Source organism: Heteronotia binoei, chromosome 4 (assembly GCF_032191835.1).
Source record: "Heteronotia binoei isolate CCM8104 ecotype False Entrance Well chromosome 4, APGP_CSIRO_Hbin_v1, whole genome shotgun sequence".
NCBI classification, from domain to species: Eukaryota; Metazoa; Chordata; class Lepidosauria; order Squamata; family Gekkonidae; genus Heteronotia; species Heteronotia binoei.
The window spans coordinates 10,938,630-11,060,525 of NC_083226.1; the positions used below are offsets into that span (position 1 = coordinate 10,938,630).

A 121,896-nucleotide genomic window follows, 5' to 3' on the forward strand; every position below is an offset into this window, starting at 1 on the left:
CTGATAAATCTCTGTGGATAGTAATTGATTAATTCTGCCAATCATCTGCCAACTGATTTGCCTTTTTAATATTGAACAGTTATAATCAATATTATTTTATCCCTCTCCCTTGCCTTTTGTTATCTAATAAATAAATTTGTGGTTTTTGACTTTTAAACTGTCTGGGGTCAATTTTTAAGAGTTCTGACAGGATTTCTGTGAATGTGACTGAGAGAAGGTGACCGGGGAGAAATTTAAAGTGGATGCCCTCCCAAGTAAGGTTCCAACTTGATTCCTCACAGGCTGTCATATAGAGGATGGTGCAGATTGATGTCCTGCAAGGCCCTAACCTCTTCCAGCAATTGATTCCACCAGGAAGGGGCTGCCACTGAAAAGGCCCGATCCCTGGTGGTCAACAGTCTCAACTCCCTCAGCCTGGGGATCACTAGGAGATATTGGGATCCAGATCTCAGCACTCTCTGGGGAACGTGTGGGGACAGATGGTCCCTCAGGTAAACGGGTCCTCAGCCATATAGGGCTTTAAAGGTAATAATCGGCACTTTGTAACGAATCCAGCACACTATTGGTAGCCAGTGCAGTCCCTGTAGCGCTGGCTGTATGTGCTCCCACTTGGACCACCCCAATAGCAGCCTAGCAGCCACATTCTGCACTAGCTGAAGGCAGCCCCAAGTAGAGCGCATTACAGTAGTCCAGTCTCGATGTGACCATTGCATGAATCACAGTTGCCAGGTCGCCACGGTCAAGGAAAGGAACCAACTGTTTCGCCTGCCTAAGGTGAAAGAAGGCGTCAGGGAGACCTTCAATAGCACCCCCAAACTTTTGGCCTTGGACACCATTGTCAATGGAGCCCCGTCAAAAGTTGGCAGGGGAATTTCCCTGCCCAGGGCGCCGCAACTCAGGCAAAGGACCTCTGTCTTCGTCGGATTCAGCTTCAGTCGGCTCAGCTTAAGCCAACCAGCCATAGCTTTCAGTGCCTGATCTGGGCTTTCTGGGACATCATCAGGTCGGCCGTCCATCAGTAGATAGAGCTGGATGTCATCAGCATACTGATGACAACCCAGCCCAAACCTCCAGATAATCTGTGCAAGGGGTCGCATGTAGATGTTAAACAACATTGGAGATAGAACCGCCCCCTGAGGCACACCACAATTAATCGGGTGCTTTGGGACGACTCTCCTCCAATTGACACCCTTTGTCTCCAACCGCAAAGGAAAGAGGCAAGCCACTGTAAGGCTAGCCCCTGAATCCCTGCATCGGCGAGGCGGTGCGCTAGTAACTGATGTTCAATCCCACATTTTAGATCCTTTGATAATATTAAGAATATAAGAACATGTGAAGCCAATGGCCCATCCAATTCAGCAGTCTGTTTTTAGGGGAAGAAGATGATGATGACAATACTGGATTTATATCCTGCCCTATAATCTGAATCTCAGAGACTCAGAGCGGTCACAATCTCCTTTACCTCCCTCCCCCCCACACAACAGACATCCTGTAAGGTGGGTGGGGCTGAGAGGGCTCTCACAGCAGCTGCCCTTTCAAGGACAACCTCTGCCAGAGCTATGGCTGACCCAAGGCCATTCCAGCAGCTGCAAGTGGAGGAGTAGAAAATCAAACCAGGTTCTCCCAGATAAGAGTCCATGCACTTAACCACTACACCAAACTGGTTCTCCAGTTTGAAAAGGCCTTTGACTCTCTGAAATCCCTTACTTGTTATCTTTGCTACCAAAAGTGGGTTTTGGCTCAAATTTTCTCTGTACTGTTAGTTCAATCTATGCAGAACCCAGTTCTAGAGTACAGGTGAACAGCTTCAACTCATCAGTCTTTTATCCAACTAGGGGGACTCGGAAGGGTGCCCCCTCTTATCCCTCCTCTTTGCTTTTGCCATTGAACCACTAGCCAAAGAGCTCAGACATAATGCAATCTTCTCATCTGTTCAGCTAGGAGAAAAGAAACACAAGATCAGTCTTTATGTGGATGACCTTACTTTGTATGTATCCGATCCCCGTCGTTCCCTCCCAAAGATTCATATGATTCTCTATAAATTTGGGTCACTTTCTGGACTTAATATCATTTTATCAAAATCAGAAATATATCCATTTGCTTTATCTTCAGACACAACAAACTCAATTAAATAAGTCTTCCCTTTTATATGGTGCACATCCACCTGGAGATATCTTGGCATTCAAATTCCTATCAACACTAAAGATTTAATAAAATGTAACTTTGATAAGATATTCTCCGATATCACAGATAAACTCAAAGACTGGAATTCACTGCAGTTGTCTCTTCCAGATCACATCCACCTCATTAAAAACTTCATTTTTCCCAGGTTCTTATTCCTCTTTCAAGCGCTTCCAGTCTTCATTCGAGAAACATCCTTCAATAAATGGCAAGACACTCTATCCTCCTCCTTATGGGCCTATAAGAAACCTCATATTGATTATCCGACATTGCACAGACCCTGCAATATGGGTGGTCTTGATCTACCCCTCTTGAAAATTTATCATCAAGTTTCTATCCTTACACATATCCTAAATAATGACTCATTAGTGGACCCGATGTCACTTGAACAATTTTCTATTGCTCCTCGATGTTTGGAAAAAAAAATTGGCTCCCACTGACTTGCCATCCAAGGTCACTATGGCATGATGTCTTTTTATGAACTATGTTACAACTTTGGGATCAGAAAAAAATCCTTTTGGCTCCTGGTATTTCCCAATTTTCTGTATATACAAATCAACCCTGGTTTTTTCCTAGTATGGTACCCAGCGCCTTTGAGGACTGGACATAAGCAGGAATTACCTGACTTGTAGACCTAATGCTCAACTCCAGAATGAGAGCCAAATCTCATTTTGATAGGGTCCTAGATAAGAACATCCCCTGGTTTTGTTACCTACAACTGAAAAATATGATTGAACACCTCACGAGTTTAGAAACTTTTAACAGACCTTATCCGAATTTTGAAGTGCTTCTTGTTGTAACCTCTACACCTATTAAAGGTCTACTGACAAAACTATATAAAATTCTGATTGAATTAGACACTTCTCCACTGCGTTATCAAAGAGCCTGGAAAGAAGATGTTAACAGGAATATCCATCCTACCTCATGGCTGAAAATCTGGAACTCCCCTACAAACTCTTCCTCAATTTATGATATTAAAATACAGTTCTTCAAGATCTTGACATGCTGGTATTCCTCCCCCGCCCCAGGAAATTACATCAGATCAATCCTTGACTTAGTCTGCACTGCTGGAAAAACTGTAGTCTTGTGGGTACTTACCTACATTGCTAGTGGGAGTGCCCACCATTTCTGGCTTGACGTCTGGTTTGGGAGTGCCCACATTTCTGGTTTGACGTTTTACAGCTAATCTCATTTATCACAACTTTTACCAATGTCTCCTGAACTTCTTATTAGACCTATGGGATGAGTCAACCTCAAATATCCTCCATAAAGATGTTGTTATCCATATTCTACTTGCTTCCTTATGTCTCACCATTGCGTCAATGTGGAAATCTTCACCTCCAACTTGGCAGGCTTGGTTTGACAAAATATGGGATCTATTTGTTATGCAGAAAATCTCAACAGTTGTGGACCATGCTCATTCTTGCTCCAATGGGCCTCACGATAAATTTGTTTCCACGTGGGCTCCAGTCTTGGATTTTACGTCACATCATGACCTTCCATCAAATCATGTATATCATTCTTGGTAATATTTTTAATTTCTTTTACTTATTTCTATCAATAGTATCCCTCCTCTCTTTTTCTGTTAGCTTAGGTGCTCCCACTACTGAGTACATGGTCATTGATGTTTCTAGTTTGTACTTAACTACTTTTGGTATCTTACTTTGGCCATTGGTTCTTTCACACGCTATTGCATTGATATCTATGTTAATACTACTCTCGTTTTCACTCAAGGTCACCCTAATTGTAAGCTTGATTACCTGTTTTATGTATGATTGCTTTTCTTATATTGTTTTATCATATATTTTTCCTTATTTCATTGTTATGATGCTTTTTTATTAAATAAAGTTTATTAATTAAAAAAAAAAAGCACTCTGTGTCACACAGCAGCCTAAACCCAGGTACCATCAGGAGATCCACCAGCAGGGCCAGAAATCCAGGAGCCCTCCCACTGTTGTCCTTCAAACAGCAAGAATACAGATCATCACTGCCCCAGACAGAGTGTTCCATCGATACTTTGTGGCTAATAACCACTCATGGACCTCTGCTCCAGATAAGAACATGAGAGAAGCCGTGTTGGATCAGGTCAGTGGCCCATCCAGTCCGTGTCACACAGTGGCCAAAACCCAGGTGCCCTCAGGAGGTCCACCAGCAAGGCCAGAATTCCAGAAGCCCTCCCACTGTTGCCCCCAAAACACTAAGAATATAGAGCATCACTTGCCACACACATACCTTGTGGGTAATAGCCACTCATGGACCTGTGCTTCATATGTTTATCCAATCCTTTCAAGATGCTGTCTGTGCTTGTAGCTGCCACCACTTCCACGTATTAATTAAGCTTGAAAATAATGGAGTCTCTTTGAGGCTTACCCTCTTTAACAGAAAACTCATTCAGAGGAGGTTGGCCATTGCTTTCTTCTGAAGAGCCTTCCTTGGTGGTTTCCCTTCTGACTACTTGCCTTGCTTAGTTTCTGAGATCTGATGAGATCAGGCTATATCATGCCTCCCAGCTAGGGAGCAGAGGATCCCCTGGTTTGGAGGCCCACCCTCTCTTCAGGGTCATCAGAAAGCACAGTGGTGGGGAGGGAAATGTCTGCTGGGCACTTCAGTATTCCCTATGGAGACCAATTTCCATAGAGGATAATGGAGAATTGATCTGCGGGTATCTAGGGCTCTAAGGGGGCTGGTTTCTTAAGTAGAGGCACTAAATTTGCAGCATAGCATCTGACGACTCTCCTCAAAAAACTGTCCAAGTTTCAAAAAGATTGGAACAGGAGGCCCAATTCTGTTAGCCCCAAAAGAAGGTGTGCCTATCCTTCATGATATCCAAAGGAGGGAAGGCATTTAAAAAGTATGCAGTTCCTCTAAATGTGATGGCCAGAACTCCATTTGGAGCTCAATTATGCTTGTCACAATCTTGTTCCTGGCTCCACCCTCAATGTCGCCTGGCTCCACCCCCAAAGTCTCCTGGCTCCACCCCCAAACTCCCCAGATATTTCTTGAATTGGACTTGGCAACCCTACTCCCTGCATTAGATTGTGCATACACACACTCCAAAATAGAGCATCAACTTCAGGAACTTAATTCTCCTAAACATAACAAACACTGTTCTTTAACCAGAACTATTATCCAGGTCATATTGTAATCCTTTCAGGGAGAGACCAAAAAAGTGCACATAAAATACAAGAAAAATCTTATCAAGTTGCCAAATTCAGCAATGTCCCATGCACAGAAGGCCTAGGAAGGGTTAATGGCATATATGTCCCAGATATGAGATACCATAGAATCATAGACTTGGAAGGGACCTCCAGGGTCATCTAGTCCAACCCCCGGCACAATGCAGGAAACTCACAAATACCTCCCCCCGTAAATTCACAGGATCTTCATTGCTGTCAGATGGCCATCTAGCCTCTGTTTAAAAACCTCTAAGGAAGGAGAGCCCACCGCCTCCCGAGGAAGCCTGGTCCACTGAGGAACCGCTCTTACTGTCAGGAAGTTCTTCCTAATGTTGAACCAGAAACTCTTTTAATTTAATTTCAACCCATTGGTTCTGGTCCTACCTTCCAGGGCCACAGAAAACAATTCCACACCATCCTCTAGATGACAGCCCTTCAAGTACTTGAAGACGGTGATCCTATCACCTCTCAGACGCCTCCTCTCCAGGCTAAACATCCCCAGCTCCTTCAACCTTTTTTCATAGGACTTGGTCTCCAGACCCCTCACCATCTTCGTCGCCCTCCTCTGGGCCCGTTCCAGCTTGTCTATATCCTTCTTAAAATGTGGTGCCCAAAACTGAACACAATACTTCAGGTGAGATGTTACCAGAGCAGAGTAAAGCGATACCATCACTTCACGTGATCTGGACACTATACTTGTGTTCATACAACCCAAAATTGCATTTGCCTTTTTAGCCACCACATCACACTGTTGACTCATGTTCACTAAGACCCCTAGATCCTATTCGCACATGCTACTGCTAAGACAAGTCTCCCCCATCCTATAACCATGCATTGGATTTTTCCTACCTAAATGCAGAGCTTTACATTTATCCCTGTTAAAATGCATTTTATTGGTTTTAGCCCAGTTTTCCAGTCTGTCAAGGTCATCCTGTATTCTGTTTCTGTCTTCTACTGTATTTGCAACCCCTCCCAATTTAGTAGCATTGGCAAATTTAATAAGCATTCCCTCTATTCTTTTATTCAAATCACTGATAAAGATGTTGAACAAAACAGGTCCCAGGACAGATCCTTGAGGAACTCCACTTGTCACTCCTCTCCAAGAGGATGAGGAACCATTCACAAGCACTCTTTGGGTGTGATCTGTCAACCAGTTACAGATCCACCTAATGGTAACAGGATCCAAACCACATTTTACCAACTTGTCAACAAGGATAGTATGTGGAACCTTATCAAAAGCCTTACTGAAATCAAGATACTGTCTACAGCATTCCCCTGATCCAGGAAGGTAGTCCCTTTCTCAAAAAAAGAGATCAGGTGAGTCTAACATGACTTGTTTTTGAGAAACCTATGCTGGCTCTTAGTAATCACAGCCATTGTTCCTAAATGTTCCAGGACCAACTGTTTATTTGTTCTAAAACTTTTCCAGGTATAGACATCAAGCGGACGGGTTGGTAGTTACCCGGATCCTCCTTTTCCCCCATCTTGAAGATGGTACAACATTCACCCACCTCCAATCTTCCGGCACCTCTTATGTTCTCCAAGAATTCTCAAAAATAATAGCCAGAGGCTCAGAAATTACATCCACAAACTCTTTTAGAACCCTTGGATGCAGTTCATCTGGCCCTGATGCAGTTTCATTTAAAGAAACTAGGTGTTTATGTACTATTCCTATGCTGATCATAGGTTGGAACTTCATATCCTCCTTATATGTTCTGTTTTTGCCATGTTGAGCACCCTCAGAAGAGAAGACTGAGGAAAAGTAGGAATTGAGAAGTTCCACCCTCTCTTCATTACCCGTTACAATTTCACTTTCTTGCCCTCGCAATGGGCCTACCATGTCCTTGCTCTTTTTCTGTTGTGGGGGAGGAAGGGAAAGGAGATTGTGAGCCGCTCTGAGACTCTTCGGAGTGGAGGGCGGGATATAAATCCAATATCTTCATCTACCTCACAGGGTGTCTGTTGTGGGGGAGGAAGGGAAAGGAGATTGTGAGCCGCTCTGAGACTCTTTGGAGTGGAGGGCGGGATATAAATCCAATATCTTCTTCTTCTTCTTCTTCTTCTTCTTCTTCTTCTTCTTCATCTTGAACATAAGAACTCTTTTTGGTTGTTTTTAGCATCTTTGGCCAGCCTAAGCTCATACTGAGCTTTAGCTTTCCTATCTTTTTCTCTACAAGCACTGGAGATTTGTTTATATTCATCCTTGGTTATAAGGCCCTCCTTCCAATTCCTAAAGGAGTCTTTTTTATTTCTCAAGTCTTTAGAGAGCCGTTTATGGAGCCAACTCGACTTCTTTAGGCTTTTTCCATTTTTTCTTCTCATAGGAATCGTCTGTGATTGTGCTTTCAGTATTTCACTTTTAAGAAACTCCCATCTCTCCTAAATCCCTTTCTTTCTAAGTATTTCTGACCATGGGGTTTTACCCAGCATAGTTCTAAGTTTATCAGAGTTTTCCATTCTGAAGTCCAACCTGTAAGTCTGACTACATATAGCTTTTCCCTTCCCTAAGACTGTAAATTCCAAAATCACATGGCCACTACTGCCCAGGGTGCCCACTATTTCCACTTCTTCAGTCAATCCTTCCTTGTTGGTGAGAATCAAATCCAAGATAGCAGATCCCCTTGTTTTCTTCTTCACTTTCTGGAAAAGGAAGTTGTCAGCAAGACAAGTCAGGAATCTATTTGAACTTTCATTTTTAGCAGAGTTGGACTTCCAACAGATGTCCGGGTAACTGAAATCTCCCATGATCACTGTATCCCTTCTCTTGGAGAACTTTGCAATCTGTTGTAGGAGTATCTCATCCAAGTCCTCTGCCTGGCTTGGTGGTCTATAGCAGACCCCCACAATAATATCACTGTTGTTTTTTACTCCTTTTATTTTTGCTACTCCTCAACTGAGCTGCCATGCTCAGATTCACATATTTCCTCACAAGTATATATCTCCTTCACATATACTGCTACACCTCTAACCTTTCTCATTTGTCTGTCCCTTTTAAATAAGTTGTGAAGAGCCCCGTGGCGCAGAGTGTTACAGCTGCAGTACTGCAGTCCTAAGCTCTGCTCACAACCTGAACTTGGTCCCCTCCAGAAGCTGGGTTTTCAGGTAGCCGGCTCAAGGTTGACTCAGCCTTCCATCCTTCTGAGGTTGGTAGAATGAGTACCCAGCTTGCTGGGGGGGAAGTGTAGATCAGGGATGGCTAAAGGTAGCTCTCCAGATGTTTTTTGCATACAACTCCCATCAGCCCCAGCCATTGACCATGCTAGCTGGGGCTGATGGGAGTTGTAGGCAAAAAACTTCTGGAGAGCTACCGTTGGAGATGACTGGGAAAGGCAATGGCAAACCACCCTATAAAAAGTCTGCCATGAAAACGTTGTGAAAGCAACTTCACCCCAGAGTCGGAAATGACTGGTGCTTACACATGGGACCTTTCCTTTCCTTTAAATAAGTACAAGTACCCCTGAATCCTAATATTCCAGTTGTGAGTGTCATCCCACCAAGTTTCAGTAAGGCCTATTATGTCATAGTCTCCTTCCTGTTCCTCCTGTTTGTTTCCCATACTCTGTGCATTAGCATAGAGACATCGGAATCCATGTTTTATGCATCCCGAGGGTTTAGTTTCTGTACATACCTGCAAGTTAATATTACTTAGTGTATGCACCACTCTCTACAAATCTTTAGTGTTCTTATCCCCAGTTTCTGGGATCATAGGAGGCTTTGGATTATTGTCTTGCTGCCCCATACAATTTAGTTTAAAGCCCTCCTTATTAGGTTAGCAAGGCTGTTACCAAACACCCCTTTTCCTACCATCATAAGGTGTCTCATCACCATCTCCCAATAGAAGACCACCGTCTCGAAAGCATAAGCCATGGTCCAGAAATCCAAATCTTTCCTGACGACACCATCGACGTAGCCAGTCGTTTATTTGAAGTATTCTTCTTTCTCATCCTAAGCCTTGGCCTTCAACAGGAAGCACTGAGGAGAACACAACTGTGCGGCCAGCTCCTTCACCTTCTGACCCAGAGCCACATAGTCTTTTCTAATAAGTTCAGGGCTATGACGGGCAGTATCATTCGTTCCCATGTGGATCAGCAAGAAAGGATAATAATCCTTGGACTTGATAAATCTTCCAATCCTTTCTGTCACATCCTGGATGCATGCACCCGGCAGACAGCAGACCTCTCAGGATGACAAGTCCGGTCGGCACATTTTGGGATCCACCCCACTGAGCAAGGAGTCTCCAATTACCACCACCTTCCTCTTCCTATATTGGGGAGCAGAAGCTCCAGGTTTCTTATCCACAGGATCCTGAGAAACTTTCTTCAAGCTTTGCGGAGGCTGGGGAAATAGCTTGTTCCAATGGTTCAAAATCAGTTACTGTGGGGAGATCCTGGAACCTATTGTTGAGCAGCAGAGGCTCAGAATATCTCCTGATTTTCTTGCTCCTTCAGGTTACATTTTTCCATGAACCCTCCTCCTGCGTTGGGTTCTCTTCCAATTGCTGAGAGACCCCTTCCTCTTTCTCCTCTTCTCCTTTCAAGAGTGCCTCATGGGTTCAGCAGTTCTGTCCCAGCTCCAAGCACCTTCCTCTAATGTAGCTGAGCCACTTCAGTAGTCTTCATCAGGCTGGATGACTGGTCCAGGAGAGAAGACGTCCGTTCAGCGGTAAAATTAAAGAGAAGGGAATGCATGACCAGCATGACACGCCCTGTAGACCCAATTACAAAAAGTGACGGGGGGGGGGGGGGGTACAGACTGTAAATGGCACCTTGCAGAATGCACACACCCTACAGAATGCACCTTGATACAGAATATCCTTGATATTCATATGCTGAGCCCACTGAGGCCTAAGTCTCCAGCCCAAACAATTATAACAAAGAGAGCCTCCAGCCCACTCCAGTGCCACACAAAAGGACAAAAGGGTGTGCAGTGCCAAGAATGCAGTACCAGCCAATGGCTAGTTGTGAATAGATGCTACCCTGGAAGGGAGTACCAGTGTGTGTTGATCCAGGCAGGAACACTTGTCTGTCTGCACCCTCTGATGGACTGGGGAGGTAACTGCAGCTGAAGGGAGATGCCCATCTTTGAGGAAGAAGCAGGTGAGCTTTTTAGCGGCTGGGGAGCAAAATCATGAGGTCTTCTAACTTAAAACTGGTTGCATTAGGGTAAGAGCCAGCGTGGGGACTGATCAGAGAGGCCCGGCCAGTAGGAAATAAAGTAGCTAATTGTTTGTTCCTAAGGTGATAGTCTGAGTTTCCACCAAGTTGTCTCATATTCAGTGACTGAGGATAAATGTTACTTGGGATGGTTGGATGAAATATATAAAAAATACCTTAGGAACAACTGCTTGCTATAAAGATGTTTTGATATCATCTTTCGAATAAGAACATGTCATTTTTAAAGACTTGAGTCACATTTGGTAACACTTTTTTTATTATAAACAGCAGCCGCATTTCTTAGTATGAGTCATTTGTCAACTTCCATTTGTAAGGGGGGGCAAGTGACCTTCCCAGATTTCAAGAATAGTGATGTTCTTTGAAAGTATTTTCACCAAACAGCACAACGAGACAAGCCAAAGCGCTAATGAGGCGGTGAGGAATGAAAGCCAAACTGGAAAACTTGAATAGCATTTCAAAATCCATATTTTTTAAAACTGGTATCAATTAAACAAGTCACTTCCAGTTCTGTTTCAAAACTGTACAACAATATACAACTATTTTAGTTGCCCACTAATGGATAGAACATTTACTTGGTGATAAATATTTTAATGCTATTTCAGAATTTTTGAACTTGCTTCATATACACTAGCGAAAATACACACTTTAGCCATCTTCATGAAATAGTCGCAGTCATAGAATCATAGCATCATAGAGTTGGAAGGGATCTCCGGGATCATTTAGCCCTGCGCACTGCAGGAAACTCACAAATACCTCCCCCTAAATTCACAGGATCCTCATTGCTGTCAGATGGCCATCTAGCCTTTGTTTAAAAACTTCCAAGGAAGGAGAGCCCACCACCTCCCGAGGAAGCCTGTTCTGCTGAGGAACCATTCTAATGGTCAGGAAGTTCTTCCTAATGTTGAGCCGGAAACTCTTTTGATTTAATTTTAACCCATTAGTTCTGGTCCTACCTTCCGGAGCCACAGAAAACAATTCCACGCCATCCTCTATAGGACAGCCCTTCAAGTGCTTGAAGATGGTGATCCTATCACCTCTCAGCCGCCTCCTCTCCAGGCTAAACATGCCCAGCTCCTTCAACCTTCCCTCATAGGACTTGGTCTCCAGACCCCTCACCATCTTCGTCGCCCTCCTCTGCACCCATTTCAGCTTGTCTATATCCTTCTTAAAATGTGGTGCCCAAAACTGAACACAGTACTCCAGGTGAGGTCTTACCAGACTCAACCCATCCACACACCACTGAATTTACACGGCACATACAGAGTTTGCTATGAGTCACACCTTTGGGTACAGATTATGAGTTGGGTTATATTTTCCATTGAGCATTCCCAAATCGGTTCCAGCTGCACATAAATATATTGTAATGGAGGTGCAGGTGAGAGCAGGCCCTTGGAGAGGGGGCAGGAGACAAGCAGCTGGCAGAGAGATTTAAGCTGCAAGGATGGGCAGCTGGGGGCTGGCAAAAAGGAGCGATTGGGCCAGCTTCAGGGTGAGAATGTGCCGGCGGTCACAGCTTTGAGGAAAGAGTCACTGGAGGCTCCAGGGGAAACTGGCTGGTAATGGGGGCTGAGATGGGAATCAAGTCTTTTGTTTGGGAACCCCCGAACAGACTAAATTTGGGGCATGTGTGGGACGCCCTTCGCTTGTATTGCCTACCCTAAGCATTAAAGACATGAAGACAGCACTGATGGTTGTGGAGCTTTCATTGGGTGACCTGCGACATATAGGTATGGATGCATGCGAAAAATACCTATACTGGGCTTTCAATAGCTGCTTTCGTATGGTAACAGTTTGCGAGTGAATTTGGCTATTCTTACACAGTAAAAATCCAGTTGCAACGTGTGTTGTTTAGTTTGTGCCGGTGCACCCAAGGTGTGCATATTTAATTGAAAATTGTTTGGTTGCTCGTCTCTGTGAGGTCTTCTAAGGCAGCCCCACATAGAGTTTATGGCCGTAATCGGACCATGATGTGAAGAAGAAGAAGAAGAAGAAGAAGAAGAAGAAGAAGAAGAAGAAGAAGAAGAAGAAGAAGAAGAAGAAGAAGAAGATATTGGATTTATATCCCGCCCTCCACTCCAAAGAGTCTCAGAGGGGCTCACAATCTCCTTTACCTTCCTCCCCCACAACAGTCACCCAGTGAGGTGGGTGGGGCTGGAGAGGGCTCTCACAGCAGCTGCCCTTTCAAGGACAGAGTCTCAGAGCGGCTCACAATCTCCTTTACCTTCCTCCCCCACAACAGACACCCTGTGAGGTGGGTGGGGCTGGAGAGGGCTCCCACAGCAGCTGCCCTTTCAAGGACAACCTCTGCCAGAGCTATGGCTGACCCAAGGCCATGCTAGCAGGTGCAAGTGGAGGAGTGGGGAATCAAACCCGGTTCTCCCAGATAAGAGTCCGCACACTTAACCACTACACCAAACCGGCTACACCAAGAGAGCATGGACCACCATAAAAGGACCCTTTCTCCCCAAAGGTGTAACTAGCACAAGCAAAATTGTGAACCCAAACTGTGAACTCAATCCTATCTGTGTGTGTGTTTGGCGGGGAGGTAACTCTGCCCAAAACTGACTGTAAGCCACCACTGTGACCTAGAGCACTCCCCGCCGATAGTAGGCTTGTTCGGATTAAGTTTAATTTTATTAATTATAACCCTCAACCAGCCTCTTACTGTTCAGCACATCACTCATGTATCTGTGAAATAGAGAAAGGTGTCCACAGTGTAACTGGCACCACCGATCTCACCCTACCAGGTTCCCGGGGCTAAAGTTTTGTGTAGATGCTAAATACAATGGGGAGTCAATTTGATCTCTTTGGAACCTCCAAACCCAGCTGCCAAGGAGCAGAGCTAAACCCTGTGGACCACCTTATGAAATAGAAAAGACGAGATTCCTCCAGACAGGAGAGGAACTATTTGAGTACAGGATCCCTGAATTTTCTGTCCAGACGGGCATTCCACAAGGAAACCGTGGTTGATGGGGTTGAATGCCACTGAAACACCCTGGAGAATCAACAATGTAAGATCCCTCCTGTCTCTGTCTTCTGGTATAGGTCTTGACTTGTTCCTGACAATTTGTTGCCTAATCACCAGCTCTTGAGCCCGAGTGTCTTCTCACAGACCCCACATGATGTTGTACAGGTTTCATCACTGGGCGTGCTTCGAGAGTTCACTGCAGGACAGAGAGAGTGGCACAATTGGTTCGAGTGGACAAAAGCAAAATTGGAAGCCTCTGATGTGAGGTAGAATAGGCCACATCCCACCAACCTCCCTTGCCCCAAGTGGTAAGGTGAGGCATTCACGGCCATTGAGCTGTGGATTTATTTGCCCCAGTTCAGCATCAAAGGAAGCTCAAGGCTGGATTGGTTGGCTAGGATGCAGCCATCCAATAAGATGGCAAGTACGATTATTATTTATTCCTCCCTTCACCTTTCACTGCTCGCTGCAGATCCACCCACCCACCCACCATTGGGATGGATTAGCTGGCAAACGTGTTGAGCATTCGTGGAAGTATGTTTTCACAGAACAATTTTCAAGAGGCCAGATGAGTGAAGAAGACCGCTAGGGACACATATAGATGGTGACTGCGTCACTGGGAATTTTGAACATTTGGCGTCTTTACTGGTGGACTTGCTGCAGCTTCTGCTAGACTGCAGGTAGCAATGTTTAGGAATCAAATATGTAATCGAATTTAGGATTGCCTAGGAGTCCCATGGCACAGAGTGCTAAACTGCAGTACTGCAATCCAAGCTCTGCTCACGACCTGAGATCGATTCTGGTGGAAGCTGGGTTCAAGTAACCAGGTCAAAGTTGACTCAGCCTTCCATCCTTCCGAGGTCAGTCAAATGAGTACCCAGCTTTCTGGGGGTAACATGCAGATGACTGGGGAAGGCAACGGCAGACCGCCCCATAAAAAGTCTGCCGTGAAAACATTGTGATGCTCACCTCAGAGTCAGAAACGACTGGTGCTTGCACAGGGGACTACCCTACGCCCAGTCTTGGACTGTTTTGGCCATAACTTGTTTAGCACGGATAGGATGAGTTGCTCATGTAGGCAGGGATAAGCAGTGAGCACCCTAATGTGCGATGGTGAGTTGGCAGGATGGGACTTGGGAAAGAGTGCCTTTGATGCTCAACTCTTCCTGAACCTGGTAGCAGCTGAACAGTGCATTAGGGTAGGAGGCTGGGGCTGGGCACCTCTCAGCACTTTATGTGCAGGCAAGGATAACCAAGGCTGGCCCTAGCCACTGGGTGAGTTTCGAGCCAGGGTGGATTTGCCAGAAGAAGAAGACCGCAGATTTATACCCCACCCTTTTCTCTGAATCAGAGACTCAGAGCGGCTTACACTCTCCTATATCTTCTCCCCTCACAACAGACTCCCTGTGAGGTGGGTGGGGCTGAGAGGGCTCTCACAGCAGCTGCCCCTTCAAGGACAGAGTCTCAGAACAGCCTACACTCTCCTATATCTTCTCCCCTCACAACAGACACCCTGTGAAATGGGTGGGGCTGAGAGAGCTCTCACAGCAGCTGCCCCTTCAAGGACAGAGTCTCAGAGTGGCTTACAATCTCCTATATCTTCTTCCCTCACAACAGACACCCTGTGAGGTGGGTGGGGCTGAGAGGGCTCTCACAGCAGCTGCCCCTTCAAGGACAGAGTCTCAGAGCGGGCCTCCAATCTCCTGTATCTTCTCCCCTCACAACAGACACCCTGTGAGGTGGGTGGGATTGAGAGGGCTCTCACAGCAGCTTCTCTTCAAGGACAACTCCTGCAATAGCTATGGCTGACCCAAGGCCATTCCAGCAGCTGTAAGTGGAGGAGTGGGGAATCAAACCCGTTTCTCCCGGAAAAGAGACTGCACGCTCAACCACTACACCAAACAAAGGTAGCATAATTAATTTATGATGTAGATCAGCAGATCTGCATAAATTTAAGCAAACTAAACTCACCCTGTTGTTTCAAGTCTTCATTTGTATACTGAGGCAAATCCCAGGCAGACTTTTTAACATCCACCTCCAGTTTGGAGGCCATAGGCTTTTCTAGATAACTTCAGAGGTCAGCCAGATGTGTTTGCAGTAGACCAGCCAGATCTGGGAAGGATAGGCTCTCAAGAGTCAAAGCTTCCTTTGTCTGAAGGATCCTTTGCCTCTCAAAATTGCATACCCTGAAAATCTTGTTGGTCCCAAAGATGCTACTAGGCTCATTCCAGGTTTGCATAATTACCAAGCTATCCACCAGTGAGAAAACTGACTGAATATTACTGGGGTACAGAAACAAGAGTATGCAGCTTGGAGTGTTAGATTCCCAAACCTAGAACCCCTCCCTAGCTGCAGGTAGGGTTGCCAGATCTGTGTTGGAAGATACCTGGAGACTTTGGGGGTGGATCCAGGAAAGGGGAGGGTTTGGAGAGGAGAGGGGCCTCGGCAGGGTATAATGCCATAGAGTCCACCCTTCAAAGAAGACATTTTCTCCAGGAGAGCTAATCTCTGCCAGCTAGGTATTACTTGAAAAAGCAGGAGATCTCCAGGCCCCACCTGGAGGCTGGCAAGCCTAGTTGCAGAAGATATCGAGACCAGGAGATCTAGCCACCCCATTGTGAATCCATGCACAGGAAACAGAGAATTAAGCGTCTGTGCTGAAGTGTTTATGGAGTTATTCAGTTCATGATTGTCGGATGGTTGAGTGATGATGTTTTGGATGGACTGGATTTTGGCTTCCAAAAGAACATGGAAGAACCCTGAGCATCTCACTCATAAATTAAAATGCAATTGTTGTTACATATGTTAAATTTGTTTACAATGATTTTTTTCAAAAACACACACACACCACCATGGCAAGAATGTGTGAAGCTGATCGGGAAAAGCGACGACATTTGGTTCTGCACTTCTCAAGCCCTGCCTGTAACATTCCACAAGCATTAATTCATCTCACACTTGGCAGAAGAGAAGGACGTCTCGTTGGGAAAGGGTTCTCTTTCAACATGCCTGCAAAAACATAGTCCGCTGGATGCAATTTCCCCCCCTTTCTCTTTCCTTGTGCCAGAATGCCATTGGTGGACCTGGAAAGTTGGCAGAAGAACAATCTTCAGGCTCTTTCTCGGTGATGGATCCTGGGGGGTGTTAAAAGGCTTTGGACCTCCTCCATTTAAGACCTGAGACAGCAGGTTCTGTGGCTGCCCTGTGCATGTCTCTATAAAAATCGGACCACTGAGGTCAAATCGTGTTTCATCCTATTTTGACATGGCTCAAAGTTATTGACCCAGATATATTGAATTATTGGTCTGCTTTATTGGTTCAAAGTTTCAAACCAAGAAATATCAGAATGTATCAGGTTATATAGATTCAGGACTTCTTAGTTTGCCACTCCAAGGGTGGATGGTGCCAACGTTCTTAAAGTATAGTTTTAGTACACTTTGTAATAAATACATATATTTTGTTTATTTCTCTTCTCCCCCCCCCCCCCATCCAATCTTTGGGTACCCAACTTTGTTGTTTCTTAAGGTTGGGTTCCCACCCCCAATTCTGTTTGGGTGTGTCAGTTTTCTTCTTTAGCACAGCTCTGGTCCTACAGGGCTTTTACCCACCAGCACCCCATGATACCTTTTTGGCTGGTCAAAGAAGATCCCACCTTCTGTTTTCATCAAGAGAAAACTTACTGGATCCAATCCTGAGCATATGTCTGGAAGGGGGATGAGTTGGGACTTCTGCTACAATATTTGGAACTCGGCTTATGATGATGATGATGATAATGTAAGATGGAGGTACAGAAAAGAAAGGAAGGGGAATTATAAGTATCATATTTATCTGTTATTTGCTCAGCATGAGGACAACTAGCACCAGAATAAGTATAGAACGTAAGCATTTAAAATACCTAATATTCAGTAATTTCTACATATTATGCTTATTAAAATCTTACATTAATTATCATAAATTACTATTGTTGCGAGTCATTATGTCTTACTGCAACAGGTTTCTTTGTTTAAAGTGAAATCTTTATATATCCTAACACATCCTAGTACTATCACAATTATCATAAATCAAATTAAATCTAAGAGTATTTTAAAAGCATTTCTAACAATGCAAAAAGAACATAAAGTTCATATGTACTTCAAAGTTAACTTTTTGTAATTTTATGTGTATCATTTATCATAATTTCATGTGTATCATTATAAAGTATGACATTGTTTCAGAAAATAACTATATTTATGCCATTATAATTTATCTGTAACAGCCTAAATTATATTAATACAGCTATATTAATGCTATGCTACTTTTATACTAATAATTGAAACCAGGGCTTTTTTGAGCAGGAAAGCACAGGTACGCAGTTCCGGCTGGCTTGGTGTCAGGGGGTGTGGCCTAAAATGCAAATGAGTTCCTGCTGGACTTTTTCTACAAACGAAGCCCTGATTGAAATAATAGAAAACATTTCAGTAGCTAATACAAATCATTCAATTTTTGTCTTTGCTTACAGTAAGCTTGGCAATTTCCCCATTTTCCCCAAATTCTTTGACTGGTCTTCTATTTATACAGTTGGTTAGTTTGGCCAAAATGGCATAATTCATCTCTCCAGTTTTCATTGTTTGGACACTCTTCAGCTTTCCATTTGGTTGCTCAGTTTATTTACATGAGAAAATATTGAATTCATGAATTCTTGGTGATGGAAGTTTCGGGATCGTGGCTTCTACTGCTAATGTCTTCTGACCAATTGCGTTCACTTTTCCCAATGCGGTTGGGACCTCGGGGGAGGTGTTGTGCCCATAATGCTACAGAATAAGAAGGAAATTGCATGGTTTAAAACAGGAGCACAGTTTAATAAGTCCTCTCCTTTTCCTGTCTGGTGCTACAGTGAGTACGATTCCCTTTCTCCCTGTTCCTGCCCACACTGAGTCCTGGAGTGGACTTGGGCAGTCAAAATCACTGCCTTGGATTGAAGGAACTGACTCGTCAAAGGCCCACAGGACCACAGAGAACTACTGAGAGAGGTCTTCTGTTGAAGAGTCACTCTTTTACACATATGATTCATATGGAAGCAGAAATTCACACGTAACTGAAAGGGTCAAATATTTCTCATACAGCAAGCTATCCTATGCCAAACAAAATTTCTACAATACACAGGAATGCAGTTCCAGCTGGCTTGGTATCAGGAAGTGTGGCCTAGGCCCATAGCTACGGTGGGGCCGGGAGGGGCCAGACCGCTCTATTTAACCCCCCCTTTCCCTCTCTAGGGCCCTTCCGTTGGGCCCAAGGAAAAGGCAGGGGGAGAGAGCCCACGTGCGTGCAAGAAACAGCGAGAGAGAACAACAGAGCGCAAGGGAGAGAGCGCGACTACAAGAGGGACAGGGAGAAAGCAGCAGAGAGAGAGAAAACTGCACAAGAGAGAGGCAGAGAGAGAGAGAGCGACTTTAATGGGGACAGGGAGAGAGCAACAGAGAGAGAGAAAACAACGAGAGAGAGAGGCAGAGAGAGAGAGAGCGCAACTGCAAGGGGACAGGGGAGGGACGGTGGCTCCGTGGTAGAGCATCTGCTTGGGAAGCAGAAGGTCCCAGGTTCAATCCCCGGCATCTCCAAAAAAGGGTCCAGGCAAATAGTTGTGAAAAACCTCAGCTTGAAACCCTGGAGAGCCGCTGCCAGTCTGAGAAGACGATACTGACTTTGATGGACCCAGGGGGGGTCTGATTCAGTATAAGGCAGCTTCATATGTTCATATGTTCAAGAGAGCAGGAGAGAGAGAGACAGAAAACAGTGACTGTAAGACACACTGTAAAATAACCCCCCGCCCCACCCCCTCACTTAATTTCTTATTTATTATGGGAACTCTCCCCCTCCCTCCCCCTTTTTTCTCTTTTTTTGAGCGAGAGAGAGCTGGGGTGGGGAGGGCTGCCCACTGGAGGGAAGAAGCAGCCAGGCCCCGCAGCCCCCCCCCCTCCCAAACAAATCTTTTATCTGCGGGGCCCCTCCACCCAACATTTTCTGGCTTACGGGGCTGGTGTGGCCTAATATGGAAATGAGTTCCTGTGGGCTTTTTTGGGTAGAAAAAGCCCTCTGAGGAAAAATGGCGACATCAGGGGGTGTGGCATAGGCAAATGAGTTCCTGCAGGGTTTTTTCGACAAAAAAAGCCCTGAATACAATAATTGATTTTTTTTGCTCTCTCTGTGTCTCTGTATTTTGCTCTGCCTAACGACCCCCCAAAAAACATCATTAGCACCCATCTCTTCCCAAAGAACACTCCCCTCCCCATTCCTATGGGCTCTGACCCACTGCCAGTTCTCTTCACTCCCCAGCTTTCCTCAGGCTGACAGTATCACTCTCATTCTTGACTCCTCGGTCTCCGCACAGGGCAGAATTGAAGCAGCTCTTCTGTTGGTAGCCAAGGACTTCTGCTTCCACGGGACCTTTCAGGCTATCATTTGGCCAGTTGTGTATAAAAGATAAGGGAATTCTCCCCTACACACACACACACACACACACACACCTTTCACGCTAGGCTTCCCAACCCCACCCTGGCGGGGGACCCCCGAATTTGCAGCCTCCTCCCCTGCTCTCCAAAAATCCGGAAGCGGGGTGGGGGGGGAGAACATGCGTGTAGGCATCATGTAGTTGTAGAGCTCCTGATCCGTTTGTAAAATGTGTGCCTTTAAGGCTGCACAGGAAACAGGAAGGGCTTCTTGCGAAAGGGTCAGTAATAGTTTCCATGGAGAACGGCCCCTCCCTTTCTTTTGCTTTCGTTTTCACAGCAAGTAGAGTTCTGCAGGAAGAAGATCTAGTAAGTATTTGTGTGTGAGAGAGAGGGAGGGGGCAGAGGACTCCCTGGTTTGGAGGCCCTCCCCCCCTTTAGAAAGCATGGCGGGAGGGAAATGTCTACTGGGCACTCTATTATTCCCTATGGAGAATGATTCCCATAGGGAATTGATCCGTGGGTATTGGGGGATTGGGGGGGGGCTATTTTTTGAGGTAAAGTCACCAAGTTTTTAGTATAGCATCTAGTGCCTCTCCCCAAAATACCCCCCAAGTTTCAAAACAATTGGACCAGAGGGTCCCATTCTATGAGCCCCAAAAGATGGTGCCCCTATCCTTCATTATTTCCTATGGAAGAAAGGCATTTAAAAAGGTGTGCTGTCCCTATAAATGTGATGGCCAGAACTCCCTTGGAGTTCAATTATGCTTGTCACACCCTTGTTCCTGGCTCCACCCCCAAAGTCTCCTGGCTCCGCCCCCAAAGTCCCCAGATTTTTCTTTAATTGGACTTGGCAACCCTATTTCACGCACTGCCCTTGATGACAAAGAGGTAGATGTTTCCCAGGCTCAGTGAGGTAAGAAAGGGTGAGGACCACTAATTAAGAAGAAGAAGAATTGCAGATTTATACTCCACCCTTCTCTCTGAATCAGAGACTCAGAGCGGCTTACAATCTCCTATATCTTCTCCCCACCACAACAGACACCCTCTGAGGTGGGTGGGGCTGACAGAGCTCTCACAGCAGCTGCCCTTTCAAGGACAGTCTCAGAGCGGCCTACAATCTCCTTTCCCTTCCTCCCCCACAACAGACACCCTGTGAGGTGGGTGGGGCTGAGAGGGCTCTCACGGCAGCTGCCCTTTCAAGGACAGTCTCAGAACGGCCTACAATCTCCTTTCCCTTCCTCCCCCACAACAGACACCCTGTGAGGTGGGTGGGGCTGAGAGGGCTCTCACAGCAGCTGCCCTTTCAAGGACAGTCTCAGAGCGGCCTACAATCTCCTTTCCCTTCCTCCCCCACAACAGACACCCTGTGAGGTGGGTGGGGCTGAGAGGGCTCTCACAGCAGCTGCCCTTTCAAGGACAGTCTCAGAGCGGCCTACAATCTCCTTTCCCTTCCTCCCCCACAACAGACACCCTGTGAGGTGGGTGGGGCTGACAGAGCTCTCACAGCAGCTGCCCTTTCAAGGACAACCTCTGCCAGAGCTATGGCTCACCCAAGGCCATTCCAGCAGCTGCAAGTGGAGGAGTGGGGAATCAAACCCGGTTCTCCCAGATAAGAGTCCGCGCACTTCACCACTACACCAAACTGGCTCTCATGGTCAGAAACAGGAGGATTAGGAGTAGAAGAGGCTGAAGTGCATCCAAAACATGTATTAATACTACCGGGGCAGAAGAAAGTGCTGTAAAGTCACAGCTGAGTTATGGTGACCTCCCAGTAGGCTTTTCAGTAGGGTTCAGAGGTGGTTTGCCATTGCCTGCCTCTGCGTAGCAACCCTGGACTTGCCTTGGTGGTCCCCCATCCACCACACTGAGCCTGCTTAGCTTCCAAGATCTAATGAGATCAGGCTAGTTGGGGACATCCAAGTCAGGACATTAGTACTACGGGGATTATTATTACTTCATTTTTAAGCTATCTGTCGTTCAGGGGGCTTGGGATGATGATGATGATGATGATGATGATGATGATGATGATGATGATGATGATGATGATGATGATGATGATGGTGATGATATTGGATTTATATCCCGCCCTCCACTCCGAAGAGTCTCAGAACAGCTCACAATCTCCTTTCCCTTCCTCCCCCACAACAGACACCCTGTGAGGTAGATGAAGATATTGGATTTATATCCCGCCCTCCACTCCGAAAAGTCTCACAGCAGCTCACAATCTCCTTTCCCTTCCTCCCCCACAACAGACACCCTGTGAGGTAGATGAAGATATTGGATTTATATCCCGCCCTCCACTCCGAAGAGTCTCAGAACAGCTCACAATCTCCTTTCCCTTCCTCCCCCACAACAGACACCCTGTGAGGTAGATGAAGATATTGGATTTATATCCCGCCCTCCACTCCGAAGAGTCTCAGAGCAGCTCACAATCTCCTTTCCCTTCCTCCCCCACAACAGACACCCTGTGAGGTAGATGAAGATATTGGATTTATATCCCGCCCTCCACTCCGAAGAGTCTCAGAGCGGCTCACAATCTCCTTTCCCTTCCTCCCCCACAACAGACACCCTGTGAGGTAGATGAAGATACTGGATTTATATCCCGCCCTCCACTCCGAAGAGTCTCAGAACAGCTCACAATCTCCTTTCCCTTCCTCCCCCACAACAGACACCCTGTGAGGTAGATGAAGATATTGGATTTATATCCCGCCCTCCACTCCGAAAAGTCTCAGAGCGGCTCAGAATCTCCTTTCCCTTCCTCCCCCACAACAGACACCCTGTGAGGTAGATGAAGATATTGGATTTATATCCCGCCCTCCACTCCGAAGAGTCTCAGAACAGCTCACAATCTCCTTTCCCTTCCTCCCCCACAACAGACACCCTGTGAGGTAGATGAAGATATTGGATTTATATCCCGCCCTCCACTCCGAAAAGTCTCAGAGCAGCTCACAATCTCCTTTCCCTTCCTTCCCCACAACAGACACCCTGTGAGGTAGATGAAGATATTGGATTTATATCCCGCCCTCCACTCCAAAGAGTCTCAGAGCGGCTCACAATCTCCTTTCCCTTCCTCCCCCACAACAGACACCCTGTGAGGTAGATGAAGATATTGGATTTATATCCCGCCCTCCACTCCAAAGAGTCTCAGAGCGGCTCACAATCTTTTTTCCCTTCCTCCACCACAACAGACACCCTGTGAGGTAGATGATCATATTGGATTTATATCCCGCCCTCCAATCCAAAGAGTCTCAGAGCGCCTCACAATCTCCTATATCTTCTCCCCCCCACAACAGACACCCTGTGAGGTGGATGGGGCTGGAGAGGGCTCTCCCAGCAGCCACCCTTTCGAGGACAACCTCTGCGAGAGCTATGGCTGACCCAAAGGCCCATTCCAGCAGGTGCAAGTGGAGGAGTGGGGAATCAAACCCAGTTCTCCCAGATAAGAGTCCGCACACTTCACCACTACACCAAACTGGGGTACATGGTTCTCTTCCCACCTTTTTATTCTCATGCCCTGTTAGGGATTCTTGAACACCTGCTGGTTCAGTTCACATCCTGTTTCGCCAGTCACAGAGATCTGATTTTTTTTTTTGATGGGGTGTTCAATGGTCCGGCGATCTGTTCATGACTGTTCAGCCAAAAGAAAACTGGACGTTTGTCCAAAACATGTTTCCGCCCTCCAGCACCCACTCCTTAAGTGCGCTCCGTGTCAGCTTGGAGCACACCCACTCACCGCTCTTCCTGAAGCTTCTTTGCTCACTCTGTGCACATCTGCTGACAAACCGAGGGACCCCCGCCGGAGGGTTATGATCCCCGGGACGTAATCGTGTCAGTTTTAATCCCTTCAGGGGACTGATTCACACCAAACACATCCATCACTTAATCATTCAGCGACGGATGACTCACTTTGCAAACTGCCTCTGTTGAAAAAGGTTCCGTGCAAGGTCAAGTCAGGGATTGGAAGACTCTGCCTGCCGTGGGGGAGCTGCAAGGGCTGTTACACTTGTGTAAACCAGCTTGTAATGTCATGTTTGTGGCTCAATAAGGGTGAAAAATAGTTTGGAAAGTCCTTTTCGGCCACTTCAAGAGCAGGATTTTTAGAAAGAAGAAGAAGAAAGAAAGAAAGAAGAAAGAAAGAAGAGAAGAAAGAAAGATAGAAAGAAAGAAAGAAAGAAAGAGAAGAAAGGAAAGAAAAAAGAAAGAAAGAAAGAAGAAAGAAAAGAAGAAAGAGGAAAGGAAAGAGGGAAGAGAGAAAGAAGAGAAAGAAAGAAGAAGAAAGAAAGAAAGAAAGAAAGAAAAGAAAGAAAGAAAGAAAGAAAGAAAGAAAGAAAGAAAGAAAGAAAGAAAGAAAGAGAGAGAGAGAGAAAAAAGAAAGATGAGAAGGAAAGAAAGAAAGAGAGAAGGAAAGAAAGAGAGAAAGAAAGAGAGAGAGAAAAAAAGAAAGAGAGAGAAAGAAAGAAGGAAAGAAAGAGAAGGAAAGAAGGAAAGAAAGAAAGAGAGAAAGAAAGAAAGAGAGAAAGAAGAAAGAAAGAAGAAAGAAAGAGAGAAAGAAAGAGAGAGAGAAAGAAAGAGAGAGAGAGAAAGAAAGAAAGAGAAGAGAGAGAGAGAAAGAGAAAGAAAGAAAGAAGGAAGGAAAGAAAGGAAGGAAGGAAGGAAGGAAGGAAGGAAGGAAGGAAGGAAGAAGGAAGGAAGGAAGGAAGGAAGGAAGGAAGGAAGGAAGGAAGGAAAGTGCTATAACTCATCCTATGATGTTCAAAGCAAAAGGTCAGTTCAGAACAGACACGGATACAATTACCCAAAGACCTTGCAGATTATGCACAAGAGAAGCAACCACTCAAAATAGCTGCATTCCTTTAATGTATGCTCTCTTCCCACAAAAGGTTGCCAACCTGGGGACCTTCCAGAATTAAAACTGAACTCCAGGCTACGTAGATCAGGTCCGCTGGAGAAAATGGCTCCTTTGGAGGGTGGGAGCGGCTATATCTTAACTTAGTTCTCTCTCTTCTCCAAACCCCACTTTCCCCGGCTCTACCACCAAAATCTCCAGGAATTTCCCAATCTGGAGTTGGCAACTCAATGTCCCACATAGGGCTGGAGACCAAGCCCTTTGAGGAAAGGCTGAGGGACTTGGGAATGTTCAGTCTGAAGAAGAGAGCCAGTTTGGTGTCAGTGGTGAAGTGTGCAGACTCTTATCTGGGAGAACTGGGTTTGATTCCTCACTCCTCCACTTGCAGATTCTGGAATGGCCTTGGCTCAGCCATAGCTCTTGTAGGAGTTGTCCTTGAAAGGGCAGCTTTTGTGAGAGCTCTCTCAGCCCCACCCACCTCACAGGGTATCTGTTGTGGGGGAGGAAGGGAAAGGAGATTGTGAGCCACTCTGAGACTGTGGAATTCAGAGTATAGGGCAGGATATAAATCCAATATCCAATATCTAAGAGGAGGTTGAGGGGATTCCTCTTTTGAAGTATCTGAAGGGCTGTCACTTAGAGGAGGGCAGGGGGCATTTCCTGTTGGCAGCAGAGGAAGGGATTCGCAATAATGGCTTTAAAATAAGGTGGGAAGGTATCAGTTTGATATTAGGAAAAACTTTCAAGGACAGAGTCTCAGAGCGGCCTACAATCTCCTTTCCCTTCCTCCCCCCACAACAGACACCCTGTGAGGTGGGTTGGGGCTGGAGAGGGCTCTCACAGCAGCTGCCCTTTCAAGGACAGAGTCTCAGAGCGGCCTACAATCTCCTTTACCTTCCTCCCCACAACAGACACCCTGTGAGGTGGGTGGGTCTGAGAGGGCTCTCACAGCAGCTGCCCTTTCAAGGACAGAGTCTCAGAGCGGCCCTACAATCTCCTTTCCCTTCCTCCCCCCACAACAGACACCCTGTGAGGTGGGTGGGGCTGAGAGGGCTCTCACAGCAGCTGCCCTTTCAAGGACAGAGTCTCAGAGGCGGCCTACAATCTCCTTTCCCTTCCTCTCCCACAACAGACACCCTGTGAGGTGGCTGGGACTGAGAGGACTCTCACAGCAGCTGCCCTTTCAAGGACAACCTCTGCCAGGGCTATGGCTGACCCAAGGCCATTCCAGCAGGTGCAAGTGGAGGAGTGGGGAATCAAACCCGGTTCCCCCAGATAAGAATCCACAGACTTCGCCACTACACCAAACTGGCTCGCGAAAGAGGCATATCCCACTAATCAGTCTGTCCGCAGACCACCCACATAGCACTCAACACAGAGATTGGAACTAGCAGTCATCTCACACAAATTGTGGCAGGCTGAAAGCCCCAATGCCACTTTTAAGGGTGACTGTGGGATTTCTGGCTGATTGCTTATCTCTTTCTCTCTCTTCGTTAAACGCTGACACTGGCTTGCACTGTGACCCTCATCTTTACTGTGTACTTCACAGAACTGAAAGTAAATTCTGGCTTTCTCCCTCAGGCCTTTCAAGTATGCCAGGGCCTACACCGATGTTGTTTCTGAAGTGCCTCCGTGCCAGGGGAGTGGGAGAAACTTTTCAGGTGCTTTCTTACACTTACGCACTTCGATAGGGTGGCCAGACCGTCCCGGTCTCCCGGGACTTTCCCGGATCTGGCCCCCAATTCCCGGCTCCCGGGCTGGGTATACCGGGACCATTAAGAGGTCCCGGTTTAGCCAGCCAGAGAGCCGGGGGACCGTGCGCCCGGGCGGGGAAGGCGGCGAGTAAGGGAGGGAGCGAACCTGCGCGTGCGCAGATCACCCTGCGCACGCGCAGGGGACGCTCCCTCCCTCACTCGCCGCCTTCCCGCCCGCGCACGGGGCCGGGCGGTGGCGGCGGAGGCCCGGGAGAGCGTCGGAAAGGCCCGCGGGGGTCGCTGGAGGCCCTCCAGCGACCCCCGCGGGCCTTTCCGACGCTCCCCGGGGCTCCAAGCTCCCACCCCCCGTCCTCCTCTGCCCGGGAGGGCGTCGGAAAGGCCCGCGGGGGTCGCTGGAGGGCCTCCAGCGACCCCCGCGGGCCTTTCCGATGCTCCCCGGGGCTCCAAGTTCCCACCCCCCGTCCTCCTCCGCCCGGGAGGGCGTGGGAAAGGCCCGCGGGGGTCGCTGGAGGCCCTCCAGCGACCCCCGCGGGCCTTTCCGACGCTCCCCGGGGCTCCAAGCTCCCACCCCCCCCGTCCTCCTCCGCCCGGGAGGGCGTCGGAAAGGCCCGCGGGGGTCGCTGGAGGGCCTCCAGCGACCCCCGCGGGCCTTTCCGACGCTCCCCGGGGCTCCAAGCTCCCACCCCCCGTCCTCCTCTGCCCGGGAGGGCGTGGGAAAGGCCCGCGGGGGTCGCTGGAGGCCCTCCAGCGACCCCCGCGGGCCTTTCCGACGCTCCCCGGGGCTCCAAGCTCCCACCCCCCGTCCTCCTCTGCCCGGGAGGGCGTCGGAAAGGCCCGCGGGGGTCGCTGGAGGGCCTCCAGCGACCCCCGCGGGCCTTTCCGACGCTCCCCGGGGCTCCAAGCTCCCACCCCCCGTCCTCCTCTGCCCGGGAGGGCGTCGGAAAGGCCCGCGGGGGTCGCTGGAGGCCCTCCAGCGACCCCCGCGGGCCTTTCCGACGCTCCCCGGGGCTCCAAGCTCCCACCCCCCGTCCTCCTCTGCCCGGGAGAGCGTCGGAAAGGCCCGCGGGGGTCGCTGGAGGGCCTCCAGCGACCCCCGCGGGCCTTTCCGACGCTCCCCGGGGCTCCAAGCTCCCACCCCCCGTCCTCCTCTGCCCGGGAGAGCGTCGGAAAGGCCCGCGGGGGTCGCTGGAGGGCCTCCAGCGACCCCCGCGGGCCTTTCCGACGCTCCCCGGGGCTCCAAGCTCCCACCCCCCCGTCCTCCTCTGCCCGGGAGAGCGTCGGAAAGGCCCGCGGGGGTCGCTGGAGGCCCTCCAGCGACCCCCGCGGGCCTTTCCGACGCTCCCCGGGGCTCCAAGCTCCCACCCCCCGTCCTCCTCTGCCCGGGAGAGCGTCGGAAAGGCCCGCGGGGGTCGCTGGAGGCCCTCCAGCGACCCCCGCGGGCCTTTCCGACGCTCCCCGGGGCTCCAAGCTCCCACCCCCCGTCCTCCTCTGCCCGGGAGAGCGTCGGAAAGGCCCGCGGGGGTCGCTGGAGGCCCTCCAGCGACCCCCGCGGGCCTTTCCGACGCTCCCCGGGGCTCCAAGCTCCCACCCCCCGTCCTCCTCTGCCCGGGAGAGCGTCGGAAAGGCCCGCGGGGGTCGCTGGAGGGCCTCCAGCGACCCCCGCGGGCCTTTCCGACGCTCCCCGGGGCTCCAAGCTCCCACCCCCCCGTCCTCCTCCGCCCGGGAGGGCGTCGGAAAGGCCCGCGGGGGTCGCTGGAGGGCCTCCAGCGACCCCCGCGGGCCTTTCCGACGCTCCCCGGGGCTCCAAGCTCCCACCCCCCGTCCTCCTCCGCCCGGGAGGGCGTCGGAAAGGCCCGCGGGGGTCGCTGGAGGGCCTCCAGCGACCCCCGCGGGCCTTTCCGACGCTCCCCGGGGCTCCAAGCTCCCACCCCCTGTCCTCCTCCGCCCGGGAGGGCGTCGGAAAGGCCCGCGGGGGTCGCTGGAGGCCCTCCAGCGACCCCCGCGGGCCTTTCCGACGCTTCCCCGGCCTCTACCACCCCCCCCCCCGTGCTGGCGGAGGCCCGGGAGGGCATCGGAAAGGCCTCTCCGCCGCCGCCGCCGGACTCGCCGCCGCTGCCGCTGGACTCGCCGCCGCCGCAGGTAAGGGGGCCGAAAGCGGGGGGGGGCTGGCGGTTGGGGGTGGCCTTCCTTTCTTCCCTCCCTCCCTCCTTCCTTCCTTCCTTCCTTCCTTCCTTCCTTCCTTCCTTCCTTCCTTCCTTCCTTCCTTCCTTCCTTCCTTCCTTCCTTCCTTCCTTCCTTCCTTCCTTCCTTCCTTCCTTCCTTCCTTCCTTCCTTCCTTCCTTCTGTTCTTATGTGACGCAGAGTGTTGGACTGGATGGGCCACTGGCCTGATCCAACAGGGCTTCTCTTATGTTATGTTCTTAAGTGTGACACAGAGTGTTGGACTGGATGGGCCACTGGCCTGATCCAACAGGGCTTCTCTTATGTTATGTTCTTAAGTGTGACACAGAGTGTTGGACTGGATGGGCCACTGGCCTGATCCAACAGGGCTTCTCTTATGTTCTTATGTGACGCAGAGTGTTGGACTGGATGGGCCACTGGCCTGATCCAACAGGGCTTCTCTTATGTTCTTATGTGACGCAGAGTGTTGGACTGGATGGGCCACTGGCCTGATCCAACAGGGCTTCTCTTATGTTATGTTCTTAAGTGTGACACAGAGTGTTGGACTGGATGGGCCACTGGCCTGATCCAACAGGGCTTCTCTTATGTTCTTATGTGACGCAGAGTGTTGGACTGGATGGGCCACTGGCCTGATCCAACAGGGCTTCTCTTATGTTCTTATGTGACACAGAGTGTTGGACTGGATGGGCCACTGGCCTGATCCAACAGGGCTTCTCTTATGTTCTTAAGTGTGACACAGAGTGTTGGACTGGATGGGCCACTGGCCTGATCCAACAGGCTTCTCTTATGTTCTTATGTGACGCAGAGTGTTGGACTGGATGGGCCACTGGCCTGATCCAACAGGGCTTCTCTTATGTTATGTTCTTAAGTGTGACACAGAGTGTTGGACTGGATGGGCCACTGGCCTGATCCAACAGGGCTTCTCTTATGTTCTTATGTGACGCAGAGTGTTGGACTGGATGGGCCACTGGCCTGATCCAACAGGGCTTCTCTTATGTTCTTAAGTGTGACACAGAGTGTTGGACTGGATGGGCCACTGGCCTGATCCAACAGGGCTTCTCTTATGTTCTTATGTGACGCAGAGTGTTGGACTGGATGGGCCACTGGCCTGATCCAACAGGGCTTCTCTTATGTGACAATACTGACTTTGGTGGACCCAAGCACTGATTCAGTGTAAGGGAGCTTTGTGTTTGTGTCTTCTAGTGCAATTTTGTTCTCAGATCCTGTATTTACTTCATCAGTATATGGGATAAGGCACTTTCTCAACTGTGCTGCATAAATCAGCCTATTTATTTTGTCCTGTTGGCTCTGTTGGCTCTATCTGCGCCACCTTCATCACTTTCGGGGTGTGGATCCCCCAGTGGAGTGGTCTCCCGACTCCCTCCGCCGGCTGTTTCTGATAGCCCTGCGCCCCCTCTTTCATTTGATATGTGTCCCGTGCGGGTGCCACCCTCCCGCCGGGAGATGCCGCAAAATGAGCCCCCTTGAGGCTTATGGCGGCAGGGCTCAGGGGAAGCGAGCTAGACTGCTGTTCTTTTGAGGGGTTATAGAGTGTTTCGAGCCCGTCCCTGTGGCATCGGTCCCATCATTGTGGGGCCCAGGGGGCCAGCGCAGTGGCACTCTGAAGCAGCCTGTCGGTCACTTCCAGGTTCCTGTCCTGCATCTCGACCTGTGTTATTAGTGACAGGCTGCTTCGGCGTGCCGCTGCGCCGGCCCCCTGGGTCCCACAACGATGGGACCGATGCCACAGGGACGGGCTCGAAACACTCTATAACCCCTCAAAAGAACAGCAGTCTAGCTCGCTTCCCCCGAGCCCTGCCGCCATAAGCCTCAAGGGGGCTCATTTTGCGGCATCTCCCGGCGGGAGGGTGGCACCCGCACGGGACACATATCAAATGAAAGAGGGGGCGCAGGGCTATCAGAAACAGTCAGCGGAGGGAGTCGGGAGACCACCCCACTGGGGGATCCACACCCCGAAAGTGATGAAGGTGGCGCAGATAGAGCCAACAAAGCCAACAGGACAAAATAAATAGGCTGCATTATGCAGCACAGTTGAGAAAGTGCCTTATCCCATATACTGATGAAGTATATACAGGATTTGAGAAGAAAATTGTTTCCGGCGGTGATATTTGGGGGATTTTTGGGGACGTCACAGGAAGTGCTGTGAAGTCACTTCCTGTTTCCGGCAGTGGCATTTGGGGAAAATGATGTCATTTGGGGGAAATGATGTCACAGGAAGTGATGTCACTTCCCGTTTCCGGCAGGTGACGCGGGGAAAATGATGTCACAGGAAGTGATGCCACTTCCTGTTTCCGGTGGTGGCATGACGTCACCGGAAGTGACGTCACCCCTGCCTCCCCCCCCCCCCGTTGTCCCTGGCTGGCCTTCAGACATTATGGTCACCCTACACTTCGAATCCGCTTGCAATGCATTTTACAACTGGATTCTACACTGTGCAACAGAAAAATCCACTTGCAAAGTATCACTGATGTGCTTTGAAGGCGGATTTATAGTGCGTTGTTCTGTGTGTACGAAAGCTATAAAAACCCCTTTAGTTGTTGAAAAAAAACTTTAAAAGCTTAAGAAGGAATCTGGGAGGGGCGCTTGTTAGCCTCATGTTTGTCCCAGATAAAGCTAGAATTTTTAAACATATTGAAGAACCAGCTCCCTTGAAAAACAATTAGCAAAGGAAAATTCGGCCTGATCTAACTTTTCAGAATTCTCAGAAAGTGTGAAGAACCACAGAGATGGGAGGAAGTTGATAGATGTCCTACTGTTGGATTTCCAGAATGGTGTAGTTTGGTGTAGTGGTTAAGTGTGCGGACTCTTATCTGGGAGAACCAGGTTTGATTCCCCACTCCTCCATTTGCACCTGCTGGAATGGCCTTGGGTCAGCCGTAGCTCTGGCAGAGGTTGTCCTGGAAAGGGCAGCTGCTGTGAGAGCCGTCTCCAGCCCCACCCACCTCACAGGGTGTCTGTTGTGGGGGAGGAAGGGAAAGGAGATTGTGAGCCGCTCTGAGACTCTTCGGAGTGGAGGGCGGGATATAAATCCAATATCTTCTTCATCTTCTTCTTCTTTTGCTAAAGTACCTAAAAAAGAATCCCCTGCATAAAGTTATGATTCAGTTAAGACAAAGGAAATGAGAAGCTGCAGGTCCTTGAAGACAGCAGAATGGGAGATATGCAGATCTGACCCACAGCGCACAACCACAACCCTAATTCTGAACATTAAAAAACAGGTAAATTATTATTGATGACAATGACGATGATGGTGGTGGTGACAGCAGAATTATACACACCGCAAGTGCAAACTACCTCAAATGTGTTGTTTTTAAAAAGACATTAAAACTACAACCCCATTCCCTTTATAAAAACACCCACCTGAACAGTTCTGTTTTACACAATCTGTGGAACGCAATAAGAGTTTCCAACTTTCCCCCCCTCTGGCATGATTCTACCTTCACTACTGCATCATAGGCAGAAAATCCAAAAAGTCCTCACATACAAAGCTAATTATTCAGATGCTTGGACAATACAAGTAAGAAGCCAAGCAAACGCCATGAAGAAAGGCTTAAACAAAGCAAATAGAACGGAATGAACGAGAGTTGTGTTACAGCCAGGCCTCAGATTCAGCAGGAGCTCACAGGAGCACAGCTCCTGAACCTTTCGGAAGGTTCCTCCTCTTCCTCTTCATCTACCTTGCCCATTGAATAGGAGGTGCAGCTGCATAACAATCCCTGGATTAGGAGAGGGGGCAGCCAACCAGCCACTAGGGGTTTTGCCACACCCCCAGCAGCCCTCATTAACCCTGGAGAAGCCCACACCACACTTTCTCCACTTCTTATGTGATTTTGGGTGGCAGGTGGCTTGCTGGCCTTTTGCCTGTGTTTGTGTGTTGGGGGGGGGGGGTGACCCAGGAGAGCCCCAGGCAAGCAAGGCCTGCTTGGGCTGGCTGGATCTCTAGCCTTGCTCGCCCAGAGCTCTCTTTTCTTGTGCCAGGTTGCTTTTGGCTGGTGGGGCACATATGCTAATGAGCTCCACCACCTATTTTCCTACAAAATGACCCCCGGCTACAGCATGAACGTTTCTTAATGCAGCAATTGGTTTTACTAAGTTATGTAACTGCATTATTCATGAAGCTGTTCTTACAGACCCTTTCTCTGCAGAACGCAACATTAACAGCTTTCTTAGTCCTTACTAAGTTCTGTTCCCTTCCCCTTCTAACGACACCCTTTGAGAACATAAGAAAAAAAGGTCAAATTCTAAATGTGTTAAAATCACCTTGGTTGCCAAACGCTTTGACTTTGGGCACAATTAGATGCACGGATGACTTTAAAACCCTCTTAATCTGGCACAGCAAAAATACGGGAAGTGGGCTCAAGATTTCTAGCCCTCTTCACCCCGCCACCCCACCCCACACTCTGCCTCCCTCTCCCCCACACAGGGCTTTTGGGGTTGGTTCCTCCCAGCCCATGGCTTGTAAGGGTTAATGTTTAGCGTTTCCTCTGCAAAAGTTATATCACATTTTCTTTTCTTTTTTTTAAGTTCTCTGTGTTGTGCTCATCCGCTTGCTGCTGGCTTGAGATCCACTGATAATTTATCAAAATAACACAACAGTGCTTCGTAATCGTTCCACACCGACTTACAGAATACATACTTGAGGATCCTCGGCAGGGACTCAAGGTGGTCCTCCTATTGAATCCCCTCCTATTGAATTCAGCCTAATGCTCCGCTGTAAAGTGATGGATTCCAGTTCTGTCTGGCTTGTAAGGGATTCACAACAAAGAGAACGCAACTTGTTAAAAGAATTTTCATATGGCGCGCTTCAGTCATTTCCCACACAGTGTCATTTACAGCTGCTCTCACATACCAATTACTGCAGCGCCAAACCACTGCATCCAGGAATTTGTCCACAAGTTGGTGACTTGTGCCAACATGCTTTCCAAGCATGTTAGAGGCAACATCGCATCCCAAAGACACCCAAGTTTTCTTTCATAAGAAGCATCTTTCAAACCATGCCCAACATTTGGCAATGTCCCTACAAAATCATCAGAGGGCTGTTTGACCTTCTTCAACCGCTTCAAGCAGAAACGACTTGCATCAGTGGAGGATTCTGGCTTTGTGGAGGATTCTAGTGGAGGATTCCAACTGGTGCTAGGGCTCCTGAAATGAAAATCTGCCGATGCCTAGCACACCCTGCATTTGCAGTGCCCAAAGGACTGACTGGATAATATGCTGCTGGGGGAAGGTGCGATACGGACTTTGAGAACTTGGCGGGCTTTCAACCCCCCCCAAAAGACAAAAGAGGCACCACTTACGTCTTCGGCGAGCTGGGCCTGGCGTCGACGCGGAGAACTGCTATGACCACGGTATGGAGTGTGAGTGGGGCCGAGCGGTGGGCAGAGTGCCGGGATGCCAGCGGTGGCCGGGCGCCAGAGAGCGAGGTCGGCCGTGGGGCGTTGATGGAGAGGAGACATTAGCGGCAGCCAGACCGCCAGTCGAAACACCAGGGAAGCAGTGGAGAACTCCCGGGCTACTGTGGAAGCGGCGCTTCTATCCGCTACATAACCGATCGGCACAATCTCCGGCAGTGGTTGTCGGCCACTGCAATAGCTCCAGCCACGGCTGGAAACTTCATAAACAGCCGTCTAGATGCCGGCCCAACTAATTGCTGTCACTGTTGGCGGGACCTCTGGAGACCTTGACCACGCGGCAAGGGGGGGGCCTCACCCCACCCCGGGTCTGCTATGTCAAGTCGGTGTTAACTCTGGTCAAGCCTGACCTCAATCTTTGGTTCAGGAAAGAAGCATCCTGGGTAAAGCCATACTGCATGCCAATGCTGCTAGCTTGAACTCTCCTCTCCCCCCTTCCTTCCTTTGTTATGTAGCTTTGCTTTGAAATGGGAATATGTGAAAGAGATTATAGTGCCTTCTCAGGCCGGGCATCGGGGGAGGTTGGCGACGCTCAAGGCCAAAGCAGGCCTGAGAACGAAAATGTAACATCAATGTGTGAATGTGCCCTGCATAGTACCCCTCCCTCAAGAATCCTTTTGAAGTGTACCTTACATGATTGCATTTTGCTGTATGATCTTTAGTCTTTCAATCTCCTCGTAGTCGAGAACTATGATATCAATAAACTAGCTACTTTGTATCAACAAAGCCTCGTTATTGAATCTGCCGACTTGACATGCTAGGCTGCTCAGGAGGGCCGTCTGTCACAAAACTTGGGCTGGAGAGGACGAGGAAGTGGAGACCCTGCATTGTACAATCACACTTCAAGGACATCCCAGTTAATATCTGCACTTTAGAGGCACAGCAGCACGTTATCTTGTCACAACATCTACCTCTAACTGCCTCCAAGCTGCTAATCCCTATCAGGAACTATTGATTGGATTTTTTAACTGCTAAATTGATTGATGTTTTAGTCAACTAAATTTATTGATTATTGAATTTATTGTTTAATTAACTGGCTATTTGATATAATATAATATTTTTGGCAAATTAAGGGTGTTTAATTGTTGGGAGGGTTTTATAATTAATGAGCCAGCTGAATTAATTTATTTTTAGCTAATTCACTTAAAGGGGAGATTGTGGGTTGGGCTTAAATTTGATTAGTTAACTGTTGGAATTGGCAGATACTGATAAATTAAGGCAATTGGATTGGCAAGGGAGGAGAGAGTTGGGGAGTTAAATTAATTGCGGGGTGGTGAGTTGTGCTTTACATCTGGTCTGAGGCTGAGGCAGAGACCAGTGGGGGGATGACCAGCCTGGGGATTCCAGTACTCCTGGGGAGGGGAAGTTATGACGGTGGGAACAGACATCGATATAAGGGAAGGGGGCTGAGACATGGTGGTGCCTCCTTCGTCTGTGTCCCATCCCGACGGTGACAGGTAGTGGGGTCAGGTTGAATTACTTGCCTCCGTCGCTGGTGTTATGCAATGCCAGGTCCATAAACAATAAGACCTCAGTCCTTCGAGGGTTTTTGCTCGAACAGGACACGAACCTGGCTTGCGTGACTGAGACCTGGGTGTGAGATGGAGAGACCATAGCTCTCTCCCAAATGGCTCCCCTGGGATACTCGGTCTTTCACCAATCGCGGACTAGTGGGCGGGGGGAAGGGGTGGCTCTATTCATACAAGAGGTTTACTCCTTTCGGGCCCTCCCGGCCCCAGAGATCAATGGTATTGAATGTGCCAGTCTGGTGTGGGATGTTGGGGAGGGGTTGGCGCTATGGCTGGTATATCGTCCGCCTAACGCACCAGCCAGTGCCTTACCATCCCTGATGGAGGCCATAGCAGGCTGGGCATTGGAGTACCCAAGGCTTGTGATCCTGGGCGACTTCAATGTCCATGCTGATGACGCGACCTCCGATCGGGCAATGAACCTAGTGTCATCCATGGCGACACTGGGGCTCTCCCAATTTGTTATATTGCCCACTCACCAGGTGGGGCACATGTTAGATTTGATCTTTGCGGTCAGGGTTTTGGTGGATATTACTGCTGAGGCGGTGCCATGGTCAGACCACTTCACCCTTAAGGCTCGTGTGGATGTTCCACCCCAAGCCTGTTTAGGCGACGAGCTTATTTTGGCTCGCCCACGGAGCCTGATGGACCCCGAGCAGTTCCAAAAGGCTCTGCGGGATCCCTGGCCAGGGGGCAATTGCCAGGGGGCAATTCTCTCGATGACCTGGTGGAGTCTTGGCAGGGTGGGCTCTCCAGGTCCATCGATGAGATTGCACCTCGGCACCCTCAGCGCCCTCGCTCCAAGCTGGCTCCATGGTATACCCCGGAATTATGGCAGCTGAAACGAGGGCTCAGATGGTTAGAGAGGCAATGGCGGCGTACTCAAGACAAAGCGACAATAACATCTTATAGAGAGTTTATGAACTCCTATGAGATGGCAATCAAAGCCACAAAGAAGACTTACTTTGCAGCTAAGATTGCGTCTGCAAGCTCGCGCCCAGCACAATTGTTTAGGACAATTTGTAATCTTACAACACTGCCGCAAGGCAGGCCAAACGCTAGGGAGTTGGAAATTGGCTGTGAGGCTTTTGCAGAATTTTTTGCAGATAAGATCTCGTCACACCACTGCAACCTCCCCGTCACATTGGAAACAGTACGTGAATTCGAGGGCTCATGCCTGTCTTCTGAACCAATTCTGGATTGCTTTGACGCGCTCAGCCTGGAGGAAGTTAACAGAATCCTCTCCACTGTATGCCCAACAACTTGTGATCTGGACCCATGCCCTTCCTGGCTAATTAAAGCTTGCCAGAGGGAGCTTAGATGTCCTATACGGGACATCGTAAATAGATCCCTCTCGGAAGGGCTTTTTCCAACGCCTCTTAAAGAGGCTGTGGTCTGCCCTATCTTGAAAAAAGCTACATCAGATCCGGCCAAATCAGCACATTATTGGCTAGTCTCGAATTTACCCTTTTGGGTAAAATTATTGAGAGGGCAGTAGCGTTACAGTTACAGAGTTTTCTGGATGATGCTTCCGTTCTAGATTCCCACCAGTCCGGCTTTCGCCCAGGTCATGGGACGGAGACAGTGCTGGTCATCCTGGTGGGTGACCTGCAGTGGCATCTGGATCGAGGCGGCTCGGCGGTACTGATGTTGTTAGACCTATCGGTTGCATTCGATACAGTCAACCATCAGTTGCTGACCCGCCACCTCGCTGATGCGGGGATCCAGGGTTTGGCCTTGCAATGGCTTTCCTCTTTCCTTGATGGTCGAGGACAAAGGGTGGTGATTGGGAGTGAACTGTCCCGGAGGCACCCGCTTAATTGTGGGGTGCCACAGGGGGTGGTGCCCTCCCCAATGTTATTTAACATCTACATGCACCCCCTTGTCCAGATTGCCTGGAGGTATGGGTTGGGTTGTCACCAATATGCTGATGACACCCAACTCTATCTACTGATGGACAGTCGGCCTGACTTGTGTCCCAAAAAACCTAGAGCTGGCGCTGCAAGCTGTGGCAGGTTGGCTTAGGATGAGTAGATTGAAATTGAATCCAGCAAAGACAGAGGTCCTTTGCCTGAGTCGCGGCGGTCTGGGCAGGGAAATCCCCCTACCAGCATTTGACGGTGCGTCATTGCAAATGGCGTGCAAGGGGGTGCTGCTGGAGCCTGCCCTGTCAATGGAGGCCCAGAGAGCAGCCACTGCTAAATCCACTTTTTTTTTCATCTTAGGCGGGTGAGCCAGTTGGTCCCCTCCTGGAGTGTGGCGACCTAGCAACAGTGATCCACACAACGGTCACCTCGAGGTTGAACTACTGCAATGCCCTCTACATGGGGCTGCCCCTGTGCCGAACCCAGAAACTACAGCTAGTGCAGAATGCAGCGGCCAGACTATTATTGGGACTCCCTAGATGGGAGCACATACAGTCAGGGCTGCGGGTTGCCAATAGTGTACCGGATTCGGTACAAGGTGCTGGTTATTACTTTCAAAGCCCTATATGACCAAGGACCTGCCTACCTTAGAAACCGTCTCTCCCCAAATATTCCCCAGAGTGTACTGCGATCTGGTTCCCAAAATCTATTGACAACCCCCAGGCCGAAGGAGACCAAACTGAAACTCACCAGAGAAAGGGCCTTCTCGATTTCAGCCCCCCACTGGTGGAACCAACTGCCAGAAGCGGAGTGGACCTTGCGGAACCTTGCCCAGTTTCGCAGGGCCTGCAAGACTGCTCTTTTCCAACTGCCTTTCACTCAATAATTTCACTGCAATCAATTTTACTGTTGAAGGAATACCGTCGCCACGGAAAAACTGTACGACGCATAACATCAAGTTTTTAGCACCAATTTAATCTTAGAAGCTTTTTAATTACAAAATGATTAACTTTATAGTAGTATGATAATATGTATGTACTTATGTATTTTTAACTGATGATGTGTTTATGTTGTGAGCCGCCCTGAGCCTGCTCCGGCGGGGAGGGCGGGATATAAATTAAAGATTATTGTTGTTGTTGTACACATGCTGACCATAAATAGAGGGTTTTTTGCTGATCACCATGGATTCAAGCAGCGGCTGGTGCAGTCCCTCTTAGGGGATGCCGCTGACAGGTTCAAAAGGTGGTGGGGGGACTGCTGGAACATGGCTGCTGCCCCATACAAGCACACCACTGCAGTATGACTAGGGCAGGGGCAGGCAAACATATTGTGTGGGTCCTGAATCCCCCATGGCCCTGTTGGCTGCCTTGAAGAAGGCATTTCTCTCTTTAAATCACTTCTCCAAGCCAAGTCACTTGGTGGCTTGGAGAATGCATTTAAAGTTAAAGTTGTTTTCTTTCCATCTCTCTCACCCCATCTATTTTCCTTCCTTCCTTCCTTCCTTCCTTCCTTCCTTCCTTCCTTCCTTCCTTCCTTCCTTCCTTCCTTCCTTCCTTCCTTCCTTCCTTCCTTCCTTCCTTCCGTCTTGCAGCTCTCAAACATCTGATATTTATTCTATGTGACATTTATATTAAGCAAGTTTGACCACCCCTGGACTAGGGGAAGCCAGCATGAAGGAAGGGTGATGGTTTCCTTCGGGTACACCTGTGTGGTGCTGCAGCTGTGCCCCTGGCAGTTCCATTGCCATGTCCTGATGCCCACCAGTAAAGGTGTCATCTCCCCCTTCAGCATCACTCGGGGTAGGGGTAGGTAAATTAGGCTAAGAGAGACTGACCGGCCTAAAATCCCTCAGCGAGCTTTCTAGCAAAGTGGAGATCTGAACCCTAGTCTCCCTGCCAAGTCCTAACTCAGCCCCAACCTTTTTTGAACCTGTGAGAACCTTTGGAATTCTGACAGGATGTGCTGGGGACAGCCACAAAATGGCTGCTGCAGGAGGGAGCCAGATACAAAATGGCTGCCCCAGCTTACATTCACTAACACTGGGAAGGTATTTCTGTTGTGGTGGCAGCTACCTTCAATTGCCATTCAGAAGCCTTGCTGGGCAAAATCTCCACACGTCCCTGCCCACTTTCTAAAAAAACATATGGCAACCTCCAGGCTCCACAACTCCCATGGTCAGCACAATGGGGTCCCCTGAGCTAACCACTCTTAATCACTGGTCTCCCATCCAAACACTAACCGGGGCTGGGTAAAAAATTCCACTAGGTTTACTGCGGCCAGAATGATGAACACTCTTGAGGCTTCTTAAAGCCTAATGCGTTTATTGTGGCTAAAGTTTCATGAGCCACTGGCTTATGTAAAATGATAAGCCATCATATGGGCAATATAGTCTATTGACCTTTCTCAAGTGGCATCTTCCTAGCCAGAGAAGGCGATAAAGCTCACTTTACTCCATTTATGAACTGGTAAATAACATAAGGAGAGCCCTGCTGGATCAGACCAGTGGTCCCTCTAGTCCAACCTCCTGTCTCACGCAATGGACAACCAGCTCCTCTGGAGAGCCAATAACAGCACAGAGGCCGAGGCCTTCCCTTGATGTTGCCTCCTGGTTCTGAGATTCAGAGAACGAGTGCCTCTGAATGCAGAGGTTCCCTTGAGTTGCCATGTCTAGTAGCCATCGATAGACCTATCTTCCATCAATCTATTTAACACCTCTTTTAAGCTGCTTATTCCTGGGGCCATCACTACATCCTCTAACAACTAATTCCACGTGTTAACTGGTTCTTCCATCAATGTTTGTAGCTGCCCTAACGGTTGTTCCCCTTCTAGAAAAACTGATCGGTATCCTCATTCACAGGGACTGGGAGATCAAAATCACCCAGGCAGCCTCTGGCCCCAGAGTCACCTGATTAGGTGATGCATTTCCTCTCAGGCAATAACACGTTTGCCATCTTGAAGCCTCTGCCATCAGCTGGACGGCTTGAAACAAATCCTATTACCAGCTTGGGAGTTATACAAGCCGCCCAGCTGTCCCGAATAGTTTCCTGAACTCCAATAAGCTCTGGAACAGCTGCCCTTAGGCATTCCCTAGACTAACGCAATGAGGAGCTGTTGCATCCAGAGGGCAAAAGAAGAGCTGTTTTTCTTAAGCCAGTTACCTGGTCTCTGTTTAAAGGCCAACCCTCTCTGAGAATTTGTTTTTTTCTGACTTGGTGTCAAGTGCTGCCTAGGAGCCACGAATAATATTATTGGTTGGAACTTCTCGATCCCCTGGCAGAACAGAATCCTCTCTAATGGAAGCTGGATGGGTTCTGCTTCTAGGCACCTTTCCTCTCATTAGCACCACATTAAGGAGGTCAGCAGTGCATAACTGCACCTGACAGATAGGGACTGGGGAATACTGACGGCAAAAAGAGGAGGGTGGAGAAACAGCTCCGAGTGCTTCAGATTCTGAAAAACACACTCAGGAGAATCCAGCTGATTTTTCAAGTGCTTCTCCAGATGTCCGAGCCTCCCATTTTCCTTCAGAACTTACACGAGAGAACGACGGCTGTTTTCAGAGGAAATTTTTGTCTGTCTGTTGCTTGACGTAAGCTTTCCCTTTTTTTTTTCTTTTGTAGACCAACCCCTTTACATTTCCCTTCTGTACCCCCACCTACAGTTTCCATACATTCAGATCAAAGATATCTGATATCCACAGTACGATGCCAAGTCACGTACGTAAGAGCCGCCTAAATATCACGACAACCTTCATAGGACGACCACAACTTCAGACTGATCTTCTAAAATGACAGGATTTCATAAGCTACGAGACTGATGATCTATGGTTGCTTCAGGTCACCCCTATTTGCGAGGCTTTTTTTTTTCTTTCCTAGAAAAAAGAGGAGCTGGAACTCTCAAAAGGGAAACGAGGGAGAAACACAGGGTGCCCCTCATGAACTTTTAAACATTTTGGAGAATTTTGTTTCCACAAACAGGTTCCAGAACTCCGTCCCACCACATTCCCCCAGGAAAAAAAGCCCTGCCTATTTGCAACAAGATTGTGTTGTTCTCTCTTAAGCATTCTGCGCATTAACAAAACTCCTAGCGTACATTTCTTGTCCCCCGACTTTGACTGAAAATGCTTTTTCCACTTTCTCCCTTCGAAGGATCATCTACTCCTACATGGACACTTGTATCTTCTTCAGAGGTCCTGTGGCTGGTGCCCCCACTGTCTGTGGCAAAATGGGAAAGCAACATTTAAGTCAAGTAGCACTTTTGAGACGGACAAGATTTTCAAGGTATGAGCTTTTGAAGCTTCTACCCTGAAAATCTTGTCGGTCTCAAAGGTGCTGCTGGACTGGAAACTAGCTGTTCTACAGCAGAACAACATGGCTGCCCTCTGAGATCCATGAAAGGGCCTTCTCAGCCAGGTAGGGTTGCCAAGTCCAATTCAAGAAATATCTGGGGACTTTGGGGGCGGAGCCAGGAGACTTTGGGGGTGGAGCCAAGATCCAGGCTGTGACAAGCATCATTGAACTCCAAAGGGAGTTCTGGCCATCACATTTAAAGGGACGGCACACCTTTTCAATTCCTTCCTTCCATAGGAAATAATGAAGGATAGGGGCACCTTCTTTTGGGGCTCATAGAATTGGACCCCCTGGTCCAATCTTTTTGAAACTTGGGGGGGTATTTTGGGGAGGAGAGAGATGGCTCTCTGGTCAGGGGGAGAGGATTCCATCATGTTGGTGCCCTGGCTGTAGGGTTGCCAATCCCCAGGTGGGGGCAGGGGATCCCCCGGTTTGGAGGCCCTCCCCCCGCTTCAGGGTTGTCAGAAAGCGGGGGGAGGGGAGGGAAATGTCTCCTTCTATCAGTGTCTTCCACCAGCAGGCGAAACCTTTTTTGTTTTGTCTGGTGTTCCTTCAGTGATTTATAAGTATAATACATGAACTCCAATCATTTTTAGAAGAAGAAGAATTGCAGATTTATACCCCGCCCTTCTCTCTGAATCAGTCTCAGAGTGGCAAACAATCTCCTTTATCTTCCTCCCCCACAACAGACACCCTCTGAGGTGGGTGAGGCTGAGAGAGCTCTCACAGAAGCTGCCCTTTCAAGAACAACTCCTGTGAGAGCTATGGATAACTCAAGGCCATTCCATAGCCTTGGGTTATCCATAGAGGAGTGGGGAATCAAACCCGGTCCTCCCAGATAAGAGTCCACACACTTAACCACTACACCAAACTGGCTCTTTCTAAGAGTAATGTTACAAATACTTTGGCCACCAAATGAGAAGGGAGCACTCACTGGAGAAGACCCTGATGCTGGGAAAGACAGAAGGCAAAAGAAGAAGGGGACGGCAAAAGATGAGATGGCTGGACAGCGTCACTGATATAACAAACACAAATTTGAGCAGACTTCGGAGGATGGTGGAAGACAAGAGGAAGACATTTTGATGGAAAGTTATAGAGAGTTGTGAGCATTGTGATTCTGTATCTGAAAACGTCTATGTGAAAGTATGTATACTTTCCTGTATATCCATGGGGTTTCTTTTATGTATTTTAGTACTTTATGATGTCTGTACATTTTATAATACAGCTCGAAGAAGCGAACAGTGAAACAAGGGAACACGTACAACCTCGTCACATTGGAATGAATTGCTGGCTGCATTTCAAGGCATGGCTTTTGAATATGCTGGACGTCATTTAAAAGACCCTTGCACTGCTTATCTCCACCTCCGGTCCTCCTTATCTGCAAAAAGACTGCGTTTATTTGCACTTGAAGTTTATAGGACTTTGTGGATGGTAGAAAGGACATTCCATTTGTTGATATTGTAATATTTAAGAACATTATATAAGGTTTTCTACGATTACAGCGGTTGTTATTTTTTAGGCTGGTTATCACGGAAGGCTTATGTCCCCATCTCTATCTCTGTGATTCTCGTTTGTGCTGCTCCACCTGGAGGTTGGTTGGCAAGCCTGGTTACGACTCATCCATGCTGCCACCTCCAGGATGGACTACTGTAACTCGCTCTGTGCAGGGCTACCCTTGAGACTGACCCAGAATACAGAGGCCTGGGTCCTTAATGGAACCCCACTAACAGCTAGGCTTGCCAATCCTCAGGTCCCAGCAGGGGACCCCTGGTTTTACAGGCTCCTTTCCACCCCCAGCCGGCCCTGCCCCAACAGCCACCATGTGCCTTTCCACCTGGGAGGCTTAGAAGAAGCTTGGGAACTGCTTGCTTTTTGGAAGGTTTGTGTGCCTTTAAATCTGTAGGAGCCAGGCTGAAGGGGGACAGGGTTAGTCAGCAGAACAGCATGGCTGATCCCAGTGAGCTGTTAAGCTGTGAGAAAGGAAGGGTAACCAGCACATCCCTCCGTTTGTTTTACCTTTCTTTCAGAAGTCGGTTGCACAGAGCAAAGAGTAAACTAGAACCTTTGGTTTCCCTGCGTTAGTCTGAAGAACTTGGTTGGTTATACAGCAGATGGCTATTTTCAACAGCCCCTGTGAGTAAATTGCCACAGTGAGACTACAAAAGTGTGTGCTTCCAAACGGTGTTTATTTTGGCTGCCTTGTATATGTGTGTGTGTTTGTGCTCACTTCCATTAAATGAAATGTGGAGCTGCTGGGGGGAACAAGGAAACGAAGACTTATTCAGGGGAACTGCACTGCTGTATATTTATTTATTTCAGGGAACGGGAAAGTCTCCTGGCTCCACCCCCAAATTCTTCTGGCCCCACCCCCAAAGTCCCCAGGTATTTTCTGAGTTAGACCTGGCAACCCTACTAACAGTACAGATCCAACTGGTTCTGCACCAGCTGCACTGACTCCTGGTTGAATACCAGATCAAGTTCAAGGTTTAAGGGCCTAAATGATCTGGGACCATTGTATCTTTGAGACCACCTCTCCTGCCATACCCCTCAAAGAACCTTATACTTTGAAGAGAATAACCTCCTGGTGATCCCTGGCTCAAGCAATATTTGGCTGTCCTTGACCAGCCTTGGGGAGGGATGGTGGCTCAGTGGTAGAGCATCTGCTTGGGAAGCAGAAGGTCCCAGGTTCAATCCCCGGCATCTCCAAAAAAGGGTCCAGGCAAATAGGTGTGAAAAACCTCAGCTTGAGACCCTGGAGAGCCGCTGCCAGTCTGAGAAGACAAGACTGACTTTGATGGATCAAGGGTCTGATTCAGTATAAGGCAGCTTCATATGTTCAGCCTGGTAGAACTCTCTACCGAATGACATCTGTGCCCCGCAGAGCCTAATGCAATTTCTGAGGTTTTTTAACAGAGGCTAGATGGCCAATTGACAGCAATGAAGATCCTGTGAATTTAGGGGGAAGTATTTGTGAGTTTCCTGCATTGTGCCAGGGGTTGGACTAGATGACCCTGGAGGTCCCTTCCAAGTCTATGATATCATATCTGGGACATATATGCCATTAACCCTTCCTAGGCCTTCTGTGCATGGGACATTGCTGGATTTGGCAACTTGATAAGATTTTTCTTGTATTTTATGTGCACTTTTTTGGTCTCTCCCTGAAAGGATTACAATATGACCTGGATAATAGTTCTGGTTAAAGAACAGTGTTTGTTACGTTTAGGAGAATTAAGTTCCTGAAGTTGATGCTCTGTTTTGGAGTGTGTGTATGCACAATCTAATGCAGGGAGTAGGGTTGCCAAGTCCAATTCAAGAAATATCTGGGGAGTTTGGGGGTGGAGCCAGGAGACTTTGGGTGTGGAGCCCGGCGACATTGAGGGTGGAGCCAGGAACAAGATTGTGACAAGCATAATTGAGCTCCAAATGGAGTTCTGGCCATCACATTTAAAGGAACTGCATACTTTTTAAATGCCTTCCCTCCATTGGATATCATGAAGGATAGGCACACCTTCTTTTGGGGCTAACAGAATTGGACCCCCTGTTCCAATCTTTTTGAAACTTGGATGGTTTTTTGAGGAGAGTCGTCAGATGCTATGCTGCAAATTTAGTGCCTCTACTTAAGAAACCAGCCCCCTTAGAGCCCTAGACACCCGCAGATCAATTCTCCATTATCCTCTATGGAAATTGGTCTCCATAGGGAATAATGAAGTGCCCAGCAGACATCTCCCTCCCCACCACTGTGCTTTCTGATGACCCTGAAGAGGGGGTGGGCCTCCAAACCAGGGGATCCTCTGCTCCCTAGCTGGGAGGCATGATATAGCCTGATCTCATTAGATCTCAGAAACTAAGCAAGGCAAGTACTCAGAAGGGAAACCACCAAGGAAGGCTCTTCAGAAGAAAGCAAAGATTTTCCGGGGCGCAGACCGGCTGGCCGTCCATCAGTAGATAGAGCTGGGTGTCATCAGCATACTGGTGACACCCTAGCCCATACCTTCGGGCAATCTGGGCAAGAGGCCGCATATAGATGTTAAATAACATCGGGGAGAGAACCGCCCCTTGGGGCACACCACATTCAAGTGTGCACCTCCGGGATAGCTCCCCCCCAATTGTGACCCTTTGTCCCCGACCTTCCAGGAAAGAGGAAGCCATTGTAAGGCCAACCCCTGAATCCCCGCGTCGGCGAGGCTGCGCGTCAGTAGCTGATGGTCGACCGTGTCAAACGCAGCCAACAGGTCTAACAGCATCAGCACCGCCGAGCCACCCCGATCCAGATGCCGTTGAAGGTCATCCACTAGGGCAACCAACACCGTCTCCGTCCCATGTCCCGGGCGAAAGCCGGACTGAAATGGGTCAAGGACGGAAGCGTCCTCCAGGAAAGTCTGTAACTGCATCGCCACTGCCCTCTCAATAAGTTTGCCCAAAAAGGGCAAATTTGAGACCGGCCGATAGTGTGCCAATTGGGCCGGGTCTAAAGATGGTGTTTTTTAGGAGGGGACGGACCACAGCCTCTTTGAGCGGCGTTGGAAAATGCCCTTCCATCAGGGATCTATTTATGATATCCCGTACAGGATATCTAAGATCCCTCTGGCAGGATTTAATAAGCCAGGAAGGGCATGGGTCCAATTTGCAAGTTGTTGGGCGAGCGGATAAGAGAATCCTGTCAACTTCCTCCAGGCTGAGGGGGCTAAAGCCATCCAGAACATAATCTGAAGACAGGCTCGGGGCCTCGGTTTCGCTAACTGTCTCAAAACTGGCAGGGGGGGGGTCGGGGCGGAGTGACGCGATTTTATCCGTAAAGAATTTTGCAAAAGCCTCACAGCCTATTTCCAATTCAATAGAATTTGGTCTGCCTTGCGGCAGCGTTGTAAGTCCTCTAATTATGTCGAACAGTTGTGCCGGGCACGAAGTTGCGGACGCAATCTTAGCCGCAAAGAATGCTTTCTTTGCGGATTTGATTGCCATCTCATAGGCCTTCAAACTCTCTCTATAAGATGTTCGGGTCACTTCGTCTCGAGTACGCCGCCATTGCCTCTCCAGTCGTCTGAGTCCCCGCTTTTGTTGCCGCAACTCCCGGTTAAACCAAGGCGACGGCTTCGAGCGGGGGCACAGAGGGCGCCTGGGTGCGATCTCCTTAATGGCCCTGGAGAGCCCGTCGTTCCAGGACTCTACCAGATCGTCCAGGGAATCACCAGTGGGCCAGGTGTCCCGTAGGGCCATCAGGAACCGTTCCGGGTCCATCAGGCTCCGCGGGTGAGCTAAAATACGCTCTCCGCCTAAACAGGTTTTGGGTGACACCTCCATACGAGCCTTAAGGGCAAAGTGATCTGACCATGGCACTGCTTCCATTGCAATATCAGTCACTGATATTCTGGCCGCAAAGACCAGGTCTAACATGTGTCCCGCCTGATGAGTGGGCGTTGTAACAACCTGGGAGAGTCCTAGTGTCACCATGGATGACACCAGGTCCATCGCCTGGCCGGAGGCCGCGTCGTCGGCATGGACATTGAAGTCACCCAAGATCAAGAGCCTTGGGTACTCCAACGCCCAGCCCGCCGCAGCCTCCACCAGGGATGGTAAGGCGCCGGCCGGTGCGTTAGGCGGTCGGTACACCAGCCAGATCGCCAACCCCTCCCCAACATCCCAGATCAGGCCAACACATTCAATGCCTGGAATCTCTGGACCCGGAAGAGCCCTAAAGGAGTAAGCCTCTCGTATGAGAAGTGCCACCCCTCCCCCCCGCCCGCTAGTCCGTGACTGGTGGAAGACCGAGTATCCCGGGGGAACGGTCTGGGAGAGAGCTACCGTCTCCCCCTCACGCACCCAGCTTACTGTTAGCCGCGGTGAGCAGGGGGAAGGGAGTGAACGGAGCGCTGCCACTGCTGCAGTGGCGGCGAGCAGGCGAGTGGAGTGCCGAGGAGGCGGCGGCCCAGAGGGGGCTAGCGGTGGTGGCAGGGAGAGGGGGAGAGCCCAATTTGCCGCCTTCGGCCTCTCAGCACCCTAGGCAACCACCTAGTTTGCTTAGCATTCAAGCCGGCTCTGCGCTAGAGGATCATCCTTCATTCATCGCCGAGAGGTATAGTATCACCATATGTCTTCCCTCAAATGTCCCTATCAGTTTTCCTACCTATTTTCCTAGATCTGTGTAAATGTTGATAATTGAGTTTTCTTATGTGCTTGAATAATTTTTCCAGTAAAAACCTATTTTTAGTATGCCAGTTTCATTATTTTAAGAGGGCTCCTGGGTGGACTGATTCCTGTATACACAGGTTATTGACCCCATATATTTTGCCATGTTTGCCCATCTAGATAATTCCCCCATACCTCTTTTGAGGGCAATTTGGCTAACAGCCTGGCCTCCTTTATCCTTCATCTCTCTGCCCCTCCAAGGGGTTGGATACAAACACTTTCAACGCCTTCTGGAATAGTTTGGTTGTTGTTTTAAATGTTCAATCTGTGTTTGTATGACTATTTACTGGGATGATACAGTGTATTTACTGAATCCTGTCCTGCATTGGTCTTGTCAGCCACCAGCAAGCCTGCAGCAGACGTGAACTACTGCACCTTTCTTAAATCTTTGTTCGCAAAGTCAAGCCAAGAGAGAGACAACATTGCTATTTACCAAGATGTTCTTACAGTTGGCACCTTCCATTTCACCAATCAGGGCATGCCAGCTTAGCAAAGTTGCTGCCTTCTCCTTGACCGCTGGAGAGACTCTTGCAGCAGGGCCTGCCTGGTGGTCAAGTTACCATATAAATTGGATAGCAAGACAGTAGGGTTATAGAGTGCCCTTACATAATGTGATTGCAAAAACGTGTTAATTCCAGGAGGCATTTTTGCCATGCGATGAAAGAAAAACTAATTTGCAATAAGGGCGATTCAGTCTTCTTTAAACAAAATTGAAGCATTCGCAAAGCTACAGAATTGCTTGTTGGTAAACATTTTCCTTTCCATTCCCTTTCCGCCTGTGAAGTTCAAGAGCTGTGATTGCTCCGGTCCCTCACATTGATCTGTTGTGTATTACTGATACAGCTTGGAATTTCCAAACTGTCTGTCATCCAACAATTACAATAATTGTCTGTAGCACTGATTATGGTACATGAAAGAAGAATTCTTCCCCCCTTGCTCCTTTGTTTCTGTCCATAAACAAGGCCAATCAGGACCAGACCAGGAAGCTCTTAAAGAAGCTTTTAGAGTTGGACACTTGTTAATTTCAGCAATTTTTCTCACTCTTGAACATTATTTTTATTGTGTCTGTGGCTCTCCGAAGGAGGCAGTGCCTTGAACCTCTCTGGACTAGGGGTGTAGTCAGATGTACCATTAGTGGCGACACAGCTCCGTCTTGCTGTCGGATTAAATATGTTCGTCCAGACATCCACATCTGGCAATCGAGTGTCATCCAGGGTCATCCCGGCTTGCTGCAGATCAATGCCGCATTGATTTGATAGCACAGAAAGTCCAGCCTTTTTCAAAGAAGCGGCACAAGATCGGTTTTTTCCTGTTTGGACAGCTCACATGCGATACTGCCCCTTGGAATGTTTACCGCCCCTCCCACCTTTTTTTTTTTTTAAGCCCCAGCAGCCATGCGCATTGCCAGATCATCCGGGAATCTGAAGTGACGCTTCTGCTTCTCCAATCAACACAGGATTGGAGTGGGGAACGTTATCCCACTATTCAGAACAGGAGAAAAAAATCTTTTTTTTCAATGTGGAGGATTTTCAGATATCATTGTCACTGCCAATTTCTAGGAAAGTAATTTCTGGCAGTTCCTGGTTTGAATCGGCAACGTTAATTCCGGAAACTTTCCCCCCTTCCCCCGCCTCTGAAACAACGTTTGATTTCCCACCTCCAAACAGTCGGGTGCATGTTCAATAGACCCCCCCCTCCCAGAAATCACCATCTGATCACGCATGCGCCAAGAAAAGAGCGTGATAGAATTGGATGTCTGATCGCTCAACAACAGAATGAGTCGCATTCTTGGATGCTCGTCTGATCGGCCCTGCATCGAATCGATATTCAGCGGTGCCGATTTGAGCGCTACACACCCGCTTTTAATGCGATGTATGACCACACCCTAGGATTGCCAGTCTGCAGGTCAATTGTTCTTTGGCTGGGATGGAGAGGATGCAGTCTATCTTCTGGCATTTCAGAAGATTACAGCAGCAGTCATGAGGTTTTTGGATTAATTTCTGCTTGAAAGAGACTTCCTCTTTACATCAGCAATCTCCCATCCCACATGAGAGTAGAGCAGTTGTGGAGGTTTAAAAGACTTGAAAGAGACTTTGGAGAAATTTGAACGGTGCATTTTGTAGAGAGACTCCGGACACATCAAATTTGAAGTCTGTATGTTACACTTGGGTGAAGTTTGTATACGTGACAAGGGACCTTGATTGTGGCTAGATAGACACCCAATATAGTCACCCAATAAGAAGATGCATCACTAACATTCTGTGAATGCATGCTTCAGTTTGCTTCTGCCCTCCCTTCAAAGAGGATTTCGTACACTCTGCTGAATGCCACAAATCTAAACTCCTCTCTCAGGCTCTGTCCCCAAATCTCTAAGGGTTTCCAAACCCAGAATTGGCAACTTTTGCTATTAATCAGTAGGCAGCCCAGTGGGAACACCGCATACCACCGGCAACCTTCACCAGCCAGTCAAGCGTGCATTCCCTCATAGCTCAAGTTCTCTCTTTGCCAACGGGAGTGTGGCCAAGCAGCTTCTGCCTTCAGCTCTGGCCTCTGTCTGCTCATTCTTCTGACTGTCAGCCACCTGCTTCCATCTTGTCAGCCTTCTTTGGCCCCTTTCAGTTATCTGTTCAGTTCCTCTCTCAGAGCCTGCCTCCTTCCTTACCCCTCTGCTTGCTCTGCCAGTCTTCAAAACCTCTGCCTCTCCAGTCACACCCTTTCTTCAGCATTCTGATTGCCCTCCAACTGGACTGTGGAACCCAGCGCTGGAACATTTGAGTCCATCTCAGGGACCAGAAAGATGTCCAGGGTAAAAGCTTTTGGGAGTCAAACTGCTTTGATACTCCTTAAGGTAAAGCAGGATATTAGAAACCTTCTCTTCTTCTTCTTAACAAATGCACCCATTTGGTCCAAATATTACCATTGACATTCTTTGCCAATTTCTTCACCAGCAGCTGACTGAACATGCCACAAGGTGTAGAAAAGTTGTACCCAGAAATAGTGTGGACAACCAAGGGAATGGCACTGTGCTGAGACAGTGTGGTGTTGTGGTTAGAAGCAGCGGGCTTTAATCTGGAGGACTGGGCTCAAGTTCCCACTCTTCCCCAGGAAGCCTGCTGGGTGACTTTGGGCCAGTCATAGCTCTCTCAGAATTCTCTCAGCACCACCTACCGCACAAGGTGCCTGTTGTGGGGAGGGGAAGTGAATGCGATTGTAAGAGGCTTTGAGACTCCTTTGTCAATTTCTGTGCAACATTCATTAATTATACCTCTTTGATGTAATTCATATTAGGCTTTTATTTAATGATAAGCATGTTCACAGCAAGACTGGTCTTGCTAAAACTGAGCTCCACCTGTCAGGCTATACATTTATACCTTAAGATGACCATTATTTACATACACGTTTAGGCACACAAATTCTGGCGGGCAAGATCATAACTCAAAGATGGGCACTCTCCCTCTTCCCCCCACAGTTCAGACAGTCTTATTTGAAAGTGAAAGTTAGCAATATACTCCAGCCGTACAGATAACAGGTGACCTTCACTGCTAGTGAAAGGAATGTATGCTGTTGGCTAGGGCAGAGAGATTACTGATGCCAGTGTTACTTAGATTGTGAGCTGGCAGACAGAATCAAAGTAAAAGCATGAAAATATAAAATATCCTATCAAAATGCAGAGACGATATAAAATAGATCAGAATACGCGATAACACGGCAAGAACATGGCGATCCTTACGGTAGAAAAAAGCAGGGTATAAAAACCAGCCCTTCTTCTCCACTCCTAACAAACAGGAGACCTTTATTTACTTTCATCAGAGACAAGAAAATAAGCGTACAGAAACCCACGGCACTTCTTTGCCACAAGCTAATCCGCATACCTTGTCCTGAAACTCCTAAAGGACATCTGCTTGCCAATCCTGGGGCTAGTTAACTTGCTGGCAATGCCTCTGCTATGTTCCTTCCAGCCGACGGAATTGAACCGCTTGAATGTTTCCATATGTGAGTGACTTCACACACACACACACACACTCCAGATGCCAATACTGCTTAAGCTCTCTCTCTCAGGCACAACACCAAGCAAATATTGTATTTTTTTTAATTTAAAAAGACTAGGGAAATGATCAGAGGCTATAATAAGGAACAGCCGCGCTCTCCGACAAGTCAGATCAAGGGGTGGATGGCTAATTTATTAATTTGTCATCGTGGGAGGATGAAGCTGAAGGAGCAGCTGCCTGCTGATAAGTGACTTGGAAGGAGCCAGTGCTTGTCACAACCGAGGTCCTCAGGGCTCTCAGGCTCACTTGGGGGCCCACGTTCACTGCCGCTTCTGGCTCTGCGCAGCCTTGCCGTGCCACGGCCTGGTTTCCTTGACCCCGTGCCAATCAAATCAGACCTGCAGAAGAGGGAGGACGGACTCTAGAGGGCCAGGCGAATCAAAAGCCTGCCCACCGGCCTTGCTTTGGACTCCTCCTTGACATTCTGACTCCTGGGTCAGTGTGTGAAGATCCCAGAACGTTCATCTTTGCTGATTTTCAGTCTGGGCTGCTGAAGCTCAGTCATCTTGATGTGAGCCTGCCTGGGACCCATAGGGAAGCCAATCAGAGACCCTGGAAGGACAAGGTGAACATATGAAGCTACCTTCTACTGAATCAGACCCTTGGTCCATCAAAGTCAGTATTGTCTTCTCAGACTGGCAGCGGCTCTCCAGGGTCTCAAGCTGGGGTTTTTCACACCTATTTGCCTGGACCATTTTTTGGAGATGCCGGGGATTGAACCTGGGACCTTCTGCTTCCCAAGCAGATGCTCTACCACTGAGCCCCTGTCCCTCCCCTAAAGATCTTAATATATGAACATACATATGAACATATGAAGCTGCCTTCTACTGAATCAGACCCTGGGTCCATCGAAGTCAGTATTGTCTTCTCAGACTGGCAGCAGCTCTCCAGGGTCTCAAGCTGAGGTTTTTCACGCCTATTTGCCTGGACCCGTTTTTAGTGGAGATGCCGGGGATTGAACCTGGGACCTTCTGCTTCCCAAGCAGATGCTCTGCCACTGAGCCACCATCCCTCCCCTAAAGGGTGTCAGTGAGGTGACATTAAAAACGTGGCCTCTTCTATCAACCAGTAGTCAGGCATTCTCCCCTCTAGCTGTTTATTCTTCTTCCTCCGCAGCAGAGGTCCCCAACCTCTTTGAGCCCATGGGCACCTTTGGGATTCTGAAACAGCTTGGTGGGCGCAACCACAAAACGGCTTCCGCAGCTGACCTTCAGCCATGCCGCGAAGATCCTTGCGCTGAGGGGAGCAGCGTTTTCAGAAATCTGCACAGCCAGCCAGAGCTCCAAAGGCTAACAGCCCTGCTCTCTTTCCAAAAATGCTTGGATAATCAATTTGAATAATAATAATTAATAAAACACTGAGCGGGCACTAGGAAATGTCTTAGCAAGCACTACGGTGCCCACAGACACAAAGTTGGGGACCCCTGCTCTGCACGCTATGGACAGTAACCGTGATACACTCTGTCTATATTTTTCTCCTGATTCACACTTGATAGCCTCTCTCCAGTTCGGTCATTGGGCACAGAATTGCGTCCATTAAGCAGTTCAGAACTGAGGAATATTGTGCAAGAGACTTTTTCTCCCCTTGGTGCCATTAGGGCACATTTGCCACATGCCTGCTGCTTTCTGCCCTCCAACTGCCCAGTTTTCATGCCCATCTGGTATGCTGCCTTCCTGTGCCATCCACTCCCTCCCCCTGGCCTCACATGAATGAATGAACTTTTTATTACGGTCATAGACCAATACAAAAACTATAACACATCGTGTAAAAACCCTCCTAAACTACATAAAATACATAAAACTTTCCCGCACCTATATACAGGTCGGGGATAACTAAAATATAATTTAACCAATTTTAAAATCCAGAATCAGTTCAAATTAATACAAAATCCTTTAAATCAGAATATATAAAATCGTTTATAACCTAAAATTCAAACATCATACAAAACATGCAATTTCTTGTTTCTTAGTATGGAACTTCACAAGGCAATGGCAGAATTTAGCTATCTGTCTTGGACTTGCATCCACCAAAAGTTTCTCCAAACACGCCCTGTCCGCATCTGCTATTGGTTTGACTACAAACGGGGAAACAAACCTGTCCCTATATGCTTGGTGGAATGGGCATCGAAAAAACACATGAGTCATCGACTCCACCTCTCCCGTGGCACAAGAACAGCATCAATCTTCGTACGGAACTTTTCTATATCCCCCTTCTAACCCTTTTGAGGGCATGGCTGCGCGTCGAGCCAATGTAAAGGCTCTTGTGAGCTAGCCACACATTTCCCATTTTCTTTCAGCCCCAGTGATGGGGTTTTTTGCTCTCCCCTGTTCTTTTTCTGCACCAGATTTATTCTCCACCAGCAGTTACTTTCTCCTTGTCCCCCCCCCTTCTCGATGCCTCTCCATATCTCCTCCCTTCTGCCTCTTGCAGCCCCCCCCTCCCCTCCCAATGACGGCCAAATCATGAGAGTTCCCCAGGCTTGCAGGAAAACGTACCTTAGACTTGGGTGGCCCTGTTGTGCATATGTTTTGATCGGCACAGTCGCCCATAGGAATTAGATATTTGATTTTGCTGGATAAGCAAGGAGAACATGTGGTATAAGAGTTCTAAAGATGACAAGGCCCCAAAGGATACTATGTTCCGCTTGCAATATTCTGGACCAGAAATGTGCTCTAACCTCCTGGCAACTTTCTTTGCTTCTCTATTTATGCACCAAGCGCGCTCCAGGGTGTTCCTGACCTATTCTGTTTGCCGCACCGCACAGAAAGCACCTCTGTGTAAAGAAAATGAGCGGGAAATGATGTGTAGGTAGTCATAACTCCAGCTAGTGGTCACTTTTTTAGCAGAGAAACAGCACAAATCACACATGGAAGAAATATCAGAATTTTGAAAAAGAGCATTTCCGTTATAAAAGCGCTGAGGTCCACGGGACTGATTCAGAACCCAAAAGTCTAACCTGTCCCTGAGGCCGAATCACCTGTTCTACTGTAGGGAACATAAAATTTATGAAAATGCCTGCTTTTATCGAACAAAGCAATACAGTGGTTTAGGAAACATTAAAAATCTAATTGCTGTTGCTGCAGACGCTGAAGATGAGAAATTATAAGGCAGATTGGTGTTTATTAGTGACTGCCCAGATTCCTTCTGTTCTATTACTTTTTAAAAAAAACAAAATACTTAAAAAAATAAATCTCTTTACAGGACTATGATAGTGCAACCCTGACCTCTAGTGGGCAAAAAAAAAATAACAATGATTTCAAGTGGAGGTGGATATGGCATTTTTTTTTTTTAATTGGGATTCAGATTTTGGGAGGGCACACTCTTTGTTATCCCAGTTTTCTAGGACTCTCCTTACCATTTGGGGGTTTTAAGGAGTTTGTGGGACATGTAATTTTGGAATCTTGTGTTTGGCTTCAGAACACCTATCTGAGTCTTGTCTGTTGTGACTGGCAAAAGCTTCCTAATGTAAGAAAGGCCCTCAGGTGGATATTCTACCTGAGAGCTTTTAACTGGATAGGAATCTCTCTTCTTTGGAGGTTTTTGAACAGAGGCCATCTGATGGTAATGCTGATTCTGTGAACTTAGGCAGATCATGAGAGGGAAGCAGGAAGAGTTGCATCAGTGCTTAGGGGAGGGACGGTGGCTCAGTGGCAGAGCATCTGCTTGGGAAGCAGAAGGTCCCAGGTTCAATCCCTGGCATCTCCAAAAAAGGGTCCAGGCAAATAGGTGTGAAAAACCTCCGCTTGAGACCCTGGAGAGCCGCTGCCAGTCTGAGAAGACAATACTGACTTTGATGGACCAAAGGTCTGATTCAGTATAAGGCAGCTTCATATGTTCCCTTGGCCTTTTCTTACACATCCAGGAAATGCTGCTTACTGCTTTGGGGTCAAGAAGCAATTTTCTCCAGGCCAGAAAAATCATCCTAGCAACAAAAGTCCATATAGTCAAAGCGATGGTACTCCCAGTAGTAATGTATGGCTGCGAGAGCTGGACCATAAGGAAGGCCGAGTGCAGAAGAATAGAGGCTTTTGAGATGTGGTGCTGGAGAAGAATCTTGAGAGTCCCTTGGACTGCAAGAAGATCCAGTCAGTCAGTCCCAAGGGAAATCAACCCAGACTGTTCCCTGGAAGGTCAGATGCTGAAGCTCAAATAGTTCGGCCACCCAATGAGAAGGGAGCACTCCCTGGAGAAGATGCTGATGCTGGGAAAGTCAGAAGACAAAAGAAGAAGGGGACGGCAAAAGATGAGATGGCTGGACAGCATTACTGATGTAACAAACACGAATTTGAGCAGACTTCGGAGGGTGGTGGGAGGCAGGAGGGCCTGGCGTGACTTTGTCCAGGGGGTCGCAAAGAGTCGGACTCGACTGTGCGACTGAACAACAACTTTCCCGGAGTTGTTATCAATGAACTGGATGAGGATGTGGAGGGCTATTCATTAAATTTTCAGATGACACCAAACTGGGAGGAGCAAAAAATATATCAGAAGATAGTTAGAATTCAACAAAATCTGAACATGCTGGGATAGTGGGTGGAAGTGAACAAGATGCAATTTAACAAGGATAAGTGCCGAGTTCTACATCTTGGTAACAAAAATGAGAAACACACATACTGGATGGGGAATACGCATCTGGGTAGCAGTGTGTGTGAACAAGATCTTGGTGTACAGGTGGACCATAAGTTAAACATGAGCAGACAGTGTGATGCAGCAACGAAAAAGGCTAATGTCATCTTGGGATGTATCAACAGAGGTGTAACTTCCAGATTGCGAGATGTCATCGTTCCGCTGCACACTGCATTCATCAGGCCACACCTGTTGTGTTGTGTGCATTTCTGGAGGGCCTCACTTTGAGAAGGATGCGGACAGAATGGAGTGGGTACAGAAAAGAGTGACAAGGGTGACAAGGTAGATAACTCACTGAAAATGTCAAGACGGTGTGCGATTGCAATAAAAAAGGCCAACGCCATGCTGGGAATTATTAGGAAGGGAATTGAAAACAAATCAGCCAGTATCATAATGCTCCTGTATAAATCGATGGTGCGGTCTCATTTGGAGTACTGTGTGCAATTCTGGTCACTGCACCTTAAAAAGGATTTTATAGCATTGGAAAAAGTCCAGAAAAGGGCAACTAGAATGATTAAAGGATTGGAACACTTTCCGTATGAAGAAAGGTTAAAACACTTGGGGCTCTTTAGCTTGGAGAAACGTCGACTGCAGGGTGACATGACAGAGGTTTACAAGATTATGCATGGGATGGAGAAAGCAGAGAAAGAAGACATTGGAAGACATTGGATTTATATTCCGCCCTCCACTCAAGAGTCTCAGAGCGGCTCACAATCTCCTTTATCTCCCTCCCCCACAACAGACACCCTGTGAGGTGGATGGGGCTGAGAATACTCTCACAGCAGCTGCCCTTTCAAGGACAACCTCTGCCAGAGCTATGGCTGACCCAAAGCCATTCCAGCAGGTGCAAGTGGAGGAGTAGGGAATCAAACCAGGTTCTCCCAGATAAGAGTCCGCACACTTAACCACTAGACCAAACTGGCTCCTTTTCTCCCTTTCTCACAATACAAGAACTCATGGGCATTCCATGAAATTGCTGAGCAGTCAGGTTAAAATGGATAGAAGGAAGTCCTTCTTCACCCAAAGGGTGATTAACATGTGGAATTCACTGCCACAGGAAGTGGTGGTGGCTACAAACATAGCCAGCTTCAAGAGAGGGTTAGATAAAAATATGGAGCAGAGGTCCATCAGTGGCTATTAGCCACAGTGTGTATATACATATATGTGTGTGTGTGTGTGTGTGTGTGTGTGTATATATATATATATATAGGCCACTGTGTAACACAGAGTGTTGGACTGGATGGGTCATTGGCCTGATCCAACAGGGCTTCTCTTATGTTCTTCTGTGACACAGAGTGTTGGACTAGAGGGGCCACTGGCCTGATCCAACAGGGCTTCTCTTATGTTCTTTTGTGACACAGAGTGTTGGACTGGAGGGGCCACTGGCCTGATCCAACATGGCTTCTCTTATGTTCTTTTGTGACGCAGAGTGTTGGACTGGAGGGACCACTGGCCTGATCCAACAGGGCTTCTCTTATGTTCTTTTGTGACACAGAGTGTTGGACTGGATGGATCATTGGCCTGATCCAACAGGGCTTTCTCTTATGTCCTTAAGGATGATCAGGGGCCTGGAGACCAAGAAGCCCTGTGAGGAAAGACTGAAGGATTTGGGAACATTCAGTCTAGAGTAGAGGAGGCTGAGAGGGAACAGGATGGCTCTCTTGAAGTCTTTGAAGTCTTTGAACTCTCTTGAAGTTCCTCATCAAAGGCTCCTTAGAAAGCTTGAGAGTCATGGAGTAAAAGGACAGGTCCTCTTGTGGATCAAAAACTGGCTGAGTAATAGGAAGCAGAGAGTGAGTATAAATGGGCAGTCTTCGCAGTGGAGGACGGTAAGCAGTGGGGTGCCGCAGGGCTCGGTACTGGGTCCCATCCTCTTTAACTTGTTCATAAATGATTTAGAGTTGGGAGTGAGCAGTGAAGTGGCCAAATTTGTGGATGACACTAAATTGTTCAGGGTGGTGAGAACCAGAGAGGATTGTGAGGAACTCCAAAGGGATCTGTTGAGGCTGGGTGAGTGGGCGTCAACGTGGCAGATGCGGTTCAATGTGGCCAAGTGCAAAGTAATGCACATTGGGGCCAAGAATCCCAGCTACAAATACAAGTTGATGGGGTGTGAACTGGCAGAGACAGACCAAGAGAGAGATCTTGGGGTCATGGTAGATAATTCACTGAAAATGTCAAGACAGTGTGCGTTTGCAATAAAAAAGGCCAACGCCATGCTGGGAATTATTAGGAAGGGAATTGAAAACAAATCAGCCAGTATCATAATGCCTCTGTATAAATCGATGGTGCGGTCTCATTTGGAGTACTGTGTGCAGTTCTGGTCGCCGCACCTCAAAAAGGATATTATAGCATTGGAGAAAGTTCAGAAAAGGGCAACTAAAATGATTAAAGGGCTGGAACACCTTCCCTATGAAGAAAGGTTGAAACGCTTAGGGCTCTTTAGCTTGGAGAAACGTCGACTGAGGGGTGACATGATAGAAGTTTACAAGATAATGCATGGGATGGAGAAAGTAGAGAAAGAAGTACTTTTCTCCCTTTCTCACAATACAAGAACTCGTGGGCATTCGATGAAATTGCTGAGCAGACAGGTTAAAACGGATAAAAGGAAGTACTTCTTCACCCAAAGGGTGATTAACATGTGGAATTCACTGCCACAGGAGGTGGTGGCGTCCACAAGCATAGCCACCTTCAAGAAGGGGTTAGATAAAAATATGGAGCAGAGGTCCATCAGTGGCTATTAGCCACAGTGTGTGTGTGTATATATATATATATATATATTTGGCCGCTGTGTGACACAGAATGTTGGACTGGATGGGCCATTGGCCTGATCCAACATGGCTTCTCTTATGTTCTTATGTTCTTTGAAGGGCTGTCCCTTAGAGGAGGACAGAGAGCTGTTCCTGTTGGCAGCAGAGGAGAGGACTCGCAATCAGGGGTCTAAATTAAGGGCGGGAAGGTCCTTTCTCAATTTGCAAAAACATTGCACAGAAAAAACACCCAGAAGGATGAAGAGAAAAAAGAGAGGGAATAAAAAGAAGGAAAGTCTGAAGGGAAAATGGAACCACAAACCCGGGCGTTTATCTGTCCTCATGATCCTTCAGTGACTGTTGCTGGCCAGAGAGTAGGAGAAACTTTTTTTTAGTGAGAGTTGTTCAACAGTGGATCAGCTCCCCCACAGCAGCTGGACAAACATTGGTCAGGGATGCTCTAGGCCAGGGGTGTCAAACTCTTTTGTTATGAGGGCCAGATCTGACATAAATGAGACCTTGTTGGGCCGGGCCATGTCAGGCTGGGCCATGTGTGTGTACCTATTTAAGGTTAGGTAGCGGAGATATAAATTTTATAAGGAACACAAACATATATATTTCAAAACTTAAAACACGCTTAAAATGTTAGCACTCATTGGACTTTGTATTTCTCCCACGGGATCCAGAGAACTGGGCAAAGACAGCTCTGGAACTGGGGGGGTGGGGGAGGAGCCTCAGCCAACAGAAGGAAGAAAGGCTTGGCTCAGTAGCTCTGCTGTGCAATTGAGAGCGCCTGGCAAAGCAAGCTGTTATGCAGAAAGAAGCAAGATATAGGGAGAAGAAAGCAGATGACAGCCAGTTGTTCGGGGGCCTGATAGGAGCCCTCCGAGGGCATGATTCGGCCCCCAAAATTAAGCTTCCCAATCCCCAGGTCCCAGCAGGGGATCCCCCGTTTTTACAGGCTTCCCCCCACCCCCAGCCAGCTGGTCAGCGGGGGAAGTCCCGCCCCCACAATCACCATGTACCTTTAGAGCTCCGGCAGGTTTAGAAACCTGCAAACAGGTCCATTTTTAAAATGTGCGCCTTTAAAGCTGAGCAGGAAGCAGGAAAGAGGAAGCACTTCATGGGGAAGGGTCAGCAGCAGTTTCGTCAGAGAACAGCCCCTCCCTTTGTTTTGCTTTCGTTTTCAGAGCAACTAAAGTTGTGCAAGAACCAGACCCAGTAAGTGTTTGTATGTGTGAGAGAGGAAGGGGGCAGGGGATTCCCTGGTTTGGAGGCCCTCCCCCCTCCTTTAGAAAGCGTGGGGGGGGAGGGAAATGTCTACTGTGCCCCCTTGCCCAGATTGCCCGAGAGTATGGGCTGGGTTGCCACCAGTACGCTGATGACACCCAGCTCTATCTATTGATGGACAGCCAGATTGACGATGTCCCTATAAATCTGGACCGGGCGCTGCAAGCCATGGCGGGTTGGCTCAGGCTGAGTGGGCTAAAGCCTAATCCAGCGAAGACTGAGGTCCTTTGTGTGGGTCGCGGCGGGCCAGGAGGGGAGATCTCCCTATCAACCTTTGACGGTGTGTCACTGATACCAGTGCGCAGGGTCAAGAGTTTGGGAGTGCTACTGGAGCCTTCCTCGAAAATGGAGGCCCAGATAGCTACCACTGCTAAATCCGCCTTTTTCCACCTTAGGAGGGCGAGGCAGTTGGCCCCCTTCTTGGAACATAGTGACCTGGCAACTGTTATCCATGCAACGGTCACCTCGAGGCTAGACTACTGTAACGCCCTCTACATGGGGCTGCCCTTATACCGAGCACGGAAACTGCAGTTAGTGCAGAACGCGGCGGCCAGGCTGTTAGTGGGACTACCTCGGTGGGAACATGTGCAGTCTGGGCTACGGGAGCTGCACTGGCTGCCAATTGTGTACCGAGTTCGTTATAAGGTGCTGGTTATTACCTTTAAAGCCCTATATGGCCGAGGACCTGCCTACTTTAGGGACCGCCTCTCTCCATATGTCCCCCAGAGAGCACTGAGGTCTAGTTCCCAAAATCTTCTAAAAATCCCTGGGCCAAGGGAGGCTAGACTGAAAACAACGAGGGAGCAAGCCTTTTCAACAATGGCTCCCCAATGGTGGAATCAACTACCAGAGGAGGTGTGAGCCCTGCAAGACCTGAATCAGTTCTGCAGGGCTTGCAAAACCGCCCTCTTTCAGCTCGCTTTTAAGATGGAACCCGGTTAATTGACATCTAGCCATCCTATACATATCCTGAATTGTAGCACCTTAAATAATAACTTACAATGTTTAATTGTTTTATTTAACTTTTAACTTAATTTATGACTGTAATTCAACTATATTTTATATTTTAAATTGTTTTTATAGGAATGCTTGTATTTTATTGTAATCATGGTAAACACCATATCCTGTGAGCTGCCCTGAGCCTGCCTTTGGCAGGGGAGGGCGGGATATAAGAATGAATGTATTATTATTATTATTACTGGGCACTCTATTATTCCTATGGAGAACGATCCTCATAGGGAATAATGGGGAATTCATCCGCGGGTATGGAGGGCTCTGGGGGGAGGGGCTGTTTTTTGAGGTAGGGGCACCAAAATTTTAGTATAGCATCTAGTGCCTCTCCCCAAAATGCCCCCCAAGTTTCGAAAAGACTGGACGAGGGGGTACAATTCTATGAGCCCCAAAAGAAGGTGCCCCTATCCTTCATTATTTCCTATGGAAGGAAAACATTTAAAAAGGTGTGCTGTCCCTTTAAATGTGAGGGCCAGAACTCCCTTTGGAGTTCAGTTGTGTTTGTCACACCCTTGTTCCTGGCTCCGCCCCCAATGTCTCCTGGCTCCACCCCCAAAGTCCCCAGGTATTTCTTGAATTGGACTTGGCAACCCTACCCAAGCTCTACGCTGAGCTCTGACGAGGTGGCCCCTGGATCGGAGGCTGCAGCCCCGAAGTCGCGACTCTGTGAAGAGCCCCTTTCCCCCTTCGGCTTCCACAAACCAGCCGGGTCCTCCCAAGGCAGACGGCCCGCTACGGCCTAGAGGGGCTTTCTCCGCCCGTTTCCTTGGCAACGCAAGTCGGCCCTGCTGCGCCTGCGCCAGACTGCCCGGGACCGGAAGTACTGCCACCGGAAGTGCCGGGGAGCTCCCTGTCGAAGGGGCCGGCAGGAGGTAGAGCGGCGAGGAGCGGAGCGGCGCTGAGCTGAGGCGGGCGGGTGTGGCGGGAGAACGGCGAGGCCCCCGAGACAAGGCCCACCGTCGTGCCTGCCCCCTCGGAGGCGTTGGCCTCGGCCGTGCCAGAGATGTCGCCTTTTGGGCTATTGGGAAAACCGATGGGAATAGCCTCTTTTTGGGTTGGAAGGTTAGGAGTGTTCTTACGCAGCTTAAACAGGACGGGGGTCTACTAAAGTGAGGCTTTTGTCATCGTGGTCGCCTGCGTGGAGTGGGGAGCTGTATGGTCACCCTGCCCTGATAGCCCCCGCTTCAGTCTCCTCCATGGCTGGGGTCGCTTGCTCAGCAAAGCCCTCAGCAGAGCTCAGGCGGCGGCGTGCAGAGGGGCAGGCTGAGGCCGGCGAGGAAACGGTGTCCTAGTCAGCGGCTAGCTTTGGGGGAGGATTGCCTGTGGGGACCCATTCCTGTTGCCCAGCGTGGCCAAACTTCTTTGCTGCACATGCCCAGAGAGCCAGTTTGGTGTAGGGGTGAAGTGCGCGGACTCTTATCTGGGAGAACCGGGTTTGATTCCCCACTCCTCCACTTGCGGCTGCTGGAGTGACCTTGGGTCAGCTAGAGCTCTCTTATATGGGAGAACCGGGTTTGATTCCCCACTCCTCCACTTACAGCTGCTGGAATGGCCTTGGGTCAGCCAGAGCTCTCTTATCTGGGAGAACCCGGTTTGATTCCCCCCTCCTTCACTTGCAGCTGCTGGAATGGCCTTGGGTCAGCCATAGCTCTCTTATCTGGGAGAACCGGGTTTGATTCCCCCCTCCTCCACTTGCAGCTGATGGAATGACCTTGGGTCAGCCAGAGCTCTCTTATCTGGGAGAACCGGGTTTGATTCCCCACTCCTCCACTTACAGCTGCTGGAATGACCTTGGGTCAGCCATAGCTCTCTTATCTGGGAGAACCGGGTTTGATTCCCCTCTCCTCCATTTGCAGCTGCTGGAGTGACCTTGGGTCAGCCAGAGCTCTCTTATATGGGAGAACCGGGTTTGATTCCCCACTCCTCCACTTACAGCTGCTGAAATGGCCTTGGGTCAGCCAGAGCTCTCTTATATGGGAGAACCGGATTTGATTCCCCACTCCTCCACTTACAGCTGCTGAAATGGCCTTGGGTCAGCCAGAGCTCTCTTATATGGGAGAACCCGGTTTGATTCCCCCCTCCTCCACTTGCAGCTGCTGGAATGGCCTTGGGTCAGCCATAGCTCTCTTATCTGGGAGAACCGGGTTTAATTCCCCCCTCCTCCACTTGCAGCTGCTGGAGTGGCCTTGGGTCAGCCATAGCTCTCTTATCTGGGAGAACCGGGTTTGATTCCCCACTCCTCCACTTGCAGCTGCTGGAGTAGCCTTGGGTCAGTCATAGCTCTCTTATCTGGGAGAACTGGGTTTGATTCCCCACTCCTCCACTTGCAGCTGCTGAAATGGCCTTGGGTCAGCCAGAGCTCTCTTATCTGGAAGAACCAGGTTTGATTCCCCACTCCTCCACTTGCACCTACTGGAGTGGCCTTGGGTCAGCCAGAGCTCTCTTATCTGGGAGAGCCGGATTTGATTTCCCCCTCCTTCACTTGCAGCTGCTGGAATGGCCTTGGGTCAGCCAGAGCTCTCTTATCTGGGAGAATCCGGTTTGATTTCCCCCTCCTTCACTTGCAGCTGCTGGAATGGCCTTGGGTCAGCCAGAGCTCTCTTATCTGGGAGAACCTGGTTTGATTTCCCCCTCCTTCACTTGCAGCTGCTGGAATGGCCTTGGGTCAGCCATAGCTCTCTTATCTGGGAGAACCGGGTTTGATTCCCCCCTCCTTCACTTGCAGCTGCTGGAATAACCTTGGGTCAGCCAGAGCTCTCTTATCTGGGAGAACCGGGTTTGATTCCCCACTCCTCCACTTACAGCTGCTGGAATGACCTTGGGTCAGCCATAGCTCTCTTATCTGGGAGAACCGGGTTTGATTCTCCACTCCTCCACTTACAGCTGCTGGAATGGCCTTGGGTCAGCCAGAGCTCTCTTATCTGCGAGAACCCGGTTTGATTCCCCCCTCCTCCACTTGCAGCTGCTGGAATGACCTTGGGTCAGCCATAGCTCTCTTATCTGGGAGAACTGGGTTTGATTCCCCCCTTCTCCACTTGCAGCTGCTGGAGTGGCCTTGGGTCTGCCATAGCTCTCTTATCTGGGAGAACCGGGTTTGATTCCCCACTCCTCCACTTGCAGCTGCTGGAGTAGCCTTGGGTCAGTCATAGCTCTCTTATCTGGGAGAACCGAGTTTGATTCCCCACTCCTCCACTTGCACCTGCTGGAATGGCCTTGGGTCAGCCATAGCTCTCTTATCTGGGAGAAGCGGGTTTGATTCCCCACTCTTCCACTTGCACCTGCTAGAATGGCCTTAGGTCAGCCATAGCTCTCTTATCTGGGAGAACCGGGTTTGATTCCCCACTCTTCCACTTGCAGCTGCTGAAATGGCCTTGGGTCAGCCAGAGCTCTCTTATCTGGGAGAACTGGGTTTGATTCCCCACTCCTCCACTTGCACCTGCTGGAATGGCCTTGGGTCAGCTATAGCTCTCTTTTCTGGGAGAACCAGGTTTGATTCCCTACTCCTTCACTTGCAGCTGCTGGAATGGCTTGGGTCAGCCAGAGCTCTCTTATCTGGGAGAACCGGGTTTGATTCCCCACTCCTCCACTTGCAGCTCCTGGAATGACCTTGGGTCAGCCAGAGCTCTCTTATCTGGGAGAACCGGGTTTGATTCTCCACTCCCCCACTTGCAGCTGCTGGTATGGCCTTGGGTCAGCCATAGATCTCTTATCTGGGAGAACCGGCTTGATTCCCCACTTCTCCACTTGCAGCTGCTGGAATGGCCTTGGGTCAGCCAAAGCTCTCGCGGAGTTGTCCTTGAAAGGGCAGCTACTCTGGGAACTCTTTCAGCCTCGGCTACCTCACAGGGTATTTGTTGTGGGGGAGGAAGGTAAAGGAGATTGTAGGCCGCTCTGAGATTCAGAGTGAAGGGTAGGATATGTATCCAATATTTTCTATCTGTTTCTAGCAAGCCAGTTTGGTGTAGTGGTTAAGTGCGCGGACTCTTATCTGGGAGAACCCTGTTTGATTCCCCACTCCTCCACTTGCAGCTGCTGGAATGGTCTTGTGTCAGCCATAGCTCTGGCAGAGGTTGTCCTGGAAAGGGCAGCTGCTGTGAGAGTCCTCTCAGCCCCACCTACCTCACAGGGTGTCTGTTGTAGGGGAGGGAGATAAAGGAGATTGTAGGCTGCTCTGAGACTCTATCCTTGAAAGGGCAGCTGCTGTGAGAGTCCCCTCCAGCCCCACCCACTTCACAAGGTGTCTGTTGTGAGGGAGGAAGGGAAAGGAGATTGTAGGCCTCTCTGAGACTCTGTCCTTGAAAGGGCAGCTGATGTGAGAGACCTCTCAGCCCCACCCCCTCACAGGGTGTCTGTTGTGGGGGAGGAAGGGAAAGGAGATAGTAGGCCGTTCTGAGACTCTGTCCTTGAAAGGGCAGCTGCTGTGAGAGCCCTCTCCAGCCCCACCCACCTCACAGGGTGTCTGTTGTGGGGGAGGAAGGGAAAGGAGATTGTAGGCCTCTCTGAGACTCTGTCCTTGAAAGGGCAGCTGCTGTGAGAGTCCCCTCCAGCCCCACCCACTTCACAAGGTGTCTGTTGTGAGGGAGGAAGGGAAAGGAGATTGTAGGCCATTCTGAGACTCTGTCCTTGAAAGGGCAGCTGCTGTGAGAGCCCTCTCCAGCCCCACCCACCTCACAGGGTGTCTGTTGTGGGGGAGTAAGGGAAAGGAGATTGTAGGCCGCTCTGAGACTCCGTCCTTGAAAGGGCAGCTGATGTGAGAGCCCTCTCAGCCCCACCCACCTTACAGGGTGTCTGTTGTGAGGGAGGAAGGGAAAGGAGATTGTGAGCTGCTCTGAGACTCTTGAGTGGAGGACAGAATATAAATCCAATGTCGTCGTCTTCTTTTATTTCGTCGTCTGTTTTTCCTAATGTGGTTTGCTGTTGCGCGGGGGGAGCCTTGGACCACCTGTTAACATCTGGGTTCAAGCTAAGATTCCTTCTCCTCATGAGCTAAACAGAATATTTCACTGGACAACTACCAACAAACTACATTAATCCCTCGTTCCCATTTTCTTGGTGAATAGTGAGGGAAAAAACGGAATAAAAGCAATAATGTCCTGTCAGAAGTTAACCTTTTGCTGAGAAATGACTGCTGGTAGTCTGGAGAAATATTTTAAAGATCCCACAACTAGCCTAAAGCAGCACTGGGGAGTTCACCCTTTGGAGTCTAGAGAGCATGCACTCCTGGGCAGAATGTGTCACTAGTGGAGAACAGTTACATCTCAAGAGATTTTGACGTTTTAGTACCCCATCTTAGCTTTTGTCGTCTGAAAGGTAATAAAACATTAAATGTAGAAAACAGGTTTTCTACTGAACAAAAGAATGTGTTCTATAGTGTTTGGATAGAAATTGCCCTACTGGCACAGGTAGGACGAGCAGTATATTTGGATATCAATTTAAACTATATTGCTGAAAACACAGAATTCTTTAACCATGTATTTTTAAACAGTTTTTGCAACAATATGTTATGAACAGGTAACACAGCTTGGCATGTACGTATATGACTGTAGTACATGTAAGGATTATGTCGTAGGTTGTCTAAATAGAGGGATTTTCATGCCGCATATTTCAAAGGAGCAAAATTTCTTAAAGTGCATTTAGCTCATTTCAAAAGAATGTGTTTTGTAAGAGCCTTTAAAAAAAAATTTGTTCAGAAATTTCTGATTTTCCCAGATGTGTGATTGAAGAAATCCATATTGGGGAGCAATTCCAAGCGGGTCTGCTCATAAGCAAGCCTCGTGTTATTAACTGGGGCTTACACCCGGAAAAGAACTTAGTCACTGCAAATAAGCTTCTGTATATTAAGCATTTCTTATAAACAATGTCTTATCCTTTTCCCTCCAACTTTAGATTTCGTTCAATATGGACATAACAATGTGACTGTGCTCTTTGCATCAAACACTAAAAAGTTCTTTGGCGTTCTTATCACTGTGCTACAGCAAACATGGTAAGATTTTTCTCATTTTGTTTTGCCAAACCAGCACTTTTGATATACATGCAGGGATACCGAAGGAGGAGCCAGAGGTATTAGCATGTCGGCAATTGGCATTTTTTGCCATTAGATTTTGCTATGTGGAGACAGTTTCTCCAGATGACAGCAGAACCTTTGCTCTGTCTCTAAAAAACAGGAGAAGGGGGTATTGGTATGCACAAGTACCCTTTCTTGATCTGTTTGTTTTTTGTGGCTTCTCCCTTTCCTAATGAACATTGAACAGCAGTATAAGAGAGCCAGTTTGGTGTAGTGGTTAACTGCGCGGACTCTTATCTGGGAGAACCGGGTTTGATTCTCCACTTGCACCCGCTGAGATGGCCTTGGGTCAGCCGTAGCTTTCATAGAAGCTGTCCTTGAAAGGGCAGCTGCTGTAAAAGCACTCTCAGCCCCACTTACCTCACAGGGTGTCTGTTGTGGGGCGGGGGAAGGTAGAGGAGATTTTGACTGCTGTGAGACTCTGAGATTCAGAGTATAGGGCGGGATATAAATCCAAAAAGATCTTCTATTCAACGGTTGTTGGTGGCACCTGTGGCTGCCATGGCACCTGCTGAGAGACAGGACTTGTTCTTGGCTGTCCTCACGCAAATTAAGGGGGTTTGCACAGCTTCATGACTGTAGCAACAGTCGCTGAAGGATCATAAGCGGCCCGGGTTTGTGGTTTCGTTCTCCCTTCAGACTTTCCTTCTTTTCATTCCCTCTCTTTTTCTCTTCATCCTTCTGGGTGTTTTTTTTTCTGTTCCCACTATGCAATGCTTTTGCAAATTGAGGAAGGAGGTATATCGTGTTTGGCATCAGAACATCTATCTGAGTCTTGTCTGTTGCGACTGGCAAAGGCTTCCTAATGTAAGAAAGGCCCTCAGGTGGATATTCTACCTGAGATCCTTTAACTGGATAGGAATCTCTCTTCTTCGGAGGTTTTTAAACAGAGGCCATCGGACGGCAATGCTGATTCTGTGAACTTAGGCAGATCATGAGAAGGAGGGCAGGAAGGGCTGCATCAGTGCTTAGTTCCCATGGCGTTTTCATTCACTTCCAGGAAATGCTGCTTTCTGCTTGGGGTCAAGAAGCCATTTTCTCCAGGCCAGTTTGGCCTGGGAGATCCTGGAGATACGGTGTTTTGTTTCTGTTTTGTTTGCTATCTTCTGGACATGGAGTAGGTGTCACCGGGTGTGTGCTGCGGCGGTATTTGTGAATTTCCTGCATTGTGCAGGGGGTTGGACTAGATGACCCTGAAGATACCTTCCAATTCTATGATTCTGTGCTACTCCTGCCTTAGCAATTGTTAAGTGTCAAGTTTAAGGCTCATCAGGGATCTCATTAATCATAATTTGAAACCATCTTTACCCAGCGTTAAGAACATAAGAGAAGCCATGTTGGATCAGGCCAATGGCCCATCCAGTCCAACACTCTGTGTCACATAAGAACATAAGAGAAGCCATGTTGGATCAGGCCAATGGCCCATCCAGTCCAACACTCTGAGTCACATAAGAACATAAGAGAAGCCATGTTGGATCAGGCCAATGGCCCATCCAGTCCAACACTCTGCGTCACATAAGAACATAAGAGAAGCCATGTTGGATCAGGCCAATGGCCCATCCAGTCCAACACTCTGTGTCACATAAGAACATAAGAGAAGCCATGTTGGATCAGGCCAATGGCCCATCCAGTCCAACACTCTGTGTCACAGAAGAACGTAAGAGAAGCCATGTTGGATCAGGCCAATGGCCCATCCAGTCCAACACTCTGTGTCACATAAGAACGTAAGAGAAGCCATGTTGGATCAGGCCAATGGCCCATCCAGTCCAACACTCTGTGTCACAGAAGAACGTAAGAGAAGCCATGTTGGATCAGGCCAATGGCCCATCCAGTCCAACACTCTGTGTCACAGAAGAACATAAGAGAAGCCATGTTGGATCAGGCCAATGGCCCATCCAGTCCAACACTCTATATCACACAGTGGTCAAATATATATATATATATATATATATATATATATATACACACACACACACACACACACACACATACACACACACACTGTCCACTGATGGACCTCTGCTCCATATTTTTATCTAAACCCCTCTTGAAGGTGGCTATGCTTGTGGCCGCCACCACCTCCTGCGGCAGTGAATTCCACATGTTAATCACCCTTTGGGTGAAGAAGGACTTCCTTTTATCCGTTTTAACCTGCCTGCTCAGCAATTTCATTGAATTCCCTCGAGTTCTTGTATTGTGAAAAAGGGAAAAAAGGACTTCTTTCTCTACTTTCTCCATCCCATGCATAATCTTGTAAACCTCTATCATGTCACCCCGCAGTCGACGTTTCTCCAAGCTAAAGAGCCCCAAGCGTTTAACACCATAATTGTTTTTTGCTTCAGATCATTTTTAAACCAGGATTCTGGTTACCCTGAACAGTCCATTTCAAAGCTGGTATAATATTGAATTACTGAAACTAAACGGGAATTTGCCCCTCCAGCCCTATACAGAGTTATGGTAGTCTAAGCCCACCAAAAGCAATGGGCTTAACCTGGAGTAACTCTGCCTAGGATTGCATTTACAATCCCTTAATCTGCATTGATTTATAGTGTAAAGTTTTTCCACTATATATTGTACTCTCATTTTATTATAACTGCTTTTTTCTCCTTGCAAGTTGTAATATAAACAAGTATTAAGCTAAATATTGACTAATGTAAAATGTAGTCTGGGATAGCGTTGTTGTGAATGATGGGTTACATATAGACCGTTTTCGCACACAGCTTACCTCGCAGTCACAATCCTGTTCCCTCTGCAGCGTCTGTCGGATTTCCCACCATCTGCGCCGGAGTTACAGGAAGTGCCGCGGCTTTTGCGTAGCAAACGTAAACTGGGTTTTAGCGGTTTACGTTTGCTACGCAAAAGCTGCGGCACTTCCTGTATCTTCGGCGCAGATGGTGGGAAATCCGACAGACGCTGCGGAGTGAACAGGATTGTGACTGCGAGGTGAGCTGTGTGCGAAAACGGTTATAATCTGGTCATTAAGGTCAGAAATTACTGCGTTTTACTTCCAGATTCAGAAGTGCGGCTGTAGAGTATTAATGCATTGGCTTGTATTGATAAGAACCATTTATTTGCTGGAGAATCAGGTTGGTGTAGTGGTTAGGAGAGAAGATGATGATACTGGATTTATATCCTGCCCTATACTCTGAATCTCAGAGTGGTCGCAATATCCTTCACCTTCCCCCCCCACACACACACATACACAGCAGACACCCTGTGAGGTAGGTGGGGCTGAGAGAGCTCTCCCAGAAGCTGCCCTTTCAAGGACAACCTCTGCCAGAGCTATGGCTGACCCAAGGCCATTCCAGCAGGTGCAAGTGGAGGAGCGGGGAATCAAACCCGGTTCTCCCAGATAAGAGTCCGCGTACTTAACCACTACACCAAACTAGCTCTCAGGAGAGTGGGCTGTAATTTGGGGAACTGGGTTTGATTCCCCACTCCTCTTCCACTTACAGCTGCTGGGTGACCTTGAGTCAGTCACAAGTTCTCTCAGAGCTGTTCCCTTAAGAGCAGTTCTTGAAGAGCTCTCTCAGCCCCACCCAACTCACAGGGTGTCTGTTGTGGGGAGAGGAAGGCATGGAGATTGTAAGCTGTTCTGAGAGAAGGGGAAAGGAAAGGTCTCCTGTGCAAGCACCAGTCATTTCCGACTCTGGGATGACGTTGCTTTCACAACATTTTCATGGCAGACTTTTTACGGGGTGGTTTGCCGTTGCCTTCCCCAGTCATCTACGCTTCCCCCCAGCAAGCTGGGTTCTCATTTTACCAACCTCGGAAGGATGGAAGGCTGAGTCAACTTCCAGCCCGGCTACCTGAAAACCCAGCTTCCACTAGGGATCGAACTCAGGTTGTGAGCAGAGCTTAATTTGATTTGCTTAATCACCCCATCCTGGCCTAGGCCAAGCTCTGGATTATGTACATCAGATAAAACACAAGTTAAAACATCATAATCTAGTTAAAGTCAAATTTCAAAAAACCTTGATGGTGTCCTGTTAATTGAGTTCTTTTTCCAGACTATCAGAACGTGCTATTAACGAATTCCTATTCCTTAATAGTATCCAGTCATATGATAAAAGTACAAAAATCTGCAGAATCAAATAATATGTTTCTTTCTCACTCTTGCAGCAGCAAGTTTTAGAAATGGCATTGGATCGTGCTGAGGTATGTAGTAAACAGATTTGTCTCAGTATATTTATTTCAAAGACTTAGCATTTCTGATCTTCTAGGCAGCTTAGAACCTCAGGATGACAGCATCTTTGGTGGGGGGGGGGGAATCCTTGCAGGCAGGGGCTTCATGGGGCCACCCTCCTCCTTCCATGCCAATAACGGTGGTGGTTCTGCCAGTTTTGGTGGTTTCCCTGGCACCTTTTCCTGTCAGAAATGGGATTTATAAGAGTGCGGTTGGAACACCACAGCTGCTTCTGCCCCACAACTTCAAAGGAAGCGACTTGGCTTCCTTGTCCTTCCTCCTTGCATGTGGCGTTTATATTTTGAACTCACCAAGTTTGAATCCATTTTAAGGCTGCCGTGGCTTCTTGTCAAGCATCGATGTGTCTCAATAATCAGCCTTTTGTTATTGAATCAAAAGTTGCTTTATTGTAGAAACTCCATAGCTTTGCCAAGGACCGAATCCTTGGAAGTAATGACGTATACAGTTTCAGATAGTTACTTTATAGGTTAACTTCAAAGAATAACCTACAGATGCAATTTGAGTCACGGGTTCAAAGGCTACTGCATAGTATCTCTTTTATTGCTAAGGAATGCAGGCTAATAAAAACATCTCCCTTTCTCACACTTTCTCTAACCTGGCTGTGTGAATCTGGGGGAGAGGCACATTACACCGTTACTAGCAAGGCTAACCTAAACATCCTTGGGCCAGATGGCTTTATTATGCACCCTTCGGTTGTGAAGGCGGGGGAAGCAGGCCAGAGTGGTGTTCTGCTCTATGTCTTGTGGGTAATCATGGCACACAGAAATATGGCACACTTCTGAAGATATCCAAGATCACTTTTTGCTGGAGTTTTACCATTTTAAGCATCGTTTCTAATTGTACAGATGTTTTAATGTTGTTATAATCTACTGTGGGGAGAGCCCATCACTCCCCCAGGTCGGTTCAGGTCTTCGGAGGGTGTTTCCCTCTCCGTCACTTTGGGTGTCACCCATCAGCAGGGTGCAGCATGGTGACCTGCTGTCCTGCTGCAGCCAGATATGTTAGCAAGAGCTTACGTTCAGCACTTTGGGGACTGTGAAAAAGTGGCAAAAAAAGTGTTTCAAATAAATAAAACATTTGCCAGTTCATGGACTTCTCAGTTTGTTTGTGGCCTTTTTTCTTCGCCCAGTATATCATTGAAAGTGCTCGCCAGAGGCCTCCCAAACGGAAATATTTATCCAGCGGAAGGTAGGTTTGTTGTACTGACTACTGCTCTCGAATCTGATCGGTGTTTTTGTGGCGATGATGTTTTGAAGTGATTCGTTTGAATGCTGTTTTAATGTTGTAGGCCGCCCTGAGCCCGCTTGCAGGATAGGGCTGGGCATAAACTGAAAAATTAAATTAAATTAGGAAGTATTTAATGTCCCCCCCCCCACAAAGGGATGGCTAAGTCCAGTAATAAAGAGTCTTGTGGCACTTTCAAGAGTAAAGGCTTGATCGTTTTGAAAGCTGCTGGGAACCAGAAACCCTGAATAGTGTAATGCACTCAAAAGGTAAGGATGGACAAATGCTTTCCTTGCCCTGTTGAACTTGAGAGCACTCACATCAGAATATATTCAGCCGTTTGTTCCTGGAGTATTGCAGCAGCAAAAGCTTCAAAAGAGGACACCAGTAAGAATTGCCAAATTACGGTGTGTGCATTTGATCCTGTCAGACTGGGACTGAGGTGCTGGTTTGGACTTAAGGTGCTAGTTTGCTCACTTCAGAAATCAGTTGTTCCTCCTTACATCTTTAGATACCCTATTCCAGGGGTGGCCAGCAGTAGCTCTCCAGATGTTTTTTGCCTACAACTCCCATCAGCCCCAGCCATTGGCAATGCTGGCTGGGGCTGATGGGAGTTGTAGGCAAAAAACCATCTGGAGAGCTATCGTTGGCCACCCCTGCCCTATTCAGATTCACCAGTGTCACTGTTTCATCAACAGTTACTCCACATAGGAGTGTGATCTCAGTATAAAGTGAGCTGAAACCCCCCCCCCAATAAATACTTGTTAATTCAGCCAAATACAGATAAAAGGATTTGATCTGGCTGCCTATAGCTGAGTCCAAATAAAAGTCAAGGTTTTTTGGCTTTTATTCGGGTTAGCAATACCAAGGAGAGGGTCAGCTAGGGCAGTGGGAGCAGAGAGCTCTGTGCCACCTCGGCTGGTGGGCTCCTCAAACCAGGTCTTTGTGTGGTGGGTAGAGAACTCCCTGCCGCACGCAGACTAGGTTCTGTGCAGCAGTTTAAACCCTTGGGCAGGAGAAGCCTTCTAGCCGGGTCTGTGTGTGACAGGGAGAGAGCTCCCCGCTGCACATAGATCCTGGGGTCAGCTTCTCGTGCTCGGTGGTTTCAATTGCCAGACAGGAGAAGGCTCCCAGCCAAGTCTGTGCTGAAAAAATTTGGCAATGCCGAATATGGGGATTTGGGAATATTGGGAAATACTGATTTTTTTTGTGTATGTGTGTACACTTTTAACTCCATGCCCGCTCCAATGGGACAGTTCACTTTTCTGAATGGATGCTCATGTTATTTGCTCAGCAATATTAACAGAAAAAAAAATGAGGCTTCAGTTTGTCATGGCCCCCCACACACACATACACTCTTACTGTCCCCGTGCTGCTTTTTGTACATCCTGCGTGTGTCTGGCAAATGAACATAACTCTTTTGTGTCTGACAAAGTGACGTCTGGCTCGGAAAAGCGTCTGCCGCTGCAAATTTTAGTCTTCAGGGCAGTCCTAAGTCTCTTTGTTGTTAATGCTTCTTGTTTTATCGTGGCTTAAATAATATTTGCTCTAATGTTTTGTGTGTTCTTCTTTTCGGTTTTAGAAAATCCGTATTTCAGAAATTGTATGAACTGTACCTAGAAGAATGTGACAAGGAGCCTGAAATAAAGGTAAGAAAGAGTATTTATCTGGCACCCACCCCCATTCTCTCTGCCTGGTGATCAGGATTGTCCCATGTGGCACTCAGTTGTCAGAGACAGTTTAGTCGTCTCTTTTCTGCCTGAATGCAACAGTGTCAGATTGACGCGATCAGTTGAGTCTTTGCTGGGGAGGGAAATGGGCACTCTTTTCTTGGCTATGGCTCTTGCAAGCCAGCAGGCCCCTCTTTAAATCCCCTTGCTGGGAAAGGACCAGTCGTCAGGGACTTGGCTCACATATTGGGGCTTTCAGCCAGATAAGCAATCTCAGTGTTTTTATTTCCTTATAGATTGTGGTAAGAGCCCCAGTTGTGATAGACCATGTCAAACTCCTGGTTCTTTACACTGAACAAAATATTTTATAATTTGAAATATCCAGAGACAGCTGGTAAGAAGAACATGAGAAAGTGCTAGTGTAGAATTATGAAGAGCTGTTATTGTGATATGATTTCGTATCATGTCCTGTAAGCCGCCCTGAGCCTGCCTTGGCGGGGAGGGCAGAGTATAAATAAAAATTTACTTACTTACTTACTCTGGTCAGGTGAGAATGAATTGAATATGGTCAGCTGTGTTTTCCGTTCTTCGGGAATTCAGGTGTTGGAGGGTTTTTTATTAACTTGGGAACACTTGTGAGAGATTTGTGGGATTTTTGAAAATAGCCTTTATGGGGACCAGTTAAAATGTCATCTGTCAAGGGAAGACGCCGTGAAACTGTTGCATTACAGAATATTAGGAAGTTTAGTGGCGTCGCCCAAGAGCTTAATTGGAACTTGGAGTTCCTTTAGTTTTTTCAGCCTAATGAAAATCAGAATGGGTGTGAGCAGCTGCGACTGTCTCTGTATTTTTCTCAGTTGCATTTGAATTTGACCTTCCTACGCCCGCCATGTGCTTCCTGAATCTCAGGGACTCGTGACACCATCGTTGGTTTGTTTTTTTCATACCACATCTATAAATGTCTGCCCAGCAAGGACCGACTACCAAGCATCCGATGAAGTGGCCTCTAGTCTACAAAAGCTTAAGCTAGAATAAAAATAAGTTGGTCTTTAAGGTGCCACAAGATTCTTGCCTATGAAAGAAGTCAGTTTTTGAGTTCTTGAGTTTTTCAGACTGGATATTGAAAAGGACATTTATTTTATTGACTTCTTATACGCCCTGACTTTCCTCTACAGTGGGGACCTAAGGCAGCGTACATCGCTCTCCTCATTTTATCTTCGCACCAACCCTGTGAGGTGAGATTAGGCTGAGAGAGTGTGAATAGCCCCAGGGCACCCAGCATGCTTCCATGGCATGATGGGATTTGAACACAAGTCTCCCAAATACTAGTTTTAGTCACCATATCTCACTGGCTCTCATAAAACAGAAAAGTAAGGCATGCAATATTCAGCCTGATGGAAAAGGCCCTCTGCCCGTAGCTTGCCCCAAAAAGTTTTTGTAGCCTGCAGGCAGAGAACACAGTTCTCCTCTACCCCTCAAATTTTGATTTGATGAAGAATTCTGGAAGCTCAAAATCTTTCTCACTGCTTTGTAAAAGCATTGGCAGACGATTCAACAAGAAATTTCAAGGATTTGGGGATATGAATTCAAGAAGGTAGCAGAGACTTGTTTATTGGGATTACAAATAGAAAATTTTCCAAAAGAAGATAGAACTTTGATCTGGTACTTGCTTTCAGTGGCTAAGACATTGTATGCGCAGTTATGGAAGTAAGAAAAAATACCAGAAAAATGGGATTGGATTGTAAAAGTTATAACATGGAGTGAGATAGATAGTATTATTATTATTATTATTACTATTACTAAACTAACAAGAATCTTAAGAGACTATGATTTGGAAGTGTATGAAAAGGAGTGGGAAAAGTTTAGATGTTATGTAGAAGAAGAATGGAATATAAAAGGATATTGGACAATTTTTTAATAATGATCAAGTACTAGAAAAAAGTAGAATACGAATATAGGTTCTTATGGTTTAAGGGTACCTTTAAATGTTAGTATTTTAAGTATATAACTTCGGGGGGAGTCAAGTAATGGGGGGAGTGGGGATTAGAAAATAGCATATGGGATAGATAAAAAGAAGGTATTAATGGATATGGTTACCATATGTTATCAATAAAATTGTGTTTTCAAAAAAAAAAATCTTTCTCACTACTTTGTGATATTTGGTGGCGGAGGAAAGCGCCGTCAAGTCACAGCTGACTTACGGCAAGAGATGTTCAGGGGTGATTCGCCATTGGCTACCTCCATAACCCTCGGAATACTAACCAGGGCGGGCCCTGCTAGCGCCCAAGAGCTGATGTGATTGGACTAGCCTGGGCTGTGACATTTGAGCTGACCTTCATAGAAAGGGCTGCAGAGAGGCTTCCAAATTAAATGGGAAAAACGGCAAAAACCGTAAAGCATCTCCTGATTGGAAAAAAGCAGCTTAATTATCTTTAAAAGCTTACCTGATGGTTTGTTGAACTAAGCGGGCTGTCTCCTCTTGGCTTTTCCAGCGGTGAAAGAGGGAGGAGGGGTGCTAGCTCTGGGTGGGGAAGTACCTGGAGATTTTGGGGATGGAGCCTGAGGAGGGAAGGGACTTGGTGGGATTCAGTGCCATGGAGTCCACCTTATGAAGTGGCCATTTTCTCCAGGTTAACTGATCTCTCTCACTTGGAGCTCCGGTATAATAGTGGGAGATCGCTGGCCGCTACTTAGAGATTAGCAACCCTGGGAAGGCGGTTTCTTGACCATTGGAAAAGGTTTACTGTGAGGAAGAAGAAGAAGAAATTGGACTTATATCCCACGCTATACTCTGACTCTCAGAGTCTCAGAACGGCTCACAATCTCCTTTCCCTTCCTCCCCCTCAACAGACACCCTGTGTGGTAGGTGGGGCTGAGAGAGCTCTTACAGCAGTTGTCCTTTCAAGGACAACTCCTGCGAGAGCTATGGCTGACCCAAGGTCATTCCAGCAGCTGAAAGGGGAGGAGTAGGGAATCAAACCCGGTTCTCCCAGATAAGAGAGCTGTGGCTGACCCAAAGTCATTCCAGCAGCTGCAAGTGGAGGAGTGGGGAATCAAACCCGGTTCTCCCAGATAAGAGAGCTCTGGCTGACCCAAAGTCATTCCAGCAGCTGCAAGTGGAGGAGTGGGGAATCAAACCCGGTTCTCCCAGATAAGAGAGCTATGGCTGACCCAAAGTCATTCCAGCAGCTGCAAGTGGAGGAGTGGGGAATCAAACCCGGTTCTCCCAGATAAGAGAGCTGTGGCTGACCCAAAGTCATTCCAGCAGGTGCAAGTGGAGGAGTGGGGAATCAAACCCGGTTCTCCCAGATAAGAGAGCTCTGGCTGACCCAAGGCCATTCCAGCAGGTGCAAGTGGAGGAGTGGGGAAACAAACCCGGTTCTCCCAGATAAGAGAGCTCTGGCTGACCCAAGGTCATTCCAGCAGCTGCAAGTGGAGGAGTGGGGGAAACAAACCCGGTTCTCCCAGATAAGAGCTATGGCTGACCCAAAGTCATTCCAGCAGGTGCAAGTGGAGGAGTGGGGAATCAAACCTGGTTCTCCCAGATAAGAGAGCTCTAGCTGACCCAAGGCCATTCCAGCAGCTGAAAGTGGAGGAGTGGGGAATCAAATCTGGTTCTCCCAGATAAGAGCTATGGCTGACCCAAAGTCATTCCAGCAGGTGCAAGTGGAGGAGTGGGGAATCAAACCTGGTTCTCCCAGATAAGAGAGCTCTGGCTGACCCAAGGTCATTCCAGCAGCTGCAAGTGGAGGAGTGGGGAATCAAACCCAGTTCTCCCAGATAAGAGCTATGGCTGACCCAAAGTCATTCCAGCAGGTGCAAGTGGAGGAGTGGGGAATCAAACCTAGTTCTCCCAGATAAGAGAGTTCTGGCTGACCCAAGGCCATTCCAGCAGCTGCAAGTGGAGGAGTGGGGAATCAAACCTGGTTCTCCCAGATAAGAGCTATGGCTGACCCAAAGTCATTCCAGCAGGTGCAAGTGGAGGAGTGGGGAATCAAACCTGGTTCTCCCAGATAAGAGAGCTCTGGCTGACCCAAGGTCATTCCAGCAGCTGAAAGTGGAGGAATGGGGAATCAAACCCGGTTCTCCCAGATAAGAGCTATGGCAGACCCAAAGTCATTCCAGCAGGTGCAAGTGGAGGAGTGGGGAATCAAACCTGGTTCTCCCAGATAAGAGAGCTCTGGCTGACCCAAGGTCATTCCAGCAGCTGCAAGTGGAGAATCAAACCTAGTTCTCTCAGATAAGAGAGCTATGGCTGACCCAAGGCCATTCCAGCAGGTGCAAGTGGAGGAGTGGGGAATCAAACCCGGTTCTCCCAGATAAGAGAGCTCTGGCTGACCCAAGGTCATTCCAGCAGCTGCAAGTGGAGGAGTGGAGAATCAAACCTAGTTCTCTCAGATAAGAGAGCTATGGCAGACCCAAGGTCATTCCAGCAGCTGCAAGTGGAGGAGTGGGGAATCAAACCTGGTTCTCCCAGAGAAGAGTCCGTGCACTTAACCACTGCACCAAACTGGATCTTGGGATCCCTGTGAACAAAGCCACATTGGGGTATTGGATGGGCTTTTGCAGAAAAGCTAGTAAGATACAGCCCAGGTTTCTGTTACCCTGACAAGTGGAATGCCACAGTGGCTCCCAGTAAGAAAGCAATGGCAGGTAGCTCTTAATATGGTCAGTTGCTTGGTTTGTCGTTTTCATGAGTGCTGCCTGTTTTAAAGCAGAAGCTGAGACGGAATGTGAACTTGCTGGAGAAGCTAGTGATGCAAGAGGCGTTGTCGTGCCTGGTGGTGAACCTGTATCCAGGAAATGAAGGTTACTCACTGATGCTCCGGGGGAAGAATGGCTCAGGTAAAGTCTTCGTGGTGGAGATGCAGGCCTCAGAGTTGCGCCGTCCACCATGCAGTGCTTTGGGAAGGCTGCCTGGGACACTTGCAGTGGGGCTAATTTTATTTTGTGCCATTTCTGTCTTCAGCTTGGAGCAAAACTATAAAAAGACAGTTGATGGAAAATGTACATTTTCTACACAGTATGCAGTCTTCTCCCCGGCAAGTTGTTCTCATTCCGCATCACAGATTCAAAAGCAAGATCAGTCCTGCCATTCTCTAGATAACTTATATCCATAAAATAAGAGTCCCTCATGTGGTGTCTGTGGGGGCCTTGGTGGGTCCACTGAAACCCACTGGAGAGCCAGTTTGATGTAGTGGTTAAGTGTGCGGACTCTTATATGGGAGAACCGGGTTTGATTCCCCCCTCCTCCACTTGCAGCTGCTGGAATGGCCTTGGCTCAGCCAGAGCTCTCTTATCTGGGAGAACCGGGTTTGATTCCCCACTCCTCCACTTGCACCTGCTGGAATGGCCTTGGGTCAGCCATAGCTCTCTTATCTGGGAGAACTGGGTTTGATTCCCCCCCCTCCTCCACTTGCACCTTCTGGAATGGCCTTGGGTTAGCCAGAGCTCTCTTATCTGGGAGAATCAGGTTTGATTCCCTGCTCCTCCACTTGCAGCTGCTGGAATGGCCTTGGGTCATCCATAGCTCTCTTATCTGAGAGAACCGGGTTTGATTCCCCACTCCTCCACTTGCAGCTGCTGGAATGGCCTTGGGTCAACCATAGCTCTCTTATCTGAGAGAATCGGGTTTGATTCCCCACTCCTCCACTTGCAGCTGCTGGAATGGCCTTGGTCAGCCATAGCTCTGGCAGAGGTTGTCCTTGAAAGGACAGCTGCTGTGAGAGCCTTCTCAGCCCCACCCACCTCACAGGGTGTCTGTTGTGGGGGAGGAAGGGAATGGAGATTGTAGGCCGCTCTGAGACTCTGTCCTTGAAAGGGCAGTTGCTGTGAGAGCCCTCTCAGCCCCACCCACCTCACAGGGTGTCTGTTGTTGGGGGAGGAAGGGAAAGGAGATTGCCAGTTGCTCTGAGACTGTTCGGAGTGGAGGGCGGGATATAAATCCAATATTTTCTTCTTTCTTCATGCATGCCAAGTGTTTCTGGACATTGAGTGGGGCTTTTTGCCCAGCAAGGCTTCTGACTGGCGATTGGAGATTTGATTGGCTGTGCAGATTTAAAAACAAAACAAAACATGACTTTGGCGGTAGCAGCCAATACATCACAGCTATCTTCAATGTGCAACTGAAGGTAACCTGCAGAAGCCATTTTGTGGCTGGCTTCACCTTGTGTGGTAGCCATTTTGTGTCTTCATGTATGACACTGTCAGCATTCCAAAGGTGCCCACAGGCTCAAAAGTTTGTGGACCCCTGATCTAAAACATTCTTAGCTTGCCTGTCTTTGGGTTAAGGAGGTCTCTGATGTCGTAAAATCACAGTTTTATATGCCACATGTGCAGCACTGAGTCAGTATTAGTTTGTTTGCTGAACAAAATGGCTCCAAAATGTTTTGTCTTAACAGGTTTTTGCTGAAAATGTTCTGGTTTCCTTGCAGATTCAGAAACCATTCGGCTTTCCTACGAAGAGGGAGAATTGCTTGAATATTTGGATAATGAGGAGCTTCCCCCTATCTTAGTTGATCTCCTGGAAAAATCTCAGGTTTGAAAGATTTTGCAAGGGATTGTACGTAGAGAGTGGCTCGTGCTGGTGGTAGTGACGGTGTGAAGTTGCCTCTGTCCCTCCCCCCCTTCCTCTTCTGACCAGCGTATGTAGTCAAAATGACAGTTGGTGGACAAAACCAAATTGTTTCAGGGAATTTTTTTTTTTTTAAGGTCACAGTTTTGATAAGTACAGTATAGTAAGTGGCCACTTGTTTGTGTAAGTTCAGTTCTGACACATCAGACCATGATGAAGGAAGTTTCACAGAAGGAAGCGATGTCTGAATTGACAGCTTGTTCTTAGCAACCCCGTTTTCCCTCCCGAAGGCCACTACGGCATGAAAACGGGAAAAGGAATTCTTACATGGTGGTTTTTTCTTTTTTCCTCAAGGAGGCGAGGTTGTTTTGTGTTGGATTTGGTCCTGCCTTCTGTCCCAAGGGGGGCAAATTTTTTTCCTGCGGGTTGTGATCTTTTCTTTGGCTTCCGGATGTCAGTGAAGCCAGAGAAAGGGTCCTGTTACCTTTTTCTTTTTTAAAAAAAACTGACAGAAAACTAGTGAAAACATATTGCAGTAGAGAGCGTGTATGTCTAGGAGGACGTTACTGTGTACCAGACCAGTAAACCTAAGAAGTGTGCATGCACAGCAAAGTTTATGCTCCAAATTAAACTGGGGAAGAATTAAAAAGTCCAGCGGCACCTATAAGACCAACAAAGCCAGTGGGTAGTCACAAAATTTGCTTATACGTCTTAAGCTGGTGAAGAACCAGCATTTTCTGAGTAGAATTCTACTCAGAATTCTAGCTGACTTAAGGCAGAAAGACTGCTGGGAGCTACGGGAAGGCCCCTTCTAGAAAAATCTCCTAGCTACGGGAAGGCCCCTTCTAGAAAAATCTCCTAGCTACGGGAAGGCCCCTTCTAGAAAAATCTCCTAGCTACGGGAAGGCCCCTTCTCCTAGAAAAATCTCCTAGCTACGGGAAGGCCCCTTCTCCTAGAAAAATCTCCTAGCTACGGGAAGGCCCCTTCTCCTAGAAAAATCTCCTAGCTACGGGAAGGCCCCTTCTAGAAAAATCTCCTAGCTACGGGAAGGCCCCTTCTCCTAGAAAAATCTCCTAGCTACGGGAAGGCCCCTTCTCCTAGAAAAATCTCCTAGCTACGGGAAGGCCCCTTCTCCTAGAAAAATCTCCTAGCTACGGGAAGGCCCCTTCTAGAAAAATCTCCTAGCTACGGGAAGGCCCCTTCTCCTAGAAAAATCTCCTAGCTACGGGAAGGCCCCTTCTCCTAGAAAAATCTCCTAGCTACGGGAAGGCCCCTTCTCCTAGAAAAATCTCCTAGCTATGGGAAGGCCCCATCTCTTAGAAAAATCTCCTAACTATGGGAAGGCCCCTTCTCCTGTCTTCTGGTTCAGGAAGGCAGGGCCTAGCCTGGTGAATGACCTCCGTAGGGTGGAAAGGAGCAGTATGCTGAGAGGACAGAAGCAAAGTTAAGTTAGCCCTGGTTTTGCCTGTTGAATGCTTGGAAGGTCAGACCTTGATTTCTTAAGTTAATGGAAACCATGGTTTGGCTTTTGTAAACCGAGGAGTAATTTTACTAACTGATGGGTGGGTCGTGACAAAATGTTTCTGATCCTGGGAAGTCAGTATTAATAGAAATATGCCCATGTATGCTGCGAGTATTAATAGAATAAAAAATACATCATTCAGAAGGGAGCATTTTGCTGTCTTAAAATGCTGAGATACCAAAAAGTTTGTAGTATGCTACAAGCATGTAAGCATACAGCTCTCAAGGAAGCCACGAGGGCCCTCAGCTTGCAAGACCTGAGCAAAGCTGTTAACGATAGGATGCTTCAGAGGTCATTAATTCATACGGTCACCATAAAACAGAAGCCACTTAGCAGTTCACACGCACACAAAATGTACAATAAGTCTTACATTAGCATCCTTGGCCTACTCATAAATATACATTTGCTTGCATTTAAACAGATTAATATTTTCCATTGCGGCTGCGTCATAACAGAAATACGTGACTATCGTCAGTCTGGTAATCTGAAATCTGCAACGTATCAAAGCAGGCATGTCCTTCTGCGCCCAACAATGCAGGTGAGCACTTCAGATTTCCCCAAATTCTCATGGGTTTAAAAGCAAATGAACCCCAGTGCATCAGTTGAAACACTGTTTTTAAAAGTAATAAAAGGGTTGCCTTTTTTTTTTCTCTTCCCCCAGACCTTGATTTGCGACGTGCATTCCATTACAAGTGACAACCATAAATGGACACAGGTAACTGATGTGGCGGCATTTTGGGTGGCCGTAGGGAGTTGCCTTTAATCTGTTGATGTTCCAGCCTATCCCTCTAACAATTTCTAACTCTAATAAGAACATAAGAACATAAGAGAAGCCATGTTAGATCAGGCCAATGGCCCATCCAGTCCAACATTCTGTGTCACACAGCGGCCAAATATATATATATATATATATATACACACACACACACACACACACACTGTGGCTAATAGCCACTGATGGACCTCTGCTCCATATTTTTATCTAACCCCTTCTTGAAGGTGGCTATGCTTGTGGACGCCACCACCTCCTGTGGCAGTGAATTCCACATGTTAATCACCCTTTGGGTGAAGAAGTACTTCCTTTTATCCGTTTTAACCTGTCTGCTCAGCAATTTCATCGAATGCCCACGAGTTCTTGTATTGTGAGAAAGGGAGAAAAGTACTTCTTTCTCTACTTTCTCCATCCCATGCATTATCTTGTAAACTTCTATCATGTCACCCCTCAGTCGACGTTTCTCCAAGCTAAAGAGCCCTAAGCGTTTCAACCTTTCTTCATAGGGAAGGTGTTCCAGCCCTTTAACCTCAGGAAAGACCAGCACTGCATAGGGTTGCTTGTTGCCAAGGTAGTAAACACAAAGGAGGTCTTCTTTTTACCAAAAGAAATCCCCTTATGTAAAGATGAGCAGGGGGAAACTTACACAGGGACCATTCCGCAAGACAGAATCAGGGCTGTCCCTGGCTGCCGCTTGAACATGCCAAACAGAATGTCCGGACACCCGTGACAGAAAAGCCTTGGAGACAGATAAAGAACAAAGGAGTAAGAGGCTAATATGGCCTTTTGTAGATTAGAAACAGTGTAATTAATATCGACACGGTGCAAGAAGTGTTCTGGAATGGGAAGAATGCCTACTAACCAAATACAGAAGATACACAGTATTTACTCAAATGCAAGACTAGGGTTTTCCCCCCAAGTCTTCTATAAAAAGGGGGAGGGGAGGGTATTTGTCTCAAATTCACACACAATTTACCGTTATGGCCAATAATAAGACAATTTTTTTCAGTATGACATGTTTAGGGTGAGTGGTCTTCCGTTCAAGGTTGTCTCCTTTTTAAATATGGTATTTCAAAGGTGAGTAAATCAGTTGGAGATAACAATGTGTATATGAAACTTGTAATCCCTATTATGGTTGTTTTGATGAAAGCAATATATGTGGGTTAAATACAATTATATTTGAATGGTTTTTCTTGTTATGCAATTGGATATAGAAGCTGGTTCACATGCTGAAGAGAATGACAGGAATAATATTTTGCTCGCACAATCTGGTCCCATGCATTTACAGGCTTTCTAGAAAGCCCAGTGGCCTTCGCCGGGGCTTTCTCCAAATTAAATGTGCAAAGAGGTTGCTTGCCATTTCAGAAGTCTCCTGTGTTTGTTTTCAAGGAAGATAAACTCTTACTGGAAAGCCAACTTATCCTGGCGACAGCGGAGCCCCTCTGCCTGGATCCTTCCATTGCTGTCACCTGCACGGCCAACAGACTCCTGTATAACAAGCAGAAAATGAACACTCGGCCCATGAAACGGTACTGGAAGATAATAACCCATGCTGTTTAGAGAACGGTTGATGGCATTAAGGAGGAAAAATACTTATTCGCTGATAAGATTTTAACCAATTTTAAAAATCCGTAAGAAATTTCCTGTGAATTGGTGCCAAGGGGAGGGGGACCCTTAAAACTCAGGGAGGTTGGAATAAAGGACATGGTGACTGTTTTTCTGCTGCGCAGAACTGCCCCTTAGGTGGATGTGGGCCTGCACAGATGTGCTTCCTGATGGTTCCGTTAATCTCCGAATGTCTTGCAGATGTTTCAGAAGATATTCTCGATCGGCTCTGAATAGGCAGCACGAGGTGTCCCATTGCCCGACTCCACCCCAACTCAGTTTGCTTGACTATTTGCAAAAGAGGAAGGAGAGGAAAGGAGCCCAGCAGTACGACCTCAAAGTTTCCAAAGCAGGAAACGTAGGCATATGTTTTGGAAAACTTCATACTGCAGTTTGTACAAATGCATGCGCTTATCCAAGGAACTATGTCATTGCTCTGCTGTTTTTGTTTTCAGTGCGTAGATATGTGGAAGCAGAATCCTTGCCACTTGGCTGTGCCGTCGGAAGTAGATGTAAGTTTGCAATACCCTTTTTAAGTTTGCAAGGTTTTTTTCCCTGTTAGTTTCTCCAGTTATCATTAAAATAGTGTCATGGTCTTAGAACGGATCTGTATTGGACGTAAAAATGAATCTTGTTATTTGGATTGGTCTGTTGAAATAATTGAAAATCCTGTTAAAGGCTACGGTAAATAAATGTCTGGAAGGGGCGGAATCAGTCAAGACGAGTGTAAAAAGAGCCAGCCTGGCATAGCATGGAGAACCCCCACCCATTTTGAGCCTCTTGGAATTCAAACATGAGGTAGTGGGCACAACTGTAACATGTCCCTCATGGGATCTGGAGCCCAACCACAAAATGAGAGGCACACGCAAGGGAAGGGTGAATGAAGGGGACAAGAGAAGATCAGCATGAGTGTTAGCTGCCGCCAAAACGTTATTTTAATGTGCACAGACCTCCAGTGGCCAATCAGAAGCCTTGCTGAACAAAAGCCCCTCCCAGCCCCACCCACTTTCTGAAGACATTTGGTGCGGATGCTAGGAAAGACGTTGGCAGGTGCCAAGGCACCCACAAGCACTGCACTGGGGACCCCTGGCATGTCAGAATGAGATCTGGGCGACTCGGAAATCCCAACTCTGCCCTGGGAGCTTGCTGGGGTGGACCTTGAGTGGGTCACATGCTCTCAGCCTCACCTACTTTACAGGGTGGTTGTTGTGAGGACAAAATGGAGGAGACAATAATGTAAGCTACCTTGGGTCTCTAATGGGGAGAAAAGGAAAAAGGAAGGAAGGAAAGGTCCCCTGTGCAAGCACCGCTCGTTTCCAACTCTGGGGTGACGTCGCTTTCACAGCGTTTTCACAGCAGACTTTTATGGGGTGTTTTGCCATTGCCTTCCCCAGTCACCTACACTTTCCCCCCAGCAAGCTGGGTGCTCATTTACTGACCTCGGAAGGATGGAAGGCTGAGTCAACCTCGAGCTGGCTACCTGAAAATCCAGCTACCGCCGGGGATCAGGTCGTGAGCAGAGCTTTGGACTGCAGTACTGCAGCTTTAACACTCTGCGCCACGGGGCTCTTACGGGGAGAAAGGTGGGGTATAAATTGAGTTAATAAAAAATAAAAAGAGGACTGAAAACCAGTGGATTGGATTCAGCCTCACATGATTGGAAGGCACTCACCTGAGCTGGTCTTCTCCCAGCAGCCCCTCCTCCACCTCAGAAACAGTCGCTTTGAGAGCTACAGGGGGAATTGGGCAGAATCCCCACTTGCCTTTTCCCCCATCAGAGCAAGCATTGCTCTGAGGATTGCCTTGTTAGGTGGGGCGAGGGTTTTGCCAGATCCCTGCACCTCACTGCGGAGGATTTGCAGGGCATGCAGAAGGGGGGAAGCAAGGAAGATCCACTGGCGCAGACTCCTTCTGTTCAGCATGTTTCGTTCCACGTTGTGCCACAGTTGTTTCATGCCTTTCTTAGGAGATCTCCTCCTCCTCTATGGGAATGATCAGTACGGTTCTGAGGTCTCAAAACTAGCAGGACCCCCGTCCCCCGCCCCATCATGGTGGTAGAAAAATGCCACCAAGTCGCAGCTGACGTACGGTAACTTGTCATGGGGTTTTCAAGGCAAGAGAGGAACAGAGGTGGCTCGCCGTTGCCTGTCTCTGCATAGCAACCCTGGAGTTCCTTGCTGGTCTCCCAATCCAAGTACAACTTAGGGCCACCCCTGCTTGGTTTCTGTGCTTGGGCAAGCTCAGATTAGCCCAGGCCTTCCAAGTAAGAGTGCCCTCATCCCACTCTGGAGGTAGACCCGGATAGGTAGCCGCGTTAGCCTGTCTGTAGCAGTAGAAAAGAGCGAGCGTCCAGAAAGACTGGCAACATTTGTGGCAGGGGAGGAGCTTAAGGTGCTACTGGGCTCTTGCTCTTTTCTATACACCATACTCTGGGGGGGATTTTTTTTTGGGGGGGGGGAGGTTTAAATCATGGAATTGAGCTGAATGCGGTTTTTTAAAAGGCTGCAAGGCAGCTGCCTTTCTTCATCCATCTCTGTGGTTCCCGTTCCTGATTCTGAATGTTTAACAGCAGTCCTTGATGCCGTTTGCTGTGCTCCTTTTTAAACGCACTGTTCCCTGATGTTTCCGAAGGTGGAAAAATATGCCAAAGTGGAAAAATCTATCAAGCCCGATGACTCTCAGCCAAGCGTCTGGCCGGCACACGTGAGTAAAGGCAGACTCTCCTCGTGAATCTTCTCTGCCCTTCAGAGGCCTCTAGTTTCAAGAGAAGAGAACATGAGGACAATCAGTACTTGAGTGTGTTTGGGTCATTAAGGGGAGATCCTAAGAATAGCTACCAAAAAAAAAAAAAGGCATATTGAGGCAGGGGAAGTGAGCGTTCAGATCTTCCCTTTGGTCTTTTGGATTCTCCAGAGAGTGCCTTGCCAGCAGGTCTGGTTGGGAGAATGGAAAACCGTTTCAATGTGATGCCTTTTCCAGTTCATGACCCAGTCCTCCAGGAGGCTCTGACCATGGATAGTCCATTGAACTGCCGGGGCAGATTCGTGAGGATAAGTCTGATCGTTTTCATTGAAACAAAACAGTTGCGCAGAATAGATGAACTAGGCTGTTCTTTCACGGCACGGGAAGTGCCGCCTGCTGTACTAGTGCAGTCGTCATTATCTTCAGCCTGGGCCAAACGGTACAGCCGAGGGAGAGGGAGAGCAGCGACTGAAGTCACCACCATACATTGGAGGCTGTAAAGTTTCTCAGGTTCAGTCATTCGTCAAGGTAGCAAGAAAGGGGTCCCGTAAGGCTTTGCTAAACACGAAGGTGTTTAGAGGAGGAACAGGCCTGCATGTCGTGTTCAGCTATAAGCAGATAAGATGAACTAGTCCTCTGAAGCAGAGGACATCTTGGGTGTTTCTAACTGTCCTATCAGGGAGGCAGGAAGTAAACCTCTTCCTGTGGTATGGAAATGCCCACTCTTCAGTTCCTTTCCTGCCTCAATAGGGAGAGCAGCATTACATTATTCCGTTACGAAATATCTTTTTTCTTCTATTTCTTTGGTTTTATTCTTCCTCTTTCAAGCCTTATTCAATTTATGCACCAGCCTTTTATTTTTTTATCATACTAGTGCTCCATTCCTCTTTCCTCCTTCGGCTCTTCTCCTTTCTTTCCCTCCCCCCACTCCTTTCCTTCACCGAAGGGGGAATTGGCTTAGTGGCAGCTACTGCCGTGAAATGCTAGCCATCGAGTGAAGAACGGCGCAGACACGAGACGACTTCGTGGGCGATAATGCTGGCTCCAGCATCCAGCCCACGGCCATGGGAGCAGGATCCGGAGCTGACATGTCCTCTCAGCTTGTAGATGTCTCCAGCAGCGTGTCCCACGTGGGTGAAGCACGACTGCACGGCACAAAGCGGTGCGATTCATTTTTGGTACAAGATGAACTGCTCTGCTCCTGCCAGTCGGCTGGGAGCATCATCTTAGACCTGTGGTTTCAGCATGCAAGGAGCCTCTCTGCCTTCAGGACTTCACACCTCTTTACAAATGGGGCCCAGTGCCAGTCTCCAGGTGGGAGACGCCTCTTCAGAGTGGTTTCTGTCGGAGCAAGCTCTGCTTCACCCACCACCCAAGACCTGTGGAGCGGTAATGTACCCAGCACTGGAGTTCTCTCGCCATTAAATTAATGGAGATGCTTAAGCAGACAGCGAGGGCAGAGATTTTTAATGCTTGCCATTGAGCAATTGAGGGGCCAGGTCTGTTCATCCAGGCCATTCCTCTTCCCTACCTCGCCAGTCCTTGCGTTTCAGAGATGCCTCGGGGCATACCAGGTCATTGCACCACGTGGGATTGGGGGCAGTCATGGAGGGGACTCTGATGCAGGGCGGGAAATGCCCTATAACCCAGACTTAGAGCAGACAGAAGAAAGGGAATGTATAACAGATGAGGAAATTGAAGACATTAACGTCCCCGAGCCGTCAGTGTGTTTCTTCACAGCTGGTGACCAACTAGTAGCGCTGAGCATCCATGAGACCTCAACTGAGGAGGAATCTCCTGGTTCTGATATCAATCCCAGAAACAAAACGGTGGGAGACAGGGAGTGAGTACCTTCCTCAACGCAGTGCTTCCACAAAGGTCTTGCCATTCCCCCAGTTTTTTTTAATGTCAACTCAGGGTTGAATGGGCTAAGCCCAATCCCAGTCAGCAGTTTCCCAGTTTCATTTAAAAACAACAGGATTTACCTGATTTTGCCGGTGAGATGTTACAGGTGCCACTGGCAGAGGCCCCCATCGCAGCCTTACAGCCTTTTGGTCTCCTTTCCAAGGATGCCCATGGCTCCGTTGGACAAAAAGATCGACACGGCACTTAAGAGGGCACATGAGGCTACAGCTATGGCCATCAAATCCTCAGCAGCAACATCTTATTTCTCGAGCAGCCATCTCATGGGTCATTTGTCTTATCCAGCTGTTGCCTGATGCCGGCAGAAGCATTTTAGAGGGCACCAACAGGATCCTCAAGGCAGCTGAATTCTCTGCTTGATGCCTTGCTGGATATGCTGACTGTTTGCTCGAGGGCAATCTCATCGGCTACAATGGCCAGAAGTGTCAGACTTTGGAACGTCAAATAAGAACGAATCATTTTGTTGCAAAATTAATCCATTTATTTGAGAACAAGTGGTCTGGGATAGAAGCAGATTGAGTTTGATACATTCCAAGGTTGCCCTTGGGGTTTTGTAGAATACACGTAGCATAACAATAAATCCATTCTCACACCCAGAGAGACAGTTGTCTGCTCCCATACTCCCTTATCTCCTTCCCAGGAAGGTTCCCTGCTGGTTACCTTGAGGCATGCTATCTTCAAAGGCTTAAGGCGCCTGTGGCTGCCAAGTGAGAAATTCCTCACATGGGATTTACAACGGTCTCTCTCTCTGTTTGAAATGCACATCTTTATTCTGAGGGTTAGTAACAGCAAACAAAATGGCGTTAGTCATGCCAAGAGAACTTATCTAAGCATGCACATTCTAAGGTAGTTACAATGTCTGACAAGAAGGGGGATCTGGCTCCGAGCCTTGCAAGTGGATCTCCACTCCAAACATATCGTGGCATCCTACCCATTCCAAGGGGAGAAGTTGTTTGGCGACACCATGGAGAAAATCTTTGTGGAGACAAGGGACAAGAAAAAAGCCATGCCAAAAACTCTACATTGCTCCGACAAGCAGAGTTTTCACCCCCAGCCCGTTTTGTTTATCTGGCATGCCGGCTAGATCCAGACAAGACTCCAGAAAACCATCCTGGGATTAGTCTAGACAGTCGTTCAGAAAGGACTTCTCCAACTCAGAATTCTCCAGGCAGCCCGTGGACTGGTCGGACAAGCCCGACGTTGACAACAAACCCAACGAGGCGTGACCGGGACCTTCTCCCAGTAGGAGGCAGACTTCTTCTATTCTACCTGGTATGGCTAGAGTCTCAAGCAGATTCCTGGTCTTTAGAAACTGTTTGCAGAGGTTATGCCTTAGAATGCAAAATGCCTCCTCCAGAAAGATTCCTAATTTTGCCCATCTGTTGGGACCCGGTCAGAAGAGACATGTCCGAAGCAATCAGGCATCTCTTGGACAATTCAAGCCATTGAACCAGTCCCTCCACACAGAAGCACAGTCTGTACTCCATTTTCTTTACTGTCCTGAAGAAAAACGGGGACTGGAGGGAGATACTAGACCTGAAGTTTCTGAACAGGTTCATCCATCTCAGACCCTAAAGGATGGAAACTCTCAAGTCAATCACATAAGCCGTTCCGCTGCAAGAGTTCTTGACATCATTGGAATTATCCAGTTGCTTTGAAGCAAATACCTACCTATTCCTCTCACTTCCTGTTCACCAGTGGTAGTCAGGCAGTCAATTTATCGAGGATCTCTTTGGCTGTTCCCAGCATGTTTGCGTCTGCCCACAGAAACGGGCTACTTGCAGGCATCAGAAGCTGACTCCCAGCTGGGAGGACGATCCGAAAGCTGGCTTCCGATCTTCTCCTAGGAAAATTTTGCTCCGTATCCTGCAAATGTAGGGATGGGTGTGGCCAGGAATCAGGAGCTGGCCTTGGATTTTTAAATCACCCACTCTGAAACCTTTGCAGCATTCCATACCTGCTGAAATACAAGGCAGGGTGATAAGAGGCCGAACTAATCCTCCTCCTCCCCAGTTCTAGTTGCCATTTTGGGCTGCTGAACAAAGAAAGGATCGCTCTGTCCTCTGTGGCCCAAACTCTCAGTCTGGGGCAGAGGGGGAGAAACAGAGCACTTCTCTTGCCACTTGGACTGCACAGAAAATGAGATGTTTCCTTTTACCTGCCTCCGTATTCTGATTCTCTCATCCCATCAGAGGTTCCTCAGATTTTGTGTGGGCCACTCCCACTTTCGGTTCAGGGCTCTACTGTTCAGGCTGTCCACAGCACCAAGAGTATTTACCAAGGTGCTTGTCAACTCTGTAGCCCACCTATGCCAACAGGACATTCATCCGCATTCACACTGGATGACGTTCTGATTCAATCTGTGTCTAAGGAAGAAGCCCTGACAGACATACAGCAGACTGTCCTCTACCTTCAGTGCCATGGGTTCCTTATCAACATGGACAAAAGCCCCAGAGGTTAGAGCATCTCAGGATAACCCAACACCAAGAAGAGCACTCTGTTCCTCCTGGAGGACAAGATGCAGAAGACCAAGCAATCATTTTGGGGAGGGATGGTGGCTCAGTGGTAGAGCATCTGCTTGGGAAGCAGAAGGTCCCAGGTTCAATCCCTGGCATCTGCACTAAAAAAAGGTCCAGGCAAATAGACGTGAAAAACCTCAGCTTGAGACCCTGGAGAGCTGCTACCAGTCTGAGTAGACAAGACTGACTTTGATGGACCCAGGGGGGTCTGATTCAGTAGAAGGCAGCTTCATATGTTAGGGAGGGACGGTGGCTCAATGGTAGAGCATCAGCTTGGGAAGCAGAAGGTCCCAGGTTCAATACCTGGCATCTCCAAAAAAGGGTCAAAGCAAATAGGTGTGAAAAACCTCAGCTTGAGACCCTGCCAGTCTGAGTAGACAATACTGACTTTGATGGACCCGGGGGGTCTGATTCAGTAGAAGGCAGCTTCATATGTTAGGGAGGGACGGTGGCTCAATGGTAGAGCATCTGCTTGGGAAGCAGAAGGTCCCAGGTTCAATCCCCGGCATCTCCAACTAAAAAGGGTCCAGGCAAATAGACGTGAAAAACCTCAGCTTGAGACCCTGGAGAGCCGCTGCCAGTCTGAGAAGACAAGACTGACTTTGATGGACCCGGGGGGTCTGATTCAGTAGAAGGCAGCTTCATATGTTAGGGAGGGATGGTGGCTCAATGGTAGAGCATCTGCTTGGGAAGCAGAAGGTCCCAGGTTCAATCCCCGGCATCTCCAACTAAAAAGGGTCCAGGCAAATAGGTGTGAAAAACCTCAGCTTGAGACCCTGGAGAGCCGCTGCCAGTCTGAGTGGACAATACTGACTTTGATGGACCCAGGGGGGTCTGATTCAGTAGAAGGCAGCTTCATATGTTAGGGAGGGACGGTGGCTCAATGGTAGAGCATCTGCTTGGAAAGCAGAAGGTCCCAGGTTCAATCCCCGGCATCTCCAACTAAAAAGGGTCCAGGCAAATAGGTGTGAAAAACCTCAGCTTGAGACCCTGGAGAGCTACTGCCAGTCTGAGAAGACAAGACTGACGTTGATGGACCCAGGGGGGTCTGATTCAGTAGAAGGCAGCTTCATATGTTCATCACACTAGCCAAGTTGATGGGGATACTTATATCAAACCTGGATGCAGTCCAGTGGAGTTGGCTATGCATCAGACCCCTTCATCTCCTCCTTCACCCTTATCAATTCCACATCATGGAGAAGTGAGATGTATCAGTCAAAGTTCCCTTATCAGTCCATATTACCCTAAGCTGGTGGACCAAGGACAGCAACCTTCATCAGGGGAAGTCCTTCTACCACACCAATGAAGTCCAGCTCTTCACGGACGCCAGTCCATCAGGATGGGGAGCAACACTCAACAGCTGACCGACTCAAGGCTTCTGGACTCAATCTGAAACGCTACTGCCAATCACTGTTTTGGAACAGAGGGCCATTCGCCTGGCTCTAGCCCACTATGCAGAGCACTTGTAGGGTCACCATGTTCTTATATCCACCAACGGCATTGTGGCAAAGACTTACCTGAACAACCAAGGGGGCTCCAAATCCACCACCCTCCTGAAGGAAGTGAACAGGCTGTTCGCTTGGGCAGAGTCTCGACTGGCATCCATCAGGGCCAAACACAGAAAAGGCTCAGGCAACATGCAAGCAGACCAGCTCAGTTGACAGATCATTCAGCTGAGGAAATGAGTTCTGCACATGAGGCTCTTTCATCAGATGGTGCATCACTTCAGATTGCTGTTGATCTATTTGTGACTCATATGAATAATCAACTACCCAGATTTTACTCCAGATTCTTCCAGCTTTGAATGGAAGCAGTGGACGCCCTGACGTGCAAGTGCTGTATGCTTTTCCTCCAATTCTTGTCCTTCCAAAACTTCTGCATCGGATCAGGCAACTGAGACAGAAGTCATTCTGGTGGCCCCGTGGTGGCCTTGGCACCTGACAGTATCCACACCACTATATCTAGAGGTCTCCCATGACATGCTACTACAGAGACTCATCCGGCATCCTCAACTGGAATGGCTGAAGCTGGCCATGTGGCACTTGAGTGGCAATTGTTCCTGAACTTGGGTTACTCCTCAGAAGTGACGGATTTCTTCCAGGCTTCCAGAAAAGATTCCCCCACAAGGATCAACGATACATCACGGAAGGCCTTCTGCAGGTGGTGTAAAATAAAGAGTTTCTTCCTTAGAGCCCTCAGTTCATCATGTTCGTTCAAGACGTCTCAAATCTGGACTGGAAGCTGCGACGCCAAGGAGACAAGTCACGGCCTTGAACTCAGGTATCTTTCTGGTGTTAGCCATGGACATCCTCACATTCATCATTTTCTCAGATGACCACCCCCAATTCACAGGTTTCTAACCTGGAGGTTACATACAGTGCTGACGGCTCTGACTAAACTGCCCTTTGAGCCTCTCAGAAGTTTCCTTGAAGTGGTTTTGCCTCAGGATGATCTTTCTGGTAGCCGTCATCTCTGCAAGGCAAGTATCAGAGCTGAGCGCTCTGTCAGTCAAAAGGGAGCAGTGTATCTTACACACAAAGGGAATTGATGGAACTCTCTGTCTGGGGCAGTGATGCTCTGTATTCTTGGTGCTTGGGAAGGGCAACAGTGGGAGGGCTTCTAATGTCCTGACCCCACTGATGGACCTCCTGATGGCACTAGGGTTTTTTGGCCACTGTGTGACACACAATGTTGGACTGGATGGGCCATTGGCCTGATCCAACATGGCTTCTGTAATGTTCTTATGTTCTTAAGTCATACTTTGCACGGACCCAGCTTTCCAACCCAAGGTTGTGTCTAGTTTCCACAGGTCTCTACTTTTCTTCTGTCCTGACCCAAGGCATCCCAAAGAAGTTGTGGCATACCATGAGCACTCAAAATTTATCTGGCTCATACCAAGTCCTTCTGAAGATCCGAGTCACTGTTTGTCAGTATCACACCTCCAAAGGTAGGGATGAAAATGTCATGGTCATCCATCAGCTATGTCCTCAGGCAGTGCATTGCAGAAGCATACAAATCTCAGTCTGGAGGTTCGCAAGGGTATCACAGCGCACTCTGTCTGGGGTGTGGCCATGAATGCAGCATTTGGCCATCATGCCTCTGTTGAAGAAGTTTGCAAGGTAGCTACCTCGTCATCCATCTCAGCTTTTGTGCAACATTACAAGTTGAACACTCACACTTCGGCAGATACAGTATTCGGTAGAAGAGTTGTGCAGCACTTGGTACCAGAAGATAGCAACATCCCACCCAGAAAATAAACAACTGCTCTGGGAGCTCTGAAGGTGTCCTTCACCTCAGAGGGAGAACGACTATTGGTATTTACCATGAGGGAGTCATTCTCCTCTGAGGTAAGGAGGACATCTTGCCCTCCCAACTGCATTGCTATCTTATCTCCTACCGTTCATCTCTTCTACCTTTTCTGTCCTGGCTGCGCACTGTATTAATGTTCATTCAGATGTTAATGTTTACATTGTTTTCTATTAGGGGATTCCTATGGTTCTAGTTCAAAGAGTAAGGTTGAATTATTAGACTGCTTCTCGGAGTGTTCAGAACTGAAGAGTGGGCGTTTCCATACCACAGGAAGAAAGTTTACTTCCTGCCTCCCTGATAAGACAGTGGGAAACACCTAAGATTTCCACTTCAAGTAAACTTTTCTGAGAAGCTCAAAGGGCGGTTTAGTAAGAGCCGTCAGCACTGTATGTAATCCTTTCCTCAGAAGAGAATGACCCCTCATGGAAAGTACCAATGGTTGCTCCTCTCTCTTGGGTCATGTAGAAGGGAGCAGACAGATCCTGATAACAGTTGTCTTCCTCCTGATGGACATACATGTGGGAGGGCATCCTCAGGGATGGTGTAATAGCAGCTGGGGGCAGGGGAGCTGTGGGTCAGTGTTAAAGTAAGAGAAAGAAGACCCAGTTTCTTCTCTTGCTGCTTTCCCCCACCCCCCCACCTTGATGCAGGTGACAGGAAGTCTCTCAGACTACCATGTGCACGCTTCTCAAAAAATGGATTGTTTCGGAAAGTACCCAGACTGTTTCGCTCAACGTAGTCACGTGAGCAGTGTTCACATAACAGTCATGTAACATACAGCTACAGGAATGTTTCAAGACGTAACACCCCTCCTGTCTGCTGCAGCCCCATGGCACATTTGCCCTGCTAATGTCAGTAGAACTTATGTCAGAACCCAAGGCTGGATCCCCTCAAGCCACTGCTTTTTGTCCCTTGAGCGATACCCCGTCCTGCGGGACCTCGAGGTTAAATGCACACAGATAAAGCAGATCTTTTAAATGTATATGAAGGTTTATTAAAGAATTTTGAAAGATTTTACTATGCGGTACGATTTCCATAGCTTAGCAGCGGAGAAATGAAAGAACGGTTCTAAAACATTAGATTCCTGATATTAGGCGGCAAATCTTCTTGCAGCATAAAATCCAAGCGGCAGTCTACACGTATTCTATATGCTGCAGTCCGTCACGATGAAGCATGATATATCAGAGCAATACCCCACTAGTATAATTATTATGCCTTCCCTCTGGCGTGTACCCTTATTATAGCATTTTGCCCTCTGGCGCCAGGTGATCTCTTGGATCCAATCAGGAATCTCTTTTGATGGAACTTTTGAGAAGATGTTAACATCAGCTTCTAATTCACCCTTCCCATCTGGTTGCAGAGGTTTTCATAATTAACCAATTTCCACATTCCTGAGTCCTGCCTTGAGAGAGATCAAGGTGGTATCTACAGGAAGTCCCAAATCACAAACACCTGCCTAATGCACTTGGCTCTCAAATCATCATGTTAACCCTTGAGGGAAATTAGGGTGCTTTGCCTCCCAGCTTTCTTTCGTGTGAAAAACTTGGAGAACGGGCAGTTCTGCCGTTCATATATACAGGATCACAAGAACTTATTAGCAGACTAGGAGAAGTGAACATAAGAACATAAGAGAAGCCCTGTTGGATCAGGCCAGCGGCCCCTCCAGTCCAACACTCTGTGTCACCTAAGAGAAGCCCTGTTGGATCAGGCCAATGGCCCATCCAGTCCAACACTCTGTGTCACACAAGAACATAAGAGAAGCCCTGTTGGATCAGGCCAGTGGCCCCTCCAGTCCAACACTCTGTGTCACAGAAGGACATAAGAGAAGCCCTGTTGGATCAGGCCAATGGCCCCTCCAGTCCAACACTCTGTGTCACAGAAGGACATAAGAGAAGCCCTGTTGGATCAGGCCAGTGGGCCATCCAGTCCAACACTCTGTGTCACAGAAGGACATAAGAGAAGCCATGTTGGATCAGGCCAATGACCCATCCAGTCCAACACTGTGTCACACAGTGGCCAAAAAAAAATTATATCTATCTACCTACACACTGTGGCTAATAGCCACTGATGGACCTCTGTGCCATATTTTTACCCAATCCCCTCTTGAAGCTGGCTGTGCTTGTAGCCGCCACCTCCTCCTGTGGCAAGTGGGACGTATGTGTTCTTCTCTCCTTGTTTTGCCTTCGTCTGCCAGGTGAATGAAAGCAGCAGAAAAAGCAAATCAAGGTTTTTCAGTAGCTGTCCCTGTGAATGTCCCCTGCCTACGAAGGCAGCTGCAGTCGCAACCAGAAGCTTGTACAGGGCTGTGGCTTTGGTGTGGCCGACTGAGGAACAGTCAAGGACTTTGCTGGCCCTGCCCCCCCCTCCATGTTTGGAGATCAGTTGCTTAAAGAAACATTTTCCCTTCAACAGGAGATAAAGGACGATTATGTCTTTGAATGTGAAGTTGGCAGTCAGCTTCAGAAGACAAAGCTGACCATCTTTCAGTCCCTGGGAAATCCCCTGTACTATGGCAAAATACAGATGATCAAAGGCGACGAAGATAGCGACAGTCAAGCGGCTCCATCCCAGTAAGTGGCATTCATCTTCAGCTGCAGAGAATGATTTTTGGTGTGGCAGATCTTGGGGGTGCAAGAGGCAGAGGGGGCTTAGAGGTTAGACAGATGTGGGGAGGAGACGTCTGCTAGCCATGGTGACTGATAAAGGGAACGACCATCTTCAGAGGCGAGGGACGGTGGCTCCGTGGTAGAGCATCTGCTTGGGAAGCAGAAGGGCCCAGGTTCAATCCCCGGCATCTCCAAAAAAGGGTCCAGGCAAATAGGTGTGAAAAACCTCAGCTTGAGACCCTGGAGAGCCGCTGCCAGTCTAGGAAGACAATACTGACTTTGATGGACCAAGAGTCTGATTCAGTATAGGCAGCTTCATATATTCATGGGGAGAAACGGTGGCTCAGTGGTAGAGCATCTTCTTCATAAGCAGAAGGTCCAAGGTTCAATCCCCAGCATCTCTGACTAAAAAGGGTCCAGGCAAATAGGTGTGAAAAACCTCAGCTTGAGACCCTGGAGAGCCACTGCCAGTCTGAGAAGACTGACGTTGATGGACCAAAGGTCTGATTCAGTATAAGGCAGCTTCATATGTTCAATGAAGCCCAGAGGCAAAGTCCAAAAGCAAGTCTGGGGTTCAGGCAACAAGGTCCAGAGGGTTGGCAATGCACGTACAAGCAGCTTGGTAGGCTATCCAGAAAAGTTGTCGTCCAGCACTCTGTCTCAGACAGTGACCAAACCAGTTCCTCTGGAGAGCCAACAACAGTCCTAAACACCAAGGCCCTCCTCCCCCTGGTGCTGCCTCTCGGATTCAGGGGCGGATTGCCTCTCAGCGTGGAGGTTCGGAGTGTTGCGATTCCGTATGTCTGTCGTGTTAGATAGCCACAACGTCCAGTGCCACTGATTGTATGTATCTTAACACGCTTACTGAAGTTATTTAGAAGCAGCCTCATAATCCCATACGATTATGCGGCCTCTCCTTCATTGGCCTGTGTCGTGTGTTTTCTTGTAGTTTTCTCATCGGCTCCAAGTCAGAAGCAGAAAGGTAAGTGTTTGAACAGAATTACTCGGTTCTTTGCATTTGGACTTTTGGGAGAGGAGGGGGGGGACATGATATAATGCACAGCTGTGCATACAGGCGCTTGTGTGTGCTTTCCAGCTTCGTTAATACGTTGTCTGTTGTAGAGGTATTGAATGCATTTGTTACGAGGGGCAGATCTGACATGAATGTCACTTTGGCTGTGGCGCCTTCTCCCTCCTCCCCGCTTGGGGAGGAAGCGGGAAAGAGCAAGAGGCTACTTTGCTTGGCTGCTCAATCGCGCGAGAGAACTGCAGAAAGCACTGGCAAAGCAAGCTGCGATGAAGGAGCCGGGAGAGAGGGAGAAGGAAGCAGATAACAGCCAGTTGCTTGCAGGCCACATAAAAGCCCTGTGGGGCTAGGTCAGGCCCATGGGCTGAACGTTTGACACCCCTGCTCTAAGAAGTCAAGGCAGCGTGTCATCAAATTACATAATTCCTGCCCAGTTAATTGCTCGTTATTTTACAAGTACGCGTGCTGGGGGTAATCGGCAGAATCTCATCATTCTTAATATATAGTCTTGTTTGGATCACCTATGCCTCAAGGCATGTTGGATCCCTCAACGGGCTTGGAAATATTAAACATTTCTTGGCCTAGGGTAGATGTGTAGGGTATGGACTCTCATACCTCCAGGTGGGACTCTTAAAAATCACCCAAACCAGTTGGTTAGGGGCTCGGTAAGGGGAGAAAGATTTGGCACTAGATGTCTTTCCGTGCTTCTTCTGGTGCCGAGAGATGCTCCTAGGTGGATGCTTTTCCTCCCTCTGGATCTTACACTTGGCTCTCCATGCCAGCCCCGTTTCCTGTCCCAGCCCAACTTTAACTCACACTTAGGCTCCTGAGGGGACCATTGTCTCCCCTGGAGAGCCAGTTTGGTGTAGTGGTTAAGTGTGCGGACTCTTATCTGGGAGAACTGCGTTTGATTCCCCACTCCTCCACTTGCACCTGCTAGCATGGCCTTGGGTCAGCCGTAGCTCTGGCAGAGGTTGTCCTTGAAAGGGCAGCTGCTGTGAGAGCCCTCTCAGCCCCACCTGCTTCACAGGGTGTCTGTTGTGTGGGAGGAAGGGAAAGAAGATTGTAGGCCGTTCTGAGACTCTGTCCTTGAAAGGGCAGCTGCTGTGAGAGCCCTCTCCAGCCCCACCCACCTCACAGGGTGTCTGTTGTGGGGGAGGAAGGGAGAGGAGATTGTGAGCCGCTCTGAGACTCTGTCCTTGAAAGGGCAGCTGCTGTGAGAGCCCTCTCCAGCCCCGCCCACCTCACAGGGTGTCTGTTGTGGGGGAGGAAGGGAAAGGAGATTGTGAGCCGCTCTGAGACTCTTTGGAGTGGAGGGCGGGATATAAATCCAATATCATCTTCTTCTTCTGACTCTGGCTGCCATGCCAGTAAGGTGTGCTCTAGAATCAGTTGCCAGGAAAACACATCCACTGCCACCTCTGTAGACAATCTAAACACTGATTCCACAGTTGTCTAATGCTGTGGCCCCCGGTCTTGTATGCCCTTTTCCTCCAGTGTGGACCTTGTTCCTGGGTTTATGACTTTGATGCAGTTACGGTTGGGGGGGGGGGGGGCTCAGGTTCTTCCACAATGAGGTAGCATTTCCCCCTTTCCCCCCCTCTGGGATCAGCATGGTAATTTATCCATGCAGCTTTAAGATTTTGGCCAGGTCTTGTAGATTTCCTCTGTTTTTACGAGAACTGTTTCGTGCAAAATTTAGCTACCAACAAAATTCCGGCATTTGTTTTCTTTTGTTTCCTTAATAATTGCAGCAAGGTATGTGAAAACACACTATGGATGTATGTGGGGGGGGGGGCTTCCATAATCTGTAGGTCTTCCTGAGCCGCCCCCCCACCCCACCTTTGTTGCTTTCTTAAATTGCCCACCTAGATGCTGAACCAGAAGAGTGTTTCAGACTGTAAAATATGAAAAAGCGCATAATGAAGTAATAATCAGCCTTTCGTGTAATTTCTGCAGTCTTCACTTCAGTCCCACAATAGGTTGACCAAAAGAAACAAATAGCCAAATAATTTTTTAAAGCCTCTGCGTTCTTGGTTTGGTACCTAGGTGCACACTAATCTATTTTTATTTAATTCATTTATACCCCACTTTTCTCCCTGGTGGGGCCCACAGCAGCGTTCAGTGTTATCCCCTCTTCCGCTTTATCCTCACAAAAAACCCCCTGTGAGGCAGGTTATGCGGAGAGTGACACATGCATACTACTCTGATCTCACGAACAAATGTTAATTTTATGTTCTAGGGTGGTCAGGCAGTACCAGGAGCTCGTTCAGAATGAAGCTAAGTGTCCAGTGAAGATGTTTCATAATTTTGGCGGATCAGCCCATCTCAATCAGCTTTCTCCTGGGAAGGAAATTGAAGTAAGTCGTTATATAATGTGAGAGGACACCTTTGGAAACAGTGTTTGACATGGCAGTTAACCACACAAGAGTCCACTTAAGGTCTATGTTTATTACAGCTGCCCTTGGTTTTTTCATTGTGACTTAACAACTCAACTTTTGTCCATTCCACACGATTACTGCAGCTTTGTCCCTTCATGGTTCAATCCCTCTTTTCTCTTAGGGATTCAGTCTTAAGATCTTCTGTCAGAATTATGTTTTCTCCTTCTCTGCTATGTTCCTCCCATTTATTCCACAAAGTCTGTGGACACCGGAGATGGTGTGGGGGGGGTGTGTGGAGGGGAAGACTTTTAAAAGTTTTCTTTACCTAAGTGCTTCCACGGTTCAGAGACTGTGGCAGTGTACTCGAAGGCTTTTCTTGAGTCCCCCAGAATCTAGGCAAGACGTCCCCAGCTTTTTTCAGCCTCTGATCACCTTTGGAATTTTGACATACAGTGGTGGGCATAATCACAAAATGGCCGTCTCAGGAGGTGGAGTCCGTCACAAAAATGGCTGCCGCAGGAGGCAGATCCAACCGCAAAATGTCAGGGATGTGTAAGGTTCGTGTTTAACCTTAATAGTATGTCTTCAGCAGTTCAGGCAGAAGCTCTGTATAACAAGATGCCTTTTACCGTGAATATACCGCTTTAAAATATTTTCTTGCATTTTTTTTTTTCTAAGCCCATAGGATTATGCTTAGGCAATGTAAAGCTCCGCTGGGATTTACAAGAAAAGAGGGATTCTAGTTCCGTCTGCGGAGGAATTGTAAGCAGACTCCTTTCAAAAATCACAGAGGCAGTTTAGCTCCCAACAAACGTCTCTGAGTTTCTTATGACTTTGCAAGTTAGGGATATTGGCAGAAGTCATTCTGTGGCCGTTTTCAGCAAGGCCCCCTTTTCGGTTATCAAATGGCAGCTGACTTATGGCAGACCTGTAGGAACAGAGGTGGAATGGAGGAGGAACAGAGGCGGGTGGCCATTGCCTGCCTTTCTGTAGCAACCCTGGACTTCCTTGGGGGTCTCCCACCCAAACACAAACCAGGGTCCACCCTGCTTAGCATCTGAGGAGACTGGGCTGGCCTGAGCCATGCAGATATTCAGAAAATTCTTAAAATTAAATCCCTATTGAATCCCATTTCCGTATGTTTTTGTTTGTTTAGCAGCCAGAAAGTATATCTCCTTATATTCAGTCTTCAGTGCTGGGCAAAGGTGTGAAACACCGACCACCTCCCATCAAACTACCTTCAGCTACAGGAAGCAGCTCTTCAGGTAAATGTTTAAAGCATTTTCTCGGTCATTTTGAGGGTAGCGTAGGGGTCCCCGACTCTTTTGAGCCTGTGGGCACCTTTGGGATTCTCACACAGTGCGGCGGTCTCCTCAGCGACAAAACTGGCTGCTGAAGAAGTCAGAGCCAACCACAAAATGGCTGCCACAGATTACCTGCGGTCACACATTCAGTAGTCTTGCGATCTAATAGCAGCTGCTGCCAAAGCAACCAGCCAATCGACTGTGCCCACTTTCCAGAAGCATTTGGGCATAAGCAAAGGTGTTGACAGGTGCCACGGTGCCTTTGGGCTCCACTTTGGGGATCCCTGGTGTAGAGTTTATGGTGGGGGGTGAGATTCCTAAGCTTGGCTTTGTAGGTAATATTCGTTATAGTATAAATTTAGAGAGCCAGTTTGGTGTAGTGGTTAAGTGTGCAGACTCTTATCTGGAAGAACCGGGTTTGATTCCCCCCTCCTCCACTTGCACCTGCTAGCATGGCCTTGGGTCAGCCATAGCTCTGGCAGAGGTTGTCCTTGAAAGGGCAGCTGCTGGGAGAGCCCTCTCCAGCCCCACCCACCTCACAGGGTGTCTGTTGTGGGGGAGGAAGGGAAAGGAGATTGTGAGCCGCTCTAAGACTCTGTCCTTGAAAGGGCAGCTGCTGTGAGAGCCCTCTCCAGCCCCACCCACCTCACAGGATGTCTGTTGTGGGGGAGGAAGGTAAAGGAGATTGAGAGCCGCTCTGAGACTCTGTCCTTGAAAGGGCAGCTGCTGTGAGAGCCCTCTCAGCCCCACCCACCTCACAGGGTATCTGTTGTGGGGGAGGAAGGTAAAGGAGATTGTGAGCCGCTCTGAGACTCTGTCCTTGAAAGGGCAGCTGCTGTGAGAGCCCTCTCAGCCCCACCCACCTCACAGGTTGTCTGTTGTGGGGGAGGAAGGTAAAGGAGAATGTGAGCCGCTCTGAGACTCTGTCCTTGAAAGGGCAGCTGCTGTGAGAGCCCTCTCAGCCCCACCCACCTCACAGGGTATCTGTTGTGGGGGAGGAAGGTAAAGGAGATTGTGAGCCGCTCTGAGACTCTGTCCTTGAAAGGGCAGCTGCTGTGAAAGCCCTCTCAGCCTCACCCACCTCACAGGGTGTCTGTTGTGGGGGAGGAAGGTAAAGGAGATTGTGAGCCGCTCTGAGACTCTTCGGAGTGGAGGGCGAGATATAAATCCAATGTCATCTTCTAAATTTCTATGGACAATCTATCTTGGTCACTCTTTCTGCGCTGTTCTGTCCAGTGGTGGGTGGCTTAGTGACCTGGCCTTTCTTGGAGCAGTTCCCCGACACCAGCACTCTGACACCTACGCGCAGTGCTTTGACCATGTAGAGGCCACACAGATGCCCTTTACTGAAGAGGGGAGGCAGGTGCTCTTCCCGCTGGAAAGTGAGAGGCCATAGAGAGAGCAGCCTATCACAGAAAGGGCTGGGTTGGGGGCACATCTGACCTTACTGTGGGCAAATCCAGGCAAATTTTGATTTCAGGGTTGCTGTAGGTGCTAGAGACAATGTTCACTGCTTGCATTGCACTCATGTTTTTAGAAGAACCCGCTTAGAAGGGGAAATAGCATTTCTGATGTTGGTCCACGGAGCATAATGTGGCTTAATTGTGCTTTTTCAGGTAATATTTTTAGTCCACAGCAGTCAAGCGGTCACCTAAAATCCCCAACTCCTCCTCCTCCTCCTTCCAAGCCTCCCGGCGTCTCTCGGAAATCATCTCAGGAGCTGAACCAGTTGAGCCTGCTCTCACCAGCAGTCCTGTCCCCCACCAGCTCTTCACAAAGTGAGTCCCGCCCTAAATTCTCCGTTAAGTCTTCATAGGCAGAGTTCTTATGCTAAACTTCCTAACTGACTGATTGGAGAAACCTAAAGGTCCAGCATATGCTACGTTGATGAAGTTGTGCGGCATTTCAGGCCAGGCCTCTGTTGACTGTATGTACTTTGTTTGCTGTAACTGTATTTGTTTTTCTGTTTAAACATATCTGTATGCACCCTTTGTGTATACGTTTTGATTCGTTATATGCAATCAGCGTTGGTCTCTCTTTGACACAGCCTGATGATCCACGTTGCCTGTAGAAGCTTCCAAAGCATAGCGCTTTCCCACCACCGAAGCTGCCACTTAAGACCGAGTTTCATTTACGTGCTTTTAAAACAGCTAAATCTTTTTTCGTTGTCGTCAAATATGGTGCAGTTGTATCTCTGTGTATGTATATAACACGATCAGGCCCAACGTGGCAATAACAATAAACGATAAATGGATTTTTTTAAAAACACTCCGACATTGTTTTACAAATCATTGTTGAGGACCAAAGAAAAATACGTGACAATAAGTTCGCTATAGCAGTGACATTCGTTAAATATTGTTTTCCGAGCGGAGGAGACTGCCAACATGGGGTTTGGGGCAGAATCACAGGAATAACAATTGTAGATTTGAGCCAGAGTATTTGTATGTCTTATGTGAGCAAATGTGTAAAGAGAGAGAGTAAAACGAGGAGAGTTTGTCAGCTGTGAGTAGAACACCAACCCGGACCTTCTGTCTGCTGTGCAGCGTAGCCTTGGGGGTGTATCTGTGGCACAGTTTTAAATTCTTTAGATGATTCATTTTTTTTTCCTGCCTTCTTGTTTTGCACAAAGAAAACTTGTAACAAAGCTTTGATCTTTTTTTCCCCCCTGTCTGATCAGCAAAAGGGGATGGCTTCTTTTTAAAATGTTGCTGGTACGAATTGCTTAAATCTGTTGCACCCAGATAACTGTGGTAAATAAGGCTGTGCCCATGGGTTCTGTACATTCACATTTATTTCCTTTCTTTCTGCAGGACATGAAAGCTAACCCCCCCCCCAAAAAAAAACAAATCCCAAACAATCCTCAAAACATAAAACAAAACCATCTCAAGAGATTTTGGGCTCTTTTCATTCTATTGGTACAGTGTCTATACAACAAATTATACATGTAAAAAAAATTAAATTGCGAAGATAACATTATTTAACTACTACCACAAGCAATGTTCCTTCCTTCCTCCCTCCCTCCCTCCCTTGGGCAAAGTCACAACCTGCCATAGATAGCTATTTGTACTGTTTACCCAGTTTGGTCACCGTTTGTGTTTTTGTGGAATCTGTTTTTTCCTTTCCGTTTTAGTATTACTCCGTTGTGTAGATGATACATTAGACCCGTTGAACAAAAAGGTTTCTAGAAGCAAAATAGCTTCGTTAAAGAGATCAGCCTTCATGCGAGGAGCCATGACATCAGAGTTAGAATGCGTTAGTGGAATAGAACTGAATTGGGATTGCATTACAGCGTTTTAAGCTTTTGTAGTGCGCTTTATGTGCCATTTGCTGCACCCTTTTGTTTGTCAGAAGTAGTGGCTATTAACACATGCCATTCGTTGGTTTTGGTTTTTTCTTTTAATCTGGAGCAGACTGTCAGAACTTAAGGGCACTTTCACATAACACGCTTTCAATCCACTTTCAGTGCACTTTGCAACAGTGCACTTTCAAAATCCACTTGCAAACGATCGTTGAAGTGGATTGAAACTGCATTATTTAGCATGTGTGAAAGCGCTTGTATACGTTAATATTTAATTAACCTTATTTAATTAAAGGACTGGCCTTTTTAATGAACTAGCACCTCTTATTTTTCCCAATGAGCAGGGTCTGGAACTCCTAAGCCATCTATTCCTCCTCCAACCAACACCCCTTCATCGACCCCACACCCTCCTGATGCTCAGAGCTCCACTCTGCCTCCCCCTTCTGCCACCCCAACTCCCCACGATTCAGGCTTCGCCCCTCTGCCCAGTTTGCTCAGCAGCAAAGGGCTCTGAGCCGAGCACTGCCTGTAATGACCATTCCTCTTTCCGCCACGGTAGTGTCCGTTACTGCAGGAACCTCCTCCAACCAGGTCATGCCAAACGCAGCAGGACTTAACTTCATCAATGTAGTCAACTCCATCTGGTAAGTTGGCTTCCGTGCGGGTCTTGCTAGTTTGCCTCTTGGGTGTCGTAGCATTGCGGTCGCTGTGCCCTCTAAGGATGCTGCTCTGAGGACAGGCACCACGCGGAGGGGTTGGGCGATGCTGCTGCTGCAGATAATTGGACGGAGGGCCTTTGGGCCTTCAGTGCTACTTGCCTGTGGACAACGGCATTTCTACAGAATCGGGAGTTGGAAGGGGCCGTCTAGTCCAATTAGAGCCAGTTTGGTGTAGTGGTTAAGTGTCTGGACTCTTATCTGGGAGAACCGGGTTTGATTCCCCACCCCTCCACTTGCACCTGCTGGCATGGCCTTGGGTCAGCCATAGCTCTGGCAGAGGTTGTCCTTGAAAGGGCAGCCGCTGTGAGAGCCCTCTCCAGCCCCACCCACCTCACAGGGTGACTGTTGTGGCGGAAGAAGGTAAAGGAGATTGTAGGCCGTTCTGAGACTCTGTCCTTGAAAGGGCAGCTTCTGGGAGAGCCCTCTCCAGCCCCACCCACCTCACAGGGTGTCTGTTGTGGGGGAGGAAGGTAAAGGAGATTGTGAGCCGCTCTGAGACTCTGTCCTTGAAAGGGCAGCTGCTGGGAGAGCCCTCTCCAGCCCCACCCACCTCACAGGGTGTCTGTTGTGGGGGAGGAAGGGAAAGGAGATTGTGAGCCGCTCTGAGACTCTTCGGAGTGGAGGGCGGGATATAAATCCAATATCTTCTTCTTCTTCTTCTAGTCCAACCCCCCTGCTCCATGCAGGATCAGTCTAAAACATCCCCGGCAAGCGTTTGTCCCGCCGCTGCTTAAAGGTTGCCGGCGAGGGGGAGCTCAGCACCTCCCTCAGTAGCTGATTCCACTGTTCAACAGCTCTCACCATAAAAACGTGTTTTTTTTTCCTAATATCCAGCAAGCACCTTCCTGGCCATTAATTTAAACCCCTTATTGTGAACAGAATCACAGGATTTTGTGCTTTGCGTCTTCATTGATGGCGAGGGAAAGAGCTGTCACGTTGCTGCTGACTTACGGTGGCCCCGTAGTCTCTCTTGCCTTGAACAGCCCTGGCTGGGGTCCCCCCCCCCTAAGCCGGCTGCCGCTTGACGGCACCTCACACGCACTTGCATAACCGATATAACGGGGGGGGGGGGGGTTTGGTGGGCCTCAGGACACACGGCGGTCACCTAGCTCGTTGGATTGGTGAGAATCGCCTGGCGTGGCACTCCCTGAGCAACAGAGCGAGTACCACAGCCCGAAGGATACTTCCCCGGTCTCTCTCAGGCATTGCTTAGACATTTCCCCTAACTGTGCGGGAGCCACTTACCTGGTGCCTTGGGATCGTGAAGCTAGCTACAGGCTTTGATTCTGCTGAAAGACCCACATAGCTGGGGTAAACCAGGGGTGTCAAACTCATTCGTTATGAGGACCGGATCTGATGTAAATGAGACCCTGTTGGGCCAGGCCATGTGTGCCGTGAAATGTAATGCCAGGAAGTAGAGAGATAAGCAGGAAGCGGAGATATAGACACACAGGTGCTTTCTTTGTATCTTTCCCATGGGATTGAGGGAACTGGGCAAAAGAAGCTCTGGCTCTTTCCCCCAAGGGATAGAGGAGAAAAGATAGAAGGAAAAGAGGCTTGACTCAGTAGCTCCGCTGTGCGATTGAGAGAACCTGACCAAGCAAGCTCACCCTCTCCTTTCTTCCTCCTCAAAGGAGGAAACTCAGTCAATGGAGAAAATATAGAGGCTGTTCTCTGTAGTCCCTGTGCGATTGAGCAAGCCTGGCACAGCAAGCTGCGACTCAGAAGGAAGTAAGCGAGAGGGAGAAGGAAGCGGACTTGCTCGTGGGCCTGACAGGAGCCCTCTGGGGGCCTGATCCATCCCCCTGGCTGCATGTTTGACACCCCTGGGTTAAACGTTCTTCCACCTGTGGAGGAGCCATTTTGGGGGGTAAATGGCTCTGTCGTGGCCGGAGGACCATATCCAAAGGCAGCTGCAATGCTGTCTGTTCGCTTGCTCTGTTTACTGTAGCCAGACTGAGGTTGTGCCTGTTTCTAGGTGAACAGAGAGGCCTCCAAATCAGGCAGCGACAAGTTGTGTAATAATACAGGCAAAACACCTGGAGAGCTTGCTCAGCAAAGATCCGGGTGGCAGACTCTGCTCTTTCATGCCAAGTGCCACGCCAGTGTAACGTCTGCCCCTTCCTTTCCTGCAGTGGAGCACAGACACTGATGAGTGGCTCTAGCCCCAGCCCGGCAGGCATAAACCTGAGCAGCGTTCTCCCGCCAGGAGGTCTGTTACCCAGTGCCCTGCCTGCCCCCATGCCGCCCAGCTCTCAGCCAGGTCAGTACACACACAGGCTGGCCGTGGATGCTTGGGGAGGGCAGGGAAAGAAGGGTTGCTCGTCTCCCGTCTTTGGTGCAGCCCCACATTGGGACTGTGCCTGCATGCAGGCCAGCCACAGAAGAAACTCTTTCCAAGCTTTGAAGACCTAAGGGGGCCTCCGTGCCCACATAAGAACATCAGAGAAGCCATGTTGGATCGGGCCAGTGGCCCATCCAGCCCAACACTCTGTGTCACATAAGAACATAAGAGAAGCCATGTTGGATCAGGCCAGTGGCCCAACACTCTGTGTCACATAAGAACATAAGAGAAGCCATGCTGGATCAGGCCAGTGGCCCAACACTCTGTGTCACATAAGAACATAAGAGAAGCCATGTTGGATCAGGCCAGTGGCCCAACACTCTGTGTCACATAAGAACATAAGAGAAGCCATGCTGGATCAGGCCAATGGCCCATCCAGTCCAACACTCTGTGTCACAGAAGAACATAAGAGAAGCCATGTTGGATGAGGCCAGTGGCCCCTCCAGTCCAACACTCTGTGTCACATAAGAACATAAGAGAAGCCATGTTGGATCAGGCCAGTGGCCCAACACTCTGTGTCACATAAGAACATAAGAGAAGCCATGCTGGATCAGGCCAATGGCCCATCCAGTCCAACACTCTGTGTCACAGAAGAACATAAGAGAAGCCATGTTGGATGAGGCCAGTGGCCCCTCCAGTCCAACACTCTGTGTCACAGAAGAACATAAGAGAAGCCATGTTGGATGAGGCCAGTGGCCCCTCCAGTCCAACACTCTGTGTCACATAAGAACATAAGAGAAGCCATGTTGGATCAGGCCAATGGCCCATCCAGTCCAACACTCTGTGTCACAGAAGAACATAAGAGAAGCCATGTTGGATGAGGCCAGTGGCCCCTCCAGTCCAACACTCTGTGTCACATAAGAACATAAGAGAAGCCATGTTGGATGAGGCCAGTGGCCCCTCCAGTCCAACACTCTGTGTCACATAAGAAAAGCCATGTTGGATCAGGCCAGTGGCCCCTCCAGTCCAACACTCTGTGTCACATAAGAACATAAGAGAAGCCATGTTGCATCAGGCCAGTGGCCCTTCCAGTCCAACACTCTGTGTCACATAAGAACAGAAGAGAAGCCATGTTGGATCAGGCCAGTGGCCCATCCAGTCCAACACTCTGTGTCACACAGTGGCCAAAAAAAATTTATATATATATATATATATATATATATATATATATATATATATATATATATATACATACCCACACACACACTGTGGCTAATAGCCACTGATGGACCTCTGCTCCATATTTTTATCTAAACCCCTCTTGAAGGTGGCCATGCTTGTAGCCGCCACCACCTCCTGAGGCAGTGAATTCCACATGTTAATCACCCTTTGGGTGAAGAAGTACTTCCTTTTATCTGTTTTAACCTGTCTGCTCAGCAATTTCGTCGAATGCCCACGAGTTCTTGTATTGTGAGAAAGGGAGAAAAGTACCGTACCTCTTTCTCTACTTTCTCCATCCCATGCATTATCTTGTAAACCTCTATCATGTCACCCCGCAGTCGACGTTTCTCCAAGCTAAAGAGTCCCATGCGTTTCAACCTTTCTTCTTAGGGAAAGTGCTCCAGCCCTTTAATCATTCTAGTTGCCCTTTTCTGGACTTTCTCCAATGCTATAATATCCTTTTTGAGGTGCGGCGACCAGAACTGCACACAGTACTCCAAATGAGACCGCACCATCGATTTATACAGGGGCATTATGATACTGGCTGATTTGTTTTCAATTCCCTTCCTAATAATTCCCAGCATGGCGTTGGCCTTTTTTATTGCAAACGCACACTGTCACTCCAGAAGTGACACGATGGCCTCTTCGCCCCCCTATACCGTCGCATGCTCTGGAGGAGAGTGCCCCCTTCCCCTCAGTTCCTTTTCTGCCACCACGGAGGTGGAACCTTCCTAGTCTTTCTGCATCATAGGAATTTTCTTTGCTTGTCTTCGAGTTGCTTTGCCTTTTTCTGGAGAACCAAGACCCAGGACTAGTATTTTCTGACTTTACTGACTTCCTGGTTCCCAGTCTCTGAGTAACTGGTTCTTGCACGTGAAGTGGCTTTCATTGACCTACACACACACACACACAAACACACACCCCTTTTGGGACTGCTGCTCTTAGCTGACTTTTTCCTCCTGGGCGCCTGTCGCATACTATTATGTTTACCAAGACTCTCTTCAAGAAATGCATCCCATGTGCTACAAAAATGGCCCGTAGCTAATTCTGTTTTTAAGCTCACCACTGACATCTCCAATCGATCTCCAAGTACCGGGGGGGGAGGGGGGGGGACGACCACTTAACCTATGATTATATGATAAGACACGGAAGAATAAAATCTCGGCAAAATACACAAACTGAAGGAGTAGCTGACATATCAAATGGCATCCAAATACAAAGAATTAGTAGCAAAAGGAGGAGGTTATCTAAGACAGAAAATGTCTTATGAACAACTGATTACAGGTGATCTAAAATGTCTATATATAAAATAGAAAATATATAAAATGTTATTGCAATGTGAAATAGAAGCAGATCAGGTGGAGGACTATATGATCAAATGGATGAAGAACTTTGGGGAGAATATCCCCCTGAGCCAGTGGGAAAATTTATGGGCAAAAGAAATCAAATTTACTGAATCTCAAACACTAAGAGAAAATTGGTATACAGTGTTCTTCACATCACACCCAAAGAAATTGCAAAAGCAAAGAAGAGCCGCAATGCCAGATGTTGGAAATGCAAGAGTACAAATTCAACCTTCTATCATATGTGGTGGTCTTGTAACAAAGCTAAAAAACATTGAATAAAGATCCATGAAGAAATACAAAATATATTGAAAGTTAACTTCCCAATGAATCCAAAAAATATGTTATTAAACATACTCCCATCTAATGTATCAAAAATTCATTATAAACTATTTAAATACATGGTGGCGGCAGCAAGAGTGGTATTTGCATCAAAACGGAAAGCGAAATATATGCCCAGAACTGATTTATTGGAGCATCTTACTTGCATAATAGACCAGAATCTGAATTTCAAGAAAAATGGAATGTATTTTTGCATATATTGATCAAAATTAGACTGCAAAGCCTTAAATACTAAAATAAGAATAAAATGAGTAGCTCGCTAAAATCTTAATGTGGGGCTGCACCAAAGACAGAAGATGAAAATAGAGTTGCACTTACCTGTAACTGTGGTTCATCAGTGTCTTCTGTGCAGACACACATTCCTTCCCTCCTGCCCGTAGGCAGGCAGGAACTGAGGTAAAGGGGGCTGCTCTCTTCCAAAACATGTGACAGTTCAGGCAGGAAAAGGACATAATGTCAGCTCCAGAGAGTAGGAGTTCCCCCACCCCTTAGGTCATTTAAGGTAAGCAAGAATTTCTTCTATGACGGGCCTGCAGGCAGGCAGAGCCCCAATGTGTGCCTGCACAGAAGACATCAGTGAACAACACTTACAGGTAAGTGCAACTTTGTTTTTCTTTGGCCAGCCATGCTCTGCAGCACTTGATAGGGATTGCATTGGACTGGCCTTTTGAATCGGCATTGTCTGACTTGATTTCCCTGGGGTTGTGCTAAGGGTGTCATGGAGAACACCGCACATAGTCATAGGTCCTAACGGAGGCCCAGAGATGAATGCTTGCTGCCTGTATCTCCCAAAGGGCAAAAGATTCTTTTCTACTGAAAAGCACACACTGGTGGTGAAAGACAAGAGTGTTATTGAAATCTCTGTAGATATGAGAAATCAGCAAGTCATAAGAACAAAACAGAGAATATGCCCTTATGCTCCTGCTGTGAGAACTTTAGTTTAGGTTGGACCATACCACACTGAGCACATCAGCCACTTCCTGGCGTCTACCAACTGTCGTTCTTCAGGGTTCCCATTGCAGATGGGGCATGGCATATTATCTGTTTTGTTCTTACAACTCATTGATTTTTTTAATTATTATTATTATTAGCTTATTTATATTCCACCCATTTCCCCATTGGGGGCTCAGAGCGGAGTACAGCAAATAGAAATAAAATCATAATAAAACCAATTACAACATTTCTCATTTCTCGAGAGATTTTTCACTGGTGTGTTTATTGCCTCCTAATGGCTCACTGGAAAATAACTTCTTGCCCCACTTGTAACTTCTGAATGTTGCCTGGATTCTTCCTCCCAGTCCATTTTTAATCTTCACCCCTATGAGGAGACAGGCTCTCACCTGCTTATGGCATCAGCCACTCTTCCATTTGCCCCTCCTCCAGACCTCCTGGTGGTGGGAGAGAGAAAAGCCGCCCTGAGCCCGCTTCGGCGGGGAGGGCGGGATATAAATTAAAAATTATTATTATTAAAGGAGAGCAGGGGCTCATTCCTTGGTTGAGATCCATAAGGGCCATTTTCTTCTGTGCTAGTAGACAAGTCAGATTTCTGGGATATGTAGGTAACATTGGGAGGTGGGAGGGTGTTTCTTAATGGGAAAAGTGCCCTGAATTTGCAATCTTTGTTTGCCAGCTGTTATGCCCCGCTGGTTTTGGTGCCACATACACCAACAGCAAAAGTCAACTTTTAGTGGTTAAAATCATTAATATTGAATAGTTACTTTCCCAAAATAGGACAAACTTTGATTTTCATACAGAAGCCTCTCAATTTTGGGGGGACAGCAAAGTACCTGTCAACCTTTGTCTTCGAAGTGCAGTTTTTTTCCCCTGTTTGTTTATTCCATGTGGAGTTTTAAAAGGGCTCAAGCAAAGATGTGTGTTGAGTTAGGTGGGCCGTTGGCCTGATCCAACATGGCTTCTCGAACGTTCTTGTACCTGAACACACATTATAGAATTTAAAAAGTTGGAATGCTCTCCCCTGCAGTTGTTTGTATGGTGCTTCATATTTATTTATTTATTTGTAATTTATATCCCGCCCTTCCCACCAGGTGGCTCAGGGCGGTTTACAACATATAAAATCTAACATAAGAGTATAAAATTAAGCATAAAAGTTTAAGCAATTCACAATTTACGTAGTTAAAAACTAAACATTTCACACAGTTATGTACTTAAAACAGAAACATACAGCGATCCTACAAACTACACTCAGTTTCAAGTTTCAGTGCCGGTTAGTTGTAAGCCAGCCGGAAGAGGGCTGTCTTACAGGCCCTGAGGAATTGAGCAAGGTCCCGCAGGGCCCTCACCTCTTCGGGCAGCTGGTTCCACCAGGAAGGGGCCATTACGGAGAAGGCCCTATCCCTTGTAGATTTCAAATGGGCTTCCTTTGGCCCAGGGACAGCAAGGAGATTTTGTGTTCCTGATCTCAGTACTCTCTGGGGAACGTGTGGGAAGAGACGGTCCCTCCGGTAGGCAGGTCCTAGGCCATATAGGGCTTTAAACATTCCATTGTTCTGTTGGCACATGTGGCTCCCAGTCTACCTTTTAAGCTTGCAGGATGCATGAACCTGCTATTTTTGCACGTCTAGTAATGTGTTCTACACCCTTGTTGCCTTTAAAATATTATTTCTTTGCCACAGCTTCAATAGCCAAGAGCACAGGTTTTAGTTCTCCTACGTCTAATATCCATCACGTTTTCAGGGCTTGAAGCTGGCTGGGGTCAACTTGATCATAGCTCTCGTTTGACCTTTTGGCAAGTTTCCCGTTTTGAATTCGGTGTAGATTTCCGCAGGCTACCGTTGCATTTCCGCAATGTAAATTGTGTCCCAGTTTGAATAATGCATGAAGAAAGATAGTGGAGAAGCAAGTGGTTGGATATGAAGGTCCCATAATCCTTTGGGGTCACGCCGTCACGAGCAGGACAATAACGTCAGCCATGGCTATGCTCCCTCACCAGAGAGCAAGGCTTGGGAGAGCCATCTTGCCTTGTACGCCATTTTCCTTAACATTTCATGGAACGCTGAGTCATGAAGCAAACCAATCAGCAGTTCTGCAGCCTGGGATTCAGCTCCTTGAGTGCCTTGTGACTCCCATGAATGGCAACTAAACCATAGAATATAACTCCAGCAACTTAAGATTTTAAAATTCACTGCAATTCTTTCCGCTGCTAATTTCCCCCATTCCGCTTTCAAGCCTTCTAGAGATGTTTTCAGGATCTTTGACCAAACTGTCAAGCTGGAAGTCTTGTGGGGATTCAGGGCAGATGGTCCCTAGGAAGCCCAAAAGACTTAATGTTAAATAAATCGTACGTTTATCGTGCATCGGGAGGGTTGAGTCCGACAACCCATAGGACTGGATCTTTGGCCCACGTTTCTCCTGCACCCACTCCGAGCTGCTATGAGGAGCAGCAAAAGGGGATCATAAGCAGAAATCCCCCACCCCCACCCCGGCTATGTGTCAGTGCTTGCTCTGTTTCTGGAAGAGTTCATGCAAGGGGGTGGGAGAGTTTGACTTTGGCTGATGCTCTTCCTGCATGGCATCTTCAGAGGGCATTTAGAGCTACGGAGCAGGGAGGGCGATCTCTTCTGTGCCCTCCCGTTCACACGTTGTAAAAGTCCTTGTGAGGTTGTCCAGCTCACATATTTGGTCTCTAATATTCCTCAGATTTTTTTTATACTATGCATGTTTGAGAGAGGGGTTATTCTTAACGGTTTTGAGATGTGACTTTGTTGTGTGCATTTAAATTGCAGCCACTTTGCTGGCCCCCGCAAGGGCAGAAAGGCAGGATGCTAATTCTGTAAATAACTTTTAAAATAGTATGAGCAATGCTGTTTTCCCTACGCGCAGCTATAATTTGTCCTTTCTAAACTAATCTCAGTAGGTGGCCCTTTTGGTTTAAAGAATCCTTCAGGCCTTCGACCCTTGAATCTCCTACAGGTAATCAATTTGTTCTTTGGCCCATTTTTTCCCCCTGTGGGTCTCCCTAGATGCATGGGCACGGACAAACAAAGCAGAAGCATCCAAGGAACAGCAAGCGTCATGACACTATCACGTAGCTGAATGGAATCTGGTGCCATGCTGTGAACGACAGTGGGTCATTCACCTGCATTTTAATTGGGCAAATGTTTTCATTTTTATGGTCACTGCCTTGTGGACCCTGGTTGCGTGGAAAGGCAGCATAAAACAGAGGATGATGATGATATAATTTGCGGGGGGTGGAGCATGACATGGAGATTGCTTTTCACATTGGAAGGACTGAGTTGAGCAGAAGGGAAGAAGGGCTGTTCTGTGCATTACCTGAAATTCCAACCCCCCCCTCCCCAGCAGCAAATGTACTTAAAAATCAAAAGTAAGGTATCAGACATTACTCATATACATAAGAACATAAGAGAAGCCATGTTGGATCAGGCCAGTGGCTCCTCCAGTCCAACACTCTGTGTCACATAAGAACATAAGAGAAGCCCTGTTGGATCAGGCCAGTGGCCCATCCAGTCCAACACTCTGTGTCACATAAGAACATAAGAGAAGCCATGTTGGATCAGGCCAGTAGCCCATCCAGGCCAACACTCTGTATCACACAGTGGCCAAAAAAGAATATACACACACACACACACACTGTGGCTAATAGCCACTGATGGACCTCTGCTCCATATTTTTATCTAAACCCCTCTTGAAGGTGGCTATGCTTGTGGCCACCACCACCTCCTGAGGCAGTGAATTCCACACGTTAATCACCCTTTGGGTGAAGAAGTACTTCCTTTTATCCGTTTTAACCTGTCTGCTCAGCAATTTCATCGAATGCCCACGAGTTCTTGTATTGTGAGAGAGGGAGAAAAGGACTTCTTTCTCTACTTTCTCCATCCCATGCATTATCTTGTAAATCTCTATCATGTCACCCCGCAGTCGATGTTTCTCCAAGCTAAAGAGTCCCAAGCGTTTCAACCTTTCTTCATAGGGAAAGTGTTCCAGCCCTTTAATCATTCTCGTTGCCCTTTTCTGCACTTTTCCCAGTGCTATAATATCCTTTTTGAGGTGCGGCGACCAGAACTGCACACAGTACTCCAAATGAGACCGCACCATCGATTTATACAGGGGCATTATGATACTGGCTGATTTGTTTTCAATTCCCTTCCTAATAATTCCCAGCATGGCGTTGGCCTTTTTTATTGCAAACGCACACTGTCTTGACATTTTCAGTGAGTTATCTACCACGACCCCAAGATCTCTCCCTTGGTCAGTCTCTGCCAGTTCACATCCCATCAACTTGTATTTGTAGCTGGGATTCTTGGCCCCAATGTGCATTACTTTGCACTTGGCCACACTGAACCGCCTCTGCCACGTTGACGCCCACTCACCCAGCCTCAACAGTTTTACAGTTTCTTTGTTTAAACGTTTTGTATCCCACCTTTGAACGTCAGGGCAAAATACTTAAAAATCAATAATACCGATACATCCCCAAAACAAGAAAAAATAAATAGCAAAAATAAAAATAATAATTGAGAAGCGAGAAAGTAGGAGAGCCAACATTGCTTCATAGGTCAGACTAGGTCCTAGAAGACCCGGGTTCAAATCTCCACCCAGCTGTGGAAGCTCATTGTTTGATCTCAGACCAGCTGTTCCCTCTCAGCCCCACTGGATGAACTAGGGATGGGGGAACCATGTACGTTGTTGCCCTGGGCTGTTTGGAAGGTTAGGTTAGGCACCTTGCCCGCCCTGTTTCTGCTGAAGATCGTGTGCCCACTGGCACCTCGCTGCTGGGCAGCCGTCTGGAGCCCTGGCTTTCCAGACCCCGATCGATGCTGACCGTGTGGCTGCACCAAATGAGTGGATTAGTCTCAGAGGCGTGCCCAATAAGAGAGAGAGAGAGCTGCAGAGCCTAGGGAAGAAAATAGAAATTGGACGAAGCAGAAATGTTGTGGGAAACCAAACACCAAGTGTATTATTTGGCCAGAAGCAGTCACAGTTGGCGGGAATATCAGCATAGTTAGATATCAGGTTAAATTGTCTAACAGAGGAAACCCTATAACTCAGTTTATGATGTGTTCGCATCAAACACATTGTAGCATGTTGTTACCCAGATGATCTGGATTTAAGCAATTAACGTATTCCTGAGCATAGGTTATGCAGGGTGAGGCCAGGTTGTACCGCTGTCGCCCTTCTGTAGTGCTGTGGGTTGCATCGAATAAAGGTCTTTGCACCTGCTACACATTTTGAGTAAGGAAAGTTTTGCCTGCGTTTCGCTCATTCCAAAAGAGAAATAATTTTATAAGAAGGGTCTCCCCCCCCCCCCCCCCACTTTGGTGCTCTCAAAAAGTGCCACTGTTTTCATGAGAACCTGAAGGAAAAAATCAATTGAGGAAACAAGCTTTTTATTCGGAATCCTCTGGCCTTCACATCGCTACAGATTTCAGTTACTTGAAATGTTTTTATACTTGCTTTCCACTCAATCAGGGTTCACAAGGCAGAGAACATTAAAACCGTGACATTTGTGCAATTAAAAACACGGTTAAAAAGATAGAACCATTGCGTTAAAACGCATAAGGAAGGGAGGCCAGAAACCATTTCAGGTGAAACGGAAGAGTTGCCTTCTGCTGGCGGGAAAATTGTGATCGAGGGGAACCGATGACTCTCCCTGGGGAGGGAGTTCCCCAGTTTTGGTGCTGTGACCAGGAAGGCCCTATCCGAACATCAATAGATGTTGACCTTGTCTTTGAAAGTGGGCTCGCCTTTTCGAGAAGAGCCGCCCAATTTTGTACCCTTCGCAGGAGAGACTCAACCAAGCATATCGAGTCCAACGTCTTGTTTTTGCACTCGCTTATCAGGAGCCCCCGCGGTACTTTCTAACTCTCGCCTTCAATCTTGCACAGCTTCCAGGTGGCTGCTTGGTTTTCAGCTCTCTTCAGCAGCAGCAGCCGCCACCCCCTCAGTCTATGGCAGCCAGCCCTCAGCAGCAGGTAGGCAGAGCAGGAACCAGGCAGGCCCTTTCTGCTGGCAGCTTCCCCTTTCAGAACAAGCAGGATGCCGTGCAAATGGAGCAGCTGTGACCATCCACACGGTTCACCTGGCAGTGCCACAGAGAGGTGGTTACTTGTTGCTCACAGCGGCCAGGCATGGGGAGGACTTAGAGCAGGCACAGGTGGAGCAAGAATCCTCACAGGCCACCTGCTGGGTTTGTGTGTTTCTCAAAGCTCTCTTATCTACTCCAGCAGAGCACGGTGATTCTTCCCAGGGAACGTTGCCGCGGCAGAGCACCGTGACCCCTTCCCGTGAACATTATGATTCTAGAAAAGGTCAAGCTAGTCCCCCTGCGCAAGCACCAGTTGTTTTCAACTCTGGGGTCACATTGCATCACGTTTTCATGGCAGACCTTTGATGAGGTGGTTTGCCATTGCCTTTCCCCAGTCATCTGTACTCCCCCCCCCCCCCCCCAGCAAGCTGGGTACTCATTTGACCGACCTCGGAAGGATGGAATGCTGAGTCAACCTGGAGCCGGCTACCTGAACTCAGCTTTTGCCGGGATCGAACTCAGGTTGTGAGCAGAGGGCTCCGACTGCAGGACTGCAGCTTTAACTACTCTGCGCCACGGGGCTCTTCCATTATGAGTCTAGACATTTGTTATTGATGAGGTGATGCTTGTTCTCGCACCCAGTGGGGTGAAAGGGAGGTCTGGCATTAAAGATCCCAAATCCAGGCTTGTTGACCTCCGTGGAAAGAAAAAATATTTTGCATCTCAATGGCTGGACATAAGAAGACAGAACTCCAAATGCATTCCATCCTTTTTTATTTACCATATATCACAAGAACTGTTCTGTTTCCCCTTGTATGAGAGGACCAGAGATTTGGTGATTGAGAGCCAGTTGTTCCCCTGTTCCTGTCCTCTCCAAGTGCGTTCAGGAGTGCCTTGGGCTAGTATCTGGACTGATACAAAAAGGCCATTGCTTGGGTCTCTGTAAGAATGTTACATCTCCTGGGAAGAAAGGGACTAGCAAGAATGCATTTCTACATGCAAAAGAGCCTTTTCAATCATGGCACCAAAATTTTGGAACTCTGTCCCCGGGGAGATTGTTCTAGCTCCCTTTGTCTGTGTCTTCGGCCAGCAGCTGAACACTATTTTGTTTAGTGTGTCTACTCCCAAGTAAGGGTTATTGGCTGTCCTCCCTGATGCTGGTGGTGTTTATGAGTTTGTATTGATTTTTTAAAAAAATCTTAGATGGTTTTCAGTTTGCCGCCTTGGAGATGCCAACTGGCTGGCAGCGCGACATAAATTAATAAAAATAAACCCAAGCTCCTTCCAGCTGACTTGATTGTGCAGCATTTCCAAGTCTAATATCAATTATTTTTTTCTGGCCAGGCTTCAGAGCAAGGCTGCACAAACCCAGACCAGGCCTTATCTGCACAGCAAGCAGCCATGATGAACCTTCCTGGAGTAGGAAACTTTGGGCCACCTCAGTCAGCTGGTAGGTGTGTTTGGATCTTCTCCCTCTGGTAAACGTTGCACTGCAGAGCTCTGCAAACAGAGAAGCCCCCGGAGAGGAGCATGAAGCTTGCCTAAGGTCCCACTCACAGATGGTTTGCACAGAAGCCACTGCACGGTTGCTACAAGTGCGAGACCCGCCCCCCCAGGAAGTCCAGGGGCTGTATTTAGAAGGTTTAGAAGATTTTGGATTTATATCCCGCCCTATACTCTGGATCTCAGAGCCACAAAGCGGTCACAATCTCCTCTACCTTCCCCGCCCCCCACGATAAACACCCTGTGAGGTAGGTGCTTTTACAGCAGCTGCCCTTTCAAGGACAGTTTCTATGAAAGCTATGGCTGACCCAAGGCCATTCCAGCAGGTGCAAGTGGAGGAGTGGGGAATTAAACCCGGTTCTCCCAGATAAGAGAGCTATGGCTGACCCAAGGCCATTCCAGCAGGTGCAAGTGGAGGAGTGGGGAATCAAACCCGGTTCTCCCAGATAAGAGTCTGCACACTTAACCACTACACCAAACTGGCTCTGTATGCAGAGACAGGCACTGAAGAAAAACAGGTTGCTTACCTGTAACTGATGATCTTCGAGTGGTCATCTGTGCAGTCACACACATGGGTCTTGCCACAGGCAACGGATCCATACCTTGGAGTCTCCCAATAGCTCACCTAGAGCGTTTTTTGGCGCACTCTCCCTGGGGAGCAGGCATTGACTGCGCATGCCTGAAGCGAGCAGGAGGCGCCACTCCCACTCAGTTTCTTTCAGCCGCTACTGACAGTCTACACAAGTAAAAACCAGAGCAGAAAAAGCCAGCAGAGGGGAAGGCTGGGTGGGCGTGTGTGACTGCACAGATGACCACTCGAAGATCATCAGTTACAGGTAAGCAACCTGTTTATCTTCATCATGGTCTCTGTGCAGTCCCACACATGGGTGACTAGCAAGCTGAAAGTCAAAAAGGAAGGTGGGTGCTGGCACGAAAAAAACATTTTCATACTTACAACGTATGCATGCACTCACCTGGGGTGATTTCAG

At 48.1% G+C, this 121,896-nt stretch overlaps 1 protein-coding gene across 1 annotated transcript; it reads left to right on the forward strand.

Annotated features, from left to right (window-relative positions):
• Nucleotides 1-67,632: 67,632 nt before the first annotated feature.
• On the forward strand, nt 67,633-121,655 carry SUPT20H (SPT20 homolog, SAGA complex component). The gene is made up of 22 exons (XM_060236299.1): nt 67,633-67,730; nt 71,934-71,969; nt 73,148-73,206; nt 74,825-74,891; nt 79,631-79,757; nt 81,347-81,450; nt 83,431-83,547; nt 83,671-83,724; nt 85,171-85,310; nt 85,588-85,744; nt 85,842-85,898; nt 88,018-88,089; nt 98,292-98,449; nt 99,435-99,467; nt 101,755-101,872; nt 103,050-103,158; nt 104,814-104,975; nt 107,055-107,139; nt 109,350-109,477; nt 116,279-116,334; nt 120,749-120,854; nt 121,570-121,655. Exons 1-22 carry the CDS (start codon nt 67,728-67,730, stop codon nt 121,653-121,655), a joined length of 2,034 nt encoding a protein of 677 aa, XP_060092282.1. The 5' UTR covers nt 67,633-67,727.
• Nucleotides 121,656-121,896: the final 241 nt, after the last annotated feature.

Coding starts and splice junctions, on each gene's coding strand:
- SUPT20H (XM_060236299.1), top strand. Junction 73,207..74,824: donor AAATATTTATCCAGCGGAAG/GTAGGTTTGTTG, acceptor TTTCGGTTTTAG/AAAATCCGTATTTCAGAAAT. Junction 107,140..109,349: donor AATGTAGTCAACTCCATCTG/GTAAGTTGGCTT, acceptor CCTTTCCTGCAG/TGGAGCACAGACACTGATGA.